At 36.1% G+C, this 144,179-nt stretch overlaps 10 protein-coding genes across 12 annotated transcripts; 9 read left to right on the forward strand and 1 right to left on the reverse strand.

Annotated features, from left to right (window-relative positions):
* The first annotated feature begins 2,751 nt into the window (after positions 1 to 2,751).
* On the forward strand, positions 2,752 to 9,744 carry LOC123547254 (uncharacterized). Of its 2 annotated transcripts, none has more exons than XM_053551540.1 (7): positions 2,752 to 3,573; positions 3,830 to 3,917; positions 6,691 to 7,270; positions 7,699 to 7,914; positions 8,086 to 8,180; positions 8,469 to 8,594; positions 9,165 to 9,744. In XM_053551540.1, the coding sequence occupies exons 2-7, from the start codon at positions 3,858 to 3,860 to the stop codon at positions 9,225 to 9,227; spliced, it is 1,140 nt and encodes a 379-aa protein (XP_053407515.1). In that variant the 5' UTR covers positions 2,752 to 3,573; positions 3,830 to 3,857; the 3' UTR covers positions 9,228 to 9,744. The 2 variants fall into 2 exon arrangements, with proteins under 2 accessions (XP_053407515.1, XP_053407514.1); XM_053551539.1 differs by having other exon boundaries at positions 2,753 to 3,573; positions 3,837 to 3,917.
* A 1,611-nt stretch (positions 9,745 to 11,355) lies between these two features.
* LOC128545928 (uncharacterized) lies at positions 11,356 to 17,726 on the forward strand. Its single transcript, XM_053551536.1, has 3 exons — positions 11,356 to 12,264; positions 15,984 to 16,062; positions 16,338 to 17,726. Exon 3 carries the CDS (start codon positions 16,354 to 16,356, stop codon positions 17,539 to 17,541), a length of 1,188 nt encoding a protein of 395 aa, XP_053407511.1. The 5' UTR covers positions 11,356 to 12,264; positions 15,984 to 16,062; positions 16,338 to 16,353; the 3' UTR covers positions 17,542 to 17,726.
* Positions 15,020 to 16,305, reverse strand: LOC128559300 (uncharacterized). Its single transcript, XM_053550590.1, has 2 exons — positions 15,369 to 16,305; positions 15,020 to 15,204 (listed from the first exon to the last, which is right to left on the reverse strand). The coding sequence occupies exons 1-2, from the start codon at positions 15,799 to 15,801 to the stop codon at positions 15,020 to 15,022; spliced, it is 618 nt and encodes a 205-aa protein (XP_053406565.1). The 5' UTR covers positions 15,802 to 16,305.
* Positions 17,727 to 18,287: 561 nt separating the features above from the next.
* On the forward strand, positions 18,288 to 24,023 carry LOC123556078 (uncharacterized). The gene is made up of 3 exons (XM_053550591.1): positions 18,288 to 19,943; positions 20,111 to 20,465; positions 23,953 to 24,023. Exons 1-3 carry the CDS (start codon positions 18,288 to 18,290, stop codon positions 24,021 to 24,023), a joined length of 2,082 nt encoding a protein of 693 aa, XP_053406566.1.
* A 572-nt stretch (positions 24,024 to 24,595) lies between these two features.
* Positions 24,596 to 30,891, forward strand: LOC128559544 (uncharacterized). Its single transcript, XM_053551538.1, has 6 exons — positions 24,596 to 25,087; positions 27,352 to 28,003; positions 28,789 to 28,962; positions 29,411 to 29,505; positions 30,019 to 30,144; positions 30,648 to 30,891. Exons 1-6 carry the CDS (start codon positions 25,028 to 25,030, stop codon positions 30,708 to 30,710), a joined length of 1,170 nt encoding a protein of 389 aa, XP_053407513.1. The 5' UTR covers positions 24,596 to 25,027; the 3' UTR covers positions 30,711 to 30,891.
* Positions 30,892 to 34,399: 3,508 nt separating this feature from the next.
* Positions 34,400 to 43,481, forward strand: LOC123547256 (uncharacterized). Its single transcript, XM_045334213.2, has 6 exons — positions 34,400 to 34,558; positions 35,401 to 35,965; positions 37,238 to 37,453; positions 37,663 to 37,757; positions 38,727 to 38,852; positions 42,634 to 43,481. Exons 1-6 carry the CDS (start codon positions 34,430 to 34,432, stop codon positions 42,697 to 42,699), a joined length of 1,197 nt encoding a protein of 398 aa, XP_045190148.2. The 5' UTR covers positions 34,400 to 34,429; the 3' UTR covers positions 42,700 to 43,481.
* An 819-nt stretch (positions 43,482 to 44,300) lies between these two features.
* On the forward strand, positions 44,301 to 58,389 carry LOC123547255 (uncharacterized). 2 transcript variants are annotated; one of them, XM_045334212.2, is made up of 6 exons: positions 44,301 to 45,095; positions 53,309 to 53,873; positions 54,970 to 55,185; positions 55,999 to 56,093; positions 57,410 to 57,535; positions 57,795 to 58,389. In XM_045334212.2, the coding sequence occupies exons 1-6, from the start codon at positions 45,087 to 45,089 to the stop codon at positions 57,849 to 57,851; spliced, it is 1,068 nt and encodes a 355-aa protein (XP_045190147.2). In that variant the 5' UTR covers positions 44,301 to 45,086; the 3' UTR covers positions 57,852 to 58,389. The 2 variants fall into 2 exon arrangements, with proteins under 2 accessions (XP_045190147.2, XP_045190146.2); XM_045334211.2 differs by lacking the exon at positions 44,301 to 45,095 and adding an exon at positions 49,473 to 50,364.
* A 21,665-nt stretch (positions 58,390 to 80,054) lies between these two features.
* On the forward strand, positions 80,055 to 81,429 carry LOC128559301 (putative deoxyribonuclease TATDN2). Its single transcript, XM_053550592.1, has 2 exons — positions 80,055 to 80,707; positions 80,781 to 81,429. The coding sequence occupies exons 1-2, from the start codon at positions 80,055 to 80,057 to the stop codon at positions 81,427 to 81,429; spliced, it is 1,302 nt and encodes a 433-aa protein (XP_053406567.1).
* Positions 81,430 to 94,615: 13,186 nt separating this feature from the next.
* On the forward strand, positions 94,616 to 99,520 carry LOC123548042 (fucolectin-7-like). Its single transcript, XM_045335274.2, has 2 exons — positions 94,616 to 95,221; positions 97,389 to 99,520. The coding sequence occupies exons 1-2, from the start codon at positions 94,948 to 94,950 to the stop codon at positions 97,586 to 97,588; spliced, it is 474 nt and encodes a 157-aa protein (XP_045191209.2). The 5' UTR covers positions 94,616 to 94,947; the 3' UTR covers positions 97,589 to 99,520.
* Positions 99,521 to 120,256: 20,736 nt separating this feature from the next.
* LOC123548043 (fucolectin-like) lies at positions 120,257 to 132,803 on the forward strand. The gene is made up of 3 exons (XM_053552062.1): positions 120,257 to 120,685; positions 125,909 to 126,163; positions 130,975 to 132,803. The coding sequence occupies exons 1-3, from the start codon at positions 120,379 to 120,381 to the stop codon at positions 131,172 to 131,174; spliced, it is 762 nt and encodes a 253-aa protein (XP_053408037.1). The 5' UTR covers positions 120,257 to 120,378; the 3' UTR covers positions 131,175 to 132,803.
* The last annotated feature ends 11,376 nt before the right edge of the window (positions 132,804 to 144,179 follow it).

The raw sequence follows: 144,179 nt of genomic DNA on the forward strand, positions 1-144,179 counted from the left end.
AATCCTTATTACATGATAGGCATCTGCTAAAATTGTCCTATAAAATCTTATGATCCTTTTGAAGAATTTGTTTGTTTTGGGTTTAACGCCATTTTTCAACAGTATTTCAGTTATGTAACGGCGGGAAGTTAACCTAACCAGTGTTCATGGATTCTGTACCAGTACAAACCTGTTCTGCACAAGTAACGGCCAACTTCCCCATATTAATGAGAGGCGGAGGACGAATGATTTCAGACACACTGTCTTTTATCAAATCGTCACGGAGAACACACGTCTCGCCCAGGGCTCGGACTCACGACTCCGAGATCCGTAGATCTGCGCTCTCCCTATTGAGCTAAGCGGGCGGGCTCCTTTTGAAGAATAGAACGCAAGCAAATGAAATAATAGCATACTTGGTTTGACTGAGTCTGTTCATGACAGTTGATAAGATTTCAAACATCTCTCATGCCTCTTATCGTCTTAATATGCGGAATTCTGTTATACTAGATTCGAATGGACTCCATGATCCAAAGTGATCAAAAAATATAACAACACTGATTCAAAGTACGGGGAGATTTTTTACAGCCATTACACGGCTCTTTAAGACTGCTTTATAATAGCTGATAACATCTGATCGCCACAGGAAAGTCTACAAGCTTTCTGTTGTTTTACAAGTACAGAATGATATCATGCTTAAAAGTTCATAGTACAGTAGGTTCATACTCTAATTTGATGTAAGAGAAAGTTGAGTAAACTTGGCTGTTGAAAAAAGAAGAAAAGAAGTAAAATGGACATAACATTTTGAAAATACAGAACAGAATTATTGAACCTATGTAAGCTGATCACAGTGGACATGTGTGTGAAGTTTCAATCCATTCCATTTAGTTGGTATACAAAGATACCCAGCTTACATAAAAAACTTAATAAGAAATGCTTAGTCGAAAAAGCGGCATTATTTTGTAACAAAGAAGCAAACCTATGTAGTGCAAGTCAGTTCATCGCAGTAAATAAGTGGGTAAAATTCAATCAATTTCCATTAGTGGGTACTGAGATACCAGCTTATGTACAAAACGCAAAGTCGAAAAATGGACATAATTTTGTAGAAATGCAGAGTAGAGCTATGGAACCTAAGCACTCATGCCAGATCATCACAGCGAACAAATGTGTGAAATTTCAATCATTCAAATCAGTTGGTACTGAAATATAACAATCTATTCCCACGAGTGGTACTGAGATACCAGCTTATATATCAAAACGTAACCAAATCGGTAAGCCGACGCTGACGAATGGGCGAGTCCAAGAGCTCAACTTACTTATCTAGTCTAGCTAAAATGAAAAAATACGTCTGCAAAAATACGTCTGCATATTTTGCAATAGAAACTGCATAATTTGCAGGCGTATTAAAATAGAGATTGTAGAGATTAATATCATAAACTAATTACTGTGATGAATCTGAATCTGATTAAGCTATTTGTGGGCTGATTAATCCACTGATTTTAGAAACATTGAAGTACATATGAGAGTAGCTTGATTGTGATAAAAGGGTCCTGCAAAAAGTTCTGTCACTGGGTTCGGATTTCTTATATCCCTATTCCTTATACCGAAACAAATTTTTGTAACCTTTTTACCCAATCGTGAAAAACAGATATAAATAGTCTTCTTTTTGGTATCTGTTTGAAACACTGAAAAATGGCGATGCCAAAAGAACTTCTGGACTTCTATTTCTTTCCAGAATATAAGATTCTTTCACCGGTTGTAGCTGCAGATGGGAATATCCGGCCTCGCGGGTAACTGTTTAAGACGGTAACGAGACAAGACCGAGTTACCGCGTAAACAGTTACCCGAGAACCGGGCATTCCTATCTGAACCTACAGCCAGTGATAGAATCTTTTTCTTGCATACCGTATTCAAGAAATAATTGTAAAAATAAAATCAAACGAATGATTTTCTTTTTAGAACTAGTTACTTACAACAGCGTATTTGAACAAAGCGCGGGAGATCAACGTCTGTAAACAGGAAAGACGTCATGGCGTTTCAAAGACAAATAACAATGTTTAGTTCCGGTTTTGTTTTACTACTTGCAGCGTAACGTTTTGTATTTTCAATAAACTTACCTTTTTGAATCGAGAAATATACTATAAGGAACAAAGAGGAACTATCAAGGTATTGGATTTTTATTCCGTTTTATGAAATAAACTTTAAATTACTACATAATTCTTCTACATATATGTAGATCGCAATACGTCATTTACAGCACGAGAGTCATCTTACACCCCGGGGTGTAAGATAGAGTTTTCCAGCACCGATGAAAATACCGGAAATCCCCGTCTGGTATGCAAGAAAGCATTTTCTTAAGCCTTGGAAATAAAAAAAAGTAACAGGGACTCAGGTCAGATGATTATGGCGGATGGTTTACAACTTCCACCTTTTCAGAAGCCAAAATAGACCGACCTCTTGTTATATTTTCTGGTCCTTTGGGATCAAGGTGTCTGTTCAACATATGTGTAATAGAGTTCCGCTTAAACCGGTGCTAGGGAGCGTGAGAGCTGTTGCACATATCATGACTTCTCATGAACAGACTCAATCAAACCGAGTCTGCTATATATTCTTCTTGCTTGCATTCTTTGCTCCCAAAGGATCTTTTTACAGATTTTATAAACAACCTCGCACTTGTGAGAGGAGGCGTTGTTGTGTATAAGATGAACTCCTGATCATCCTTTGCTTAGACGTTTCTTATTGTAAAACTTTTTCACTTTCTTCAGTACAGAGATCTTGTAGAATCGTCCAGTGACTTTATGACCAGATGGACAAGGCACTTGAACGACTGGCCCACTAGCATTGAAGAAAATTGCGTACAACATCGTTTTCGAACTAATGGTTCTCTTGGCAATAGAGGGGCATTTTTGATCTTTTCGCTTTCATTGCTTATTATCAGCCCTTCTCTGTTGCTCAAATATGTGCACACAGGTTTCGTCACCTGTTTGCAAGTTAGAAATAACCCGACTATCAAAGCCTTTGTATGTTTTCGAAAGTTCCCGCGCACATTTAAGGCGTTGTTTCTTTTGCTCCTCAGTGAGCAAATGAGGTACCCACCTAGCGCAAACCTTTCTCATGTCCAAACGCTTGTTCGGCATTGTTTGTACACTGCCTTCTGATATGCAAGTACAACTGGTTGTATTTTTCACCAACAAGCGCGCATCCTGTTCGCCCATAGCGTTTATTGCAGCGATGTTTGCCTTTGTAACAGAAGTCTAAGGCCTACCAGAATGGGCACCATCTTCGACAGATAATTTCCCTGCTTTTAAAGCTCTAACTCACCTAAAAACTGTGTGCATTGAAATGGCCTGAGGTCCATATATAAGGACCCTTCTATGAAAACATTGATCTTAAAGCAATTCCTAAAGCGTCATGCGTATGGTTTCTAGTTCAGTGATTTTTTTTTAAGATAAGATTTTAAAATGTCCTTGGAGTATTTCAATTTTACTGGCATCGGAAGTATTGTAACTGTCAGAAGTACACGTTGCAACATTTCATTTGTTTATTTCATTACTTTATTTTCGGGTTAGGCGTGAAAACTTTTAATTTTTTATTTACGTAAGTATTGCAACTGTAAAAACTCCTTGAGTTAAAATTATGTTATAAATTATCAAGTTTCAGTTTCAAGTTTATTAGCAATCGGCAAAACATTTGCCTTTGGCCATTTACAATAGTGATAAATTATCAAGTTAAGATCCGTAATTGGTTTCTTTCAACAATTATAATACGTTGTATAAATCAAATCGTTATTATTGTGTGAATTCTACTTTCGATTTCAAATCTACGTTTGCTGTTTAAATGTTTGTTTATTTAGTTTTCAGTGAAGGCAAACAACTTCGAAAATGAGAAATTACTTTTGTATTTTCATTGTTTCTATAGCGTTACAGCTAATTTATGCCCAGGTACGTATATTTGAATCTATCAAAGCAAAAGCATGTACACTGCCGCTTTATCTTTTTGTCTGTAATGTCAATGTAATCTGTGGTCTGTCTCATAAGAGTGAATGTTTAAATGCAACTGACTGTACTGAAATTATTTCACATAAAAGCGCTACTTTCGATCTGATATAAATAAGAACAGGCTACTTTCGATTTAAGTTCGATTTACATGATGGAAAATAATTATGGGGAATTTGCTAAGCTGAGAAGTGCTGTTATGGTTCTGTTTGATCCGTTCCCGTTTTCGCACCGCTTTTCGACTATTCCACTGGATATTGTGGCAGACGACGGCAGACACCGTAGAAAAGCCATTCGTTCTCAATTACATTCGTACATAACCATAAGTGTAAAGAACTATAAAGGGCCGCCAAACGATTAATTTGCAGCGGGGTACCTTATTCATAACTACTTTATTTACACGTTTTGATTTCATGAAACTGATTATTTTCATAGGATGTATAATTGTTTGTAACCTGCTTACACATATCGTATCAAATATACAACTTCCGTGTCTGTTTACACCTCGTTGGGTTTTGGAAAGGGGGGACTGCTGTACTTAGTAGACTTCAAATTATTATCAGTATTTGGCACAAACGTGAAATAAATCAGCCAGAAAATGTGTATAAATGACAGTTAAAAGCCGCACTGTCTAATGATAAAAAGTCGTACTGTTCAATGATAAACTTAAGACTGACACTTTTATAAAAAAGCCATCTATGCATAATTTTTAGAGTTACTGGATACTACTGATAAACAAGATTTGTGAAAGGTCGCACTGTTCGTAAAAGAAGCACTTATTGTAGGAAATTCTATTCAAAATGCATATAAATTCAAATGTTTGTTTTGTTCATCCTCAATGATGCATTCTTTTGACTATATTGTATGTTTTTGTCCATATTGAGTGACATTTCAGTAATATATAATCTTGACTGTGTCAAGGATGTTTATATTTTGTATGAAAATGACAACGTACTATGTACAAGTCGGAAATAAATATTTGTTCTGTTCTGCTCTGTTCTGTTCTAATGATAAAAAGTCGTACTGTCTCGTACCCGGAGTAAAAAAAAACACGTTTTTACCTGCAGCAGTGACGTCATACCATTTAGACGTCATATTAAGATAACGTCGTACCCAATGCAAGACCAAGAACACTAGAGAAATGACGAACCGTTGCAGATGCTTGTAGTTAGTCAGAGTACCATTTGAGTTAATGGATTTAATAATAAAACAAATGTTGCCTTTTGATCGAGAATTTATTGACCTGGAAACTTTGTCAGGTCGATAAATCCTCATGTCGACCTCTCTGAAAGGCAATAATTGTATAATATTTTTAAGAGACTGGAGAGATGTTGGGAATTGAGATTTTGACTGGTCGTTTTTGTGAATAAAACAATTTCTAAACATTCTATTGTTCAAGTAACGTCTCGTGAAAAAACTATATTTTAATACACGGCAACCTTGTCAAATATGGCCTTCCATGTTAGGTGTTCACACTGTACTGTTGATGATAAAATGACGTCATCTTTTACAGCTTATTTAAAATGGAATTACTATAATTTTGAAAACTTCTTTTACATCAGAAATGACATTTAAATACAGTTAACTTATTAACATATATCATAAATATGAAAAGTAATTGTTAAGATAAATTCGTTACAAAGCGTAAAGTTCACCTAATTGAAACTCGATATATCAAACTCGCTAATCTCGAAATTCCGGCAAGCTCGAATACATTTTCAAGTTCCGTCCCGACAACTTATGCACAAAATATCCTTTTAAATTGAATTTCATTTATTTCGAAGTAAAACGTTTGATGCCTTGGAATTTGAGATATCGAACACTGCCAATTGAGAGCTCTCGCCCCGGCAGTGTATATTCCATATTAGACAATCTAGATTTAATATTTAAGATCATTACTATGTGTAAGGATTTTAATGTGTAAGCAATTTATTGAATGCTTGTTATTGTATTCTTTGGTTTCACAGAGATCTCTAGAGCTGTAAATCTCGAAAATTAATACACCGTTGACTTAAAATTGTGTAGTCTGAAACCAGTATTAGTTTAAAACCTCTGAATGAATAAACTACGAACAATGTGATTTAGTGTTATACACTTGTGTCTATCGTTACAAAGCTGTCGTTCCCTGATGCCTGTTCCCAAAGGAAACTTTACAGAAGACCCAAATTGGCCGCTTTCTAGTCCAGCACACAATTATGTAGCTTTACTTTCAAATTGATAAAACGTATTTGAGCCGTGCCATGGGAAAACCAACATAGTGGGTTTGCGACCAGCATGGATCCAGACCAGCCTGCGCATCCGCGCAGTCTGGTCAGGCTCCATGCTGTTCGCTTTTAAAGCCTATTGGAATTGGAGAAACTGTTAGCGAACAGCATGGATCCTGACCAGACTGCGCGGATGCGCAGGCTGGTCTGGATCCATGCTGGTCGCACACCCACTATGTTGGTTTTTGGCACGGCTCATTTAATAAGTTTATAGACTAAGCTCCTCCAGGCTGGAGAAGCATCTATAACAAATAAGCATGCAGGTGCTGGAGCTATTGCGCGCATCACACATTATACTAAAAAAAGTATAATAAGAAAATATACATCTTACCGACTATATATACTTAACCGTCAATAAGATATCGTTTATAAATAAGTATGTGTTAGTGCTGAAAATCATCCGGATTGCATATATAAGCATGTCTGTATATTTTTGACGTGTTCTATCCTTGCAGCAGTTGCAGAAAGTTCCAAGTAAACTGTCAGCACTTGCTGCTTTACTACATCGTGACCAAGACATTCAGACCGAAATTAACAGACTTGCACGTGATGGCCAGCAGGTTGCGAATTCGTTCAAACGCATGCTAGAAGCTGATGGAAGTAAAATACTCACGGAGAAAAATCGACTTGTAAAGACGAGTAATCCAACAGAGGTGAAAGTAGACGCTTTAAGAAATACATTAAAAGCAGCGAGAGATTCTCTGAAATCGGAACATAGAGATATAATAACACTAGAAAATGACATTCACAAAAGCATAGAAACTTGCAATGGTAGAAAGAAACACCATGATACGGAAAGGTTGGCTACAAATCAAAAACTAGAAACAATCCCAAAGGAAATTGCGATCTTAAATGAACAGATAAAGGCACATGATGACAGCATAGGCGCGCTTGATAAAAGCGCACGGGATCTAGATAATCGAGCTGAAAATCTAAGATGGGCAGCAAGGCAGAAGACAGAGAATAGAATAATAGGTGGTGTATTTGGTGGTGTAATTGGAGGAATTGTAGGCTTTGCTCTGGCACCATTTACAGGTATTTTTGCCAGTTTTCTAAAACTCATTGCTATTCATGTATTTATTTCCATGTTCGATTTATGCTTACTTATTTATTTCTATCCAACGTTCGTTGATAAGGCATAAACCATATTTTTAATTTCTTTACTGGTGGTCATTAAAAGTATGAAACGTTCGGGCAATCAAATTAAGAAATGCTCTGTATTACTTTTTTAATTATTAAAAGGAAACCAGTATTCTGGTTTCAAAGTTAAAATCTTTAAGCAAATGATTATAGTGCCTTATTTAAGAAAATATGTACGTTATACGCCAACTAAATGATTTCGTAAGGGCAGAGCCCGAGCGAATTTCTGTACGCAGCGATAACCAATTTAGGTATATCAAAACATTTTTCTGGTATGTAATGCATAATAGGTAACGTTCACAAATATATTCTTGTTATTTTAGGTTGGACAAGTTTAGCAATCGCTACAGCTGCTGCTGGATTTGGTGTTGGAGTAAATCTAGATGACGCTGATGATTGTAATAGAAATGCCCGACGTCTCAGAGATGACGCGGCGTCTGAGCGGCGACAAGCACAAACCCTAAGATCAGAACGAGGCACACTGGAGGTAGAGAAACGGACCTTACAATCTGAGATTAGTGCACTTCATACAAGTTCAGGTATTTACATATTGGAGCAATTTACAAAGTATTGTGTTTGCTGTATTGCACAGGTTTTAAATTTGCAATAAGTGTATTACGAACTTTGACGGCTCCATTAGATATCTTACATCTCCATTAATTCTAATTGAGTAGTTTATAATTAGATTGCTTTCTTTTAAATGATTGAAGGTGAACTACAACAGGCAGCTGACGGTGTGCACGATGTAAGCAGAAGCCTTCGTTCATCCGTCGACGATATCGTTGATTTACTGCGAGCTATTGGGGTTTGTTGAACGCTGTATATTATGTTTTTGCTATTATATGTCATAAGTGCTTCAAAACAGTGTTGCAGTTTATTTAATAATAACATGTTCTCTGCAAGTAAATTATTTAGCCAGTATTCGGTGGACATTCTATCCTTCGCACAGAATACATATTATAAGAATATATTGTTTCAGCAATTAAATAGTCCTATATTTGCATGAACAGTATGCAATTTTGATTTTAATAGCTTGTCTCCGATAAACAGACTGCCAAGTTGTAGCGAAAACGTGTTGATATTCTCTTTCCAGGACATGGATACAGCGATGAAAGAGGCAGAACTACAAAGCGACTTCTTTGTCATAATACAGAACGCGTTTGCTCGTAATCCTGAAACTTTAGGAGCTACGTCACAGCCCTATCTTGATAAACTTAAGGTAAACTTTAGGAGTTAAGTAACAGCCCTATCTTGATAAACTTAAGGTGAACTTTAGGAGCTAAGTCACAGACCTATCTTGATAAACTTAAGGTAAACTTTAGGAGCTAAGTCACAGCCCTATCTTGATAAACTTAGGGTAATGTGAAGAACAGCTTCATTATTTAGACCATTTTTAAAGAGTTTTTTTCCCATAGATATCCTGGCATTTCGGATTGACTTTCAACAAAACGGTAACATATCAAAAGGTATATTTATTTAACATGTTTTGCTTGTTTCTCTCCAGATTACCACTATATTACTTGTCATTCTTCGTCCCCGATAAATTGAATATCTCACTGGATATTAACTCACTGATCTCGGACCAAAAATAAAAAGTTGGCTATGATAATTTGTTATATGTAATCCAAAATTTCAGTACCTAAGTCATTTAGCTTTAATATTATTCTAAAAAAATCAACTTAAATCATATAGATTACATGTATAATATGAGTTATTATCTGTTTTAAAGTTCTGAAAATTCTAAAATGGACGTTTATTAGCTGCCTATTTAGATGTATATGAATTGCAGGAGAAGTGGATACGACTGGAGAAAATACTTGTGCATCATGGGGCCAAAGCCAGTCTGACATAGATGAGTGGAATATGCATTTATGTTATTCAATGTAAAAACACGAACAGGTCTCAGTGTGTAAGGTGGAAAATATATCTTGTTTTTCGGTGTACTCTTTAATATGCTATCGTTTTGTAAGATGGATAAGTCGTCCGGGAATGCTCCCAGTGTAACGACGTTACTGTAAATATTACACTTTTGTTGTCTGTTGTAGGACATTAGTGTGTTAAGATGAGAAACAACTGATTTTATGAAGGCTACATTCATCGCATAAATGCCTTATTTTTTGTATTATTTGACTTATTTTCAAGTGTATAATTATTGTTCATTTAAATTGTATTATGGTTAAATTTTGTTTAATATATGGTTCATCTTATACATGTTACCAGGAATGTTACCAGTCATAATTTAATATGTATGGAATATAACTTACAAACTTCGTCAGATGAAATTGAAAAAAATATTTCAATTCATATGAGAGCCATATTCTTTGTTTCTGATGTTACATTATAGGGTTAGTATATATATCATAACATAACACTCTTTGTTTATCATTAAAGACACATCACAACCTAGTGACCTACTTTTTCCGCCAACACGAACTTCGTGAAAATCAGTCTCATAATACTGGTGTGGTACAACTGTACTACAAAAAATATTGCATTAATAACTTCGATGGTAGTGCTTTAAACTGTACTACTTAATTACAAGTATACAACGTATGATAATTAATGCCTTACCAATAATAATAATATGAGCCGTGCCATGGGAAAACCAACATAGTGGGTGTGCGACCAGCATGGATCCAGACCAGCCTGCGCATCCGCGCAGTCTGGTCAGGCTCCATGCTGTTCGCTTTTAAAGCCTATTGGAATTGGAGAAACTGTTAGCGAACAGCATGGATCCTGACCAGACTGCGCGGATGCGCAGGCTGGTCTGGATCCATGCTGGTCGCACACCCACTATGTTGGTTTTCCCATGACACGGCTCATATTATGAAAGGGCCTTAACTGTATCAAATTTAGTAAAATACGGGACACTAAAATAAGTAAATAGGGACTTTATACTTTATTCTCTGTACCTATGGATGCGTTTTAAATTGACCTCTATCTTCGCACCGATAATTGTTAACATAATCCACAAAAAGTAGCAATAAAAGCACTTTGTACACATGTCATATGATCAACCTTTCAGTTATTCCGCTAAAATGATCATATCCAACCAGCACCGCGTGGACAAAAGTACATGAATATTAAATAATTTAATACAAGTACTTTGGATGCTGGAGAAGCATACTAACTGTATGTAGCGTAGTCCACCATTTAATAGTACTTCACCCAGGTTCTTTTGATAAATAAACAGTCCGTTTTCTAAATGTATTGTTATTTATTTTCACTACAAATATTTTCCATTATGCTTTCGCTCTCATCCTAAATAAATGTTTAACAAAACTATTTTATTTCCAATGTTTCTAATTAGTTCCGAGTTTCCAGTAAGTTCTTGTACGCTTCGTACCACCAGGTACCTTACTTCCTACGACCCTACATTTCGTACGACTGTCACTTCTGTCGCTTTCTCTACCAGTTCTGCCTCTTCTGTCAGTTATGCCACTATCACATAGAGAGAAGGCTGTATTTGTGCTAAATGTACGTAGCGCTGTCTGCAGTCTGATTAAAATAATCTCCTCAATAACGCTACGCATGAGAATCTGACAGCGACCCGTCGGAGGTCACCTTCTCGTGACCTTTACACCAACCAATCAACAGCTTGCTTTCAACTTTTTGAAAGTGAAAGTAGAAGTAAAAACATTCTATTTTTAGCCTCATGAGCATGGGATCCGAATTTTTAGTGTGATGAACACGCGTTTATAATTCTTATGACGACCGCATTGAAAGTTAAGCGACACAATTTTTCCCGTTCATTACTTCATGAAAAACGTCAGTAGTTAACCTCATCTCTTCAGACGAACTTGATGACCTTTTTTCCTTCTATACTCTATGTAAATGATGCAATCGGGTTGGGAGGGAATTTTCAGAATCGTTCTTGCGGAACGTTATCGAGGTAGAGAGATATATTAGGTACACCGATTTAACATTTTTAACTGTTCATTATTTAAACCCAGCCAGGAACGTAGTCAACCGTTCCAAGTGTTACCGTGGATAGTTATACAACTCATGTACAAATGCCATCATTTTGTTCAATTTAACACTTACATGTAACTACAAACTAGTTTATTATTAAATTTATGTTATGTATTATTTAGTTCTATAGGGAACTGTAAGTATTGGTTTTAAGTATACCCTCCCTCCCTCCCAATGTTAATCAAATATCATTTTGTGAAATTCCATTTTAAACTATTTGAAATGCTCTTGGTATAAACAGGTTGCAACCCTGTAAATATCAAACAAGTTTAAACATGTTTAGGAAAGTATCCTTCATAATATATTACAGTGTTTTACTACTTACTTATTATTTGTTAACAGCTTATCAACGATGTAACATCATACTACATGTAGCAGTCTACACGCTTTTTTCCCCGGTCGAGTAACCATTAAGGTGAAGCTTCTATATATATATATAATGTACTTTCCGTAGTGCAAATATAGAAATTGTGTCAAGTTAATAATGATATCAAATATTGGACTTTCCTATTTAAATATACTAACAGTCCACGGTTCATAACTCCACATATCGGTAAACAAGCATACTAGAGGTACATTTTTACGCAAGTGCCAATTTGATTTATACATAATAAACTCTTAATAAATATGTAAATAAAGACATTTCACAAGTTAAACTTTCTTTAATATGACTATGAGATCCCATTTTAACAAAATATATATTGAATTTTGCATCTACATATTTTGAATTGGTGTATTTATCATTTATTTATATGACATAGTTACAAAATTAATTCAGTATTGCTGCAGCAAAAAGCAGTTTACGTAGATAACCAATCAAGAAATGTTTTGATTAAGACCTATCATAATATTGTTTTAATGTTTAAACGGTTTGTCATTAGTCAAACAGACGTCAAGGAGACAACAGCAAGATACAGGTAAGATTTAACAGACGATAATCTTTTTTTCACTTAAATATAGATTTAATGTTTTGCTACGGGAAATTGGCCTTATTCACTCGGCAATGCAATTATACTTAATAGGCGGGTAGTTTGTAGGATATTTTGTATACGGGGTAAAGAGGTTTCAAAGTGTTATTCTATCTTTCATATTTGACAGGTGGCACGCGCCAGTGTCCTTTTATGGTTTAAACATTCAAAATAACAAGACTGGATAAAGTTTATGTCAATTTATTTACAAGATATTTACAAGACAAACAATACAATACACAAGCTATACAAAAGACCTTCTGTTTAGAAATCAAAATCTGTATATACAATATGTATGTAAAAATCACTGCAGGTCATTAGCTTTCACCCAGCTGTTGAACTTTTTAGGATAATATCTCCATTTCACAAAGTATTGTTTATTCTGTCCTTTGCCTCTAGTTTTGAGAATTTGTTCTATTTTAAATGCCTGGTCTGGATCATAGTCCACTTTCTGTAATTCACTCTGATAAAATGTTCCTTTAATTTCTTCATCTTGCAAATCATCCAGCCTGTATACAGGCAAAGTTCCTCTGTGGTAACGTTTTGAAACTCGGAACACTTCTCCACTGTACGTTTGATCATACGCACGAGTAAACACATTTCTCAAATACGTAATCCTTACATAGTCACCAGTTTTAAACTTGAACCTTTTGAGTGTTTGTTTCTCCAGCTTTACGCGCGATTTATTCTGTGTAAAGTAAGTTGCAAGCCGAACCTCTTCTTCATTATCTGAGTTAACACTGATAGGTGTCCTTCCAATTGTTCTATGGTATGTGTTATTATATGACATTGCAAAGGCTGATAAAACTGGTAGAAATGTGTAATTGTCCTTGTAGGTTAAGTAGCGCATTATTCTCAATTTTAAACTTAAAACTGCACGTTCGCTCGTGCTCGCCTTTGTCTCATTCTGTGTTGGCGAGTATAAGATGTTGTATTTCTTCATTAGATCTTGTACCGACTTGGCTCTGAACTCCTGACCTGAAATTATACAACTGATTGTAGTTTATTCTTTTTTGAAAAATATAAAAAAAAAGAAACAAAACAAAAAAGAGTGATTTTACTTATGATTGTAAATAATGTATCAATGTAAAAATTTTTTTTTATAAGAACTTCAAGACATATACCTTTGTCAGTTATCAATCTCTTTGGCATACGGCCTGAATTTGTGAAGATGTCTTTAAATGCCTCTGTCACATCATTTCCAGTTTTCTGTTTGAGAGGTCTTAGCCAGACGTACTTGCTGAATGTATCGATAACTAACAGTATGTATTTGTATCCTTTGTTCCATTTCGCAAACTTGACCATATCGATTAAGTCTGCCATCCAAAAGTCGTCTTTTCCTGCACTGACTACATGGTTTCTTTGAAACCGTCTTCTCACTGGTTTATGTAAACTGTATGATTCTTGGTCATGAAGAAACTTTCTTATCCTGTGCATACCAATGTTAAATTTGCCTTCCTCTTTTACTGCTTTGTACAATTTTTGCGGTCCGCTGAAACTCGCAGGATGCGACGGATCAAAATAAATCCTTTTAAATAGTTTTCCCATTGAGCCATTTCTGCACTGTCCAAAATCCACAACGTAAATGAAATAATTGTTTATACATTAAGTATTTTATTCAGTATCAGACTCGTCCTCCTCGCTTTCTTCATCACTTTCCTCGTCAGACAATTCTGTCTCAAACAGCTCCTTAAAGTCAGGCTTGTACTTTCGCAGTACACGCTTAATTGCCGATTGAATGCTTACATTCTTCTGTGTCAATGAATGTATGTCTTGTAAAATCTTTTGATGCAGTGTACTGTTTTGAAATGGCAGAATATACGAATCCAACAAATACTCGTATTTTGTGAAGAATGTGCGTTCATTATACGGCTGGATACGATCTTCTGTCATTTCCTGTGCAGACTCCTTGTCTTCTCCGTCCTGTATAAACTGATTATACAATTTATCGTATTTATCGTCGTTACAGTCTATAGCTTTATTCCAGAGGGATAGATAAGCCTGATTGTCTTCAACGTTATCTCCCATTTCACCATCACTGCTGCTTTCTATTTTTCTTTTCTTTGGTTGCGTAGTATCGTTATTTTCTGCACACCACCCTCGTTTTACGTGTCTCTGTACATCATGCGAAGAGTCAAACAAAAGTCCACAATCGTCGCAAGCATTCGTATTTTCAGCCATAATTTCACTGTTATTTCCTGCGATGTCTACAGTTTGAATTCCGACTGACAAATGATTTAAATCTGATTGTTGCTCGCCTTTTATACAATTTTGGCCTGGTTCTGTCATCTGATTGGTCAGTTCTGTCAGGCTTTCGTTGTTCGTAGATCTTCTGTCTATCCACATTAAATCATATTTCAGTCTGACATGTTCCGGTGTAAATGGTTTTAAATCCACCAATAGAAAGCCATAGGGCTGTTTAGTTGCTTTCTCAAACTTCTTTAAAAAGTATTCAGTTTTACCAGGGTACATCTGTCTCGCTAATGTGATCATAGATTGTTTGTCGACTGGATTATTGAACATTACCAGATAATGACAGTTTCTCCTCTGTGTCGGATCCTTGCTGGCGTAGAGGTTTTGATTGATGGAAATCACCGACAAAAATCGGTGGTGCGATCCCTCCGTGAATAAATCTGTAATTCTTTTGTCCTTTCCAGCCTCTGCCATCATATCGTCCAGAATTAGCAAGTTATTTAACTTTGTGTCAAAATATTCGTCTTCGTTTATGTCGGATGGAATGCCTTGGTACCTCTGGGTAAACTGTGCTTTGTATTTCCCCATACATTGGTTGCCATCTCTTGTACAGCCACACTATTCTTTGTACACCAGGCTTAATTCTGTAGATATGATTTTGCAGCAATTCCTTTACAAATGTTGTCTTTCCACATGCTGAAAAGGAATAAGTTTCTGCAATACAAATGTTTGAGTAAATAGACTAGTATGTATTAGCAAAATTATAGGGCAAAAAAAAGGATATACATTAAGGTTATATTCTCACTGGTAAACTCTTTATGTTTATAAAATTTAGGAAACACTGAAAACAAAATATATACCTGTGGGACCAGAAATCATCATGGTAAAAGGATGCTGTAGAATAGTTGGTTTGATTTCCTGCGGTCCTCCCTGAAGCGCTCCTTGCGGAGCTCCTCTCGACGCTCCCTGTGACACGTCTTCTGGAGCTCCTTGCGGAGCTCCCTGTAAGGGAGCTCTCGGCGCTCCCAAATGCGCTCCCGGCGCTCCTTGCGGAGCTCCCTGTAAGGGAGCTCCCAAATGCGCTCCCAAAGGCGTTCCCAAATGCGCTCCCGGCGCTCCTTGCGGAGCTCCCTGTAAGGGAGCTCCCAAATGCGCTCCCGTTGCGAAATTAGGCATGTGAGTTGAAATTCTGAAGTGCTCATCTTCATTTAGATGTTTGTTTCTTTTATGCCGCATCATGTTGAATCTACTACAAAATGTTACACCACACTCCAGACAGTTAATTCTATCCATCTTTACACTGCGACGCGTCTGTGATGAAACTGATTCAAGTGTATAATAAATAGCGTATTTAAATATTTTTTCAATGTTAAAATGAAATCAGCCTGTACTACTAACCAATCAGAATGAACTAAATTTAAGTTTCTTGATTGGTTTAAATACTTAGGTACTCATACCAAACTTTTCATTTCCAGATTGAGAGCCAACACCATCAGATCTACAGTGAAATAACAGTGCTGCTACAATCTACAGTCAGCAAAACAACAAGATAAGGTATTTATAATTTACTTACAGCATTAACAGTTGTGCATAGAAAAAGGTAATGATTATATATTCGCATGTTAGTCTCGCCTGGATATTTGTAGTCTCGCCTGGTAGTTGTTTTTATCTTTAAAATGCATTTATGAAGTTAGCATACTTGTTTCTCAAATGAACACAAAATATCCGATTTCAGTATTTTGACCAATCAGATTCATTCTAAAACAACCTATGAGATTGTTTACTATAAAAAACGTGTTCACTTAGTACCTCTATCTTTCTGTTTCTAGAAATCAAACAGTCAACATGGCTTACACTTGTGAAGAATGTGGAGCTGAATTTAAAAAACTCAGTCAGCTACTTCAGCACAGACGGATTCAAAACCACTGGACTAAGTTTATATGTCCAAGTTGCAAGAAGAGTTTTACAAGAAGAGACAACCTGGACAGGCATATGAAAAAGCATAGTGATGAAAATGCTCATCACTGTCCAGAGTGTCTAAAAGTTTTTACACGTAGGGATGCTTTAGATGATCATTTCCAACGACACCACGACCAGACAGGAGGAGGACAGAAGCGAATATCGAACGCAAGTGAGAATGATGGACCTATCAAAAAGTTAAAAAAGGGTGCAGACCCACATCAGTTTTATACTCTGACGAAAATTAAAAGTCAACGGATCGAGAAATTCAAGACAACAGCTACATTCTACAAGATCTCGTTTCAAAACATTGAAGTAACTGAAAATATATCTTCAACTTTGCGAAGAATGTTTGCCTCTATATTTCAAGATGTAACGGATAGAGCAAAATCTGAAGATTTGTTGAGGGTGACAGTTCAAACTCCGACTTTGGATTACCCGATCGTCATTCCTTTCATAAAATTACCTGAATTAACTGCTGACAGGTTTATGTCAGACATTGAGCGGGTGCTTCGATCGAACGAAGATTTTGCCATTGATTCAGGCTTGATGTTAGAAATCACACATGTTGACATGCCCAAAGGAGGAACTAGAAAGAGATGTAAATTTGTTGACCTGGATAAATTTTTATCGGATAAAAAGTGCATACTTCGTGTTCAAAATCGGGACAATTTATGTTGCGCTAGAGCCATTATTACCGCAAAAGCAAGGAAAGATGGCCATGAAAAATGGAACAGTATACGTCAAGGTTGTGAGATACAAAGACGACTGGCTGAAAAATTACATAAGGAAGCGGGTGTTCCTCCTACACAATGTGGAATACAAGAGATAAAAATATTTCAATCGTTGATGACAGAGTACCAGATATATGTGGTATCCAAAGAACATTTCAATGCGATTATCTTCAAAGGTCCAGAGGCAGAAAAAAAGATATACTTGTATTATCATGATCATCATTATGATGTGATCACTAGTATGCCGGCGTTCGTATCCAGGAACTACTATTGTACCCAGTGTGACAAAGGTTATGATCACAAAGAAGATCATAAATGCAACTCTGTTTGCTATGCGTGACGCAAAGTACATAATCAAATGAAAGATAACTGGATAGAATGCGAAACATTTCGTCGATTCTTCCGTGGTCAGGAGTGCTATGATCTCCACAAACGACTTACAGCTAAAGGAAATTCAACGTGTTCTGCCATCTACCGATGTACCGAGTGTGGAAAGACTGTTAACAAGAAAATGAACAAGAAGCATATATGTGGACAAATCATTTGTAATATGTGCAAAGACTTCTTCCCGGAAACACATAAATGTTACATGATACCGGAATCCACAGGCTTTCAGGAAGAACCAATGTCCATTGAAGAAGAGTTAATCAGTGACAATGCAAAAACATATATTTTCTTTTTGACTTTGAATGTACACGAGACGACTTTGTAGAATGTGACATGAAGTATAGTCCTGATGTTTTTGGAAAATGTCAAAATTGTTTAAAGTCTGACTGTGGTGTATATGAACACAAACCAAATCTTTGTGTAGTTCAGAAAGTATGTACACTTTGTATGGACAAAGAATTTAATTGTGAGAATTGCGGTCAAAGGGAGTATATCTTTGCTGGTGACAACACTTTTAACGATTTCTGTCACTGGTTGTTTTTAGAAGAGAATTACAACTCTACTGTATAATGCCATAACTTCCAAGGGTACGATTCTTATCCCATACTTCAGTATTTGTATGCAAATGCAATAGTACCAAAAGTGATACCCAATGGGGCAAAATTCATGTGCCTTACGGTACCAAGTTGCAAAATCAAAATGATTGACTCTATAAACTTTCTCCCCATGGCACTTTCTAAATTGCCAGCAATGTTTGGCTTTGATGAACTGAAGAAGGGCTACTTTCCTCATTTATTCAACAAGAAAGAAAACCAGCGGGTTGTTCTCGACGGTCTACCAGACCTTTCATTCTATAATCCAGATGGAATGAAACCAGACGACAGACAAACGTTTTTGAAATGGTACTCAAGACATAAAAATGACACATCTGACTTCCAAGAACAGCTATTGGACTATTGTAAATCAGACACTGACATCTTGAGACGATGTTGCTTGAGATTCCGTGAAGATTTCATGGATACCACTGACATTGACCCCTTTGAACAGTGTATCACAATGGCATCCGCTTGTAACCTGGTGTTTAGAACCAAATTTTTAGAATCTGAAACTATTGGTCTTATCCCACGTCAAGGGTATAATCCTGAACAAAAACAGTCTATGAAAGCTTTACAGTGGGTGAAATATATATCTCACATTGAAGGGTATAAAATTCAACATGCTCGAAATGGCGGAGAAAAGGTCATAGGACCATACAGGGTAGATGGTTACTATGAATCCAAAAATGCGGGAAAAATTGTATTAGAATTTCATGGAGATTTTTGGCATGGAAACCCCACTAAATATTCTAGGTCAACTGTCAATCCAGTTAACCAGTTGACAATGGGAGAGTTGCATGATAAAACTATAGAAAAACAAAGATATCTTGAGAATGATGGCTATACCTATATTTGCATTTGGGAATCAGAATTTGATAAACAGGTTTCAAATGATAGCAACATGAGGTCATTTATTGAAAGTCTTGACATCATTTCTCCGTTGGAACCGCGTGATGCATTTTATATAGGTCGAACAGAAGCATATACATTGTACAAAGAAGCTTCCGCAGACGAAACAATAGATTACTACGACGTAACTTCTCTCTACCCATGGGTAAATAAGACCGGGAAAATCCCGTTAGGTCATCCAAAAATTATCACAGAAAACTTCAAAGAGTTGGATATATATGAGAGTCTAATTAAGTGTAAAGTTCTACCTCCAAAAGGACTTTTCCATCCGGTTTTACCATGTAAATGCAATGGGAAACTTTTGTTTCATCTTTGCAGGGCGTGTGCAGAGACAAAGGAACAAACCCCTTGTAGTCATAATGACACAGAACGTTCTTTCACTGGCACTTGGGTGACTGATGAGGTCCAAAAAGCTATACAAAAGGGGTATCAAATAGTAAAAGTCTATGAAGTGTGGCATTTTGACAAAGTATCCAAGCATGATCCAATCACAAAGACCGGTGGCATATTTACACAATACGTAAACACTTTCTTAAAAATAAAGCAGGAAGCTAGCGGATGGCCAAAGTGGTGTCAGACAGAACAACAGAAAACAAAATACATAAACATGTATTATCAGAAAGAGGGCATTCTTCTTGACTATGAAAATATAAAGAAAAATCCTGGTTTAAGAGCATTAGCCAAACTCATGTTGAATTCCTTTTGGGGGAAATTTGGTCAAAGGTCAAACATGCCTCAGGTTGACTTGATAGAAGACCCTTCAGTTTATTTCGACAAACTCACGTCTGACCGTGAAGAAGTGACGTGTGTTATTTATGTTTCTGACGAATTTGTTGAAATGCCGCATTGCGTTGGAAATACAAGGAGGATTTTGTGGATATTAATCCAAAAACAAATGTGGTTATTGCTGCATACACGACTGCACAGGCACGACTTAAACTATTTTCGTATCTGGAAACACTTGGACCAAGAGCGCTATACGCTGACACAGACTCAGTGATTTTCTCAACAAAACAGGGTGAAACAAAACCAGAACTAAACGATTATCTTGGAGACCTCACTGATGAGGTTCCAGGAAATTCAATACAGACGTTTATAACTGGTGGTCCGAAAAACTATGGGTATGAGTTACAAAAACCTGATGGGGATGGTAATTGTACCCATTGTAAAATACGAGGCATCACCCTGAGCTGTAAAAATATGTTAAATGTCAATTTTGATGTGTTGAGGACGATTGTTACTAAAAGGCAGGATGCTGTACTATCTGTTGTAAATGCTCACAAAATAGCTAGAGACAGAAACAGTTCAAAGCTCATCACAATAAGTGAACGAAAGGACTACCAAATGGTGTTTGACAAAAGGGTGATTGGGGGTAATTATGTTTCCTATCCCTACGGATATTAGTCCAGTTTGTATTATGAAGAAAACCTCGAGAAAACTCCAGTTTAGTTTAATACACTCAACATGTATATTCAATACAATTTGTTGTAATTTTGTATATTATTGAATGTTTAAACCGATGGCACTGTAAAAACATACTATAGAAAATAATGTAAAATAGAATTGTGTTATTCATGTATTTGAATTCAGCTCAGTCTGGGTAATACTGTATACACGATATTTATCAAATCCTATTTGATTGTAATAAAATTATGCAGCAAAATAGTACAATTAAACTAATGCAAAGATGTTCTGTCTTCATGGTTTTTTTTAAACCACCACTATCTATACTAATTCACATTCAGCCCTTTCAAAAGCAGGTATAAACATGCCGCCCTAAATAGTTGTACATGTAAACCTAACACAAGGTCATACCCTATTGGGAATGTGTCGTCTGCTTACATAAGTCCTGTTTAATGACTATGAGGCCTTAGTTATACTGTCTACTATATAACTTTAAACTGATAGGTATGTTTGATCCGCAAGAACGATTCTGAAAATTCCCTCCCAACCCGATTGCATCATTTACATAGAGTATAGAAGGAAAAAGGGTCATCAAGTTCGTCTGAAGAGATGAGGTTAACTACTAACGTCCGCTTGTTTAGGTTTTAGTTCTTTTATTTTTACTTTTTTTTCCAAACAGTTTTGACAGCACTCAAAGCACAATGCGAAGCGCCATTTTGACTGTCGGGCCTACGTAAATTCTGTAACAAGCGATTTCATTGGCTGAACTATAAATACCGTTTCGGTGCGAAAGCGGTGTAGAACCGGCCACCCTCAGATCTTCGTGTACGAGAAGATCGAGATTTCAATCAGATTGTTCTGTCTCATGAAACATTCATAAGATATTGTGGAAAACCGATGAGTAATATTGACGTTAGTTCGGTTATAATTACCACGATAACCACGTGATAGGCGTATTGTTCCACCTTAACTCCATACTTGCAGAAAGCTTTCGCAATCCGATTGGCTTCACCTTGACGCACATCTTACGTATTAATTAACTGCGTGGGAGAATGAATTAGATTAACCCATAATAAGCAAATACTGCTTCCCCAAAAGTAACTGCCAGCTTCCCCTTATGATTTAAAGGTCGAGGACGAAATTACTTCTGACACAATGTTTTTATCAATCAACTCGTCATGGAGAATATACGCCTCGCACAGGGATCGAACTAGCGTCCGCGATCCATAGATCTGCGATCTCCTTATTGAGCTAAGCGGCGGACTGAAAATACATGGTTGTAAACATAAAGGTAACGTGATTTTGAAAGTTAGTATGAGATATCATAATTATATATTTATGCATAATACATTTTCGATCAAAGTCTTCTTTCTCAAAACATGCAGTTTATTCCCTTTCGAAACACATTCCCCAAAAAGTATACAAAAAAAAAATCATCATTCTTTTTATAGTAACTGCATTTGCAGCGTCATTTTATAATCATAAAATAAATACACTCACCATTTTGCAATCATTTATACATATGAAGGACGTATTCTGAAATTCAGATTTTACCTTTGACCTGATCTTGACCTGACATTCAAATTACCTTTGCATACGACAGTACCAAAATATTTCTGCAGTTGACTAATTATATATATATAAAGATTAGCATAGATGTCAAGAACTAAAGAATTAACACACTTTGTCATCAGAGGTCACATATATAGGCAGACTATGATAAATATGTCAATAAGCATAGAAATTGTTTAAAATTTTCTTGATACTTTTATCAATACTTAAAAGCGTTTAGACACAATATCTAAGCCGATTTAGGGCATTAACTGAAAATAACACGAGTGCACAGCGGCAAAGTTTATTTGTGAATTTTACCTTTGACCTCAATAATCTGTAATGAGAAACTCTAAAAGGCGACAACCCCTTTTAAATTTCATTTTTGGTCCTAAAGACCACCTTTATACTAATATCCATGAACAAAGAATGTCATCAAAAGTCACATTTTCCTCGAAATATTGAGAGTGTTAGCTCATCACATATGGGCATGTGTTTCAATCCATTCCGTTTAATAGGTATAAAGGTTCCAGCTGAAAGTTACATAAAAACTTAACCAAAAATTACTAAGTCGAAAAAGGGGCATACTTCTGTAAAACAACAAAATAGAGTTATGCAACCTATGCAGCACAAGTCAGTTTATCGCAGTAAATAAATGTGTGAAGTTTCAATCCATATCCATTAGTGGGTACTGAGATATCATCTTATATACAAGAGCTGTCGAAGGACAGCAACGCTCGACTATCCAACAGCCTTGTCAATTGAATGAAAACAAAAGTCGAAAAAGGGGCATAATTTGTAAAACTGGGAAACAAGCTTATTGAACCTGCACATTGCTTGTCAGCTCATGACAATGGACAAGTGTGTGAAATTTCAATCCATTCACGTTAGTGGGTACTGAGATACCAGCTTACGTATAAGAATTTAACCAAAAACTGCTAAGATGTAAAAGGGGCATAATTTAAAAAAAAATGCAAAGTAGAGTTACTGAACCTTTGCACTGAAATACCAGCTTACATACAAAACTGCTACGTCGAAAAGGGGCATAATTTTGAAAAAATGCAAAGTAGAGTTATGGGACCTGCACAGTGCATGTCATTTCATGACAGTGAACAAGTGTGTGAAGTTTCAATCCCGTCCCGTTAGTGGATACTGAGATACCAGCTTACATACAAAAACTTAACCAAAAACTGCTAAGTCGAAAAAGGGGCATAATTTTGACAAAATGCAAAGTAGAGTTATGGGACCTGCACAGTGCATGTCAGATCATGACAGTGAACAAGTGTGTGAAGTTTCAATCCATTCCCATTAGTAGGTACTGAGATACCAGCTTACATACAAAACCTTAACCATAAATTTCTAAGTCGAAAAAGGGGCATAGTTTTATAAAAAAGCAAAACAGAGTTATGGAACCTATTTAATTTTAGTCAGAATATCACAGTGAACAAGTGTGTGAAGTTTCAATCTATTCCCATTAGTGGTTACTGAGATACCAGCTTACATACAAAAACTTAACCAAATCGGAACCCCGACGCCGACGCACGGGTGAGTCCAATAGCTCTACTATTCTTTGAATAGTCGAGCTAAAAACTTGATAAAAATGCTTAAGTTGAAAACAGAGAAAATGCAAAGCAGAGTTATGGAACCTGCGCACTGCATGTCAGATCATCACTGAGGACAAGTGTGTAAAGTTTCAATCCATACCAGTTAGTGGATACTGAAATACATGCATACATACAAGTGGTTACTGAGATACCAGCTTACATACAAAAACTTAACCAAATCGAAATGCCGGCGCCGACGAATGGGCGAGTCCATGGCCATAGCTCTACCTACTCTTCGAATAGTCGAACAAAAAAGTAAAAAAGATAAACACATGTTATAACTGTTGTTATTTTTTTCAGAGCATAGACCGACAAATAAACAGAAATTGCGTAATTTGCAGACGCATCAGAATAGAAATTCTAGAGATTAGTATTCTAAACTAATAACGTGATGAATCTGAAATTAAATAATCATCAAACTATTTCCACTGATTTCTATGGTGGAAAATTTCTGCCACGAGATAGCTAGGTAGCTATCGCAATACTTTAAAACATTATCTTAATAAATCGAAGTTTTCTGGAAGTATTATCTCAATAGTGGAAGGTTTCCTGGAAATATTTTTGCGATAATTTACATTATTTTTCAACATCTTTTGCTGCCATTTATTAGCTAGATTAGCTCTTTCAGAAATTATTTTGATATTTCGAACTTTTCTGAAAAGTTTATTGCAGCAGGCAAAAGTTTCCTGGAAATAAAAAGCATATCGAGAAAATTAATTTATTGCGATAAAGTTTTCAGAAAAATGCACAAATTTGCTGGAAAGTTTAAAATATTATCGTGATAGTTACCGTGGCAGTTCCAAGCATTAACACGAAATTTTGCGCTAAACATTTTCAGGAAATAAATAAAAAAAATACCTAGAAAATATTATTTATTGCTAAAATGTTTTCAGAAAAAATGCACACATTTCCTGGAAAGTTTACAAATTATCGCGATAGCTACAGAATATCGCTACCTAGCTATCTCGTGGCAGAAATATGCCACCATAGATTTCCAATACATTGATAGTACTTGATTGTGAAAAGGAAAATGAGAAAATTTATTCATATTAATAGCCTTAAACCAATTCTATTTTTAAAAATAATATTTTAAAAAAGCGTAGGAAAACCATGGCGTAATTGACAGAAACCCAAGCAAGAAGTACACGTTGCACAACTTCATTTGTTGATATTATTACTATTAAACATACTTTATATTGGCTGTTGACGTTTTTTATTTACGTAACACTAACTATAATACTTTATGTTTGAAAATTGGAAATTTATAATCATTATTGATAAAATTTGCTATGTGAATTCTACTTTCATTTCAAATTTACGTTTGTTTTTAAATGTATATTTATTTAGTTTTCAGTGAAAGCAAACGACTTCGAACATGAGAAATTACTTTTGTATTCTCCTTGTTACTGCTGGGATACAGCTAATTTATGCCCAGGTACGTACATTTGAAAATATAGAAGCACAAGCGCGTTAATGACACTTTATGTTTTTGACTGTTGTCTGTTTCCATTTATACATGCCAAATATATTTCTGTGGTCTGTTTCCCGAGAGTGAAATGTTAGAATGCTATTGACTAGACACTAAAATCATTTCAATAAATAATGGAAAAGCGTTATTACAAGGAATCGGTCACTTTCGATTCAAAATCTGGATATAATTTTCGATTTACACGGTGGGAGATATGGGGAATGTATACTAGGTCGGTTCCGTTTGACTCGTTTTGGTTTTCGGATCGCGTTTAAAGTATTCCACTAGATATTGCGACAGAAAAGAAAGAACTATTCACTCTCAATTGTACCACAAAAGGAGTTTATAAAACCGTGCAGGGCTCTAAGCAATTTATTTTCCGCGAGGTGCTTCAGGGGATGTATCGTATGTAACCTACTTACACATCTAATTCCAAAGCGGTTTCTAAAGTAGTCGAATCAAATACATGTCTGGGATTTTGAGGGAGTGACCTGCTTATACAATTTAGCTGCTTGTATATCTAGTTCAAAAGTCGCATACAACTCGCGTATTCCAAAGAACTCGAGCTGTATATGTCTTTAGGTTTTGGAGTGGTTGGGCTGCTATACGTGGCAGATTGCAAAACACAAGTTATCCGTTTTTAACAATTCAATCAGAAAATCGATCGTTCAAGCTGTTTAATGGTGATGACTGGGGTCAGATTGTGAATTTTTGCCTGATCGTGTTAATTAGATGTTTTTGATAGGATTCGTCTACCTCCTACTAATTTTTAACCATTCAGTTGGTCAAATGACGTGATGTGAAACCGTATTTTCCAACAATTTGGTCGAATATGGCCTTCCATATTTAATTTAGGTGTTCTCAAGAGTTACTTCTCTTGTTAATATTGATGACAAAAAAAAGGTAAAAAAAAGGGTAAAGTTTCTTGTTTAACGTGGGTAGTCGACGAAAGTCCCCACCTGGAATGGATGGAACATACGAGCCCACGGCAGGCGTCATATTTATTTCCGCAGCATTCAGTCTAGGGCGGTACTGCTGGAAACAGTACCAATTTAAATAAATCATCTAGCACTAAACACTAGTCGGGATATCAGCCGCGACCGGGAATCGAACCCGGACCGCTGACGTTGTAGTCCAACCTGCTAATCACTGCGCAAAATGGTGTCATTTAATTTTTTATGATATTGTTTGAAAAGATTTGCTACAGTAGAAATTACATTAAAATACAGAAAACGTACTATATTATTTATGAACATGAAAGGCAGCGTGTAAGATAAATTAATTATACAGTGTATTATTTACCTAATTTATCATATACATGTACATACACTGCTAATTAACCGCCCCACATGCAATTTACTCTCAGAGTGTATACTATTTCACGGACTCTACCTTGATATTTAAGAATATTGTATATGTTAGGATTTCCATGAGAAGTCAATTTAAGTGTAAAATCCTTGTGCTCAAGTACACGTAAGTCAATACTCGTTAAACCGTTAATATATTAAAATGGAGTAATCTGAAACCAGCGACTGAATGAATAAACTACGAATAATGTGAATGTATAATACTTCCCCTGGTAATTAATTCTGACTTTCCTTGCACTTTTGTCAGTGTGTCTTTAGTTTTATTTTATTGTACTGAGACATGAAAAGATACTTCTCCAACGGGAGACAGTTATTGCATAATGTTCACACATGAAGTCAGTATTAATTGCTTTTCCCCTTCGGTGATACGTTGCCAGTTTGAATGAACGATGATTTTCAGAAAGCTTTCATACATTAAAACAAATAAAACACAAATTGACCGAACAGATTTCACCGATTCTAATTACGTTGTAAAATGCTACTATCCCTTTCAACTAAGAAAACGGCATTCTAGCGACGGAAAATAATGTATTGAGCGAAACTGTTGTAACACGATGTCCTTTTTCACAAACCGGAGGAAATCTTTTATAAAAGACTCATATATTTCGCTTGACAGTCCGAAACACAATATGTTGCTTTTCTCAAATAGAACGTTTTTATCAGTATATAAACTAAACACCTGCCGAGATTGGTAAATAAATATACACTATACTCAAATAACTTTGATTACAATACATACATTTTACCGACTATGTATACTTTTCCTTCAATAAGATATCGTTTAAAAATATTTATGTATTTGTAACGATAATTTTCCTCATAATTTAGCACGGCTGTACTTTTACACATGTTCTAACCTTGCAGCAGTTGCAGAAAGTTCCAAGAAATCTCTCAGCACTAGCTGCCAAACTACATCATGATCCAGACATTCAGACTAAAATTTACAGACTTTCACGTGATGATCAGCAGGTTGCGAATTCGTTCAATCGCACGCTAGAAGCTGATGGTAGTAAGATACACACGGAAAAAAATCGACTTGTAAATACAAGTAATCCAACAGACGTGAAAGTAGACACATTGAGAAAAACACTAAAAGCAATGAGGGATTCAGTGACATCCTTACAAAGATATATAATAACACTAGAAAAAGACTATCACAGTAGCATAGAAGCTGTCAATGGTAGAAAGAAACAACATGACACAAACATACAGACAACAAAGCAAACACTAGAAACAATCCAAACGGAAATATCGAGCTTAGAACATTTAATAAAAGCACTTGATGAAAGCATAGGCACAATTGAACAAATTTCAAGAGATTGTGAAAGCAGAGGCACACTTGAACAAAGTTCAAGATATTTAGATATCCAAGCGAAGAATCTTAGAAGTGCAGCAAGGCAGAAGAGAGATAATGGGATATTTGGTGGTGTAACTAGTGGTGTAATTGGTGATGTAATTGATGAAATTGGCCGTGTAATTGGAGGAATTTTCGGCGTTGCTTTAGTCCCGTATACAGGTAATTTTCTAGTGTTCTAAAATCATTTCTATTCAATGACATTTATTTGTGTTCATGTACAATCCATGCTGACTTGTAGGAATTTATCTTTATCCAACGTGCGTTGATAAATTGTAAAACGTATTTTAATATATCCTTCTTTGTTTTAATTAAAGTTATGAAATATTCGGATAATCAAATTAAGAAATACTGTCTTATTACTTGTTCAGTGATTAAAAAGACAACAACAGTATACCGGTTTGCGTAAGTAAATGTGTTGCTTTATTTAAGAAATAATTATGTCATACGAAAGAAACTCATAGGGGTGTAGCCTGAGTGAATTACTCTACGCAATTTATCTATATGAAAACATATTAATCCGATTCTAGTATGTCTTTTATGTAAGAAATTGGGTGAAATAGCTAAGCACCATTTCTGGATGGTGCCAAATGTTACAAAAAAATGTAGATGGTAGTGACGTCTGTGTGATCGTGTTTTGATAATATTAAAAACGAAGAAGTGACCTGTTCCGCAGAATAATTTACAAGTATGACGTAAAATGGTCTGCTCACATAAAAATAGGTTCAGGTGTTTGTATGAAATTAATGTAGACAATCTAGATTCTAAAAATCATTCATATTGAATTGAAGATCAAATATGGTAGCACAATTTTTCGGCGCTACACAAAATATGTCGACGTGAAGTCAATATTGCTGTGTTGCAATGAAAATAAACATAATTTGTCTCCCTAGAATTCACAGTAATGTAGAGAAAGTAACGTGAACAATATTTTTTGTTATTTTGAGGTGGAGCAAGTTTAGAAATCGCTACAGCTGCTACTGGAAATCATGTTGGTGTCAATCTTATTGTCACTGATGATTGTAATATAAATGCGCGACGTATCAGAGAGAAGCGGCAGCAAGCACAAACTGTTAGGACAAAACAAGAATCTCAAATTAAAACACTTCAGACAAGTTCAGGTATTTACATTTAAGAGCAATTTACCAATTACAGTTTACATTATTCATGTTTTCTGTAGTGTACTGGACGTTCGTTGACTTATAATTGCTTGTAAAAAAACACTTCAGACGTTTGCATACTTAAAGTAAAATCAGCATATCTAAAATCAGAAATTTTATCCTTACGCGTTTTCTTTTAGTGTTTATTTTATTTTTTCCCCAGACATTAAATTTACTAAACGATGATGCTCAGTTAAGATCGAAGGTGTATCTAAAGTATTTTTTATGTTTGCGAATATTTGCGACTTCGAAATATCAATTTTGTTTTCTTCCGAAAATTATTTTTAAAGTTATATTATTAATTTGTAATGTTGACTATTTAGGAGAATCTTACATCGTTCTCCATTTTATCTCTCTATTAATTCTAATGGAGAAGAGTATAACTGAAGTGCTTATTTTAAAATTCAAGATAAACTACAACAGGCGGCTGACGGTCTTCAGGGTGCAAGCAGTTACCTTTGCTCATCACTTGACGTTTACAATGATTTACTGCGAGCTCTTAGGGTTTGTTGAACATCATTCTCAAATTTTGAATCATCGCTGCATATCGTGCTTTTTGCTAGTGCGTTAAGTCAATTTTCATACCGATTTGATCGGTTGTTTCTTTTCTCTTTAGAACAGTGTAACAAAACACTTTTCGGTCTTTATATCAATTTTACTAAAACTTCAATCTTAAATTCTAACTGAGATTGACCATCAGTATCTAACAGGCACTTGAAAATAGTATTTAACTTAAAATTTAGTTTTAAACATGCAATTTAGATATAAATGACAAAAAAGTTTCATTTTCAAACTCAGTTGAGACTGAAAATGTTTTGTGAACATGGGGTCTGTTCTCAGCAATTAAATTATTTTAACAGTACCCCCTTTGTACAAAATACATATTATAAGACCATATTGTTTCAGCAAATAAATAGTTATATACATGTATATTTGCATGAACAGTATGTAATGTTGATGTTAATAGCTAGACTGCCAAGTTGTAGCGAAAAAAATGTTGATACTCTCTTTTATCAGAACATGGATACAGCGTTGAAAGATACAGAACTGCAAAGCAACTCCTTTGTGATAATACAGAACGCGTTTGCTCGTTATCCGGAAGCTTTAGGAGCCAAGTCACAGCATTATCTTGATAAGCTTAAGGTAATATGAAGAACAGATTCCGTGTTTAGACAAAAGAATTTTTTTTAAAAGATAGCCCGGCATTTCATATTGACTTTCCACAAAAAGTTACAATCTGTCTTGTTTTTTTTGTTTTGTTTTTTTTTCGTTTCCGATAAATTGAACATCTTACAGGAAATTAACTCACTTATCCCGCACCAAATGTAAAACAACATGGCCGTGGTGCCATGAGGACACCAACATAGTGGCTTTGCGACCAGCATGGATCCAGACCAGCCTGCGCATCCGCGCAGTCTGGTCAGGATCCATGCTGTTCGCTAACAGTATCTCTAATTTCAATAGGCTTTGAAAGCGAACAGCATGGATCCTGACCAGACTGCGCGGATGCGCAGGCTGGTCTGGATCCATGCTGGTCGCAAAGCCACTATGTTGGTTTTCTCATGGCACGGCTCAATAATCTGTTTTAAAATTTTGGAAATTATCAAATGGACGTTTGTTATGATTTACATGTTTGTGAATTGCAGGAGAAGTGGGTAATGCTGGAGAAAATATTTGTGCAACACGGGGCAAAGGCCAGTCTGACATAGATGGATTATGCTTTATGTGACAGAAACGGATCTCCGTGTGTAAGGTGGAAAAGATATCTTGTATTTCGGTGCACTTTTTAATTACGCTATCATTCCGTACGATGTATAAGTCGTCTTCTGTTTTGATGTACAATACAGTCAACATACTCTCAGTGTAACGATGTTGCTTTAAATACTACACCATTGTAGGAATTAGTGTGTTAACATTTAGCCTGCTGGCGGCAAGTGATTCTGCCTTTGCGATCAGTGCAGACCAAGATCAGCCTGCACGTCCATACATGCTGATCATGGTCTGCACTGTTCGCTTTTAAGTCAGTAATTTTGCAGCGGATAATAAATTGTATTGCCCAAATTGAATGATGGACCTGTCCATTTTAGAACTAGAAACAACTGATTTTATGAATGCTACATTCATCGTTTAAATGTTTTATTTTTTATATTATTTAACTTACTTACAAGTATATAATTATTGTTCATTTTTTGGTTAAAATTTGCTTATATGGTTCATCTTATACATGTTACCAGGAATGTATGTGTCATAATTTCATATGTATGGAAAAAGCAACTTACAAACTTCGTCAGATGAAACTGGAAAAATATATATATTTCAGTTCATATGAGACCTATATACTTTCTTCGAATTAAATAGTTTATAGTTACATAAAGGGGTTCGTATATGTATCATATCGTAACACTCTTTGTTTATTATTAAGGCAAAACGCCTTTTTTTTAAGCTATGTTTAAAAACTCTACACAGTCACTACAGACGAAATGTGCAATACTGATTTCATCATAATGTCAACATCTGTATCGCAAAAATGCAATGACAGGATTTTAGGGATTGTTACTTTAACCGTCCAATCGCCTTTTATATTAGGACATATATAAATATTGAAATGCATGTTACCATGAAGAAAAATATGAATTCGTGTGAATGTAATGCAAAGCGTACTGAACACAGTAAAATATGATGCTAGAAAGAAGTGTTTGATAGCCGCCCGTTTTACACTAATTATTAAAATCTATGTTTTGTGTTAGTTTATAATACAATGTATTTTGAACACATGGTATAAATGACATGGGATTGTATTATTATTAATAGTTAGGGCTGTGCGGAAAAGCTTTAAAGTTGATGGGTCTCTAACACAGATTAGAATGTGTCATTGGTAAAACTCATACAGAGCGGCGGTTCGCATATCTCTGATGCTTAAATTACATACACCAACTCATGCTAATTTTATTTCGCATTTTTATATCATATTTATTTTATTTGTACAAACAAACAAATTACACGAAAATGCAGAAGCATTTACTCAAGAACATGCGTTTACGATTGAAATGTCTGTATTGTGTGTTAGTTATACGCGTGAATTAAAATCTCGTTTTTATATAGTTTTATTTCCTTATTGATTGTATCCCCATTTCAAATTTCTGTCTAGTCAATTGGTCGATAGTGAAGAAGACTATATATCAATGCAACAGTCAGTATTTCCTTGGGGATAAATCAACCAGGTAAATTTTAACCTAGTTGGTTCCACCTCTCCACGTACACAGAAAGGAGGAAACAACTAACAAGGTGATATTTTTCTAGCCGTGGTTAGTTTTGTCCCCTGGTAATTTTTGTCTTCCAAGTTTTTGTACGAAGCAATCTTTTTTATCATCAAATCCATCCAAGGTCTTATGAGAATTAAGTGTGTATATTTTGTAATCATATGTACCTAAAAGCCAATGTGAAATATTGCAATTTCGACTCGATATTGACCATAAGTTTTGAATGTTTTAGCAACAGTACCCTTTGAAAAATGGTGCCAGATTCTGTGCTCATGCAAATTCCGTGCAAGTTTCATTAAGTTTGCTCAATTTGCACTCTTACATTGTTGACAGACAACAGTCATTGGATGATGGACAAAGGGCAGTATGTTATCACTAACATTACTGACGAACAGACAGGACGATAGAGCATAAGAGAAATATCTTAGCACTAAACCTGCTGACAGAAAGACATTTTAGCCTAGCTCAGTAGGGAGAGTGCAGATGTTTGGATCGCGGGAGTCTGCTCGCGGGGTCATGAGTTTGATCCTAGGGCGAAGATACTGTGCCTGAAAGCATTTGTCCTCCATCTCTGATTCATGTGGGGCAGTTGGCAGCTACTTGCGGAGAAAAAGTTTGTACTGGAACAGAATCCGGGAACACCGCATAACTGAAATACTGTTGAAAAAAACGGCGTTAAACCCAAAACAAACAGACAAACAAAACATTTTAACACTAAAAAGTTGACATATTGACTGACAGACCGACATAGCATGACGAACTACTAGCAATAAGAAAAAGTGGACAGACAGACTAACCGACAGAGCATAATAGGACAGAGGGCAATATGTTGGCACTAAAACTGTTGACAAACTGACCGTAAAAGCATGATGAAGTAAAATACAACATGTTATTTTCCGTAAGTATTGACCTCATGAATATTCCGTATGTTTCCATAAATTAATTTTCGGCACCCGAACCTAAAATAGCGAAACCAATACAAGATCACCAAGTGGTATGTGCAGATATAGAAGTGTAGATGTATGCGAGGCTGCCTTCTCTATTATATTTTCAGTAGCAGACGCTTACTATCGGGTAAATGAATTCTCGAAGTTCGCGATAGAATACACAAGAAAATGCTATTATACAAGAAGTTATACATTTAAAACCTTATTGCTATCTATTATAAACATATTTGTACACTAAATGTCTTTCAATAAAATGGAATGCAGCCCTCTTTCAAATACAGATTAATTTGCGTTTCAGCGAGGATTTAATACATTTTATACACCTATGTTTACATTTTAAATTGTGTTTCCTTTGCGGAAATTAATAAAATCATGTCCTAGATAAATAAAACTTTTATACAAGAAAATGAAGACCCTTTGTAATACGACGACGCACCAAATATGAAATAATATACTGGAGTTCTTTGGTTCCGTGTCTGACACTGTGTATTCTATGTCTCCTACAAGGGTTATCGGCCCCCGTGACCGAGTGGTTCAGGTCACTTACTTCGAATCACTTGCCCCTGACCGTTGTGGATTCAGAACCTCGCCTGGTGTTTAGAATTCTTTCAGTAAACCACCCAGCTACCTGGCTTGACGAAGGTCGGTGATTCTACCAAGGTGCCGTCCACACCTGAAATAATGCTTGCTGGGGAACAAGAGTCCACCATGAAGCACTGGAAAGCCGTCATATGGCCTATACTTGTGTCGACGGTGTGACGTTAAATCCAACAAAACAGTCTACAATAATCGAGTATTTTATTAAAATTATATATATCACACTCAATCAGTCAATGTTGTACAAGTGGAGTATAACACTATTTATCTTTGTGTCTGATTGTACTTTTATATTCTGTTAATATTCAATATGTTGCTTGCGTGCAGATTTTATTGAGGCTTTAAATTAGTGCTACATTTAACACCTATCTGCATACAGTAAAATAACACTTCACTAACAAATAGATTTAGTTTCTTATAATACCGATAAATATATATAACATTCATTTGTATCACAATATCATGCATAATTTGTAAATACGGACATTTAATATTCAGTATCTCACGATTTTCATCTTGTCAATGAGCAGTTGAAGATTAATGAAACCTTATAAGGAAAACTTCCCTAAATTACATTTTGCACATACCATACTTGAAAGCAGCGAATATCAAATAAATATTTGTATGGACTTCTTGTTTTGTGGTCTTATGCAAAAATGTCCGGTGATAGACTTGTATCAGAAACCGGAAGTGTTTTTACGGGAAGAAAATAAGAATAATGAACAATTCAGATTCTGTACTCTGGATATGGCGGTAAGACAAAACTTTACCTTACTTTGTATCTTAAACAGTAATTTTTAATTTACCCGTTTGTTGCATATTCAGAAATATTTCGATGAGTGTGATTTTGTGGTATTTAGATACTGGAAACTAAATGATCAACTAGGATAGTCAGTATTGCGATGTAGTTAAAAATGATTATGAAACTATCGTATATATTCATGTCTTGCGTAGTAAATTATATAATGTAATTGAGGACAGTTTACAGCCGACATGCAAACGATTACACATGCGTAAACCAAACATATATTTTCTATTAAAAAAATATTCACTCACTGATGTATGTTTACTTACATACTACTTTTAGGCGCTACAACCGCCCTTGCCATTTAAAAATATTTGGGTTTGAATTAATTCATCATCGCCGTTAGATAACGACGGACCTTATTTGCAACAAAATATATGTGACCCGCATATTCGCATGAGTGTCGTTAAATAGGAAGGACTCGTTAGTTTTAATTGAAATGTTTATAAGCGTTTCAGTCGCCTGATCAACACATTGGACCGCTTGTCGGCACAGGGTTTTGGAAACGAATAACAGTCAAGGTGATGTTAAAATGCGTATTATTTTTCAGCCACTGGAAACGAATAACACCCGACTGGGTGACATTCAAAACAATTATCGTATATTGATAATGTTCGAATTGTGTTATTCAAAATTAATACCTGCTTGGTCAATAAAACTTTTACATTCAATGTTTACTGGAGGTATAATAAATGTAATTGTTCAATGTGCAACACGAACTTTAATAATTATCAATCTTCTAAAATAAAATCGTTGCAGTTGCCTTTCAGGATATACTGTATATTTTCAGCAACTTCTAGTAATTCCGCCACGCTTACACGTTCTGTCATCTAAACTTAAACGTGATCGAGATATACAGAAACAGATAAATGACATAGCAAGAAAAGCCAGAACGGCTGCGGAATCGTTCAAATCTGCGATTTCTAAAGAAGGAAGTGCAGTTTTACTTCAGAAAACATTGTTCATAACAAGCTCATCAAACGATATCAGTATTGCAGATATGCAACGCGCCTTAAATGCTGCAACACAAGCGTTGACTGCAACAAGCGACATTGTTGTCAGCCTGCAAAGAGACATTCATAGCAGCATTGAAATTTGTAGAGGTCGAAAAGGTCATTATGAATCAGAACTGGACACTATTCTGTCAAGAATATCTAACATGTGGACTGAAATAGAAAGTCTTGAGGTCATTATCACAATACATGAGGATGAAGCGACATCATTATCTGTAGAGGCAGTGGAACTTAACAAAAGGGTGTACGATATGAAGAAAGCTGCCAAAAAGAAGAGAAAACATGTTGAAACAACTGGTCTCATTGGCGGAATTGTTGGACTTGCACTGGCTCCTTTTACAGGTTCCGGTTAAATGTTTATTCTTTTCAAGTTTAATACGTATCTTAACACTATGTTTTCTTTTACCTTTAATCTGAATCAATATGATACGAAAAAGAATTGCATTTTACGGTATTTGATCCTTATTAGGATTGGATATTCATGTGATAAATCAATACAAACAAACCTGCACGTTGCCCCGTACTCGGACTCCAGTGTTATTTCTCTCCAAACATCAAAGGGTAGTTTTTATCATTCTTAGTCTGGTCGTCGGACTGTCTGTGCTTGCGTTCGTCATAACTTGTACCCGCTCTGTATCGTTTTACCCCAGCTAGCTTAATGATAACCATAATGCCGGTTTGTAGCGAGATTAGAGGTCAAATAGGGATTATTTCTAGTCGGCCCTGTATCTTTTTATCCCTTGGGATGATTGTCAAATTACTTACTTGAAATATTAACCATGATAAGACAATGTGCAGAAACAAAACGTCTGTAGTATATGTTCTAAGGTTAATGTCACACGGTGAGGTCAAAGGACAAGCAGGGTATATTTCGTGTCCGCTCTGAAGACTGTATCTTTTTTCCAAACAATATAACATCTTGCCATAAATGTTAACCTTAATGCGACAATGTACAGAATACAATTTTCTGTCAGGTTTATGTTCTTAATGGCATGGCTAGATCGATCAAATATTGTAAAATCGTTTAATTTCGTGGACACGAAATTTCGTGGTTTTGGCAAAAACGACTATTTTCTAAAGATATTAATTCGTAGATTTCATATTTTCAGCACACAGTGCTTGGGAAATTATTGTTTCGTCGGAATTTAATTTCATGTTGACACAACCACGAAATCAATGAAAATTAGTTCCTCTACGAATATTAATGATTTCAAAGTATTTCGTGTTCGCTCTGTATCTTAGTGTCTACTGAAAGGACTTTCACTGGTTGCCGTTACGGTAATGGAAGAATGCAGTATTTGCAGTGTTTGCCATGCCACTTGTATTTATGGAACTTCTTTTAAGGAAGTCCAGAGTAGTAGAAGGGGACCTGACAGGTGTTGCACATTTTGTTACCCTTAATTACGAACATAATCAAATTTTGGTATTGTTTTGTTTGGTACAGTTCTATGATTATATAGAATCTGTTGATACATTATAGTCTTTAAATGACAAGCTGTAGACAGATCAGACATTAAAGGAAAATAATGTATACTGTTCTTGAATTATAGTCACAAAAGCTGTATTTTATTAAGTGATACAAACAAGAACGTAAACATTTGTTTTCATTTTCAGGTGGAACAAGTTTAGCTCTGGCCACTGCAGCTACAGGTATTAGTGCTGCGGTTAATTTGCCCCGCGCTGATACGTATGAGAAAACTGCTTCTAGGCTACACAATGACGCCGAGAGGAAAACAGTAAAGGTTGAAGAACTCACGTCTCAGAAATCAGAGTTGATGAAACAAAAATCTTCTCTTGAATCTGAAATGGGACCAGTTCAGTCCAGAACAGGTTCGTTAAGTACAAAAAAATCTCTTCACAGTTAGAAAGTGTACAGGAAAATCTATCATACATGTATATTCGGTAAACGTTTATCATATTCATTTTTGTCTAAGATCTTTGTTGTCGGCAGTAAACAATATGTTTGGTTTTCATAACAATTTAAAAAAGCACTTGTAATTCATTGATATTAGTCTACTGGTATTTTGTCTGTTTTGTAGAAAGTTTGACAGAGGCATCTAATGTCCTTCAGCAAGTGACAAGCTTCCTGCTCCCAACAATCCATGCCATTGATGTTCTTCTGCATGCTTTCCAGGTAACCAAAATTGTATGGTAAATTGTTATAGTACATAAAACATATAAAATGTTAAGTTCCAAATGATTGAAATAAAATGTTTTCGGAGTAGAGCTGTACAAGAAAACAAAAAAACGAGAAATGGTTAAAAAAATCTGCGACCTTTTACACCGAGGACAAATTAAAGGTAATAGAGAATGATACAAAATGCAGCGTTGAGTTACTGTTCCTCACAATGCAATTCCTCTGCACTCAATGTCCGTTCCTATCATTGTGTGAACTATGAACCAAAGCATTTACACTATTCTTGAATTATCTTTATATAAAAAAATAACAAAAAGATGAACGGGGTGGTGGAGTAATGTAAACAACGAGCTAAGGTAGAGTTATGGTTCTTAGATACTGCACGTTTCATTAATGCTCTCTTTGTTTGCAGTTTGAATAAATGCACTTCTCAATCAGTATATTTAGAGGAAATACGTAGTACAGGAATTAAAATAGTAAGCAAGTTAGAGTTACGTTTTCTGTTACCTGCTTCTGATATCCTGTATAACTGTTTAAAGATTGTACACATTTCTTTGACAATATTAGTGTTATTCACCGAACAAAAGTGTATCGTATGGACAAACAGACGTACATGAAATGATGAGTATTTGCTACAGTTACTCTTTGTTACATTTTCATGAAATTTATATCGTCTTCTAATGCAATTTAATATTTTTTAATAGTTTGTGTGATTCAAGAAGTCTTAATAGCAGCATATGTTACCATTTCAGTAGATTTGCCATGCACACTTCGTCACATACAGTGATTGGTGCAAAACCATCATAAATTTGAATAAAAAATGTGCAAACCATCCCGGGTGTGGTTTGGGGTGCATGAGATCTTAATCGAGACATGATTTATCTACTCTTTTCTCGCACACAATGGGACAACCAATTAGAGAAAATTTATGACTAATACTTTACAGAACTGTTCTTTTGTGTACAGGACATGAGCACAGCAATTGAGGACGCATCACTACAAAACAATTCGTTTGAAATTATTCGACTTGCGTTTTCAAGCACACCCAAGCGCATTGAGGGTCGTTCATCGCCGTACCTCGATCGGCTTATGGTAAAATTTTATTTCATAATATTAAAAGATGATCATACAAATATAACGTAATGTAAATCAGCGAATCGACTCTCGCTGCTCCCGTTGACACTTTCTGTCAAACCGATTTTATTCACTGATATTGTGAAATAAATCTACTTTTATTGCGGTCACACATGTCTGAAATATAATACAAAACAATTAATAAGGCGAATATGAATGCCCTCTCGAAAATGTATTAGTCAACTGGTTGACGTCAGGCCTTATGGAAGATATATTGAATGAATAATTTCAAGTAACAAAGGTGCAGTAAATGTTGTGTGTTATCTAACAAGTGTGGGGTGGTTTAAAATCTATTGTCGTGTGTTATCTAACAAGTCTGGGCATATTTTATCTTTGTCCATGTTTCTTCTTTGTCAGAGTACTTGCAGACTTAAGACTTATTTAACATAAATAGCATTAGTTAATGTGTTTAATTTCGGATATCTAATTTGATATTAGTACCATATATCATGAATACATTTTTCTTTCACTTTCTCCTCTTATTAACTGAGTCAAATGCAAATAAATAATTGCTATTCGACTCCACAAAAATGGCTGATATATATTGAACCGCACTGTCGATCTCTACGTAACGGTTACAACCAGTTTTATAACCAGAGTTTACCGAATGCATTTAGCAGTAGCATAAACACTGTATTAAGTTTCTGCTTTTTTCAACGCACAAACTAACGTATTATGTGATGGCGCAGACCATCTGTAAGTAGGTCTGTTATGAATTTCGTTTCAGCTTAGAGCAATTTAAAACTGTTTTGTCCTGTGGGCAGAGGATAATCTATTGATTTTGAAGTACATCGCTCAAAGGTCAAGGTTGTAGTAACAGTTTCCGCTCCTAAACCCTTAACAAAAATCCGCCGCCTCATTATTCAAGGGCAGTGGAAGACCCTTGTTGATTTTGAGGTCGGTAGGCCAAATGTTAAGGTCATAGTGACTATTAATACAACAAGAGGACCATGATGGTCCTGAATCGCTCACCTCTTCCCACATGACCCAGTTTTGAGTATGACGTCGTTTTTTCTATTATTTGACATAGTGACCTAGTTTTTGAGCTAATGTGACCCAGTTTTGAACTTGACCTGGATATTATCAAGATAAAAATTCTGACCAATTTTCATGAAGATCCATTGAAAAATATGGTCTCTAGAGAGGTCACAAGGTTTTTCTATTTTTATACCTACTGGCCTAGTTTTTGACCGCACGTGACCCAGTTTCGAGTATGACGTCGTTTTTTCTATTATTTGACATAGTGACCTAGTTTTTGAGCTCATGTGACCCAGTTTTGAACTTGACCTGGATATTATCAAGATAAAAATTCTGACCAATTTTCATGAAGATCCCATGAAAAATATGGCCTCTAGAGAGGTCACAAGGTTTTTCTATTATTTGACCTACTGACATAGTTTTTTGTAGGCACGTGACCCACTTTCAAACTTGACCTAGATATCATCAAGATGAACATTCTGACCAATTTTCATGAAGATCTCATGAAAAATATGGCCTCTAGAGAGGTCACAAGGTTTTTCTATTTTTATACCTACTGGCCTAGTTTTTGACCGCACGTGACCCAGTTTTGAAACTGACCTAGATATCATCAAGGTGAACATTCAGATCAATTTTCATGAAGAGCCATTGAAAAATATGGCCTCTAGAGAGGTCAAAAGATTTTAATAATTTTAGACCTACTGACCTAGTTTTTGATCGCAGCTGACCCAGTTTCAAATTTGACCTAGATATCATCAAGATGAACATTCAGACCAACTTTCATACAGATCCCATGAAAAGTATGGCCTTTAGAGAGGTTACAAGGTTTTTTTATTATTTGACCTACTGACCTAGTTTTTGATGGCACATGACCCAGTTTCAAACTTGACCTAGATATCACCAAGCTGAACATTCTGACCAATTTTTATGGAGATCCATTCACAAGTATGGCCTCTAGAGAGGTCACAAGGTTTTTCTATTTTTAGACCTACTGACTAGTTTTTGACCGCACATGACCCTGTTTCGAACTTGACCTAGATATCATCAAGATGAACATTCAGACCAATTTTCATACAGATCCCATGAAAAATATGGTCTTTAGAGAGGTCACAAGGTTTTTCTATTATTTGACCTACTGACCTAGTTTTCGATGGCACGTGAACCACTTTTGAACTTGACCTAGATATCATCAAGATGAACATTCAGACCAACTTTCAATGAAAAATATGGCCTCTAGAGAGGTCACAAGGTTTATCTATTATTTGACCTACTGACGTAGTTTTTTGTAGGCATGTGACCCACTTTCAAACTTGACCTAGATATCATCAAGATGAACATTCTGACCAATTTTCATGAAGATCTCATGAAATATATGGCCTCTAGTGATGTCACAGGGTTTTTCTATTTTTAGACCTACTGACCTAGTTTTTGACCGCACGTGACCCAGTTTCGAACTTAACCTAGATATCATCAAGATGAACAATCAGACCAACTTTCATACAGATCCCATGAAAAATATGGCCTTTAGAGAGGTCACAAGGTTTTTCTATTATTTGACCTACTGACCTAGTTTTTGACAACACGTGACCCAGTTTCGAACTTGACCTAGATATCATCAAGGTGAGCGTTCTGACCAATTTTCATGAAGATCTTGTGAAATATATGGCCTCTAGAGAGGTCACAAGGTTTTTCTATTTTTAGACCTACTGACCTAGTTTTTGATGGCACATGACCCAGTTTCGAACTTGACCTAGATATCATCAAGGTGAACATTCTGACCAATTTTCATGAAGATCTTTTGAAATATATGGCCTCTAAAGAGGTCACAAGGTTTTTCTATTTTTAGACCTACTGACCTAGTTTTTGACGGCACGTGACCCAGTTTCGAACTTGACCTAGATATCATCAAGATGAACATTCTGACCAACTTTCATAAAGATCCCATAAAAAATGTGACCTCTAGAGTGGTCACAAGCAAAAGTTTACGGACGGATGCACGGACGGACGGACGACGGACACCGCGCGATCACAAAAGCTCACCTTGTCACTTTGTGACAGGTGAGCTAAAAACAGTTTTCGCGCAATATCGTGAAACTGCCTCGACCTATTAGTAAAAGGTCAAAGTTACTTTTATGCAAAGTGATTTGGTAGACGTATCATTGTGCTGGTATTATTGTGCTAGTCATGTAACCGCTTGTTAGATATAGTATTTCACTCTCATGTTTCATTGATAGGAAAGACAAATCGAAACTCACGTACTTGTGTTTAACATTTATATTTTGTTAAAATCTTTCACATAAAAAGGCAATGCATGCATTATATAGCTAATACGTACTAAGCAATCAAATAATGTCTTTTACAATGTTTGTTCCATGAAAAAAGTTATTCCAGATATTTTAATTACCCAAGAAACTGAGAAAGCGGTGTACTGTGTTATTAAGTTGTTTTTAAAATATGGATATTTTTATTGAATCACCTGGTTACATTGTCTAGGGCATCTATAGTGTATTTTTAAGGAGCTCAATCGTTTCGTAACATCTGTCTTTTCCCCTTCATTTTCCAGTCGCTAAAGGTCATGGCTTCCTGTTGACTCAGTGTGGTGAAAGATTAAATGTGTCACCTTTAAGTAATCGCGTGTACATAGATGCTTGTTTTCGAGTTATGAATAATAAATTTTCACGGAATTAAACAATTGACAGTATAACAATCCGTACCGCATATCACGATTTTCTGTATAGCTACATTTATTCATTTATTTCAGGAAAAATGGGAACAGTTGGAAGGAATATTGCTACAACATGGAGCTCAGAATTTTCAGTTGAAGTAATAAGTAATCTTTACGGTCATCAGATAGAAAACCCAGAGTAACAAAGTTAAAAAGAATTCTTGACCATTTCTCTAATTTTCTGTCCAAATCAGAGCATCATGACATTGTCACCATTTGATTCTATCTGATTCTTCGTTTTAAGAGTCGCAAAGAGAATATATTTGAAATTGATACAGTCTATTGAAGTGACTTCTGTTGTATGTAGAAAATTGCCCCTTTGACTATCTTTCAAATGAATATCGTTGGAAAACTCATGAATATTTTTGTGAAAGGGAAATAATCATATTATATACATGCAAACATTAGTGCCACTTTGTCTCGTCTGATAGATCTTGCTTTCAGCTACTTACACACAAAGGAGAAATAGTTCTGTCTATTAGAATTTTCTTTATTTTCACCAGTTTTGCAAGACCGGTGTCTTTATCTGTTATCAAAACATGATTCGTTTGTATGATGATGTTTAACTATGTCAGAAATTGTTGAAATATTCTGTTGCTACTTAACACAACAAAATCAACACAGAATCTTACTGTGTTTATTATATTATATATGCTTTGATGGAAAACTTTCAAATGAGTCGTCTCCCTTAAACATTGCTATCTCAAAACATTGCACGACAACCTATTATTTTAATTGCTGATATATGACACTTACATGTAATTTCAGTATACAGGAAAGCTACATGAAAATCTGTCTGTTAGAAAAATACTGCCATATGTGCTTTCTAATATTTCTTAATGAGTCAGAATACTTAAAGATAAATAAAAGAATGGGATAATCTTTGTCATATTTCTTCCCTGTTAGGTAAAATAATTCTTATTTCCGTGTTTTAATTTCCTGTGCGATTTGGCAATATTGTACAAACGAGATAATCGCTAAACAGGTAAATACGACGGAAACATTCACCGTAATTACCAAACAAAAGTCACCTTGTGAAGAAATTTTATAGCTATATAATAAATGAATACCATTTAATTTTTGTTTGCTAATAATCTAGAATTCATAAACATAATTCTGATTATTTCGTGCGAGTCTTCAAATACAAACTTCAAACATGCAGGACAACTGGTATACCTCGTTATTTATTATTTCTTACATGCACCCTTCAAGTATTTCTTTAAGCAAAACAAAAGTGCTTTTAGTAATTCAATATGTCATTCCATTTACGAAAAGTTTAATTAAGTCCTCTAACGAAACGTTATTGCAATCTCAGTAATTGTTAAATTAAATCTAAATTTTCGACTATGATTTCAAACTCTTAATATACACCTTCCTCTTACCTCAGGTCGATACAAAATATATAGTATACAATAATATATATATAGTAATAATTCAAACTAATTCTCATGGTTTTAAAACGATCAGGTGATGCTAATTTTAATTTTATATGTATTTTACCTTATTAACACGTGATTGTTAACAATGATAATATTCAATTAAAAACTAAAAGACTGAAGTGTTTGTGATTCTCAACATAAACCATTGCCGACAAACGGGTATACATGTATAAGTCGTGCAGACACATACCAGCCAGTCACGTATTGATCAAAGAATAAATACCCGCTTTTTGCTTCCGTTTGCGCGTCAGGTCAAAATTAATTCATTCACAGTCATTCCATAGTGAATGCTTTAGATACACATATTACAGCAGTCAATACTCAAAACGTTTCCGGAAGCTAAATTTCTAACCACAAATGAAACGTAAAAAGAAGAAACATAAAATGATGTTTAATGGTTACACAAATGAGTAAAATCGAGTATAAAAAGGAGGGGAGATAAATCGATAATTATCTAGGACTGAATTATACTTCAAAGCCTTCACGAATCCTATAATAAGTACTACTATAATTTAGGGACCACTAAGACTATATTCTGTAGCTGCATATGCATTTTGAAGAGTGCCCGATTTGAAAATAAAAGAACTTCAAAATGAAAAAAAGAACTTTCGGATAAACAGGCTTGCGCGCGTTTTTTACGGGAGTGGGATTATGTAAACACTTGCATATTAGATTTGATAATAAAACTTTTGGAAGGGATGCTATTTATAAACTAATGATGAAAAGATTATCAAACATCTATCACTACAGATAAATAGTACTTGTTCGGCAAATATCCAGGTTCTTTAATTACTTATGGTATCAATATGAAGAACGAGTGAAATCTTGGTATAAGTCGCTGCAAGAATTTGAAGGAATAAATATGATCGAACACTTTATTTTCCCGGTGTACATGTAGTACTTTCCAATCAATAGATGTAAACGTAAAGGAAAATAATACCTTTTGCGATGAGCGCACGCACGGGGAAATAACTATCCTGTACTGGAAACCGGAATTCAGACTTATATACGGAAATATTTGATTACTTACAAGATTCTATTGCTTGGATAATGGCTGTGGTAAGGTTTTGATAGCAATTATATTATAACATTGTTTTAACGTTAGTGTTAAGAATGATAGTGATCCATTTAAGGCTTGAGAGTATATCTGATATTTTTGCTTGACGTTCTATGCTTCCAGAGGATCTTTGTATACATGCTAGACATTAAATACTTCATTGTTTTAATGTGTTTGTTTCCTTCGTTGTGTGAATTCTGCTCTATTTTGCTCTTACAGTAACAGGAAACTAAGCAAACACTTCTAACTTGCTTTTATACTAATGTAAAACTTAAGAATGACTTCTTGATTTTTAATCGTCTCCAATGTGTTGTGGTCTAGCTTAAAAGCTGATTTAATATAAACGGATATATACCAATTCATTCAGCTAAAGAGTAATTTCACTCTTTCCCATTTTTTAGTTTTGCAAGAGCATGTAATGTTCACAGGTGGCAGTAACGTACCTAGGATACAGTATGGGTCCATGAGCCATATGCCCTTAAATTTACTACAATTATAATGTTTTCTTAGGAAAAAATGACAAAAAGCCATTTTGAAAAAAATTTTGCTCCTGTGACAATGAGCCATGAGAAAGGTGATAAAGAACAGTTTGACATGTGCATTGCTTCCAGGTCCGCATTTTTTTTTTCAAAACAATATTTCCTTATCAATGGTTGGCCGCCCTTTCGGCAAAAGATTAATCTTTCAGAAAAACCTTACTTCAAAACCCTGTTCCAAACCGTTAACGCATCACGAGCGAGCAACGGCATACGAAACGATAGTGATTTCTCCACCCGAATAAATCCCACACATTTTTCGCACCGAAGTCTCCCCCGTAAAACAAATCAAGTACACCATGTCAGTTAAAAATAGCACTGCAAGCAGTCAGAATAGGCTAAATGTAAACAAACAAGACTAAAAATAAGGTTCAATTCTACTTAATTACTTACCAGTTGTTATTTATTTGAATTTGGTAAATAATCCTCGTGAGCCATCGCTGCTTGTTTATATTCGGGTACTCTGGATTTTATCGCTACGTTTGAAATACGTAAACTGTCTCCGCCAATGAAAACGTTCTTTACAACCACCGTCTTGTCAACGGTAATCATGACATGCGAAGGTAATTTCCGAAAGCGTAAATGTTAAATAGCGAATTTGTAAGTAACAAAGTAGGATTGAACCTAGTTTTCGGTCTTGTTAGTTTGTGTTTAGTCTGTTATGAACGGTTATAACGTTATTTTAAACTCGCACTGTGAGCTTGATGTGTTTTAGAGGGGAGACTTCGATGCGAAAAATGTGTGGGATTTATTCGGGTGGAGAAATCACTATCGTTTCGTATGCCGTTGCTCGCTCGTGATGCGTAAACGGTTTGGGACTGGGTTTTGAAGTAAGGTTTTTCTGAAAGATTAATCTTTTCCCGAAAACGCGGCCAACCATTGATAAGGAAATATTGTTTTGAAAAAAAATACGGACCCGGAAGCAATGCACATGTCAAATTGTTCTTGATCACCTTTCTCATGGCTCATTGTCACAGGAGCAGATTTTTTTTCAAAATGGCTTTTTGTATTTTTTTCCCTAAGAAAACATTATAATTGTAGTAAATTTAAGTGCATATGACTCATGGATCCATACTGTATCCTAGGTACGTTACTGCCACCTGTGGTAATTTTGAGGATTTGAGGGAACGTAATAAAATGATGACAACAGTTCAAATATTTACCTCAGCAAGGTCGACTTAATTCAACGAAGGTTATAGCCTTAAAACACTATATCACTATCGTACGAGTACCGAATTTGATATTGTTATACCCAGGCAAACTTTGTTTGGGAGGACTATATAGAAACCACTTTGTCCCGTCCGTTCCTACTAGGGAACCAGTACAAATATCATGTAGCGGATCATAAGACAAGTTTATATACCTGGTCCCATAACTCTGAATTCTGTTTTGACAAACGTATCTGCCATTTTCACTTGGAAAATTTCCAAAAATTAACATTTTAGTCTTTCTGAAGCCTAATCATGCATTTTATTGAAGTTTTACACAACCATTTGTAATCATAATGCCAGTTTACAAACAAAGTTCTTTAAATCTGCCTAAAATTTTGACAAAATAATTCCCATTTTGACTTAGAAAATTTGAAAAAGAAGTTGTTTTCTCTGACACATTACGAACTTAAAAGGAAGTTGAAAGGATCCTAAGTAAAGTTCACATATCGGGTCTCATAGATCTGACTTGTTTTGACAGAATTATTTCCTTTCTTCAGTTTCAAAACGGCCAAAAATTATCCTTTAATATATTTAAAACCTAACCATGCATTTGGTGGAAACTTCGCACAAACCTTTACGAGCATATTGTTAGTTTACATGTCAACTTCAATAACTCTGTCTTTTATTTCGACAAAGTTATTTTCCCTTTTTACGAAATTGTTGATTTCTTTAAAAATCCCTGAAACCAATGAAGGTATTACAGTGAACTTCAAAACTGTGTGTAAGGATCAGAAGGCAAGTTATGTTCAAGGTCCTTTAATTCTGACACAATTACTTCCGATTTTGCACTTCAAAATGTCCCTAACGCGGCTCGCTTCTTCCCTCACGAATTACGGCACCATCTCCACGGGTATCGGCAAAGATAATGTTATCCTTAAATCGCGCAAAAATGTCCAAAAGTGTTATTCGCTTTTAGTTAAACTCATGCTTCTTCTTACAATGTTGGATCATTATGCAATAACACACATCTCCGGCCAAATTCTATATCAACTCTGAGCTTTATTTTGACAAAATTATCCCCCCTTTCAAACTTTCAAGGTGGTTACTTTATACAAACTTCTGTCTCTTTGTAGTTATATTTAATGTTATATTTGTTTGATATTTAAGAGAATGATATCAAATTTACTGAAGGCAATTTAAAGTAACATTGTAAAAGGCAAAATAACTATACCTCTACGCTGAGTAATGACAAGGTCATCTCCCTTTTTTTCATTTAAGAAGTAACTTTGTCTTTACTGACGGGAATTCAATTTGACTTAACACCATGAAAGATAATCGAACTTAACAAGTCTCATTCCTGATTTCTATATAAAATTGTCTCCCTTTTGCATTTTTGTATTTTATTTGTCACATTTTAAGTATTGAAGAGAATGACATTGATTCCACTGAATGGCTTTTGGTATAGCTTGGTACAGTGATACATGCCATTACGAGGAATTAAGACACATTAACCAAAAAAACTGTCATGGATTATAATAAAGTTATCTGCCTTTTTAGCTCATCTGTCATGTAGTGACAGGGTGAGCTTTTGTGATCGCCCTTCGTCCGTCCGACCGTTCACAATTTTCTTGTGAACATGATAGATACCGCATTTTGTATTTGATTGTAATCAAACTTGCATACAATTTATATGGGCATAATATCTCGGTTCCTTTCGAAAACTGGCCAGATCCCATCATTGGTTCCAGAGTTATGGCCCCTTAAAGGGCCAAAATTTGTCATTTTGGCTTGTGAACATGATAGAGACCACATTTTGCAGTCAACTTTAATAAAACTTGCAAACAACTTGTATTGGCATAATATCTCGGTTCCTTTCGAAACCTGGCCAAATCCCATCATGGATCGAACAGTTATGGCCCCTTAAAGGGCCAAAATGTGCTATTTTTGAATTGTGAACACAATTGAGACAACATTTCGCAATCAACTTTAATCAGACTTGCACACAACTTGTATTGTCATAATATCTCAGTTCCTTTCGATGACTGGCCAGATCCCGTTTCTATTTTGGCCTTTTCAGCCATATAGAGGTTTCATTATGCTTTGATTTGACACAGACTTGCACAAAATGATTATCTTGATGATCTCTAGGCATAGATCGAAATTAGCTCAAGTTAGGTAAAAAACTAGGTCATCAGGTCAAATCAAAGGAAAAGCTTGTGAACAACCTAGAGGCACCATTTATGACCCTATATTCATGAAATATGGTCAGAGTGTTTATCTTGATGGTTCCTAGGTCAAGTCTGAAACTAGGTCACCCAGTCAAATCAAAGGAAAAGCTTGTTAACACTGACTTGTTCATTTGATATGCATGAAACTTGGTCAGAATGTTTGTCTGCATGAAATATCCTATAAATATTTATCTGGGTTATGTGAGGTTAAAAGCTAGGCCACCAGGTCAAATCAAAGAATAAGCTTCTTTACACCCTAGGGGGCACATTTTTTTATTCTGTCTTCATAGATTTTGGTCAGAATGTTTGTTATCATGAAGTCTTGGACAATGTCATGTCTGGGTCATGTGGGGTAAAATAACTCGGACACTAGGTGAAATCAAAGAAAATGCTTCTTTACACTCAAGATGCCATGTTTTTTGGTCCACTCTTACTGAAAATATAGGATCAGAATATTTGTCTCCATGTAATCACTAAGTAAAACATGTTTACACTGTTATGGTGTGTTACACAGGTGAGCGACCTAGGGCCATTTTGGCCCGCTTGTTATACTTCTTATCAGTAATTTTAGGCAATGAACTGAAAAGCACGAGAATTGTTACTCATTCTTGAATATAGATAAAATTATCTCCCAGATGGAATATAAAAGTTGCAGTGAGTAGTAGTGAGTGTTATTACTACCAATATCACCTTTTCTAACAAGGCCTTTATAGTGCAAGAAATCCGTGCATAAAAAGGCCGAATTGTGCACCTGTGAAAAGCACGAAACTTGGCACAGTAGTAGATAAACATAAAACGCTCCATTTAAGCCTGGGAAGCGGTTGGTGGAAATCAAATATGGTCAGAGAAGTTTGTAGTTCAGCCAACTTGAAGTTAACTTTCTACAGGAAATTTGTGAGATTCAGCCAAGTTAATTAAAATATATCTCTACAGGGAAGTTTGTGATTCAGCCAAGTTAATTAAAAAATCAAAATTTATTTCCGGTGCCCTCCACGTTGGGTAATTTGTGTTCAGAAACAAAGTCGGATCTATCGTCAACACACGAGAATCCGTCTACAAGTGACATACCAACTGAAGCATAGCTAATGCAGAGTTATTAGATGGGGCTGCAGATTTGAACTCCTTCTGAAGCGTTCATGGAGTATTCAATATAGGAACTTCAACCATAATGTAAAGGTTCTTCCAAGAATTCTGAATAAGTGTGACAGCATTTGGTACATCTACTTGCAAGATATTCTTAAAGCTAGTTGTGTTCAGAGTCCATTCTTCTGCTGTGAAAAAGGGAAGTAACCTGCACTTCCCTTCAAAACAACATGGAGTTTAGTACATATGGCATCTGCGATTTCCCAGGATAAAGTTAGTACCATTCAATAAGTAGTTTAGAGATTTATTGTTTTTTTTTGTACCACAGAACAAGTGCGACAGAATCATTGTGTCATTACTGCCAGAATGGAGCTGTTAGCATAGAAAGGACATCAGACTGGTCAAATCTTTCCTACATTGTTAGCGTTACTGCAGCATTCCAAGAGGGCGATACTTAGCCATAGTAGTATGTCCATTTCAGCAATCATTACATCAATTGCTGACATAAAACATGTTTAAGGAAGTAGGTTACCTTGTTACCAGGGTAAATTCAAATTAGTTGAAACGCAGCAATTTTTTGTATTTCGTGTAATTTAATATTTTGACTGCTACAATCTCAATTTCGTTTATCTCTTGCTCTTCAATTACAATTTCTATCCATGCTTGACGTACACGACCCTCCAAAGGTATTTCATATTGAAAGAAGAAGGAAAATACGGATATTTGACACTTTTCAGTGTATTTTGGTTTTATTGTTATCCGTAGGAGTCTGCATAATTGACAACTTTACTAGTATGCGCGTAAGCTTTCTGATATAAGCTAAAAATGTATATGTCGCGGGGCTCGTTTTTCCATGGTAACGCATTTTCTCTCATTTTTAAAGAAATGTGTATGAAAACGGGTTTTTTCGACGGCTTCAGTGCCATTCTGTTATTGACCAACATGGATTATTTGGGTGATATTATTTAAGCAAAATACCAAGCACTTTACATGGTACCTTATTTTTCTTAACGTTTAAAGTAACAATGGAAACAGAGATGTTTGAAATAGCTTATATCTTGCTTTTTATCGTAATTTCTTATAAACAAATATTAAATAAAATTATCTTTCTTGTTAATGTGGCTTTAAAACATCTTATTTTAACGTATTATATAATAAGTAACATTTTTGTGTTATTTGCATTTATTTAAACAAATTTCACGCTTAAAAAAACTTACAGCAGAATCCCTCGTCTGACATTTTTTTATGGAAAAATCGTTCTGTATGCTGCTATTTTTCTCATGGATATTGTTGAAATGTAAATAAAACGCGGAAGCTGTGTACCTTAAATAGACAAGTGTCAACGCTTTTGAATTTTGCATTTAGATATATAGGTCCCGGGCTTCGTTTCCATGGTAACATCAATTTAATTCAAGAAACCACAATTTTCTGCTAAAATTTGAACAATATTAGAGCTTATTTTTAGTACATAAATATAAAATATCAACGGAAACTGAATAATAGGTATTACAAATCAAACTGCCCATTTTTTATTTGAAAATGGCCGTAATAAGTCACCTTTTACCGAGCTATATTCCCAATAACTGCAGTTACCATCATCCATTTTCTTACATTCCGCGTAACATTTCAATATAAACTACATAAAAGAAGCAAAACATTGATGATTCTTCAGAGCGAAAGACTCGTAAAAATATTTCAGCAAATAATGGCTGTTTAAAAATAGTTCAATTAAAGAAAATGCACATAATTACGTACTTTCAAAATAAAAGCTATTAATTTTGCGCGGTAACTGACACGTAACGCCATGACGTCATTTTAAGGCAACATTGTTTTGAAGCGTTTCTGCGGCAATTTATTCATTATTTCTGCATTATTAAACCATTAAGCATCAGATCGGAGGGAGGTTCATGATTTGACTTCGGAAGAATGGATATACAAACACATTTACTTTGTCGTAAACGTCGTCGTAATTCGTCACGTTAGCTTCCGGTTGGACATGCGCACATACAAATATAAAGGTAACCTACCTCAATGGAAGCAGAGCAAGTTATACCATCATAAGCAACTAGGGCTGTTCACGGGTAATTAATCAAATGGAATGTATTATGACCTGTTGTGTGTGTGTGTGTGTGTGTGTGTGTGTGTGTGTTCGGGTTTAACGTCTTATTCAACAATTTTTCAGTCATATAAACGACGGTATGACCTGTTGTAGAAATAGATCAGGTTTTCAGTAGCGTAGAAAGTCCACACCTTCAGATATTTTGGCGGCCATCTTAAATTTTATTGGTCATGTTGGATTTATGGATTTATTTACCTTATGTAAGAGTTAAAATTGTGTAAGGAGCATATTCTACAAATATTATACTACCAAGCAACGTTTCACAATTTTCATACAATATGTACGATTGCTGCACAATTATCATGGAAACATTATTTTTATGGTGGTCATCTTGTATTTTGTTGGTAATACTGACTTTGTTTACCCAACGCCAGTGTTACAATTGTTTGAGGAGCGTATTTTACAAATATATGCACCACCATGCAACGTTTCATAATTTTTACACACTATGCCCAATTGAAGTTTGTGTTCTTGAATATTTTTATCGCGACCATCTTGTATTCTGTTGGCCATATTGGCTTTTTTAAACAAATATAAGTATAAAGATTGTTTGGGGAGCGCACAAAAAAAATGTATGTTCTACCATGCAACATTTTGCAATATGCCTACTTGAAGAGCGATTTTCATGGAACAGTGATTCTATGGCGGCCATTTTGAAATAAGACCACCATATTAGACTTTTCCCTGTTTGCATATAGAGCTTATTTATAGCATAATATTACTTAATGATAATGTGATCTTTTAATATATATACAATGCTAGAGCATTTGCTCATAAAAAGTGTCAATAATGGCGGCCATCTTGAATTTTGGCCGCCGTTTTTAATATTCACAACCTGATTCCCAGGCTTAAATGAAGCATAATTATGATACATCCATCTACAATCATGCCAAGTTTCTTACTTTTTACAGGAAGTGCAAAATTGTTTCAGGAATTTCTTGAACTATTAGTTAGGGGTATGAATCACATTAAGTAATAGCTCTAGTTTATCTTTTCTGCGCTCTATGAATCTTGTGTCCAACCGACACATTTTAGAAACGTATAATTTACAATTTATTAAAATATATTATGAATTTTAAGTTAAAGATTCATTTTCAGCCATTACAAAGTATCTCGTCGCGACTCCAGACCCTGTCGTCAAAACTAAGGCGTGATCCCGATATCCAAATGCAAATAAAATGCATTTCAAAGAATGCTGCAACCACAGCTGAATCTTTTAAATCTGCTTTAAGCAAAGAGGGCGGTAACATTTTGCTACAGAAAACATTACTTTTGACTGGAAACTCAGGCGAAGCAAACATTACTGATTTGCAGAGTGCCTTAAAAGTTGGGAAGGAGGCGTTGTGTGTAACGAGGAAAAATATCACTTGTATCCAAACGAACATTCGTAATACCGGTGATATATGTAGTACACGTATAGCGGGTTACGAGTCCGACCTTTCGGCCGTGCTAACTAAAATTTCCAGCGCAAGTGCGGAAATTGATAATCTCTGGGCTAATATTTCAACATACGAGGACGAAGCAGCTGCAGCATCGTCAGAAGCATTCGACTTACAGGAAAGGGCTGCATTTAAGAAAAAAGCTGCGGAACAAGCCAGACACAATGCTAATTTAATAGGTATTGTTGGTGGACTAGTTGGAACTGCGCTAGCCCCTTTTACAGGCAAGTGTCCATTTAGATATTACTAATAAAGGCATATGAATCTGAAGATAAGTAGAAGAAATGAGAGAAAATGTAGTTAAAACAATCAAAGTAGAGCTATATATATCGTGTTATTAAAATAAGCAGGGTAGAGTTCCGTACTTCCTCGGTGTACTGTCATTTTGTCAAGTTTCTTGTCATTCTCTCTTATTGTTTTAAAGTTATCGTCCCTGAAAAAAATTATGTGACGGACTGACTGTATAACTTTAACCCACACCTCGCTATCTCGCTCGAAGATGAAGCATTAACACGCTTAGGGATGTAGGTCACACAAAGAATTGGTTTCTCACGAGCCTTTGTAATGAATTTGTGAGCAAAGTGTCGGGGGTTTAATGACGATTGCTGTGTTATTTGCCGTCATTAAAAACGAAACTGGGTTAGAACTGCACATATTTATATAGTGTTATTCGGACTTGAATAAGTGACTACCCTTGAACAGATTATATAAATTACACATACTGCCAGTTTTTTCTTAATTGTTACGGGTTTCATGACGACCCATTTTCCTATGCCACGGGTTTCTGTCTTTATGACTTAGAAATGATGATAATTTGGACATTTTCTTAATTGCAAACTGGTCTATGATGTACGCATGATTTTATTTTTCGTCCTGAAACCCGTGATCCTTTGCTCACAAATCCGTTACCAAGGTTTGTCCGAAACAAATCATCGCGTGACCTACATCCCTCAGCGTGATTAAGACAGCAAGGAAATTCTCCATGAAATATGAAACCAGAGCACATGGTCTGTACATAATTAAGTGGCCCTGGTTTTGTTTTCTATGGACCTTCTACTTGTACAGTGCATTTTGTTTTCATCTTGCATAAGCCTTATGTATTTAAATGGGATACTATTAATGGGCTGTTATGTTGATAATTAACCGGGGGTCTCGTTTAATTATTTTGACGTGTACAGAATATAGACAAGTGCTTTAAATACAGAAATCAGTACCTTTTGTGCCTGTTAGGTCTTAGTATCCATACCAACCCCATAAGAAATAAAGATATTTACAAACTTTTACCTAATTTTGGCATCGTTTTGAATATTATTCTGATAGGAGGACAGAGCTTGGCTATGGCATCAGCAGCCACAAATTTGAAAGAGTCAGATCTTGAAAAAGAAACAGATGAGATGGAGAAAAATGCAAGTCGTCTGTATAATGAAGCAGAAAAGTACTCAAGAGAGGCCAGGAAGCTGAAATTACAAAAATCAGAGTTAAAGAGAAAAAGAGCAATCCTGGATGCAGAAATGGGACACATTCAAATAGGCATAGGTATTTTGATTTCTTAAGCGTGTGCAATTTTCACTTTCAGTTGATCGGCACGACCATTTTATTGTATTTTCTGGTTCCTTTGGCCAATGGTTTTGGGAAAAAAGTACAATTCTACAGAAAGTAGGTTGTGAGGAATTGTATCTAGCCGATCTTTTTCAAATAAGTGAACTGTCTGATTAAATGAATTTCTTTCCTAACGCCCGTTCGCCAAAAGCTATAGCCTTAAAATAAGTATTGATTTGATAACTCTTGTTTTCAAATAACATTCGAGTAGTTGAAATTAATGATAAAGTAATTGTTGCCTTTTAGATTCAGGCGATGTGAGTTTTAACAGCTTGGGAAAAATGATATCAGCGAGGTCGTAGACTTTTTTTCCACATCGACAAATTCTCATATTGACCACTCTAAAAGGCATACTAGTATATAATATGATGTATTATATATAATAGGGTTATTATGCGCGCCTCGTGAGATCCGATCTGGCAAAAATCCACTCGAGCCGAATGCGAAATCCCAGATAATGACCCTTTTATTATATACCTCCACCTTTTTGTTTGGTGTTTTGTTATTGAACGAAACCTTCAATGTTTATCGATATTAAAATGGAACTTAGTGAAGTTTTTATATGCGCTATTTATAGAACTGTGTCAGGTCATGCATATTAATGAAAGTACTACGGTAACATATAATACGAAAGGTACAATACGGATTTTTTCTACCTGTTCATATTTACTTGTGAAATACAAGTCGTTTTTTACAGAATTTATATAGGTATATAATAAATATATATACATAGTCTGCTTATATTTTAAGACAGTGTGAAAGACGCTGCTAATGTCCTGCGGCAGGTTTCAAGTTTCCTACTTCCTACTTTTAATACCATGGATAGTCTTCTTCAGGCTTTTCAGGTAAGTTACTTGCAAACTAGTAAATTAATTAAGGATCTTTTTTTTCTTAGACACTTCAAGATATGTTCTTATATAAGTATTTAAAATTTTAATACAGATATAAAAATTAAAGGTAATAAATTTTGACCAAACATTTTTGACAAAAAACAAAAGAAGAAAATGATGCAGGCTCGGTTTAATTGAGCGTGTATGGACGGTAGTAAAAAATTTATGCTATCGCCAAGCTCTCTAGTCCCTAGCTGAGCAGAACTCGTCTGCACATATTACAAATTCACATCTAAATATAGTATCATCGGATATTAATAGCTTCCTCGCTTGGCGCTCAGCATTAAGATATGAACTAGGATTGGTCAGCCCGGTGTCAGTATAATGTAATGGGGGGGGGGGGGGGGGGGGGGGCGGGAAAGCAAAATGTCATACTGTGATTAGTTACTTAGTCTATTACAAAACGGTTTATACACACAAACATGTTTGTTTCATATTTACACAGTGTAAGAATTGTTCATTTTTCAAGTATAGTATTATGGTATAAACTAACTTGGAAGGTTGGTATCAGAGTTCAGGATTACCGACGGTATGTTTTGTCATACTGTGATTAGTTACTTATAACTTATAGATAGTAAGTTACTTATATTTTTTAGCCTATTACAAAACGGTTTATACACACAAACATGTTTGTTTCATATTTACACAGTGTAAGAATTGTTCATTTTTCAAGTATAGTATTATGGTATAAACTAACTTGGAAGGTTGGTATCAGAGTTCAGGATTACCGACGGTATGTTTTGTAGAACAGTATACTTTTTATTACATGATGAAAATACAACAGTGTCGTAGTATTCAGTCATGTAGTTTTGTTCATTTTACGACTGACGCCAGATGAAGACGTCAAACAAATTTGCATTTCAATCGAGAAAACTTACTTTTAAATGTCCCGAAGGTTTATGAAATGTGATTTTCAGTACAATTTGCGATATTTATTTCTTTGAGAATTCTTTTGTCATTCGTTAAATGTATGTACATTTCGTGACTGTTTGAAAATAATTTAAAGCTGTATCATTTTGTTGAATTTTCAAAATTTCTTAAATAATTTGTGTATCAAAGATCGGGTTCATTTCAACAACATACAATCAGTAAATTGAAATAATTGTAAAATACAAAATAGTGTTCCTTTATTTTTGCACTTGGTCTCTCTCTCTACGTGATATGTTTAGGAGGCAGCGTTTCCGGAACTTGACTTTATATAAATGTACATTTACACAAAACACTATTGTTGCTGTAATAAAAGCCAGTAACATCATTTTTGTTTTATTTAGGACATGGATACAGCTTTAGATGACGTCTGTCAACAGAGTAATCCCTACGACATAATTAAAAATGCATTTGCCATACACCCTAAAACGAAAGACGGATGTTCGCAGTTGTATTTAAAGAAAGTTGGGGTAATAGATGCACTATTTTGTATTTATTTGTAATTGATGTTAAGTTTAATGAATACATTATCACAGGTGATACCGATCTTTAATGCGAGTTGGATTTTCGACATTTGCTAAATTGCTAAATATTCAGTCTATAAATCAGCATTTTGCAATTTTGCTACATGTAATCCAAGTACTTTAACTTGTAAAAAATGACAAGGACGTTATAAAACACAGTTAAATTATTCAGACATATGGTTGTATTGTTTTTTTTTCTTTTCAGGACAAGTGGAAGCAACTTGAAGCACTGCTGTTACAGCATGGTGTGCAGAGCTTGTAGACCGACACTGTCGTAATGTCAATTACACGACCGAATAAGTTCAGCAAAGTTTCATTAAATTTTCTGAAAAAAATCCTTTAAGGAAAAAAGCCTTCCTTCTCGGGCGACATCATTGTGACATGAAACCTGCTGCGGACTTCCATATATGGCTAATCAAACGAAATAATACCGAAGCAGACTCCTTACAGCACGGAAGTTTTTTTTAAATGAATATCACATCCAAAATAACATTCCACTTTCTTCTGATTCAGTCTTAATTTTTCCAAATATCTGTTCAAAACACATTTGTTTGCTATCAAATTTGAAGTAAAGTCTATATTAAAACTTGTCAGTAACATGTTTACAAATAGATAAGACTCCTAAAAAGCTAACTGAACGTTTTAAAATATTAATGCTAAGACAGATAAACAGCAAAAGACTGATTCTCACAACTTTGTCCAACTTATGTCTTTCCTGTGGCATCAGTATAATATATCTTCCTGACAAAAAGTAACTTTTTATTTGTTTTACTTGGATAATAAAAATATTAAACAAACTATTATTATTTTTTTGTTTCAGTATAAATGTATTTTTGTATTCTGTTATGATCAGTCTTGGCGGGTATATTAGAATGTTATATTTATCTAGAAAAATACATTAAGTTTCTTCGTTTCTCAGCAAATAAATTTATTTTGGTCAATTACCGTCTTCAAAAAATATTTTACAAAACTGTACATTTATCAAGATGTATGGTATCTTTAGATTTTTGAATCTTTAATTTGGTCAGTTTTTCCATTTAGTTTAGTACGTTAAATATTTCAAGATTTTAATCTGTTTACGTACATGAATATATGATATTCGCCCAATTTTTTCAGACGCTTATATTATGATTTTCACTTTCATGAAAGTTTGTCATTCCTTGTCTTTAGATAACATTTTATTTACATTATTTAACGTACATGTATCACTGGAACGTTAAAAGTGACTTTTAACGGTGTCAGACAAGGATAACTAACGTAATTCCGTTATCACTCCTCGCAACGGCCGTCACACATGCAAAGAGAAGTGCTCAAAAATTTAATTTTATTAACTTCCATCTTTCCAGTTGTAGTATAGAAACGCCTGATAAGTTTCAGATGCATATGTGAGAGTTTTATACAGAATGCCAGATCCTTTTGTCCAATACAAATTGTTTGGCACAGGTATTTCAGGAGACAAAAGAGTAGGTGCAAGTGTCCCCAGCAGTACCCGCATCTTGTATTATCTTGAATGAGAATTTCAATTGTCTCCGTTGCTGCTTCAAATGTTTTCCTTGATACATGTATATACTTTAGCCGAAAACCAATGGAGTCTGAACACATCTGGTTAATCATGGAATTCAAGCGTAATAGTCCCTTTTTCTTACATAGTTTCTTTCCCTTTAGGAAAATAAACAACAGTTTCTTTTTTTCATAGAGAAGGAAGCAACACACGTACTTTAACCTGGAAAAAATTAACTGATCAGTGTTTACTCTTTGGGTCAAGTGTTTCCCCTATATAATTCACAATTTAAAGAATTAAGAATTCAGGAAACTTGCAAATTTATCACAGCATTAGATTAACCCTTAACATGCTGGACACGATTGGTTTTGCCTTTGCGACCAGTGAAGATCGTGACCAGCTTGCACATCTGGTGCACGGAATTACCGGGAAGCTGATTTAAATGTTAAATAAAACAAAATGTGTGCAATGTATGATATAATCTTGTTTACAATGGAAAGGAAATATAATGTAAATAGAAGAAATGAATTAATTTTTTTTCTGAGTTCATGCGAAATGAACGCCAGAATAGGATCGGCAAATTAAACATGATTCATGGATTTGCCGATCCAATTCTGTCGTTCATTTCGCATTAACACCGAAAAAAAATATCATTTCTTAAATATCAGTTTTTAACTCGAAATCAGTACAATGACTATCATAGTTTTCATTTCAAAATCGGTACATTAACCAGTATCAGTTTTCTGTTCAACATCAAGATAAATTTTCAATACAAAGTAGGTACATCAACGCATATAAAGTTTCAATTGAAAATCGGTACATCAACCAAAATCAATGTTTAGTTCAACATAGGTACTAAATTACCAATATCAGTTTGAGATTCAAAATCGTTACATCAACCAATATCATTTCAATTCAGCATCAGTACATCACCAAGTATCAATTTTAAATTCAAAATCGGTATATTAACCAACATCAGTATTCAATTTAACATCTGTACATTAACCAATATCAATCAGGAGGACTTGTTGCCAAGTCAGTTACCTCTCACTGCTGTGTGTTCAAAACCTCGCTTTTGGCGTAGGATCTATTATATGAGGAAGCTGGTTTACTTAAGATCAATGAATCTACCTGCCTGTCTACACATTTTAGCATTAAAAATTAAAATCAATAATATTGTGAGATGTTTGCCACCAGGAACAGATTGTTCATTATATGTCGATGATTCTTTTGATATGTTATCGTTTGAAAAATATACGTACAATTGAACGCCAATTACAGCCGTGTTTAAATAAAGTTCAAATTTGGGCCACGGAAAATTGTTTTAAATTTTCCAAATAAAAAAATCAGTGTGTCATTTTTGTCAACTACGGAAACAACACTGTGACCCTGAGCTTTTTCCTGATGGTACAAAAATACCCGTTGTTTACGAAGCAAAATTTCTTGATATTATTTTTTTAATCTTTTCTTTTATGCCACATATAAAATATCTGAACGTCAAATGTTTGAATCTTTAAAGGTAATTTCAGATACTAATGGGGAAGCCGATCGTAAGGTTTTATTACGACGTTATAGAGCTTTGATTAGATCCAAGCTAGATTACCGTTACGTTGTTTATAATTCAGCAAGAAAATCTTATTTATAAATGTTAGATACCATCCATAATCAAGGTCTTCGTATTTAGAGCATCCATTGTTGAAAACGTGTCTTGTTTTAAAGTTGGTTTTATATAAAATCCATTTTCCCAATGTGGATATTTTCATCCATTTGAAACAAACACAAGAGTTTCTGTAAAAACAACAACAGATATACGGTAAATAACATTACTCAAGGAATCTTAATGGACTAAAGGAATCTTTATGGCAGGTTTTTTCAGTGCAAGACCAGCTGATTCGTGCAGACACTTGGCAGGTCAAACATATATGTAGAAGTTTCCCGGCCCTCTTCTTCCTTAGAAAATACTGCTTTTTAAATTGTGTTGCATGAATACACTATTTATGTCCCAAACAATGTGTACACCACCGCAGTTTCTGCTATGAATTTAAACTCACACACCGATGTAATATTTTCATATTACACTGATCCAGTGATACACGCATATGACCTCTACCTAGGAAAATTGCATTTAATTGTCTTTTAAGCAGACAATTGGTTTCAAAAGAATCTATTTTAGTACCTTGTTTCATACTCACATTCTACATAGAATACAGCTCTGCGTTGTGACAAAACTGATTCGCTGAATTTCTTTCTAACTACATCAATGTAGCCGCCTGTCAAATATGTTAACACATGCGAGACCTTTTGACAGCATATTCATGTAATCATTGGCGTGTATCATGTGAAATTGTACTTCAATTATGTCTTAATCTCTTTAAAACTTGCATAATATTGGTGATAATATCAACAACTAGTTGAAGTCATAATTCCTTCTGCATCGTTTTATTAAGTATAAAATCCAAAGGGATTGATGATATCAATTAATAATAAGCAACAGTAGTCTATACAACGTTTCGGCTTTATTCGCCTTGATCAAGTATAATTAAATATTCTGAGATGCGTCGTAAATTATCACATTTCTACCATGTTCATTGCTTTATCAATAATAATAATAACACGGATACGACGTTACGTTACCACAGCGTAAAACAACATAATAACGCGCCAAATAGACGTTGACGAACAAGAACACAAATAATTAATAAAACATAAGACCCAATCTACAGGGGTCGTTTTAATTATTTTTTGTAAAGCATCAGTTTTTCACTATATATTCAGACAATACAAAATAAGTTCAGAGCAACATTTACATACAAGTGTGTTTGATATCAAGACAAGTCTGCTCAAATTTGTCACAAAAGGGCATACTAAATGTACAATTATCGCTGTCAGTCATTACCTGTTATAGAATAGCACTCATTTTACTCACAAAACACTCCATGCACTTATCTGTGTTTATTTTTCACTACATTCCGCGCACTTCGCCTCATTCATTTGCTTACACTTGATGCACACGAGTGCTCGAGTAATTTTGTTTAACGGACCTGTACATATATGCGCAGACAGGTAGATGCAATGGGCTGATCTGATTTTATTAAATGACCACAGTTTGACGTTTTATCTTTACTACTCATTTTGCGAATCATATCCCATTTTTTAACTGAAGTTCTGGAATTTAGTCGATAGAGGGTTACATAAGGACCATTTGTATGAAATTATTTCTAAATCAACCAAGCCTTTTAGACGGATATACCGTTTAAAGCTGTTTTCTATTTTTAGCCCTGGCGGCCCCTGTGTGCAACCAAGCGGGACCATTTTAACAGATTTGGAAGAAGACCACCCAAGGAACATTCAGGCCAAGTTTCATCAACTTCCATCAAATGGTTTCAGAGAAGATGTTTAAAGGAAAGTGGACGGACTCCATGCCAGCCATGTTTGTCATATAAATATGTGACAAATAGACCACTGACCAACATATATCATGGGATGAGGCAGTGTCACATAGACCTGCAATCATTCCTTACCAAACAAGTGAATGAAGTATTGCCATGCAATACAAAGTCCCCTACTGGAAGGCACCTTTTTTTCTCTACTGCAGTATAACATAATGAACTGATATCTGTCAATGATGTATAAACAATATTGTACTATATATACAATATAATATAACAAAGCAATTGGATTAAAATTTGCTTATATAAAAACGTACAGTTGTTTTCATTTGGATTTTTTGGCCAATTATACAAAAAGTTATCATAAAAGTTATTTATAGTAACAACAAAGTGAAATTAACACACACACACACACACACACACACACACACAAACCCTATAAAATATAAGTCCAAAAGAAACTCTTCACCAGGTAGAGATAGATCAAAATACACCTAAAATTTGGATGTACCGTGCATGTTGTACCACAGAAAAGTGGTCTCAATGTTTCCCTACGGCCAGTAATAAAGAAGTTATAATATAATCTATTTATAGTAACAACAAAGGGACATAATTCTAAAAAAGTGTGCCTCAGTGTGGTGAACATTTCTGCCAAGTTACATCAAAATCCCTCAATGCATGAAGAAGAAAAGCTCCGAACAAAGTCATTGCTGAATTTGAACTTTAACCTCTAAGTATGACCTTGATCTTAGACCTAGGGACCTGATTCTGGCACGCGACAATTCGTCTCATGGTGGTGAACATTTGTGCCAAGTTACATTAAAATCCCTCCATGCATAAAGAAGAAATGCTCCCGACAAAGTCATTCTTGAATTTGAACTTTGACCTCTAAGTATGTCCTTGACCTTAGACCTAGAGCCGGGGCTTTGCGCACAACATGTTGTCTCATCCAGGGAAATGTTTGTGCCAACTGATATTTAAATCCTGTTTTGCATGACAAAGTTATAGACTGGACAGGAAAAATATCCTATTGACCTTTGATCTCAAAGTGTGACCTTGACCTTTAAGCTAGGGTTCTGAGTGTTGCGCATGACACGTCGTCTCATCATGGGGAACATTTATGCCAAGTAATATTGTAATCCCTTCATGGATGACAAAGTTCTGGACCGGACAGGAAAAAAAACCTATTGACCTTTGACCTCCACTTGTGACCTTGGCCTTTGAGCTAGGGTCCAGGTTTTGCGCATGACAGGTTGCCTCGTCATGGGGAACATTTGTGCCAAGTAATATCAAAATCCCTTCATGGATGGCAGAGTTATGGACTGGACAGGAAAAAAGCCCTATTGACATTTGACCCCCAATGGTGACCTTGACCTTTGCGCATGACATGTTGTCTAATCATGGGGAACATCTATGCTAAGTAATATTGAAATCCCTTGATGAATGACAGAGTTGTGGACCGGACAGGAAACAGATCCTGTTCATGCCATGTTAACATTTGACTGCTAAGTGTGACCTTGACCTTTGAGCTAGGGGTCTGAAAGTTGTGCACGACACATCGTCTTATTATGAGGTACAATTGTGCCAAATTGATATTAAAATCCCTTCATAGATGGGAGAGTTATGGACCGGTCAGGAAAAAAGCCCTGTTGACCTTTGACCTCAAATTGTGACCTTGACCTTTGAGCAAGGGGTGCGGGTTTTGCGCACGACACGTCGTCCCGTCATGGGGAACATTTGTGCCAAGTAATATTAAAATCCCTTCATGGATGAAAGAGTTATGGACCGGACACGAAACAGGCGCTGTTCATGCCATGTTAACATTTGACTGCTAAGTGTGACCTTGATCTTTGAGCTAGGGGTCTAAAAGTTGTGCACGACACATCATCTTATTATGAGGTACAATTGTGCCAAGTGATATTAAAATCCCTTCATGGATGGGAGAGTTATGGACCGGACAGGAAAAAAGCCCTGTTGACCTTTGACCTCAAATTGTGACCTTGACCTTTAAGCTAGGGGTCTGTGTTTTGCGCATGACACGTCGTCTCATCATGGGGAACAATTATGCCAAGTAATATTAAAATCCCTTCATGGATGAAAGAGTTATGGACCGGACACGAAATTGCGGACGGACGGAATGACGGAATGACAGAATAACGGAAAAGCGCATTCCTATAGTCCCCGAAACTAGTTTTCAACCAGTAGGGGACTAATAGCAGAGCTACCGCGTCGCATTACGGTTAGACGTGTGAAAAAGAAAATGAATAAAACTGTGTATAGAATTACTATCGAGTTGAAAATTCGTGGTAAGTTTTTGGATTCGGTGTTGTTCGGGTTTCTTCCAGTACACAATGCTCATAGGCTGATCACTACCAAATGGAAAGTAAGCCTCCGCAGGTCTAGTCACAAGTAGTCCGAATATAAATAGTACTAATCTTTTTTCCTTTCCTAGTGCATTTTCTCGACAGCAACGTGCTTACTTTTACCCTACCGTGTTTCAGTATGTATCACTTTGCATTCTATTGAAATCGGCATGTTCCTATCGCATGCTGGGTAAAAATGGCGGCGTAAGAATTTAATGTCTCGAAAAGAGAAACTGAAAGAAGCGAAAAGGAGTAAATTCAGCGGGTTGTATACACCGAACTGTAGTTTTCTTATATAAAAGTTAACACCCCCTTTTCTTTTTGTTTTTGTAAAGCAGAGATCTAGTTCTTTATAGGAATACAAGTCTCTGAAAATCTGATATGCTAGAAAATGTCGAAAAACCGTTATGAAGTAAGTGGATTTTATATGAAATAAAGAAGAGCTGGATTTAGTGGTGTTCAGCCTATAAGGGGCAATACATGGTATTTTGTCAAACTCCTCTGAAAACAATAAAAATGTCATTAATCTATTCTTTATGATGTAAAACGGTGACAAATGGCTGAACACTTAAATTTCTTGTGATTTTGGATTTTAGATCGAATTTTCGAAGAGGGGGCTCTATTTTGGTCCGTTTTAGGACCTAGTAAATGTCTTTTCTCGCATTTTAGCACAAAAATTGTCTAAATATTATTGAAATTAGCATGTTTCTGAATGAAAAGGACAAACATCGTAATGATTAAATGGATTTTGAATGAGAATTTGACGAATAAGGTAAAATAAATCGAAATATTGCTTGCACAGGGCTAAATTTCGCGTATTTTGGGGGATGGGGGTGACCTGTAATGAATTGTCATTTCTCTATATTTTCTCAATATTTTGCAACAAAACTAAGCAGAATCATTGTAAAATAGGTGTACCTTGAGAATGAATGCAAATTCATGGAGAAATCAAACAAAAACATTTTCTTATAGGCTGATCACTACCAAATGGAAAGTAAGCCTCCGCAGGTCTAGTCACAAGTAGTCCAAATATAAATAGTACTAATCTTTTTTCCTTTCCTAGTGCATTTTCTCGACAGCAACGTGCTTACTACCGTGTTTCAGTATGTATCACTTTGCATTCTATTGAAATCGGCATGTTCCTATCGCATGCTGGGTAAAAATGGCGGAGTAAGAATTTAATGTCTCGAAAAGAGAAATTGAAAGAAGCGAAAAGGAGTAAATTCAGCGGGTTGTATTTACCGAACTGTAGTTTTCTTATATAAAAGTTAACACCCCCTTTTCTTTTTGTTTTTGTAAAGTAGAGATCTAGTTCTTTATAGGAATATAAGTCTCTGAAAATCTGATATGCTAGAAAATGTCGAAAAACCGTTACGAAGTAAGTGGATTTTATATTAAATAAAGAAGAGCTGGATTTAGTGGTGTTCAGCCTTCATAGTAATTAATCAGTAAGACGTCAGTAGACGCTTGCTGTTTACGGTTGACAAAAGCGTTTCGCTTACTGCTTTGAACGTGGAATTAATATGTAAATGAGCGTCTGATAATAAGAATTTAGTGCTAAATACATTTTCTACGAAGACAAAATAGATAAAATACAATATTTTCAATGCAAAACGATTTTCATCACCTGTCACAACCGAAATTCATTAAATATATTTATATTTGTGTTTATGACGTCATACTTCCACATTGGTGCAGTGGTTAGCGAGTTCGCATTGAAAACCAAAGGTCGGAAGTTCGATCCTCACAAGAAGCATTTTTTTTTAATGTTTTTTTTTTTTTCATTTTTTTTCTTTTTAGTTTTGGAAGTATTGTAAAAACTAAAGGCATTCATGTGAAATTTAACAAGTGTTTTGTTAGTGATGTCTGGTTCCAATATACTGTCTATACAGTAGTCAGTAGAAAAACCTTTTTTTTTTCAAAAAAAAACCAAAAAAAAACCAAAAAAGGTTTTTGGATCAAAATATACAGGCACTGAACTGTGAAAAGCACATAATGCTCTTCTTCCCGTTCACATATATATCATCCACAAGCTTAAAAATCGCTGACCAGAGTTTATCACTAGGAAAAAAAACTACTGATTATGAATTATCAGTAAACATAAAAAAAGGTTCCTACTATACCGTCCCTATTCTTTAGTGCTAAAAGATTAACAAAAAAAATGTCATAGACTGCTTACTTAGCAGCTCAGTAAATAAAACAGGGGTTTTCGAGAATTTCGGCACACAAGAGTTTTTCTCTGGGTAAAATTTTCATCATTAACTTTTAGATGACTAGTCTTTTGGGTTTAAAACTTTCTTAAATTCGTAGATCTATATAGCATATTTGTAGAGTTTTCGCTTGTCAAGATTTAATCTTAATGCATTCTAAGACATTCAGTCAAAAATCATGAATTATCATTAATTCTTAAAATTAAAATGGATCTAAAAGAACATAAACTTTCTAAAACAGATCCATAATTCCAGATAATTCCAGCAGCACTCCTTTAATTTTCAAGGGGCACTGGTGATTTTTCAAGGGAGCTCTGCCTTCTAGGTAGCACCTAAGTTCATATTAAATTTGAATTAAATGAATCCAAATGGGTAAACTCTACATGAAACTCATGTTGGTTTTAAAAAATAGTGAAACAAGATCGCTTAGAGCCCCAAGCCATTTTTTGCAACGACACTGTTGTACATTTGCATGTCTGTGTTTATCAAAGCAGAAAAACGTACTAAAATTAAAAAAAAATCAAACTATAGTTTAAATACCCACAGGAAATATCTACCTTTGTAACAGAATAGTATACGTAGATACCTGAAGATGTAAGCGGCCAGTGCATAACACAGTATTCGGAAGGCCTCCGTTTCCTCTTTCTTCAGACGGCTGAGAAATGGCAGATGACGCGTTGTATTTTTGGTGGCTGCTGCCACCAGTGTCAAAAAGAATACTCCGTTTGAAAAATCTTGTCAGTTCTTAAGACCATCCTAACAACACAACCAAAAATAGTTCAAAGCTTTCCAGGTAAACAATTATCTATACAACGTGCAGAATATGCAAAGCTACAATATATGTCTTAATACCATTTTTAATGTAAATTCGGCGACTAAAATCAATACAAACTGAAGTCAACGTTTCAATTAAAACAACCACGTGTATGAATACAAATATGCAAATTTATGGTCACGTGAATAAACGATGACCTCATGTCACCTGAACTGGAGCGGTGATATTGATTAGCTATTGCGTACTGCCCCAGAGGTCACGTAGCTTATAACGTAGAAAAGGTAGCTTATATATATAGAAACTTAGCCTGGGAATCCAGACTGACAATTCAAAAATGTTTCCTAACCGCAGTGTCACATGTATAACTCCCGAAATTTAAGGCTTTATTTGATAAAGAACAATGACTTCTGCTAGCAATAATCCGCGGCTAAAAATAGAAACGGAATTTCAACGGAAAAGGTTCCAAACATTTCCGGTCCATAGACAATACCAGTTTGTACCTCTGATAGTTTTCCAGCAAGTTGTAACACTTTTCAAATATGTCAGAACAAACTTAAATGTTCGTCATAGTTATCAAATTGTAAGATATTATATTAATGCAACCCTAGTGATCTAAGAATGTTACTGAATTTTCGACTGCATTGTCTCGTTTTCGTTTCAAGCACGCCAAAAAAAATGACCACATGTTAATTAGGCTATTTATAGAAAATCGATAATCAGCAGTGATATGGATTTCCTCAGGCGTTGATACTGCCAATTAACACTCTAATTAGCGCAAATTTAGTGAGTTGATTTATGAACAGGACAGTACTTTATTGATATAACTTGAACACGTACAGTTCATCGTTATATCAAGAACAAAATATACTAAAACATGCTTAGCAATACGAGAGTGAACAAAAATAAAAGAACATTCAGTTAAGGATAACATGGTGTAAAAGGCTTCAATTTCACCTAAAGCTTACATACAACTTGATAATTTTAGCTTTAAAAATGTCAAACGATAGAAATAAGGTGCATACTGACAAGTTATATAGTGACAGAAGTTTTCAAAAAATTTCCCTTAGATTACCTCCCCTGATAATTTTGGTTTTTCATGAGTTATCTCCCCTGAAAACTAGAAAAAAGTGATTTTCTCCTTTTCCCTACGGGGAATTTTAGATTTCTTTTTGATATTTGTACCAGAATCATATAATGCAGCTTTCTACCGCAAAATTTTCTCAAAACTCAAGTTCAGATTCTCATAATCAAAGAAATTTTTTATATTTCCCATAGGCATCAATGTTAACTTCAATACCGATTATCTCCCCCCAAAAAGATAAAATTTGAAAAATCTCTCGGTGAAAAGTTTTTGATGTTTAATTTCTTTACAGTGACTAAATTTCATTTAAATATTACCATCCAGTTACAAGATATGAAATATAGCTATTACACCATGTTATCCTTATTGTTTGCAATGTGACCTGCCGTGAGAATCAAAGACATGTATGTTTTCTAAATAATATTCCCTCACGGATAATCTTCCTTCAGCAAATGTACAATATAAGATACTATATGTATGCATAGATACACATGTATTCGGTATAATTTCGTTTGACAAAACACGAGTTATCAAAGTAGAAACCCACAGGTCGCCCAAGCTCAGAAGTGTTGCAAGCTCGCTTTGACTAAGTGGTGCTACTGTATCACGATTTCATCAACTTGTAAGCCCGTGAAAATGGGCGCAGCGATAATACTAATACTCGCCTTTTTGAAACGGCAATCTGTCAGACTGTAGCAAGTCGTCGGACAACAGATTTAACCAACTTAAAAAATTGAATTGTTTCAAGACAGATTCTGCTCACTTCAGCTAAATTCATTCGAGTCGCACCATGAGAAAAACAACAGAGTGCATTTGTGACCAGCATGGACCTAGATCAAACTGCGGATCCGCACACCACTCTGGTCAGGATCCTTGCTGTTCGCTAACAGTTTCTCTAGTTGCAATAGGCGTTGAAAGTTAACAGCATGGATTCTGACCAGAATGCGCGGATGCACAGGCTGGTCTGGATCCATGCTGGTCGCAAATGCACTATGCTGGTTTTCTCATGGTGCGTCTCAGTATATCTGGATACAAATATATGTATAAACATTAAAACGGTTTCGTTTCGCCAGTTACATATTTTCGACTTTTTCTCGGTCTGACTAAAGTTGTAAGTTTGTCTGACTTAATGTCCAGCATTTTTGCGAAGCCTGCTGTTATGTCTAGCGAACATTTGAGTATAACAGATGGAGTGATAATTATTGCACCTCTAAAATATTCTGGCTGCAGAACTGACATTCTGAGGTGCATTTGTGGTGCATGTTTGTGTTGTTTTCTTTCACAAAAGTCTCATGAAAACCACAGCTATCTGATACGGACTAAATCAGTGTGTATAATAATTCATGACAGACACTGCCCAAAAGCTTTAAAAAGAAATCTTAAAAGTTGAATGATTTGGAGAAAAAGCTTATATTATTTATTCATAGTAAAACATCTTCGATGTAATTTATGTTGTAGTTTTCGTCACAAATAATCAAAAAGGATCAAAACTATTCGTTAAAGACTGAATCAGTGTGTATGTAAACAATGGCTGGCAATGAAAAAGTATTAATTTTGAAACCAAAGCCGAATATTAAAAAAAAAAGTGCAAAAAAAAGTTCTTATCGTTTATATTAACAATTCCTCAGTTGTCGCTTTCTTTGTAATATTTTAAACATTGATTAGCAGCCACCATCAGCGCTTTGAGCGCTTTGATTTAATCCAGTTGGAGGACAGATTTATGTCTGTCATCCAGTCAACAGAGATCGTAAATCCGAGAAAAGAAATGTCAAATTATCAGGAGGGTGAACTAATTAAAGCAAAATTTGGAAAGAAATTTTATGAATTTATGAAGCAGAAGCAGTACATCTGTATCAAAGGATTCGATAAGTCCACATAAAATTTCGGGCCAGAGTACCTTCTATGAGAAGGAATCATACTCATAATGGACCCTCTCCGTGGTTCAAGTCGAATTACTGAGATCTCCCACGGAATGAGAGTCATGGGTTCGAGCATTGCCACCGGCTACAGTTCTCCATTAAATGACAGGGCATTTTTTAATTTTATGATTTACATTTACAGGAAAATATAAATATTTTCCAGTTTTCTTCAAAGCACGAAGCAGAAAAACACGTAGCATAGTTCGGACACGATACCAAAGTCTGCAAGTTGAAGTTTGCGACCAAAATTCCAGTCGGAATGTGCAACACAGAAATTGTTATTTTTATCTAGTACGGGGATGTGAAATATTGACTTGTTCAAAAATAACACAGTATCTCTATACATATACAACTAGTTGGACTGCATGTCAAATTGTATAGTGATTTAGCACCATATATCTCTACCCAGCTATAGAGTGCTTGTACCTGTGCTTGGCGTAAATCATTTTATGCAACGAAAACAAGATATCCCGATTTTTGTAATTTAGCGGGTTATTTCTACGGGTGGGATATTTCTGTGTTTCTGTGGTCTCTCGGTAAAATCGCAAACATATTTCCAGCAGAATATTTACCTAGCAAAAATTTAAACCGTAAACAAGAAATATCTTTAAAAAAGATGGTCGGCGTGATGTAACTGAAGCACAAGTTATATATGGGCAGAAACCTGTATTCTAAATCTTTTGGCAATGTTGAAAGGGGCCTCTGTGAAGTTTTGTATAAAGGAGGACAGTAGTTTTGAAGAAGACTGTGTTTAGAAATTGTGGTGGGACACACGACGGACACCAAACAAAGCTCACTTTGAGCCTTTGGTTTTAAAAGATGGTAACAGTAAGCAAACAATATTGAAATACGTGCTATACTTTATTTCTGGAATTGTTGGAAGCAACATGAACCCTTACCCTACTTCAGCTTATTATCAAATTTATCTATCATTCAGAATATGTACAGTAATGTTTTCGCCGGAAAGATTAATTTAAAATTTAGAGTCTAAAATTTAACAGTATCGGACATGTTGTTGCAGGTTAGTAATGATTTGCACTGGTTAGAAATTGTTGCTGTAATGCAGGGTAAGAGTTAATGACTGTATAAAACAAAACTTAAGGACAGGAATCTTAACAAAACAGAAATAACAAGAAAACTTAACAAAACAGAAATATGTACGGATGAGCAGATGAATATTTGGTTACGCACACCTGTTCAAGTGGTACGCATACAACCCGATGGTGCTGTACTTATAGAGGTTATAGATGACGAACGCGTTGTCATTTCACTCAGTGTCACACATGATTCAGAGTGAAGCATTTTCAGGCTTTCCTCCAATCAGCACCACTCTTACAAAATCTCTCATTATGGCTGAAAATACCGAGAATACCTTACCAAGCAATCCGATTGGTACATTATTCGGGCGGCATAAGGTCATACGAGGTCATAATATCGTGCTTAATACGGCACGCCGAAAAATCTGCAAATATCCGAAGTTCACAATGGGATGGTTTAATTATTGGAAATTACCGCCGTCATCTATCAGTTATCGAAAATGGTATAATTGAGTGTGATGGTCAATCAAAGTTCGAACTGTTAATTCCACAGAATTTTTTGTGAATGAAATAAACTGAGTGAATTTCACGTGACTTGTTAATCCCTTGTAAAGATCTCCCTACCTATACTTTAGTAACCGTCATACAACATTTATACCGGTATACCGTAGTTTGCTGACGTAGTTTGTACAATTGTTGTTGGACTTAAAAACGGTCGAATGGATATCTTACTACACTTAAATAGAAAATATACTTCTGTTGTTCCTGAAATGATAGTGGACAAAAGGATTTAATTGGCCACAGAGTGCTTCAGGATGTAAACTAATTTAGTTTATCTTTTTTCACGCGCTAGTCATTCTCACGATGACGCATCATGCGGGGAATGGCCTCCTTGGCATCGACAACGCAGAAATTTCTCTTCCTTTAAAAACGCAGAAATTTCCGGTCCTTTTATGTGAAAACGGAGAAATAAACACGCAGAAGTTATTCCAAAATTTTAGGGACCAAAACGCAGATTTTTTTTTTGACCGCAGAAATAACCCGCTATACGGTAATCATTTGGAAGTCCGGGAATTTGTCAGTTTTTACAGATTTTGAGATCCTAGGACAGATTAAAAAAAGAAAAAGATAAATAGTTGGACTAAAAGAATGGAAAAACTGTGTACAAGTACATAATTTGAAATTGAACAAGTGGCATAACAATTTCCGGTCATTTAAGTGTCAGATATTTTCCCTTTATTTCACATTTATCAGTACCAGGAATAATGTACGGCATATAAAAAAACGCCGAGGGTTGTGTCCCTTTGAGTGAATTGGGTTTTACGGCGAACCGACACAAAACGGTCATATATCGCCGAGAAGAAGTTATATTGAAAACGCCAACTGTAAAGCGTGTGTGTGTATGTGTGTGTGTTCGGGTTTAACGTCTTTTTCAACAATTATTCAATCATATAAACGACGGTGTCTACTTGTAGCAGTGAGCACAATGCCCAACTTTATAGTGCTGCCTCACTGGAATAGACACGTAGACACGTGGCATGATACCCCACTCAGTCACATTATACCGACACCGGGCTGACCAGTCCAAGCACTATCCTCTTAATGCTGAGCGCCAAACGAGGAAGCTACTAATACCATTTTTTACGTCTTTGGTATGACGCGGCCGGGGATTGAACCCACGACCTCCTGCACTCGAAGCGGACGCTCTACCACAAGGCTACCGAGGCGTACCTAATACCCTAGTCACACATACGGCGCGGATATCTACTTTAGGGTACGGCTCAGGAACGGATCGATACGGATTACTATGTTTCTATCCGTTGCCCACTGCTGTTGAATTTGTTCTGGGCACAGACGCTTCTAATGTGGCGGTAGCAGGGGAGCTTATCCAGATACAGGGAGGACGAGAGCGTGTTATAGCGTATGGGAGTTATGTCCTCACCCCCGAGCAGAGGAACTACTGTGTGACCAGGCGCGAGCAGTTGGCTGTTGTACGTTTTACCAGACAGTACAGACATTATTTATTGCGGAGGCCGTTCGTACTTCGGACGGACCATTCCAGCTTGACCTGGCTCATGAATTTTAAAGAACCGCAAGGCCAATTGGCACGCTGGATGGAAGAACTCTCCCAGTATAACATCAAATTAAGACATAGAGCAGGTCGGAAACATACAAATGCTGATGCACTGTCACGCCCACCAATGCCTGATAATACGTGTAACCAATACGTGATGGGGGCGAAAATGGAGGATTTGCCATGCTTTGCAAATGGGTGCCACTACTGTAAAAAAAGCCCATGACCATTGGGAAAGATTTATTGAGGATGTGGATGAAGCGGTACACTTTGTGGGGGGAGAGGGTACGAAGCCACGTTTACGAATCGCGGGAGGTAGCGCCAATAATTTGGATAAGGAGGGTGTCACAACTGGGGAGGATAATCGACGTTGTGCATCTGAGGACGTATCCGGGGTGGTTATTAATGATGTTTTTGAAACATCCGGTGTTAATCGGAGGAATGAAAATGAGCAAGAAGGGCCCAGAAACTTGGTCAGTCACTCCGAGGCGCAGAATACTGATGGTGAGGTTTTAGCAGGTAATAAGTCTGTTAATCACAGATGGAGTGGCCAGTCCTGCGACACAGGTGATAGATTCACTGAGGGTGAATCGGAGTGGACAAAATCCTGTAGTATTTAAAATCCATCAGGCGATTCAAACGTGCAAGCTGTGGTGATGAGTATATTGGATGCAGATTGTGGTGATGGAGCTCACATTGAAGTTGTATTGGTTGGAGAGGAGTATGAGATACATGAGGTACTAGGTGTGGATGTGGAAGCGGATGAATAGTGTCAGCCCAGCAGTTGGGGTTTTACACTACAAAAGTTGGTAGCGGAACAAGCAAAAGATCCCGACTTGGAGATATTGTTGACGTGGCTGAAAACAGGAGAGGAGCCAGCTCAGAAAATTCTGTACTTGGGAAGCAATGCATCAAAAGCGTACTGGTTAAATAGAGAATCATTTGAACTAATTGATGGTGTGTTATACGTGCTAGGGGAGGATGAAGATAAGACATTAGTCATACCAGTGGGTCTGAAAGAGGAGGCTTTGGGAATGACTCATGACATTCCGTCAGCAGCCCGCCAAGGCATAAACAGGACCAAGGCACGGGCCAAAGAAAAGTTCTACTGACATACTTTAAGAACTTTGTGCGATCATGTGAATCATGCAACCGGAACAAAAAGGCAGACCAATATGGAAAATGTCCTCTCACAGAATTCCAAGCAGGTGCTCCAATGGAGAGAATTCACATTGATTTTATGGGACCACTGCCTAAGACGTCTAGAGGGAACGAACATATATTGATGATGGTCGATCAATTCACAAAGTGGGTCGAGTGTGTACCTTTGCCATCCCAGCCTGCTGAGGTCACAGCTCGAGCGGCGGTCAACACATTCTTTTCAAGGTTCGGTTGCCAACTTCAAATACATTCCGATCAAGGACAGAACTTCGAAGGGAAGCTCTTCAGTGCATTGTGTCACACCCTGGAGATTCATAAAACCCGAACTACACCGTATCGCCCGTCATCAAATGGTCAAGCTGAGCGATATAATCGCACGTTAATGGATGCCGTCAAATGTTACATTGATGGAAAACAGGCAAACTGGGATCTTCATCTAACCCAAATAGCAGGTGCACTCAGAGCATCGGTGAACCGGAGTACTGGGTTCACATCGAATAAGTTAATGCTGGGACGAGAGGTTAATACACCAGCAACACGTATGTTCCCAGTTAAGAGGGAAAAAGAGTAAATCTACAGAGGACTATGTCGAGAAGCTTCAAATGGAAATTGAGGAAGCTCATGAGGTTGCGAGAACTCGACTTGAGGTTGGGTGCGCACCAAAAACCGGTTTAAGCTCCCCGGTGGTGTTTTTGCCACTGACCGTTCCAAGGCGGTGCCCCACTGTGTTCCTTTGTTTGTTCGTTTTGTCCTCTTGCGTTTTAATTTTAGTATTGTAAATTTTCCCCATTTGGATGGGGATGTACCTCTGGCTACATCTTATGGGGTATATATTTCTCAATTAATTCGGTTTGCCAGAGCGTGTAGTCATGTCAAGCATTTCAATGAACGTAATCAATATATTACAGGTAAACTTCTTCAGCAAGGCTACCGTTATTACAAATTGCGTAAATATTTTGCTAAATTTTATTATCGTAATTCTGATTTAGTTTTAAAATTCAATAGTAATTTAAAGACACTTCTGCGAGAAGGTATTTCTAAACCCGTTTTTTATGGGGATGTGGTTTACAAACTTCGTAAGATCTTGGGTCACGGTAATTTTCCAAATGTATTTGGAAAGATTATCAAACGTTTTATTAAAAGAGGTTACGACCCAACTGTTTTGAGACATACCGCATGTTTAGTGTTCAACCCGTTTACAGTTGGACACTACGCTTCCCTCTTTGATTGCGTCTGACGGAAGAGGGGGAGGACTCTATGATAAGCAGTTTTCAAATCCTACCAGGACTGAACTGTTTTGATATTTGTCTTCTGGCCTGTTCCGTCGGACCCTTAAGGGTGTTTCTCTTGTTGCTCTGTCTTCTGAAAAGGCATTGAGTACATACGTTTTTGGTTCTTAAGGTTTGTTTTTTATATATTTATACACGAGCATTTTTGTGTTTTACATGTCATGCCTTTTTGTTTCCATTACGTGTGTAAGAGATTCACCTGGAGGGGATTACTTTTATTTACACTGTCCCATGTCTTTGGAACATGGTGGGGGTAAGAGTGAGGTTAGGTGCACCATAAAACGGTTTAAGCTCCCCAGTGGTGTTTTTGCCACTGACCGTTCCAAGGCGTTGCCCCACTGTGTTCCTTTGTTTGTTCGTTTCGTCTTATGTGTTGGCTATGTGTGCGTGTGTGTTGTTCGTTTTGTCCTTATGTGTTGGCTTTGGGAGTGTGTGTGTGTGTGTGTGTGTGGTGTACGCGTTTGCGTGCTGGGGGTTTCGTTTTGAGGAAGCTACGTTTTTGGTGCGTGGCATTCCGTTTGATATTTTTCTTTGTTTTTTTTGTGTGTGTGCGTGTGTGTGTGTTCCATTGTTTGTTCGTTTTGTCCTCGTGTGTTGGCTTTGTGTGTGTGCGCGTGTATGTGTATGTGTGTGTGTTTGTGGTGTGCACGTCTGCGTGCTGTAGGTTTCGTTTTGGGGAGGCTGCGATTTTGGTACGTGGCATTCCCTGTTTGATATTTGTCTTTGTTTTTTAAAACTTCACTTAAACGAATGAAGAGAACTTATGACTAGCGTGTTTCTCTTGTTGCTCTGTCTTCTGAAAAGGCATTGAGTAGATACGTTTTTGGTTCTTAAGGTTTGTTTTTTTATATATTTATACACGAGCATTTTTGTGTTTTACATGCCATGCCTTTTTGTTTCCATTACGTGTGTAAGAGATTCACCTGAAGGGGATTACTTTTATTTACACTGTCCCATGTCTTTGGAACATGGTGGGGGTAAGAGTGAGGTTAGGTGCACCATAAACCGGTTTAAGCTCCCCAGTGGTGTTTTTGCCACTGACCGTTCCAAGGCGTTGCCCCACTGTGTTCCTTTGTTTGTTCGTTTCGTCTTATGTGTTGGCTATGTGTGCGTGTGTGTTGTTCGTTTTGTCCTTATGTGTTGGCTTTGGGAGTGTGTGTGTGTGTGTGTGTGTGTGTGTGTGTGTGTGTGTGTGTGGTGTACGCGTCTGCGTGCTGGGGGTTTCGTTTTGAGGAAGCTACGTTTTTGGTGCGTGGCATTCCCTGTTTGATATTTTTCTTTGTTTTTTTTGTGTGTGTGCGTGTGTGTGTGTTCCATTGTTTGTTCGTTTTGTCCTCGTGTGTTGGCTTTGTGTGTGTGCGCGTGTATGTGTATGTGTGTGTGTTTGTGGTGTGCACGTCTGCGTGCTGTAGGTTTCGTTTTGGGGAGGCTGCGATTTTGGTACGTGGCATTCCCTGTTTGATATTTGTCTTTGTTTTTTAAAACTTCACTTAAACGAATGAAGAGAACTTATGACTAGCGTGTTTCTCTTGTTGCTCTGTCTTCTGAAAAGGCATTGAGTACATACGTTTTTGGTTCTTAAGGTTTGTTTTTTATATATTTATACACGAGCATTTTTGTGTTTTACATGCCATGCCTTTTTGTTTCCATTACGTGTGTAAGAGATTCACCTGAAGGGGATTACTTTTATTTACACTGTCCCATGTCTTTGGAACATGGTGGGGGTAAGAGTGAGGTTAGGTGCACCATAAACCGGTTTAAGCTCCCCAGTGGTGTTTTTGCCACTGACCGTTCCAAGGCGGTGCCCCACTGTGTTCCTTTGTTTGTTCGTTTCGTCTTATGTGTTGGCTTTGTGTGCGTGTGTGTTCGTTTTGTCCTTATGTGTTGGCTTTGGGTGTGTGTGTGTGTATGTGTGTGTGGTGCACGCGTCTGCGTGCTTGGGGTTTCGTTTTGAGGAGGCTACGTTTTTGGTGCGTGGCATTCCCTGTTTGATATTTTTCTTTGTTTTTTTTACGGATTTTGACTAGAACTTATAAAGAAGGAGATGCAGTATATGTACTGGATACAGCAACACTAAAAGGCAAGTGTAAGAAGCTGTCGTCGCCTTGGAAAGGGCCAGGTGTAATTGAGAAGAAGGAATCTGCTTACATCTACCGGGTAAAGATGAGAAACACAGTCTTTGTTACTAATCACGACAGGCTTAAGCCCTGTAGAGATCGGTAACTTCCAAAGTGGATCCTTGAATGGAAAATCAACCCACAGGGGACGGGGTCCGCAGATCCAGGAGAACTGTACTGTTCATGCCGTCAACCCTGGAACGGGCGTTTTATGATCGCGTGCGATTATTGCGATGAATGGTATCATGGTGCGTGCGTGAACATCTCCCAACTGAAGCCCTGGAAATTGCCAAGTATAAATGCACACGATGCAAGTGGGGTGGGGTGGGGGGGGGGGGGGGCGGCCCGGTCGGATGTCAAATCGTAACACTATGTTGGGATGGAGACATCACGTTACTTACGTGGTAAGACCTCGTGGCGGTGTCGCTCTAGTAGGAGTGGCCAGACAGAAAAGCAACGTCGACGGAGTAGCACTGCGTGGGAGCCTGGAATGTCCATCCGGACTGGTGTCACATTACTTAATTTGGCTGACCATGTTCTTTTATCTTTTTCAGAGTTCAGAGTGTTGGAGGAACAGCTAAACATTCTAGTCAAAAATCAATAAGTCATGCCTAGAGAGGTTTTGAAAGATATCGAGAGAGCGACGAAGGAGGGGGTGGGGGCTATGGGAGCCGGAAAAGCTGATAGAGGACCTGATGCTCAGTCAGCAGAGTATCGTCAGCGACAGGTCTTGTTAGCACAAGTGACCCTGGCAGTGGAGAAAGTAGACGGTCAGTGGTTGTCTGACGTTTCTGGATTCTGCTACCAGGGAGGATTTGGATGGGCGTCAGAAGGCTGTATTGAACGCCACATTGGAGTGATCCCCAGATGGGCACGCACTCATTCTGGACGGCCAAGACCTCGAGGCGGTGCCCCACTGTGTTCCTGTTTGTTCGTTTTGTCCTCTTGTGTAGGCTTTGTGTGTGTGCGCTGTATGTGTGTGTGTTCCTTTGTTTGTTCGTTTTGTCCTCGTGTGTTGGCTTTGTGTGTGTGCGCGCGTGTGTGTGTGTGTGTGTTTGTGGTGTGCGCGTCTGCGTGCTGTAGGTTTCGTTTTGGGGAGGCTGCGATTTTGGTGCGTGGCGTTCCCTGTTTGATATTTGTCTTTGTTTTTTTTTGTAGTAAGGGTGCGGTGGCTGAACAGAAACAAAAGCAAGTGCTAAGAGAGGCTACAAGTACTTCTTGTAGTCAGGGTAAGCCAACACCAACAAAGGCTCCTAAATTCAAGAAGTGTCCTGTGCCCTGGTATAAGTCTAATTTTTTCACACCTTTGGATATCACTACCCCACAGGGTTAGCTATGAAGGAAGGTCAGGACACCAGGACAGGAACGCGTGTAGAAGCGTTACATGGCTAGAGAATTAGTTGGACCAACGGCAGATGTGGATGATCTAGTCAGGTATTTGAACAACTCTGGTCATCAGAGGGGGCGGGAGAACAACTAGTTCGACCGTTAGACCAGCAGTGTGGTGGCGGGCGTTGCGGGTGCTCTGGGACTGCCTATTCCAGGAACCATGACATGCTCCCCATTCAATTCTCCCGGTTGTGTATTTCACTACCAGGTGATGTTGCAAGTGGTTATCTTGTTGGGCGAGAGGGGAAACTATGAATTCATGCGTCGCTTTAGTTTACCAGAGAGGCGTGAAGAGCTGGAAGCCAGGTGCCCAAGACCCGAGGGGAGTAAGGAGCTAGAACTTCTAGAGTGCCCAAAACCATCTTCTACAGGGGCTAGTCCTGTGAGGAATCTTCGAGTGGAGAGATATGTTGAGGGTGGAAGAGAGGTGTTTCTAGTACATCAGCTGGAGGGGGAGTCCTGCAGTACTTCTGCAGTGGCGGGAAGCAGTACTTCTGTTGTTGCTCTTCCGGAGGGTGTGATCGACGCGGCAGAGGTGACCTCATCACTAGACCAGGAGGTACACAGCCTAAGTGATTCGTCAGTATCAATATCTCCAAGAAGATCCTGGCGACCTGCACCTAGTCCTGAGCCCCAGTTAAGTGACATGGAGGTAGTAGATGAGGTGGCTGGAGGTGAGGATGATGGCAATAGGGTGCGATCACAGAAGGAAGCACTGAGCTTAGAGTGTGTGGACTCTCACTTCCATCTCGATACGCTCTGCCAGAATTACACCGTGGAATTACCAGAAGGCCTTGCAGACGGTGAAACCTTGTAGGTCAAGCCAACAGGTCGAGGTCGATGGAGCGGTTGCTGTCTGGTGTGATCCAGAAACCTATCCTACCAGGCAGCAAGTTGCGAAATTGAGGAAGGAAAGGGTTGTGTCAGTGATTGGCATACACCCATCGAAGGTGCACGAAGACGGTGTGGTGAGGCGGCTTAAGGAAAAGTTGGACGAGTGTGATGTGATGGGTTTGGGAGAGATAGGAATAGATGGCACAAAGAAGGACCTACCTCTCCAGCGCACTGTGTTTGACGAAGTTTTAGGACTTCTGGAAAGCCGTTCTCATCTGGTGCTTGTGCTCCATTGCCGGCCAGGACGGGGGCAGGTCAGTAGCAGCTCGTACTTCGAGTTGTGCTACCGTTGTAAGGCAGCTCTTCGACCAGAACAGAAAATTCACCTGCATTGTTTAAATGGCACCATGGAGGATGTTGATCTGTGTGTGGGGTACTTCCCTAACACACATTTTGGATATAGCCTGATGGTGCAGAGGGCTGATTTCAAGGCGGATAGCCGCTCAACTTTACGGAGGACAGATTCCTCCCGTCTCCTGGAAAGTGATGCGCCATATTTTAAGTACGACAATGAGCAGGAATGGTCTTCACCATCATTCATTGGTTTAACGGCACAGGAGGTGGCTCGGGTGAGGGGACGTACAAGAGACGAGCTGCTAAAGATTACAGCACAGAATGCCCAGCGACTTTATTGGTGGTAGTGGCCATACTCGGAGTGTAATCTTGAGGCAGAGAGGGCGGCGTTACATATATTGCACGTACTTCGTGTAATACATGAAATAAAATATGTTGGAAATACACATATTTCGTGTAGTGTGGAAATGTAACTTTGATAATAAGAGTAATGTAAAAATCCAAGGAGAAAATAAAATGTGGTGGAAATACACGTATTCCGTGTAAATCCAGTGTGGACATACAGCAATAAAAAGGAAATAAAAACGTGAAGTGAGAGAACAGCACGTACTTCGTGTGTCAAGGACATTACTGACTCTATAATTTGTACACACCAGTTTAGTCAGAGAATTCAGCGAAATGAGGCAGTGAGAAACTCTGACAGAGTCAAAATGTCAAAAGGTTGTTAGGTGTGTATTTTATGTACATAGTTTTAGTTGATACTTGTATATTGGTGGGTGGGATGAAAATCACACCATTCTTTTTTAATGTCCATGGGGTCCCGATTCTAAAATTTGAGTGGGAGGTCACAAATTCAAAATTTGGGGTGGTCACCCGCCTAACAATATAAGGTTGGGGGAGTGTTGATTTCGCAATTTAATTGACCTTTCCGGTATTTTCCGCTTTGATTTTTTCGTGACCTGTTTCTTCCGGCGCGCATGCGTATTGTAGTTAGTTGAGGTAAGGATTGGTGGTTGATTCTTTTATCGAGCCTTAGACCCTTTTTCCTTTATTATCCACTGCTCAAGGCCCTTTAGAGTGGTAAGATTGTGACCACTGTATAAAACATAAATATACACAAACACAACAAAACAAACGGACGTCAGACAGACAAAAGCTGTCATTTTTTGCCATCATTTATATACAAATTATCTCAAAAATCATTCGTCCTCCACCTCTTGATTCATGAGGGGATGTTGGCAGTTACTTGCGGAGAACAGGTTTGGTGTGCAGAATCCAGGAGATCGGTGATACTGTTGAAAACAGCGTTAAACACAGAAACAAGGATGAACATCCAACAGGGAAAGCACGTCCTAAAAACACAGTATCCCCAAACGTATACCCAGCACGTGCACACGACCAATACACACAACGCAAACACAAGGTCAAAACAAAGTGCACCGCCGTATGAACACCTTTGCGGATGTCTAAAATGTTTTTGTACTCTTAGCATGTGTAAATGTTGAGTTCTGCTCAACCCGGGGCAAAACCACCACTGGGGAGCTTAAAATAGAACAAGAAACGCGGCAATGCCACGAAACCAGGTTTTCAACACTTTTCATAAGAATAAACAAGAGTGCCAGAATGCCACAATATACGCCCGTCACAGCAAATTTCTTTACTCTAGCACCTGTATTTGCAGATGTAATTTTAATTTTGTGGTTGTTTAGTAATCATTGTAATTCTTTTGTTTTTCTAAGTCCACAAAAAAACTCCTTACCAGGTAGAGATACCTTAAAATACACCTAAAATTAGAAAGTAACAACTATGTTGTACCACAGAAAAGTGGTCTTGGTTTTTCCCTACGGTCAATTATAAAAAAGTTACAATATAAGTTATTTATAGTAACAACTAAGGGAAGTTAATCTTAAAAAAAAAAAAAAAAAAAAAAAAAAAAAAAAAAAAAAAAAAAAAAAATACAAAAAAAAAAAAAAAAAAAAAATGTAAGTCCACACAGAAATCCTTACCAGGTAGAGATTGGTCAAAATACACCTCAAAATTGGATGTAACATGCATGTTGTACTACAAAAAAGTGGTCTCGATTTTTCCCTACGTCTAGTAATGAAAAAGTTACAATATAAGCTATTTATAGTAACAACAAAGGGAAGTAATTCTAAAGAAGGGAACTGCGCAAGACACTTCGTCTCATGATGATGTATAATTGTGCCAAGTTACATCAAAATCCCTCTATGCATGAAGAAGATATGCTACGGACAAAGTTTTCATTCTTGTAACCTTTGACCTCTAAGTGTGACCTTGACCTTAGACCTAGGGACCTGGTTCTTGTGCATGACACTCCGTCTCATGATGGTGAACAATTGTGCCAACTTTCATCAAAATCCCTCCATGCATGTAGAAGATATGCTAACCCTAACCCTAACCTAACCCTATTTTTAGTAACAATGACCTTGACCTTGATCCCAGAAACCCCAAAATCAATCCCAAGCTACAACTTTATATAAGTTTTCTATACACCAAGTTTCATCGTGATAGCTCATTCCTAAGTTAAGTTATTGACCGGAAACCCTTTTTCTATTTTAAGTAACAGTGACCTTGACCCCAGAAACCCCAAAATCAATCCCAGCCTTTGTCTTGATATAAGCTACATACATAACAAGTTTTATTTAAATATCTTCACCGAAACAAAAGTTATTGACCGGAAACCCTTTTCTATTTTAAGTAACAGTGACCTTGACCTTGACCCCAGAAACCCCAAAATCAATCCCAGCCTTTATTTTGATATAAGCTACATACATACCAAGTTTTATTCAAATATCTTTACCGGAACAAAAGTTATTGACCGGAAACACCAGTTTGACGCCGCCGCCCGCCCGCCCGACCGACATCTACCCCAATCTAATAACTCAGGTTTTTGTTGAAAACCTGGTTAAAAAGTGGAAACTCCCCAGGTCGCTCAACACGACAAAAACGAAAATGTTGCAGGCTCGGTTTGGTTGGGTGCGCACCATAAACCGGTTTAAGCTCCCTAGTGGTGTTTTTGTCATTGACCGTTCCAAGGCGGTGCCCCACTGGTTCCTTTGTTCGTTTTGTCCTCGTGTGTTGGCTTTGTGTGTGTGTATGTGTGTGCGTGCGTGTGCGTGTGTTTGCATGCTGTGGGTTTCGTTTTGGGGAGGCTGCGTTTTTAGTGCGTGGCATTCTCTGTTTGATATTTGTCTTTTATTTTTGATTGAGCCTGTTCATGGACGGTAGTAGAAGTGCATGCTACCGTCCACGCCCTCTAGCCCCGGGTTGAGCAGAACTCAACATTTACACATGCTAAAAGTACAAAAAACATTTCAGACATTCGCAAATGTGTTCATACGGCGGTGCACATGGAACCTTCAATGATAAAATAACGGGTTTGCCCTAAGCGAGTGAGTGAGTGAGTTGGGTTTTACGGTGAATCGACACAAAATGGTCATATATCGCCGATTGCCCTAAACGAGAAAACAAGCCTGCATATCACAGGAACTGCCAAAAGACAAAAAAAAAAAACAAAAAAAAAAAACAGGCACCATATCAAAGGGGTAATTATACAATACCCAAAGCTATGAAAGCGGGAGTATTGGAACCACCCAGGCCGAAATGGTCATGTTGAGAAACTAAACAGTACCAATATCACGACATAAAAGTCGCGATGAACCATCTGAGAAGATCGCAATATAACAGCCCTGTTAAACCGGTTTATGGGGAGGCTGCGTTTTTGGTACGTTGCATTCCCTGTTTGGTATTTGTCTGTTTTTTTTTATGGTGCACCTAACTTCAGTCTTATCCCCACCATGTTCAAAACAAAAACGAGGAAAAATATCCAACAGGGAAAGCCACGTTCTAAAAACGCAGCCTCCCCAAACGCAAACCCAGCACGCGGACGCACACCACACACAAGGTCAAAACAAACAAATAAAGGAACACAGTGGGGTACCGCTTTTGAACGGCCACAAAGTCACAGGAAAGTGTAAATAAAAGTTATCCCTGCCAGGTGAAACCCTAACAAGCAAACAAAAACTTTCATTGATTTACATAGTAGTTATTACACTATACGCTAGCAGTCTCATCAGTAATTCCAATTTCCAATTAATATATGGACCTGTTGCTTTTATGTCTAAAACTCCTAGCAGTTGTTGATAAATCCAACGGTATATTGAGACCAAATTGCAGTTTTAAATACTGAAAATTTTCTGTCATAGCATATTGTAAAACAAAAAACAGAAAAAAGACACAGACACATGAAGTATGTTGCTTTCATTATCATAGGGCACTTAACGTCATTACCTACTAAAACATGCATAGCCCATTAGTCTGAAATGTGTGCAGTCATCTCCGACAAGGTAATTAGTCTACTTGATTAGGTACTGACTTGGTAATCCCTATTGGATTTCTTCCTTGTTTTTTTTGGCAATATGTAATTCATTGGTTTTGTTAATTATTGAATAACAACGGTGTTTAAGCTGGAAAGTTACTCCATGTCGTTACATTTTCTGGTGTATGTGTGTGTGTGTGTGTGTGTTTCAGGTTTAACGTCTTTTCAACAAAAACGTATATGAACTAGTTAAAACATCACCTTACTTTGTCCTTTGCATCCTTGTAAGGTGTTCTCCTAATTTGTTTAAATTGTTTCACATTGACTGATTTTAGAGGCCGCCATGAGAACGTTTGATGGACAATCCCCAAACTTGGTCTTTAGGATTCTTATATGTACATTTGTTGAAATTGTTTCGCTTAACTTATTTACTAAAAATAGCAATACTTTAAATGACTTTTTGTCTAAAACCGTTCGATGGATCATCATCAAATTTGGCCTATAGCATCCATGTAAAGTCCTCTTTCAAAGTTCCAATGGTTTCTCTTAACTGATTTTAGGAGCTGCGAGAGCTTAAAATAGACAAAAAATTTAAACCACTTCGCATGAACAGCCAGATGGATGTGTACCAAATTTGGTTTGAAATGTTCTATGTTTCAAGGAAATTCATATTGTGTGATTGACTGACTTTAGGGGCTGCAAAAGCTAAAACAGAAAACTTTTAAAAAGTTGAACAGCGTGATTGATAATCATCAAACTTGCCCTGTAGCATCCTTATCATCTCTATCGTACTTTGTTTTCAAATTGTGCCGTTTGACTTATTTAAAGGGCAGCCAAAGCTATTGATAGAAAACCTTTAAACGACTTCTCTTGCAGCTAAATATAGTAAAACGTTAAACGTCTTTTCATAAATCACCAAATGGAAATCAAGTGCCATAACTCCGCTGAGAATTGCTGAACATGCCGATGAATTATATAATTAGGCTTGGCACTGATAACTCCTGTAAGGTTTGGTTGAAATCCACCCAATAATAGAATAGAACTAGCCAAAATATTCATGAAATTTGATTAATCAAGGGCCATAACTCCACTGAAAATCATCAAATCAAAAATGACATTCACAACTAGGCTTGGCAATGATTATTCTTCTGAAATTTGGTGTAAATCCATCCAGTGGTGTCGGAAGAGTTACGTGGACAAACTTTGTGAAATACAGACATAATGACAAAATTTATAGCACTTAATCAATACACGTGGGAGACATAATGACTCGAGCAGGACTTCCAGTTATGAAAACTTTATTCGATATCTATTTAAAGATATCTCACGACGTAAACCTTCGGTGCTCCCCCCGTACCGAAATATCAGAATGGTGATTACATTTGTGGCGTAATAATTTTTCAACAAAATACATTTAACAAACGATTACGTTTGACGTGGATAAAAATTGATATATACCTTTGAGAAAAGCCGGACAATTTTGAGAAATTTACAAAAATGAAATATTCTCCATAAAAGATGATGCGTTTTAAGTTTTGTTGAGTACATAAATATGTGATGTCGTACCATACTAGTTTCTATTCCCCGTTAAGTTACAATGGAATCGGTAACGCCAACATTTTTCCATACACTGACGCCTGAATTTCATATCGGATGCGTGACGTACTTTAATGTGAGTCATTGCATTAATTATTTTATCTAGTTCTTTAATGTCAATGCTATTTAACAAAGCTATGATATTTACGTTACATTTATACGTGTAGGTACGTTATTATGTAATAAACAGGTTATAATCTTTGAATCGGGAAATATGCACTCATTCTTTAGCGTCTAAAGTCGCGCAATATGTCCGCTGCAGAACTCCCGATACAAAGCTAATAACCTATAATTATTAATAAGATACAGCGATACGGGCTGTTAATTATACTAATTGTTTGATTAATTATTCATAAATATGCAATGAACTATTATGGAGTCGTCCCTATAGTTAATTGTTTTTTTAAGAAATATACAAAACAACAAGTCTAGTTCTCATAATTACGGAATAGGCGGGTTTAATAAAGTAATGTTTAAATAAAAATATACGTTTAACATTTGTGTAAAGACTGGAAAAGGATTGTTACTTTACTGTGTGTAATGAACATCTTTCTCTCATATTCAAGTTGCTCTCTTCAAAATGGTTGATATTAAACTTCTATTTGCGTTAATACTGTCCTATTTATGCGCTTGTAATGGTAACATTTGGATTCAACAGGACAATGAAACGAATGTCCGTTTTAATCATGACTTAGATTCTGGGACATGTTTTAAAACTGTACATTCTGTCAGTTACTCGGATTGTTTTAAACGTTTTAAGAGTAGTAATTTTAGCTTCAACGTGATGGTCTACAGAAGGCAGTTCTTGCTGTGTAAATTATGCTTTGTCTCCAAGACGTTAATACACCATAAGAAGCCTGGATTTATACTGATCCATAAGCACATAACAGGTAAAACTTTTAGATGAATTTATTATTTGCAATATCAGTAAATCATGGCTGAAGTTGCAAACCGTTCATGTGTCTGCCTGTCAGTCCGTTGGTAACTTTGGATTATATAATCGCACATAATACAAATTGTAACTTCATCTTATATTTAAATCTCGTACAAGTTATACAAATTATGGCTGCTGTTGTAGTAAACAAAAGTACTAAAACTAGACACATGCGAACGGAAATTTGAAACATTTAGAAAATGCATGATGGAAAAATACTTCTAGTTCTTTCCACTATATACGTATTATACGTATAGGGCAGAGTAATCACACCCTCTTGCGGCAACGTTTTTGACGAATAAGAAGAATTTGTAAAATAGAACATGAGGGCTAAGATGGCCCTAGGTCGCTCACCTGAGAAACACACCATAACAGTGTAAACATGTTTGACCTAGTGATTTCATGGAAGCAAATATTCTGGCCAATTTTCATTAGGATTGGACCAAAATGTGGTCTCTTGAGTTTAAACAAGTATTTTCTTTGATATGACCTAGTGACCTAGTTTTTGACCCCAGATGACCCATATTCAAACTTAACCTAGATTTCATCAAGGCAATCATTCTGACCAAATTTCACGAAGATCAATTGAAAAATACAGCCTCTATCGCATATTGATTTGATCTAGTAACCTATCTTTTAACCCCAGATGACCCACTTGACCTAGATTTCATCAAGGCAATCATTCTGACCAAATTTCATGAAGATCAATTGAAAAATACAGCCTCTATCGCATACACAAGGTTTTTCTTTGATTATCCCCGCCGATGAAATCGGGAGTGGGTATTGAAATGGCGTTATCCGTCGTCCGTCCGCAGCCATTTCTCAGTTACTAGCAGGTAGAATGTCATAAAACTTGAAATAAACATGAGCCAACATACTGCGATGATGCACGTCAAGCATTTTTTTTTTTGGATTGGGCAATTTCCCTTAGAGATATTGCCCTTGATTGAATGAAAAATCCACGTCTGCAGCCATTTCTCTGTAACAAGCTGGTAGAATTTCATGAAACTTTGAATAAATATGAACCAACATACTTCGATGATGCCCGTCATTTTTTTTAATTGGTCAATTTTCCTTAGAGTTATTGCCCTATAATTGTTTAAAAATCCACAGATTTGTACATTACAAACCAACCAATCGGTAGAATTTAATTAAACTTCTTTCATTCTTTTCCATGAACATTTATTATAAACATGTGAAGTTGTGTACCCACACCTGGTCACCACCTTGCCTTGGTCACCCCCCCCCCCCCAAAAAAAAAAAAAAAAATTTTTTTTCATTTTTTTTTTTTTATTTTTTAAATTATTTTTTTTCAAATCTTCCATGAATATTTATCAACATGCAAAGTTGTACCGTTCCCCCACCCCACTCCTCCACCAAGTCATGTCTACCACCCCGATCATGCATCTACCCCCACCCCATGTTTTTTTTTCTTTTTAGCTCACCGGAGCAATGCTCAGGTGAGTTTTTCTGATCGCTCGATGTCCGGCGTCCGTCGTCTGTCGTCTGGCGTCTGTCGTCATTCTGTCAACATTTAGCTTGTGTATGCGATAAAGGCTGTATTTGCAATTAATCTTCATGAATATTGGTCAGAATGATAACCTTGATGAAATCTAGGCCGAGTTCGAAAATTGGTCATCTCGGGTCAAAAACTAGGTCACTAGGTCAAATCAAAGAAAAACCTTGTGTATGCGATAGAGGCTGTATTTTTCAATTAATCTTCATGAATATTGGTCAGAATGATAACCTTGATGAAATCTAGGCCGAGTTCGAAAATGGGTCATCTCGGGTCAAAAATTAGGTCACTAGGTCAAATCAAAGAAAAACCTTGTGTACATGTATGCGATAGAGGCTGTATTTTTCAGTTAATCTTCATGAATATTGGTCAGAATGATAACCTTGATGAAATCTAGGCCGAGTTCGAAAATGGGTCATCTCTGGTCAAAAACTATGTCACTAGGTCAAATCAAAGAAAAACCTTGTGTATGCGATAGAGGCTGTATTTTTCAATTAATCTTCATGAATATTGGTCAGAATGATTACCTTGATGAAATCTAGGCCGAGTTCGAAAATGGGTCATCTCGGGTCAAAAACTAGGTCACTAGGTCAAATCAAAGAAAAACCTTGTGTATGCTATAGAGGCTGTATTTTTCAATTGATCTTCATGAATACTGGTCAGAATGATTGCCTTGATAAAATCTAGGCCGAGTTTGAAATTGGGTCATCTCGGGTTAAAAACTAGGTCACTAGGTCAAATCAAAGAAAAACCTTGTGTATGCGACAGAGGCTGTATTTTTCAATTGATCTTCATGATTATTGGCCAGAATGGTTGCCTTGATGAAATCTAAGCCGAGTTCGAAAATGGGTCATCTCGGATCAAAAACTAGGTCACTAGGTCAAATCAAAGAAAAACCTTGTGTATGCAATAGAGGCGGTATTTTTCAATTGATCTTCATGAATTTTGGTCAGAATGATTACCTTGATGAAATCTAGGCCGAGTTCGGAAATGGGTCATCTGGGGTCAAAAACTAGGTCACTAGGTCAAATCGAAGAAAAACATTGTGTATGCAATAGAGGATGTAGTTTTCAATTGATCTTCATGAAATTTGGTCAGAGGGATTGCCTTGATGAAATCTAGGTCGAGTTTGAATATGGGTTATCTGAGGTCAAAAACTAGGTCACTAGGTCAAATTAAAGAAAAATCTTGTGTATGCGATAGAGATAGCTTTTTTCAATTGATTTTTATGAAATTTGGTCAGGATGATTGCCTTAATGAAATCTAGGTCGAATTTGAATAGGAGTCATCTGAGGTCAAAAACTAGGTCACTTGATCAAATCAAAGAAAAAAGTTGTGTATGTGATAGAGGCTGTATTTTTCAATTGATCTTCATGAATTTTGGTCAGAATGATTGCCTTGATAAAATCTAGGTCGAGTTTGAACATGGGTCATCTAGGGTCAAAAACTCGGTCATATCTAAGAAAATGCTTGTTTTATCGCAAGAGACCAATTTTATGGTCCAATCTTAATGAAAATTGGTCAGAATATTTGTTTCCATGAAATCACTAGGTCAAACATGTTTTACACTGTTATGGTGTGTTTCTTAGGTGAGCGACCTAGGGCCATCTTGGCCCTCTTGTTTAATTTTCCATCAATAGTTATAATCAACATGTGATGTTTTGTACCCTCACCCGGCCAACCCCGCTGCACCCCCACCCCAAAAAAAGCATTCATCTTCAATCTGTTAAATTGATTTTGACTAATGAAATTATTTGCTTCTTAGTAACATCCTTAACTTTTTTCCGGATATATTTTTTTGCCATTCCTCACCACAGGCCCTTTCGGCGGGGGATACCATTTCATCGAATTTGCTTGACCCGAGATGACCCATATTCAAACTTGACCTAGATTTTATCAAGGCAATCATTCTGACCAAATTTCATGAAGATCAATTGAAAAATACAGCCTCTATCACATATACATTTGTACACAAGTATTTTCTTTGATTTGACCTAGTGGCCTTCTTTTTGATCCCAGATGACCCATATTCGAACCAGAACTACATTATATCAAGGCAGTCATTCTGCCCAAATTTCATGAAGATCAGTTGAAAAATACAGCCTCGATTGCATACACAAGCTAAATGTTGGCAGACAGACAGACGGACGCCGGACATCGAGCGATCACAATAACTCACCTGAGCTCAGGTGAGCTAAAAATGGAAAACCGCAGGTCGCACAACACGACGTAAACGAAAATGTTGCAGGCTTGGTTTGATTGAGCCTGTTCATGGACGGTAGTGGAAATGCAAGCTACCGTCCACGCCCTCTAGCCCCGGGTTGAGCAAAACTCAATATTTACACATATTATAAGTACTGGAATATAATTTAGAGACACCCGCAGATGTTTTCATACGGCGGTGCACATGGAACCACCCGATGACTTATTGTATTATCTGGCAACTTGAAAAAAACTTTTTTTTTAAGTTTCCATTACAGTTTTTATAGAGAAAGTGACTAGCCCCTAGGGGCCAAGTTTTGACAAACAGAATGATTTGAACAGTAAAGGTTTACCGAAAAAAATCTATGAAACTATTGTACATCAATTAAGGAGGAAATTTGGAAAGGTATCTGATTTTAGCTCTAACTACGGACCAATAGTGTTGCGGGAAATGAGGTATTTTCTGTCAAAATAGTGCAAACAATGATACAAGCATTAAAACTTTAGGAAAAGTTCACAAGACAATGTTAGCTTTAAACGTGAAGTGGACCAAAACATATCTCCCTCTGTTAAAGTTGGCCTGCACACCATTTTTTGAAAAGGCTTCTTGAATAGATATTGAACGTTACATGTATAACGTGATTTTATTTATTCTTGCTGAATTTTCCTGTAGTTAACACTACCAAGAACTGTTTCACTTTCAGAATTATAAAAGCTTCGAAAATTTGTTTTCACAATTGTAACATTTCTAAAGCACAATATTAATTTTAATGGATTATTAATCGGGATGGCAACGAATATTCGTTCATTACATGAATATTCGAATACTGTTTCACTATTCGAATATTCGGAAAAAAATATAAGATCATGAAAAATAAATAAAAGCCAAATGAAGGAACAAAAATATTCATTTATCTAATTTGCAAAAACCCGCTTTCATGATAAATTTGAGCGGAAATGGCTTCTGTCTTTGCCAGACGTGCCATTTTTGTATATTAGCGTACCAAGATTGTACATCGCTATGGTGATGACAGTGTACCCTGTTGTTAATACCGCTAATTGCTTACCTTTAGAAAATTGATTTAAATCCGTTACAACTCGCCTTGTTTTCGGTAGGTGTGAACCACACGTAATTAAAAATGATCAGACATCTTTTGAACTAATTACTCGGATTTCAATCAAAGTCGATAAAGTCGATAAAATGATGTATTTCACGAAAAATGCCGAAAAGAGTAGAAAACAAGTGAAATGGGATGCATATCATCTTTTGACGTAAATCGAATTATCTGATTGAAATGACGAATAAATGCATTTCGTATGGTTAACTTTTATTTTTTTAAATCAATATTCAATTTTCAGACAAATATTTCTTTTTCTTTATATAACCCTTATTGGACTCCCCACCCCGCAGTGTATCTACCCTCAAAATGCAAGCAATGCCTCCTGGCCTTTTCAAGTATTTCACGCGATCATCCGATAAGAAGTCGGTTACGTGTAATATGTGTGGAGAGACCTCACTTACGCGAGGGCTACATCCCTGTAAATAATTAATCATACATAAATTATATGTAAAATTCGTTCGGAAGGTTGACCGAATATTCGAATACCAAAAATGCTATTCGTTGCAATCCCTAAAATATATTAATCATATTTTAGTCAATTAACGGACTTGACAAAAACTTTAACATCAGATCATTTACACTTAAGTTAGTCTAAGTATTTGTTTACTTCGCGGTTACCCAAACAAGATGGAATTATTTTACGTTTTGTTAGCATAAGTCTGATAAACATACATTGCCTGAAGAATAATATGAAAATAAGACATATTGCATTATATTAATTTTGTTAACGATTTACATTAAAATATCTTGCTGAAACTCAGAAATGCAAGTTTGAAAAATTATTGTTACCTCCTTTTACCTATCTTGGCTGCGCAACCCAAATGTATTGGAAACAAATGAATTCAAAAGCTCGAGAAAGCTATACCGATGTCTATCAAATGCAAATGTTATAGAAGAAATTATAATTTATTGAAATAAAATAAATACTTTGCTTCTGAATAATTGCATATTAAGGGTGGGGATTGTTTACAAAGTTCTATACATGCAAATGTTATAGTAGAAATTGTAGTTTATTGAAATAAAATAAATACTTTGCTTATGAATAATTGCATATTAAGGGTGGGGATTGTTTACAAAGTTTTATACAAATAGATAAAACATATTTGTAATATATAGATCTAACTATGTAATGGGTCTTTTTGTTCCTTTAATGAATTTCTAACAGCATGTACAAAATGTGTTAAATGTCAAAAATATTGCTTAACAAGAAGTATCTATAGAAAAGATACACGACCGCATTAGCCAGTGCACAGTTTAAGCTAAGAAACGTACATGCACTCTGCACTTTTTACATAAGATAAGCAATCAAAATGTAGTTTTTAAAGTAAAATTTTCATGTTTTTTATGTAGAACACATTTTACTGACACAAATTTTTACATCATAATTATAGTAATTATCTAGGAAACTTTGACCAAAAAAAAAAAAAAAGACTAAAAGGAGGGGCCCAAAAGTGGGGGACTGAATGACCAGTTTGAAATCGTCAAGGGATATGAAATGACCAAAATAGGGACGAGGTAACTGGGTGACTAGGGTACGAGTTGACTGTTAATCGTTTACGGGAGATCAGAGTTGGCAGGTTTGAAGGTCGAACTCTGCCGCAGTTTCACTACCAAGGGGATTCAGGTTTATGACGTAAGCTATTTCCACTGTGACAGGAGTCTTGCAACGGATGGTACTGTCTAACAATACATCTCAGAGCACCTGCACACCTCTTAAGGAACTATTATCTATTCCATTCAAACACCTGTGGAAGTTTTCATCCACAAGTCAAAACGTACAGTTTTAGTCAGCTGTGTCCTTCACCCCAGATATTTACAGGCAGTAAAGGTGAATTCAATATCGGCCTACATCCGGAAAAATGATTACCGCCTTTAAGGTAAATGGAAAGCCAGTGCCTTAATGTTACAGTTCTATTTGTGTACGTTTTTATTTTATTTTTTGTTTCTGTTTTCTTAATCTGTAACAAACATTGTTAATTCGAGATAACCAAAATTTGACTTAAAATGTTAATTTGTGTTCATGTTTTCGGGTAGGAACTTGAAAATGTCTTCGAGATAACCGAAATTCTGAGCTAAGCGAGTTCGAAATGTCGCGTTTCAACTGCATTAAACAAACTTTTACAAGTATGCATAGTATTACACATGCCGTACGATTGAATGCTACCTCCTATCTTTACAGACATATCACATGAAAATTTAGCGCTTGGAAAACCAACAAAGTTGAGCTCCACCTATTTTAAGGCTGGTTATGGCAGTGCCTCTTCAAATCTTGCCGTTGATGGCAACAAGCAATCTTACATGGTACAACCAGGTCGGTTTGTTTGCGCACATACAGGTTATCAAGCGTCTGGGGATTTTTGGTGGATGGTGGATTTGGAAGAGATTTACCCAGTTTCTAAGATCACCATTTTGAACAGAAAGGACTGCTGCTGTAAGCGCCTTAAAATTATCAAAACTTTATCATAAATCTCATATCCTAAACGTTTTTCACATACGTTTGTTAAAAGAAAATAAGACTTTGATTGTAAGACGGTTTAATATACTAGGCTTGAATCTTGCCTACTGCCTTAGATTTTTAGCTCACCTGAGCACAAAGTGCTCAGGGTGAGTTATTGTGATCGCTCACCGTACGGCGTCCGTTCGTGCGGCGTCCGTCCACACTTTCCTTTAAACAACATCTCCTAAACCACCAGGCCAATTTTAATGAAACTTCACAGGCATGTTCCTTGGATGTTTTTCTTTAAAAATTGTTCAAAGAATTGATTTCCATACAGAACTCTGGTTGCAATGGCAATCGAAAGGAAAAACTTTAAAAATTTCTTGTCCGAAACCACAGGCCCTAGGGCTTTGATATTTGATATGTAGCATCATCTAGTGGTTCTCTACCAAGATTGTTCAAATTATCCCACGAGGTTCAAATATGGCCACGCCCCGGGGGTCACATGGTTTATAAAGACTTATATAGGGAAAAAAACATTTGAAAATCTTCTTGTCCAAACCCACAGGGCCTAAGGCTTTGATATTTGGTATGTAGCATTATTTGGTGGTCCTCTACGAAGTTTGTCAAATTATTCCCCCTGGAGTCAAATATGGCCCTGCCCCGTGGGTCACATGGTTTATATAGACTTGCATAGTGAAAAACTTTGAAAATCTTCTTGTCCAAAACCACAGGATCTAGGGCGTTGATATTTGGTTTGTAGGCTCATGTAATAGTTGTCTACCAAATTTGTTCAAATTATCCCCCCTAGGGTTAAATATGGCCCCGCACTGGGGGTCACATGGTTTATATAGATATGTGTAGGAAAAAAACTCTAAAAGTCTTCTTGTCCAAAACCACAAGGCCTAGGGCTTTGATATTTTGTATATACCATCATCTAGTGGTCCCCTACCAAGATTGTTCAAATTATCCCCCTGTTGTCAAATACGGCCCTGCCCTGGAGGGCACATGGTTTAAATAGACTTGTACAGGGAAAGACCTTTAAAAAATTCTTGTCTTAAACAATAAGACCCAGAGCTTAGATATTTTGTATGTGTTATGCTCTAGTGGTTCTCTACCAAGATTGTTCAAATCATGACCCGTGGGGTCAGAATAGGCCACGCCCGGGTGGTCCCTTGTTTTGCATAGACTTTTTGTTTTTGAAGCAGTGGCAAAGAAATTTGGACCACAAGCATAATGTTTAATACAGATTTCAAAATTCATCTTGAATTGTCCTAGTCATGACCTACTGACCTACTTTCTTATTTCTGAAGGTACAGCATAGAAATTTGGACCACGTTTATAACTTTTGATACTGATTTCAATACTCATCTTCAATATTTTTAGTCCTGATCTACTGACCTACTTTCTTGTTTTTGAAGCTACAGCAAAGAAATTTGGACCACCAGTTTAAATTGTTAAACGGATTTCAGTAGTTATCTTGAATAATCTTTACCATGACCTACTCACCTAGTTTTTGTTAGTGAAGCTTAAGCAAAGAAGTTTGTTTAAGCAAGCAACTAAACTCAGGTGAGCGATATAGGGCCATCATGGCCCTCTTGTTTATAGCACATATAGTAGGATAGGATAGAACAAGTAGGATTCCTCATATTACTTTACCTTTGTTGACATATTTTAAATATCACTCTTGTTTTAAATTGGGCACAGATGTTCGAACAAATCATTCAAAAAAACTTTAACTTATGATCATGGAAGCGATTCAATACCTGTTTAACAGAGTTCCGTTTAACCCGGTGGCATCGTGAGGGATGTTGCCGTTCCATTACCTCGTATGAACACATTCAAACTAAGTCTACTACATTTTTTGTATGGTTGAATTCTGTGCCTCCAAAGAATCTACTTCAGTTGATTGTAAACACTGAAAAAATAGGCGATTACTTAGCTTGTCTATTTAAGAAACGCCCGAGTGTTGCTTCACTTGATTCGATACATACGCCCTTCACTAATACATAAAAAAGATTGCTAAGATATGACTTGAAAGTCTTCATACATAAACTGAACAAAGCAGCTAACTCACAATTTGCTTTAAGACCTTATTCGCGATATCAATTTTGATAAATTTGTGAAAAAGATGCTTGATATATTTATGTTTTTATTTTAGCGCAATTACTACGCAAACTCATCATCACAGTTGGAGAAACCGAAAATGACTCGCAGATATGTTCTGAATATGAGGGTCCTGGAGGTCCGGGAGAAACTGTGGTCATAAAATGTGAGACACCACTGTTAGGGCGGTTTGTACGGATCAGTAAATCTGTTAGAGAGCTTATAGCAATGTGCGAAGTTGAAATTTATCGCTAATTTATTCTACAAATGTTATCACCAGACTTACTCTTTATATGCCATACACATGCAAACTTACAGTAAATACAAATACGCATACTCGCAGCTTAATGCTAACCGATTTAAAACTTATTATCTGAGTCTAAATGCGCCGATACAATGAATTTGTAATGAAACAAGAATTTTGTGTTGTGTTTGTGTTGGGTGTGCCTTTTGTATTAACTGATAGCCAAGTTTAACAGGATCAAACATATTCTTACTGTAATATCAGTAAATTATTAAATAACCTTCCCTTTTGGTAACTGTAAAGATGACGTAATGTTGATGATGATGAAAACCTACAGGCACATATTTTGTAGTGAATAATTATATATGCATAATTATGAATATTTATACAATAAAATTGTTGCTTGAAGGTGATGATAATGATGATGATACGGTAGTGTTTGATGATGATGATGATGATAATGATGATTTATTTATTATTTATATATATTCATTTGTTCTTATCTCGATCATCACGATCATCATGTAATGAAAATTGTAGTGGTTGAAGATGATGATGATGATGATATGGTAGTGCTTGATGATGATGATGATGGTATTTACACAAAAATAAAGGCTTTAGTTGAATAAGTGTACATTATTTGCACAAGAATGAGTTTTTGAAAACAGTTGTTTGTAAAGATGATGATGATTATGATGATAATGATGATGATAAAAACCTACATACAAAAAGAAATGTTTCTTGATGATAATGATGATGAAAATAATATGATTGATAGAATAAATGTATATGCATAAACATTCATAATTATATATAATAGAAAATTGTTGTTTGTATTGATAATGATGATGATGATGATGACGATAATAGTAAAAACGTACAGAAATATAGTGTGTAGTGAATAAGCATAAAAGACTACATGTAAATAAATTACAAAATTATGACTGATAATGATAATGATAATTATGACGACATTAATAATGATGTGTAATATCATAAATCTAAAACATACTCTCCATTTGTGTAAATACTTTTGAATTACAGTTTGATAATAAAAGTGAATTGTCATATTTAGAAGAAACTCATTGTTACATATTTTCAATGTACCTTAAGCTACTGTATTTAGACTAAATGAAAATTATATAATTATGTAAATTACTCTCGTTTATGCTGCATATCATCTGTAAATACTTAAGTAAGAGTAGTTAGGTGCTTCATTATTTGTATTTGATTTTCTATATTGACATGAACTTAAAAAAAGATATTCACTGTCATCTATGGGTATATCACCTGCAGAAATTTAATGTTGTTGTTGTTGTAGTGTACTTTAAATTACATCATGACAAAAAGAAATTTATATATACTTAAATTTTATCCATGGTAAATTTTATCCATACATAGAAATATTTTAAGATAATCATATCATTGTAGGAAATTATTTTGAAATTAATAAACACAAATTATGAGACCAGAATAATGATAATTAAGTTCTTTTCAAGTGTTATTTTTGACAGTATGAAACTTATATATATGAACTAGGCTATCATCTATAAATCATCTATAAATACCTTTTAGCCCCATGTGATTCTATGAAAAGAATTGGAACCACTCTTACCCTTGCATGATCGTAAGAGGCGACTAATAGGGTCTAAAACTTGGTTTTGCAGTAACTCTGTGATTCTAGCAGGTATGCAAATTTGATTCCATACCTCATGTTTTTATTTCGATGTAAGTGAGATGTGGAACCAAAATTTGTAGTCCTGTTTGGCGCCATATAACCTATACTGTGTTGGTGCGCCCTAAAACCCAAATAAATTAATAAATAAATACTTTTTAAGAATAACTATGTCCATCTGGACATGTGTTTGAATAACAATACTAACTTGAAATTTAAAAACAAAATAATTATTTTATTGTTATCTATTATACTATTTACTGAAACGTTTATGTTTTTGAGGATGTTGTTCACTTCTAGCTACATAATGACAACATGAAATTTACATATTATACTTAAATTTTATCTGTGGGGAATAACACCTATGTATATAGTCCTATAAATAAGACCTGACATGACATATTTTTACATTTTGACGTCTATCGGTTATGTCAGGTCTTATCGGATCGTCATGCATAAGATGTAGTGAGAACTATCATGTGTCGGTGCGACGTTAATTCCAAAAAAAAAAAAAAAAAAAGTTGTAGTGAGCGCACGACCAACCCCCTTGTCGCCTTAAATCTTACAATTTTGAACAATATGACACAATCCGAAGTGAAAGAACACTACTTACACCGAAAATAATCCGTTTTTTTCAACTGTCTAGGTAAAAAGTGACAAAACAACTTTATTTTTTTTTATGTATAAATATAGACTGGTTTCTTTCCAATGTATGTATCGCCGTGTATCTGTGTTCGGTTGTCTGTGCAACATTGCCGGTCTACTCCAAATGTTGTGTAAACACAATTTATACATAGAATCAATTTTAGACGAACTATCTTCCCTCTAGATCGCCTCGCAAATAGTTCACGTGGAAAACTGTTTTCGTCTAAGTCGATTCTAAGTATTTTATAACCTGCTGAATGTACATATAAAATGGCGGAATATGTATTGAAGTGTACACGATTGACATATGATTGAGTATTAGGTTTAACACGATATCACTGGAATATGATAAATGACGTAGGTTTAACCTGCGTACATTGTATATTTTACGTGTAAGAAAATGCTACATTGTACTGATTAGGGCCCTTTTAGATGTTACAATGCAAATTGAAAATAAAATGTAAAATAATAAAATAATGAATGTTGAAGTTAAAATGAGCATGTACACGTCTTATGTTTTGGACTACTATGTATTGATCTAAACAAATCACACCAGGATTTTACTTCTAATTATATAAAAATATATTATATCACTTTTAAACTTACAGACATAAATAAAGATCACCTCTGAACAAAATAAATAGAAACTGATATTTGTTTTGTGACAGAAACATGCCACTTTTGTATCATACTGCAGCATGCTCACTACTATTTTTGTGTTTAATCATGTGGATAGTTGATACACATGAAAATATGTTAATTTGTATACTAACTTTATATTCTAAATGTTGTTGCAGTGTTCTTTTAGTTACATCATGTATGGAATTTACATATAGACTTTATCTATGGGAGATATCATCCATGTACTAGATCTATAGATCAAACAAAATCACATCATGATTTTACTTCTACTACCATGCTACAGAATGTACACTATTATTTCTATTATTCTAATCATGTAGATACTTAATACACATGAAATTATGTTAATTTGTATACTTGCTTTATATTCTTAAATAGTAGTCTCAGATTATATACTGAGAGAGCAGAAATATAATTCAAGTTCACTACAAGTGTTTTGAAGAACATATATATTATATTATATTTTTACTTAACTTTAAAGCTGTCAATATATGGATCACAAACAATGCTTGTAATGGTTGTAAGATTTAAAAGTAATTTGAAAAAATGTGTTATACATGCTGTCTCAATAACTGCATTTATATTTTAGAACTTGCAATTAATTAAATGTTTGGACGATGACAGGAATGACAATGTTCTAACAAATTTTACTTACTGAACAATATATACTGTAGCTTATCCTTGATCTGGGAACATCCTTGACAAACAATTCCTCCACAATATATATCTCTTCTAGTCTATTATCCAGTTCCTAACAATACATCATTCCTATATATCCTCACATCCTTTAATGAAATTAGAGAGGCTATCCAACATCCAAGTGAAAAAAAAAACCCTGTATTTTTCATTTTTCAGCACTTTTCAGGGAATGCACAAATCATATCCCGAATATTTATTTAACAGTAGGGCTAGTTAAACTTTAAACACTTTATGATAAGACTGACTTTGAATTCGAAATATTAAAGAAAGTTCAATTCCAGATACACCACCATGGACCCTTAATGCCCCTACAGTTCTTTTCGATTTGAAAACTGCCTTTAGAAAGTCTGAAACAAAGCCTGAAATATTCAAGTCCAAATATCATGAAATCAAATCAACTTACAAGGACTATTTTGCAATTTACACAGACGGTTCAAAAGATGAATCAAAGGTTGGCTGCGCTGCTGTCAGCCACCTTCATCAATCAAAATTACGTTTGCCAAATAATGCAACAATATTTTCAGCCGAGGCAAAAGCTATTGATTTAGCCCTAAATTTTATATCAAAATATAGTGAAAAAAAAGTATTATCTTTTCCGACTCGCTTTCTGTTTTAATTATTTTTATTGTTGTTGTTATTATTATTATTAATACTTGATGCCACAGTATATTTTGCAATAGTGTAATAGATACATGTGTAAATATATTTTATACCCCCACCAAACATGTTTGAGGGTTGGTGGTGGGGGGGGGGGGGGCTATATAGGAGTCAGTTTTGTCGCGTCCCGTCCCGTCGCGAAATCTATTATCTCAGTTATTACTAAATGGATTTGATTCAAACTTAAAATAGATGTATCACCTTATCACCCACATCATGTGACACAAGGTGCATAACTCTGACACCAACTTTTCATGAATTATGCCCCCTTTTACTAAGAATTTAAGGTTAATTTTGATGCATTTTCACTATATCTCAGTTATTACTAAATGGATTTGATTCAGACTTAAAATAGATAACCCACCTTATCACCCACATCATGTGACACAAGGTGCATAACTCTGACACCAACTTTTCATGAATTATGCCCTCTTTTACTTAAAATTTAAGGTAAAGGGGTAAGTTCACTAATGGTCAAAATTTGCCCAATCTCAGAAATAGATAAATTACGCACATGTGATAGAGCAATATATATTCTGTTCAAATACCTGACTCATTTCCAGCTGAAGGACATAATAATGGTTGCTATGGCAACAATGCTAACTACCTTAAAATCCGTTTTTACTGCAAAATTGGCATTTAAAAATGTGTTTCTAAACAACAAACAATGCTGTTATAAACATTAACAACACAACAATGATGAATTGCAAGTTGCTTCGATTTACATCCTATCTTAGGCTATGTTGCTATGGTAACCATGCATATTTGAGACAAAACATTGTTTTAGTTCTCAATATGACAACAGTAGATGCTCTATATAAAATTAAGCAGACTATAACTTGTCATGAAATAATTATCAGAATAATTTGTAAAATTGCAGACTGTCAAATAATTTGATGTTGTCATGGTAACAACAATGTCAATATCATTGAATATTTCACTTAGAGCTAAATTACCCGTTTTTCTTGTTTTTTTCTTTTGTCTTATCAGGAAGTAAAAATATATATTTGGAAGAAAGTTAATATATTCAAAGCAAATTTCATGTTTCTGTAGCAACAGTAGAATTATGTTGCCATGTCAGCAATGCAACATACATTTTACCAAAAATACACTTTTAAGCTTCATTCAATGATAGATATAAAGCAGTGATATACTAAAACATCTAACTTATCATAAGAAATACTAAACAATGCCTAGGCATCTACAGATGCTGTTTCTTGTTGCAATGGCAGACAAATACCATTAATTCTTTTAATCAATATAAAATAAATGTTTCACTTATAGCAAAGTGGCAAAATGTGCTCTACACTTCCAATCAATAGCTGTCACTTTCCAAACTACAGCTGGAAGAGTCCTCTTCAATCTCAAAGTTTGCTGCATCGGAGAGGTGCTTGCCCCAGTCACGTACACCATATGAATCTCTGTTCTGGAACCTAGCATATGACAAATACCATGCCCACGACCCGAGCTCCCGCTTTGCATTGACAAAACCATTCAGTTATATCCTTGTCACTGAATCTGATCCAGAGTATGTACATTCTGCTGTTAGTATGCCTACTTTGCATTTTTACAGCAAGGAGGTTGGGCTCATCGATGTGAAGTTTGATATCACAGCTGCCGTCCTGATGTTCTTGTATGTAGCTAGAGCTCAAGCGTAGCTGATACACACCCAAAGTTAATTTGCTCATTTCCTTATCATTCAGACGCGGGAACATATCAAGGTCACACTTGCCCACAATTTTCCAAACTTTAGTCTTCCTATTGAGACTTTTTCCTCAACTATATCTTTCAAAAAATTGGACTTTGCTCTCTGTCCAAGCATCTGCATGGCCATAATTAAAGACATGTAACATTATATTCTAGTATTCAATGTACTGTTAAATTATTTGTAAAATGTGAACAATGTGAATGAGTGAGTGAGTTGGGTTTTACGGCGAATCGACACAAAATGGTCATATATCGCCGAGAAGAAGCCATATTGCGAACGCCAACTGTAAAGCATAAACATTTATGTAAGAATGTAAAACGTACCTAAAACATCCATGTAAAAATGTAAAGCACACTGCATAATGTAAAGCATATCTGAAATCATCCACGTAAAAATGTAAAGCATATCTAAAAGCAGTTATGTAAAATGTATATACGTATGTGTTAAAATATCAGCTGCAAACATAATGATACCGCAAAAGATGTAAATAAAAATATGAAATGTAAGATTGTTTGATAAATTCCTATTTGCTTTAAAAACGATAAAATATTTCCGACTGAAACGTTTTCAAGTAACACTTTCAAAGATTGAACGTCATAACAAGTACTGCGTTGTGTAGCAAAGTCCACACAGTCGATTAAAATATGTTTAATAGTTAGCGGTGTTTGACATGGTACACATTCGGTTTGATCTTCTTTATTCAAAATATAAGAATTAGTCAAACAGGTATGACCTATTCGACAGCGAGAAAGAACAACTTCCTCCCTGCGAACAGATCTGTTCCCTTGGTGCCATTCCCCTAGAGTAGGTTTGATATCATGAAGTTTATTGAATGAAGCATTGTTCCATGACGATTGCCATTTAGATAAAATGTATTCGTTTATATTAGTCCTAAAATCGGTATGTGGTAATTTCAAATTGACAGCAGCACAGCCAACCTTTGATTCATCTTTTGAACCTTCTGTGTAAATTTCAAAATAGTCCTTGTAAGTTGACATGATTTCATGATATTTGGACTTGAATATGCACATTGGCCGACTATTACATTATGATTGCAAATACATTGGCATAATATTTAGACATAAAATAAGACTATATATGAATGACGACGAAACGGTAGCGCAAAGCTATACATGCAGTTGCAAGTTGTATTATTTGTTTGTTTCTTTTACGACGCATCAGGACAGTACAGTTGTACATATGCTGTACGATTTTTTATACTGGAGCAGGATAGCGAAACTCAGTCATGCTAAAAACCCTTTTCTAAAGACTGTTACTTTTAAACTCAAAACTATGCAACTTGTTCGACAGTGCACAGACGATTCGCAGTCTCCAATGTACGGGATCTGGCTATTCTGCATTGTATGCTCAAGATACTTGTATCTCTTTATCCTGGCATTTGCCGACTCAACCACCCATCATATCTTACAATACAGAAACATAGTTATATGATGTACATACATGTAAGTAGATTAAAATCAAACATGAGACAAACAAATATAGGCACTGTTAATAAATGTCAAACATGTAAGTGACAAAAGATAAAAACGAGATATAGATTCCCTCTGTACCGTTATGAAGGTAGTTTGCAGAGTACGAGTACTTTCGTAGTGTAAATACTTACTAGGTAATATTATTGATGTTAATCATGTTGTTCACATGCTGTATAATTGATCACCCGTTGTGCATATTTATTTTCATGAAACGTATTTGTATTGATCATGCTACTAGGTTATAAATAAAATGATATTTGGTTGCTTTTGATATAATGATGACAGATAAAGTGTTTTATAACTGACCTTTGTTACAAGGCGAGTTTGCATCTTCAGTTGTCACTTGTTTCTGACCCTTGTTGAGAAACGCCGGCATTTCTGCTTGGATGCCGAGATCTTCCAATAGAGTCAAGGAGTCCCTAAATCCTCTATCGACAACTAGTATATCCCCTTCTTGTAGAAATGTCCGTATATCGTCAATGTTCTGTCGTAGCATGTGATTAAGTATGGCTGCGTCATTGTTTTTTTCCATCCGCAAGGTAGGGTCCAACAATCGTCACGAATTGACCAGTCAATGTGACCACTACCATGGGCTTGACAAGAGGACTACCTTGAAGTATAAGTATGTTAATTGTTAATTAGATATACAAACATGTTTTAAATCATCACATAGTTTTACAATTACAATTGTTATTAAGTACCTGACCTACCAGACGATCGGTTCATAGCATATCATGTCCTATATTTGTCAATTATATACGTCTCGAGTCATATATAACATAAGATACAAGTTATATAAAATTGTATGACAGTTAAACATTCATAGTAATGTTTCTGAAATTATAAGAATTGCAGCTGCTGGAAACACTTGAAAAATATTCTCAGTGTTTTGATTATAATATATTGATGGTTTTGACTAATATTCAAACGATGGTAATATCTTGCATATGAAGTGCTCTCACTATTCAATGTACGAGTAAAGTCTAGCTCTAGAACTAATATGCATGTAAATATATATTGGTCAAAAACAATGACAGTTTGACCATAATACCATCCCGTTAAAACTCTATTACAACAGCGTCTCGACGACAGCTCTATGGGATGTTACAACAAAGTTGCGTCTTGATGACTGCGCTATGGCTGTCGTCGAGACGCAGCACCTGTTGTAACATCCTATAGAGCTGTCGTAGAGACGCATATCTCGTTGTAACGGAGTTTTAATGGGGGTGAATACATTATATACAACAGTTTGTTCATGAATACATTCTTTTACCTTTATGCATGCTATAGCTTCTCCGTTGAAACTGAAAGTTGTTTGATTTGTCAATGTATATGAAGGTCCCATCAAGAACTAATATCAGCTGATTCTCATTCGTGGCAAACAACTGTTTTGCGAGTGGTTGTGTATGTTCGTTGATGATCGATTCTCTTGTAATGCATTCTAAACCTAGGTACAATAGGACAAAACCACACATAAATGCCTGTCGTACTGTATGAATTGCCCGCCTGGCACTTGACTTATTAAGTCCAAAACTAACTGACATGACATCAGTGCTCAATCCCGTAAAGAGCTTAACCAGGAACAAACCAACACTGGTTGTTGAGGATCTGTTCGGCGTATTTTTCACTTTATGTACTAGGTGTCCACATACATCGTCGAATTGTGCACGTGTCAGCCCAGTTATTGATTGGTAGGTACTATCACACATGGTATCGAAGTTAAAAGAATTTCTCTGGTTCAGAAGAGCTATACGTAACCTTTGCAGTAAGTCATTAATGGTAGACCGATTCAGAAAAGATGTTTGCTAAGGCATGCACATGGCCATTACATTCTGGGCGTAAACACCCATCAATCAGGTGTCAAGGGCAACATCTAGCGTCTGTTATCATGATGTGTCGCAAGAGTGCATTAAAACGGCAATCTTTAGAGAGTGTTACCAACTTCGGCCCCGGTCGTTTACACACGAAACATCTTGAATGAGACCTGCCAGTAGATAAAATCTGCAGTAGTACCTGAAAATAAGTAAGCAATTGTATGCAGACGTTTTTTCACAGACATTCTATGATATTACATGTAATGTAAATTGAGTGAAGACAATATTTATGACTCCCACCACACAGTGGTGTGGGAGACATATTGATTAACTCCAGTTTTTGTGATAACAGGCAGTTGTGGGAGACATTCGCTTTTCTCAAGAGCAGCTCTAGTTTCAATTTCATTTTACAGGAACATCAAAAATACAAAAAAATGTCATACATTTTGACAATTATAAACAAGCATGTATTTGATTAACTATTGAATTTGTTACGCACCGAGGGTGGACTAAAGAGTTTTTCTAGAGATGTAGACTGTTGTGGGACATACTCTTCATGTGAATCATTGTTACACGTTCTTGCTGATGCAGATGGCGGGATGTTGCCTTTCTGTACATTTCTACGGAACTTCATCCTACATGCACCACATACTATATCACTTTCTGATGGGTAGATGCCAAACTGTTTCTGGAGATATTTCGTGATAGGAATGCTCACAGGGCGTCTGTCTCTTGCCTTTTTGCGCCTTTTACATACCAAACACTGATACTGTTTTGCCATGGCCAATAACCGCGTTAAATGCCTTCTGGAAGGAATAAAATCTGAAATTATACAAGAAAGTTATAAAAATAGGGGGAAAAAAATGGCGGATCGAAGTTTCGATCCTGGGACCTTCAGTACGTGAAGCGAGCGCTCTACCACAGAGCCACATGGACTGCAAACAGTTACGCGTGTAAAACTAATATATATTTCTAATTGGCTTTACCTATAGCAGTCGTCTGTCATTTCCGACAGAAAAACAATTGTGTGCGTTTTTATATGGTGTTCGTTATTGGTGTATACATTTTATTACATATTGTAAGATATTTTTATACTTATTTACATTTTAAATGAAATTAGTAAATTCTGGAAGTCCGTGTTGTTTTTAGTCTAAAACAATAAATACCAATACTATATACTCTATATACTCTAGATACACGTAATATACAATCTTACAAATGTATAAAATTACCTGCTACGCTCTGCCTTTTGAAAGGAATGTGAAATCACATTATTTTTCAAAAATACCACGGTGCGCTTATGTATGAATATATCGAAGGACGCGACGCGATATTTGTTTTGACATCAAAGTAACCCAAAGATGCTAAATATAACGAGTGAATCTGCACCTAACATACACTTTCTCCGTAGTTCGATATGATACGTTTCAAATATGTTTTAGTTAAAAATAGATCACGGAGAAATCCACAATATGTCTATAATCACCTAAAAATATGGAGACCGTCACCAAAATCTTCGTATTCTGTGGAGGGGTAGTTCGCAGTAGTCAAACATCTTTGAATTCATATTTTGGACACAATATGCACTGTTCTTTGATATATATGAGACATAGTCCCTTTTGTATTGAATAAACTTGCGTTTATTTGAAGACATATTCCTTTTGTATTGAATAAACTTGGGAATGCGTTTATTTGAAAACTAGAACTGTTTTCAGCTAAACGTAAAGGAGTCCAATCCTTCCACCTTGAAACGTATTTTATCAATTGTCAGCATCAGCGCATTTGTGTACCAAACTTATATATACACCATCTTGTTGATATTTAACTAACCTTTCACTGATACAAATATTTTTTTGGAACACGCGCTGATACTGAATTATTCACCTGAACAGTGAAAAATAGTGAAAATTCAGGTTTTTTGGCGAAACTAGGGTTGGATTGAAGCGATGAAAATATTCACATACTGTGGATAGAACTGATCTATTGATGTTTTTGAGAAGCTCTAAGGTTAGTCTATTTGAAAGAAGACGTAAATGATATTTTTAAGTATTTAATGTATTTGAAATTACAGGGCAAAATAGTAGGGTTAGTGAACTTACCCCTTTTGATGCATTTTCACTATATCTCAGTTATTACTAAATGGATTTGATTCAAACTTAAAATAGATGTTCCACCTTATCACCCGCATCATATGACACAAGATACGTAACTGACACCAATTTGTCATGAATTATGCCCCCTTTTACTTTGAATATAAGGTTATTTTGTTGCATTTTCACTATATCTCAGTTATTACTAAATGAAATTGATTCAAACTTAAAATAGATGTTCCACCTCATCACCTACATCATGTGACACAAGGTGCATAACTCTGACACCAATTTTTCCTGGATTATGCCCCCTTTTACTTAGAATTTAAGGTTAATTTTGATGCATATTCACTATATATCATTCTGATTGGGTTAAAGCCAAAGGGAAGTAACCTTTTTTGAAACTTTTGTACTGAGTTACTTCCCCTTAAATTCCAATAATTAGTCTATTTTTAGATTTCAAGATTTTAGGTATTTTTCTAACTTTTTTATCATTAGTCCTATGTAAAAAGTAAAGACATTTTTCTGTGGCAACATGTGTCGGTAAGACATTTTTAGTATTCATTTTTAGTGTATCTCTTATATTTAACATTTTATTTTACCTCATCCCTCACCCTGGGCACATAAACTAGTATTACTTATATGTGCCCAGGATGAAGTACTCCAAAGACGAGTAAAATTTATTTTTAAGTATTAAGGTTTTTTTCTACGTTTTATATTATTCTATGTATTTTTAAAATTTCTTATGGTTGATGGTTGCCATTCTTCTGTGACTAGACCGTATGGTGGGGGTATAAGTCACTCCTGTGACTGTTCTAGTTAAGCCTAAGGCGAGGTTTATGTATGCTATGTGTACTTCTCCTTGCTCAGTCTGATTCCGAGTACTGAGCCGTGAATGTACCTCAAGCTTATTCTAGATGAAAACATGATGATCGTAACTCAAAGGTCAAAATATCCAATTTATAAAAAAGTATTTAAGTATACATTTGTAAATGCTCCTTGACACAGATATTGTCTAACATAGCATTGTATAAACATTACAGTTTGAACTCATCTAATATATTCACGTGCTCAGGTATGGTATGATAACTGTGCACATGCGCAGGTATGGTTTGTACATATTCATTTTGGCTACTAACCCGCGAAGAACAAAAGTTGTGTAAAATTTAGTACACAGAGTAACGTGTGTGTTATAATTTTTCACTATTTAAATGGGGATGTTTCCAATGCAATCTAATGAAATATATGAACAGGACTACCGTCATAAAAAGCTGAAAATATTCCACTGAATGTTACTATAGTTGTTGATACTCCGTTTGTAAGTTTTAATAGCAATTTCATGCCACATCTGTGACAAGGTTTATCAAAACATGGCCATTATGAGTAGTTACGTATCAGCTGTTGTAATTTGGTTAAATAATAAAGCATTTTATTACAAAAGGTGATGACTCAGCTATTTGGAGATACTGTGCATGTTTAGTGTTCAGTCCATTTACAGCTTGACACTACAATTTACTCTTTGATCGGGTCGAACGAAAGAGGTAGTAGATGCCATAATAGTTCTTTCAAGCCATCTGGAACTAAACTGCTCTAATATTTGTCTGCTGTTTCACGATTCGTCGGATCCTTAATCATGTTCTGCCGTTGCTCTGCCTTCGACAGCGGCATGCAGTAGATGTGTGTGGTCCGTAGTTAACAGATTTAAGAAGATCTTTTGGAAGCATAGAACGCAACTAAGCAAAATAATAAGACTTGGTTTGACCGAGTTTGTTCATGAGAGGCAATAGAAATATATAACACCCCTCAAGCCCTCGGAATGCAGTTATGATATTATAGACTGTACTCCATAATCCAAAGGACCATAGTTTTGCATATAAATTTTTACACAAGCACATATCGTGCCTTTATTTACCATTGTGTGTAAGGCATTCGGCTGTCGGTGGTTACATTCATGTTTACTATTCTTTAACCTTTGGACGTCGAAGGGATACAGAGTTTTAGAATTTTTGCCGAATTTGCTGGTGAAAACACACCAACGATGTTTTGCAGGCGTTGCCAAACTATCACACCCGTTAACCGGTTGCGAGCAAAACAGTTCGTGGCCGACAAAACAGTTCTCCGATATTTTTGCCGGCATCTATTTTGAGGGTAAGTATTTTTGATCCAAGAATCGGTTGGTGCAAAATGTGTTTAAGATCTTTATTTCTATAAAAAGGTAGCATGAACAAAGAACATGCCATGTAATTCCCGTTTAAAAGTAATATATATTGAGTAAGTTATGGCGAGTTGAAAGTGTGATTTTGTTGAAACAAGAGGGCTATAATGGCCCTAGGTCGCTCACCAGAGTAACACACCATAACAAACATGTTTGACCTAGTGACCCAGTTTTTGACACCACATGACCCAGTTTCAAACTCCTCTGAGTTTTCAAGGAGATAAATATTCTGACCAAGTTTCATGATGAGTGGAGCAAAGATGTGGCCTCTAGTGTTTTTTTCTTCGATTTGGCCTTGTAACCTAGTTTTTTACCCACCAAAAGTGTGGTCTGTGTGTAAACAAGCATTTTCTTTCATTTGACCTAGTGACCTAGTTTTTTATACCGAATGCCTCAGATTGATATTAATCCATGATTTCATGAAAACAAACATTCTGACAAAGTTTCGTGAAGATTAGAGCAAAAACGTGGCCTCTAGAGTATAAACAAGCTTTTTCTTTGATTTTACCAAGTGACCTAGATTTTGACCCTACATGACCCAGAGTCGAAATCATACAAGACTTCATGATACCAAACATTCTGACCAAGTTTTATGAACATTGAATCAAACATGTTGCCCCTAGAGTGTTAACAAGATTTTCCTTTGATCTGACCTAGTGCCCTAGTTTTTGACCCACATGACCCAGATTCGAACTTGGCCTAGAGGTCATCAAGATAAACATTCTGACGAAATTTCATGAAGATAGGATCATAAATGTGGCCTCTTGAGTGTTAACAAGCTTTTCCTTTAATTTAACTGGGTGACCTAGTTTTTGACACCATATGACCCAGATTCGATCTTGACATAGAAATCATCAAAATAAACATTCTGACTAATTCTCATGAGTTTCAAACTTAAAATGTGGTCTCTAGACTGTTAACGAGGTTTTCCTTTGATTTGGCCTAGTGACCCTAGTTTTTGGTCCGACATGACCCAGATTCTAACTTGGCCTAAAGATCATCAAGATAAACATTCTGACCAAGTTTCATGACGATTGGGTAAAGTGTAGCCTCTAGAGTGTTAACAAGCTTTTCCTTTAATTTGACTGGGTGACCTAGTTTTTGACCCCACATGACGCAGATTCGAACTTGGTCTAGAGTGAGTGAGTGAGTTGGGTTTTACGGCGAATCGACACAAAATGGTCATATATCGCCGAGAAGAAGTCATATTGCAAACACCAACTGTAAATTATAAACATTGATGTAAAAATGTAAAGCATTCCTAAAAACATCCATGTAAAAATGTAAAGAACACTATGAATAATGTAAAACATATCTAGAAGCATCCATGTAAAAATGTAAAGCATATCTAAAATCAGTTATGTTACTTGGTCTAGAGGTCATCAAGACAAACATTCTGACTAATTCTCATGAGTTTCAAACTTAAAATGTGGTATCTAGAGTGTTAACAAGATTTTCCTTTGATCCAGCCTAATGACCTAGTTTTTGACCCGACATGACCCAGATTCACATTTGATGGTATCCAGATAAACATTCTGACCAAGTTTCATGAAGATAGGATCATAAATATGGCCTCTAGAATGTTAACCAGCTTTTCCTTTGATTTGACCGGGTGACCTACTTTTTGACCAAAGATGACCCAGATTCGAACTTGCCCTAGAGGTCATCAAGATAAACATTCTGACCGCCTCGGTAGCCTAGTGGTAGAGTGTCCGCTTAGAGTGCGGGAGGTCGTGGGTTCAATCCCCGGCCGCGTCATACCAAAGACGTAAAAATGGTACTAGTAGCTTCCTCGCTTAGCGCTCAGCATTTGGAGGCTAGTGCTAGGACTGGTCAGTCCGGTGTCAGTATAATGTGACTGGGTGGGGTATCATGCCATGTGTCTACGGCGTGATATTTCAGTTAGGCAGCACTATAAAGTTGGGCATTGTGCTCACTGCTACAAGTAGACACCGTCGGTTATATGACTGAAAAATTGTTGAAAAAGACGTTAAACCCGAACACAGATACACACACTCTGACCAAGTTTCACGAAGATAGGGTCATAAATGTGGCCTCTAGAGTGTTAACAAGCTTTTCCTTTGATTTGAACTGGTGACCTAGTTTTTGACCCCAGATGACCAATATCGAACTCGTCAAAGATGTTATTGAGGGTAAAATTCTGACCAAGGTTCATTAAGTTTGGGTCAAAATTGTGACCTCTAGAGTGTTAACAGTCGAATTGTTGACGACGGACGACGACGGACACAGGGCGATCACAAAAGCTCACCCTGAGCACTTCATGCTCTGGTGAGCTAAAAAATACGATAACGAAAGTTTATTGGGATATTTTTAATTCACTTTTCAACTTACGGCTATACTATTAACGTCAACCTTTAAAATAATATTTGCACTGAATATCGTCCAGCTTTTAACCGACAAAACGCAGTATTCAGCGAGTTATGGACATTCAAACTTGACATGGTCGGAAAAATATGTGGCAGCATTGCACAGTTCAAAATCATTTTGTTGTGGCGGGACAGCGCAGTTCTGTGTCTTTTGTAATTGTAGTTTAATAAATGGTGTAAATAGTGATATCAAGCTCGTTACTCATTGTAAACTGACAAAAGCAGTCGGTACTAGCTCAGCAATGTCTCAGTGAGTGAAAATTTAGACAGACGTAAGTCTTAGATTTAGTATTTTTATCTATAGACATTTTCGTAGTTTTAAAAGCCACGGTACCGGTAAAGCAACGTGCATTGTGTCTTTATTGTGTGCATTAAGGATTTATTATTTATAATGTTTAAACAGTACAGCGGAGATGAATGCATTTCGCATGCATACACTGATGTAAAATACGCGTATATTCATTATATACATCGCCAGTGCATAGTTGGTACTTTTTTAAAAGTAAATTTTAAAATAAAATCTTGAAAAAAAAAAAGAATATATATTTGGATTTTCATGTAATGTCATGTCGATCAGTAACATATCTTTACTAAATAACTTGGGCTTGTTAGTTAATAAATTAAAGTTAATAATCATTATTATTTGCCCGAGGTCTGAATGCAACCAATCTATAAATAGTTTATTACATGAGATTTGAAATAGATTTTCTAGTTTTGTTAAATACCGACCACTGTTTTTTTGTTGGTTCAGGGTTTAGCGTCGGCTCTTGATAGTATTTCAGTAATATAACAGCGAGCCTCACTTGTGGTACTACCCTGTTCTCCGCCAAAAAACCTGCTGATTTGTCCCAATGAATCAGAGACGATAATTTTAGAAACATTGTCTTCTTTCAAATAGTCACAGAGGACGTAAGTTTTGTCCGGGGAATTTAACTCGAGCTTACAACCTCATTATATATAATTCTCCCTAATGATCTAAGTGAGTGACCTTTGTTCGAACTATGGACTGGCTATTTATATAAGGATTCTTATAGTTTAATTTGTCCGCTAAATGTCGACGTAGCCCAGTCGGCATACATTATTTTGTAGACTTGGTTCTATGTCAATGCGAGATAGACAACTGAAAACAAGTACAAATATCCTAAATATTTATTGTACAAAATATGTATTGTTACCTCAGTAAAATGTAATTAAAACACTACAGTGACCAGGTATCATGTGTAATGAAGCGTTACACATAGTATCCGAACATTGGAGATTTAGTTACTGGTGACAGGTTAGTAATTGTTAACGATGAATAGAAGGCAAGAGGGGAAGGTTTTGAGAAAATACTGTCAAGTATAGGATTAAAACGGTTATATGATTTTAGACTATTGGTTTATCATTGATGGCTACACGTCGATATAGAACGCTGAAAATAACAAAATATCAGTTAAGTGGGTGTACTGTTAAAGTAGCGTCTTTTGACAAAAACATCCAATCAACTGCCAAATATTTCCATTTTTATTCACTTATTGGATTACTCTGCCGGGTTACAGAGTTCCTACCAGTGAGTCAGCAAAGACACTTCGATGGGTCAGTGCAACATGGTCGTAACTCAGTTTTTTTAAAACTTTACAGGGGAAGCAAAAAACATATTTGTATTCAAATGATGTAATGAAAAAAAAAATACCATCTATATCATTTTTATCAAATAATAGTAATAACTGCAATACTGTGAAAGAAAATGTCAAAAACATATTCTCTGATGACTTATTTGAAAGTTTTCCAGTTACGACCATGTTGCGCTGAAACATGTGGAAATTTGGTAAAAAAACAACTTAGTCCAACAAGGTCGTAGCTAAAACTTAAGGTTTAGCAGTATACCACAAAACAACAGATTTTTTTAGTAAATGAACAGCATCTTGACAAACAACTTATCTGTCCAATACATGTTTTACTGTTCTGTCCCACAGAGTTGGATACTTAAATTATTCTTAATGAGTTGTCCCCCTTTAAATAAGAATGCCATTTGTAAAGAAATAAATGTAAACAATTGTCAAAAACGACTTTTTACCTAGTTATGTAAAGTTTAAACACTCGCACGATGTTGCAAATGCATCAAAACGAAGACATGTAACAGCTTTAAAAAATGGTGAGTTTTTAAAGCCGCTGAACTGTCCAGAAGTGTGGCCCCTTCATGCAGTCCCTTTCCGGAATTCAATATATATATCAGTAAATTGACAATGGTTTTGTAGAATAATATAAATGTTTTATACGCTGTTAAATTTTCATGTAAAACAGTGCTTTCTTTCTATGATTTGATGACGTTCGAACTTTTTTCTCCGAAACATGGACCTATACCTTAACAAATAATTTATTGGAGATAATTCATAACAGAGATGTTTATTCAAAAGACTATTAATTCAATATTTTAAGCATATCCATTTATCTTTTTCTGTACTTTCATTGACTTGTTTTACTAGCAAAAATGTCAAAAAATCATATATTACATGTATGTAGAAATTTTCACTACTACAAAAACACATTTTTAATTATTAAAAAGTATTTTACAGTAAATAGACAATAGGAGCTTGACTGGTCCGAGGTATTTGCATATTTTACTGAATATAAGCACTGAGAGCCTTTATTATCCCCCCACGCCAAAGGCGAAGGGGGGTATTAGAAATGCTCTCCGTTCGTCCGTGCGTGCGTGTGTCCGCAACGATCTTTGTCCAGAGCATAACTCAACAACGTACTGGAGGGATTTTCTTCAAACTTCATACACTGAAAGAACACATTGGGAGGAAGTGCGGTGTGCAAGAACAATAACTCTACCTTGCCTATTTTTTTTTATTTCCCTTTATCATATTTTCTTAAACAATTTTGTCCGGAGCATAACTCCAAAAGTACTGGAGGGATTTTCTTCAAACTTCATACACTGATAGAACACATTGGAAGGTAGTGCAGTGTGCAAAAAAAAAAAACAATAACTCTACCCCGCCTATTTTTTGAGTTATTCCCCTTTTTCATATTTTCTTTTAAAAATATTATATCACAGTTTTTTTTTTCAAGAATTTCTACAGCAACGGATTTTCCAATGAGCATTCTTCTTTTCAGTATAAGTATTCCAGGTTGCACTTCCTTATGTGTGTAGTGCTTGCATTAGTTTGTTTTCATTTTTGGTATACCTAGGCTTTCTTTGCATGTTTGATTTCACTGTTTGTATTTTACTGTCTTCTAACAGATGGTGCCAATTACACAAGCAACAACTCCTAAACAAACTTTGTATTTCTTATTCATTTTACCATGTGAAAATATTTATTTGAATTATTGTTCACATGGGGACATTCTGTTTTTCCAAATGTTTTTTTTTTTATTCCAAATTTTGTTTAGTTCTTGCTTGTGTAATGCCTGTGACTGCCTTCCCGAGGCGGCACCGTCAACAGAAGATTTGGGTGCAGGGTTCTAGTGTTAATAATTTAGATACACACCAAGCTTCTTGATAGTTTCCTTGCATTCTCTTTCACCACAAGTTTGCCTCTTCCCAAAATTAATACTTTCAGACACTAACTTGCCAGGAACTTTAGCCTTCAATTATAATATGCCCGGCGAGGGGATTAGCCATGTCTAACATGGCTCTTGTGGTCATTGTTATCAGTATTTTACAGTAAATAGACAATAAGAGCTTGACAGGTTCAAGGTCCTTGAATATTTAACTGAATATAGGCACTGAGAGCCTTTATGGTCAAAGTTATTTCAGTATTTTACAGTAAATAGACAATAAGAGCTTGACAGGTTCAATGTACTTGAAAATTTAACTGAAAATAGGCACTGAGAGCCTTTATGGTCAAAGTTATTGTATTCTGCAGTAAATTGACAATATGAGCTTGACAGGTCAAGGTACTTGAATATTCTACTGAATATAGGCACTGGTCAAAGTTATTTCAGTAGCTTACAGAACATTGACAATAAGAGCTTGAGTGGTCCAAGGTTCTTGAATAGTTTACAGTATACAGACACTGCGTGCCTTTAAAGTATAAGATATTTGCATATTTTATAGAATATAGGCATCATTAGCTTTTAAGGTCTAAGGTATTCATCAAGAAATATGCACCGGTTCTGTCGCATAAATAGTGCACGCCCCAGGAGCACAATATTATTCTGCAAAAAAACATGGGCATACTTCTCAATATAAACTAGAAGTCTTTTTATTACATAAAAATCTAAACATAAAAAATTATCAATGGTATAAATTTATTCTTTAGCTAGAGTAAAACTGAAACTGTCATAACCTTAGCCTGCTAAATTTATAAAATGGACTGATCCATCATTCAATTTGGGCAGTACCATTTATCATCTGAAGGGAGTTCACTGAAAATTTACTGACTGAATAGGTGCAGGCTGATCTTAGTCCGCACTGGTCGCAAAGGCAGAATCACTTGCCGGCAGCAGGCTAAAGGTTAAAGAACATGATAAACACAACAACACTCATGAAATTAACATCAAAATGATACCACACACCTAATGTGAAATTTGAATATCAGTATGGTATGTTCCTGGAAAAGTTTGAAAGATATGTATAAAATTGCAGCCTCTGATGCATTTTTGGTCTAATTTTCAGGTATAGAGAGGGTACCCACCTCCTGTCAGGGGAGTCTTCCTCCAGACATTTTTGAAATATATAAATTATATAAAATGGAAACCTCTGGTGCATTTTTGGGTCATAACTTTGAGGTATATGATGGGATACCTCCCTTCTGTTAAGAGGGTCAGGGGATCTCCCCCGGATTTTTTTTAAAATATAGGCAAGAAATGGTGGCCTCTGGTGCATTTAGGTTTTAATGTAAAGGTAGAGAAGGGGATACTTCTCTCCTGTTACAGAGTTCAGAGGGTCTCCCCCTAGACATTTTTTAAATATAGATATGAAATGATGGTATTACATTGTTATCTTTTCACTTTTACATGAAACTTGCATAAAGTAGGTTTATTAATAATTCCAAGTATAAAAAGGTGCATTTTTTTCTTAAAATTAAGTCAAGACATTATGAATAGGGCTTTATGCGGCTTCTTGTCCTAAAAAGTATTGACCTTGGAAGAAATATTGCTGAGAAATAGTTAACAGTGTAATTTTCTAACAGAAATAAGCCTAAACACAGGTCAATAAATTGTTAATACCACTTTGCATTGAAAACATATGGTAATAATATTAATTTTATAGTATTATACCATTTTATTAGCTGTTTAAAAACAAAAATCATCCTCATTTATCATTTAACTATTGTAATGTGGTACACTTTAAGGTGAGTTACAACCATGTTGCACAGAAATTTCAAAGTGAAATAACATACTAACTCTGTGCAACATAGACGTATGTTGAGTTGCGACCATGTTGCACTGACTGAAAGTGTCTTCCTGAGATACAACCTTTTTACAATTTTGCTTTTCTTTCACTTCAATTTTAAGAATGTGATTAAGATATTTTAACAAATGATGTATATATGTTAAATAAGGCAAATTATGTAAAATATAAGTGGATTTGGTAAAAAAAATCAAGTTACGACCATGTTGCACTGACCCATCGACTTACTGATTAAGCTGTTGCTTTCATTTCGGTGCGTTCATTACTGCAAAATGTAAACTTGTTAGATGTTCAATAAATGATCTGCTGTTGTCAGAATATAAACATTACTTTTTAAGAGTTACGAACTTGATATCACTACTAAGACACTATTTATTAAACTAAATCACAAAAGACACGGAACTGCTCTGTCTCGCCGCACAAAATTTTGAACTGTGCAATGCCGCCAAACTTTTTCAGACCATGTCATATATTGATGTCTATAACTCATTGAATATTGCGCTTTGGTGGTTAAAAGTTGCACAATATTCAGAGCAAACATTATTTTAAAGGTTAAATTTTATAGCCGTAAGTTGAAAAATGAATTAAACATATCCCGATAAACTTTCGTTTTCGCATTTTATCAACAAAATCACACTTTTAACTCGCCATAACTTACTCAATAAACGTTACTTTTAAACGGGAGTCACATGGCATGTTATTTGTTCATGCTACTTTTCATAGAAATAAATTGAAATGAAAAGATTATAAATGTTCGTTAACATTAGTTACATTGTATAACGCAGTGCATATACAATGTTCGGGTTTAACGTTTTTCTCAACAATTTTTCAGTCATATAAACGTCGTTGTCTACTTGTAGCAGTGAGCACAATGCCCAGCTTTATAGAGCTGCCTCACTGGAATATCACGCCGTAGACACGTGGCATGATACCCCACCCAGTCACATCATACTGACACCGGGATGACCAGTCCTAGCACTATCCTCTTAATGCTAAGCGCCAAGCGAGGAAGCTACTATTACCATTTTTTACGTGTTTGGTATGATGCGGCCGGGGATTGAACCCACGACCTCCCGCACTCGGAGCGGACGCTCTACCACTAGGCTACCGAGGCGGTTAACCTATTGTTTTGAATGTTTCGTATGTTAGCTAATATTGATTAACCAGTCAATCTATTTGTGCAGCACATTAATAATTTAAGGTTATAACAGGAAATCAGGATGCATCGCAGAATTGAAATGCGTTTTTGAATATAACTTCATCAAAGCAATCAATATTGAGTTTTAAGCAATATGATTAAATATACGCTTGAATGTAACAAGCAAACGAAACTCAAGATAATTTGATTTGGATAGATACGGGAATAGTTTAAAAAATAAATTTAGAAATTTAATTTATCTTATTTCTTTGAAAAAAATATTCTAAATTTGTAAATATGTTTCCTTCTAAACAGAGGTATGCATTGATATTCATGCATTTATGCATGTGTAACCACGTTTGGGAAAAACAAGGTATGGAAACGACTGTCCGGTTAAATCGTGACCTGGATTCTGGAGTATGTTTTAAATCCGTACTTCAGACAAGTTACTCGGACTGTTTCAGACGTTTTGAAAGTGGTAAAATTAGCTTCAACGTGATGGTCTACAGAAGGCACTACCTGCTTTGCAAATTGTGTTTTGTCTCCAAGACGCTTACGATAAAAAAGGAGCCTGGGTTTATACTTGTCCATTACCCAATCACAGGTAAGTCATTCGATTACAACTAAACAGCTCCCTTCCAGTTAATCGTCATTGGAAGTTACTTTCCAATAGTCATCTGTCCGTTTGCCCACACCCGTCCAGTAGAAAGGTTAGTGCTAACCTTGCGACTGATATAGTGTTCAAGTACCCAAATGTAATAATGCGTACCATTTGTCATTTGTTACGAAAGAGTTCAATACGGAGATATATGCAGTAATTTCCGTTGGAAATATTAAGTTTTGTTTGCAACGGTATGAGTATCTTTCAATACGATTACCTATTTACACCCTATAAACGACTGTACTCCCCCTCTTCCTCTTGCGAGAGATTAAAACAATAAACAGACATGCGGAAGGTAAGAAATCGTCTTGAAATTAATTATTTTCAAAATTGCTTTACATTGTATGTGTATTAAGTTTAACGATAGGTCTAACATAAATATGTGTATAAGGTGATATAATAGATGAAACTGACAGGTAATGTTGACAAAATGCTGCCAAAATGTTGACTGATCACACTCATTGCTTGAAAATTCACTCGAACAAGTCACGAAACTGATGAATAACACGTCAAAATGATTTGTAATCCAATAATCCATGAAGTTTTCTGAAATAAGTATGCATACTCAATAAATTTATGTAAATAAGATGTTTCATATCTGTTGCGTTTTTGAATGAAAATAATTTTTATCTAGTCGGTGAAAAAACATTCACTGTATGCTGACTTGTCATTTTTGATATTTGATCTGAACGCGTATTTGCGAGTGATATTGTATTCCATTTTGCTACTACAGTAAGCGGTTTATGTCCTTTAAAGGCGTAAATGAAATAAAAATGCATAAAAACATTGTCTATTGATCAATCGTCATGTGTATATTGTCATTTAATGTCGACTCCCTCGTGCTATGCTTGTACTAATCCATTTGGGGTATGGGTGGAGGGTCTGTGACTCGCTATCCTACTTAATTATATAATGAATTGAATGCTTCAGCATCGTTTACATGCAAGTATTCCGTGTTGGTTTTACACACATATACCATCATAAAATACAGAATTAGAAACTGTAAGTATACGCAGGGCCCCTACTATGTCATGCAAGAAATTAACCGTCGATTCCCTATGGAAATCACGCAAAGAAATGTTACCTGACGATTTCAAAATATCGATGAGATGAGACAGGAGGGGACTAAAGGTGGACCCCCGTCTGTCTGTCCGTCTGCCAACAAAAGGATCCTCTGATTTTTTAAAAACCATTGCACCCGCAAGTATCCTGCGAATGGACGTATAGATAGAAAACGATAACGAAAACATTATCGGAAAAGTCGATTACATGTAAGTCTTTATTAGTAATTCAGGGATTACCTCATGGTAAATCAGTCAACAAGATTTAAAGGTAGTACAACTATTTTGTCACGGATAACGGTTTCACTACCCGATTCCCCTTTTCTCAATAATAACATAAACATCTTATCGTTACAAATACCGTGCGCGAGTACAGTTCGATTACTAGGTCATACGTGTTTTCAAACCAAAATTTCTCTACTTACAAAATGGCCTTTCTACTTTTTGATTATGTTTTGTTTTAGCTTGAGCTCACGTTTTTCTTATACAAGACACACTAAAATATGGAATCCTGAGTTTAGGTTACAAAACGCAATCTTTAAAGTTTACAAACATGATGTTTACGAAAACGAATTGTAGTACAGCCGTCGTGTTTACTACCTGTCAAGATTTAACCGTTATTTCTCATGTTTGAAATAATTTACATTTGATAGTGATAACGCTTGCACACGCCGGGAATCTGTCATTGCGGATTTAGTCGTTTTCATTGCTAAGCCTGGCTCAATCCACTTCCGTTGTTTTAAACATGGCCTGAGTTCTACCTGGTCTTTGTTTGAATATCATCGGCAAATTCCGACATTTAAATCGAATGCTGTGTGTTATTTGGTAAGTATAAATGTATGAGAAATGATAATCAAATGACCCAAAATCGAACTCGTCCAAGATTTTATTTAGGGTAATATTCTGACCAAGTGTCATTAAGATTGGGCCAAATTGTAATCCCTAGACAGTTAACAACCTTTTCCTTTGATTTGACCTGGTGACCTAGTTTTTAAGCTCATATGACCCGATATCGAACTCGTTCAAGATTCTATTGAGGGTAACATTCTGACAAAGTTTCATTAAGATTGGACCAAAAGTATGACCTCTACGGTTAACAGTCAAATTGTTGACGACGAAGACGGACGACGAACAGGGTGATCACAAAAGTTCAACTTTAGCACTTCGTGCTCAGGTGACCTAATAAACCCTCATTTTTCCTCTAATGACACTTCTTCTTGTAAAATGGGGACTTATTTCATTCGCAGATTTTTTTTTCAGTAAAAGAAGAAAAGTTTCATGTTAAATTTCGTGTGTTTATGGCAAATACAAAGACAAAACTGAAATAGAGTTGTTTACTGTGCGACGCTGTCAAGAAAGCGATCCGCAAAAGGTTAGTGAATTAAATCTGGCGCCGTTTCACTACAAATCACCCAATTTACTGTTCATATTTTCAAAGCTTATTAATTTTAATTCAATGTGTTGAAATTCTAGAAAATATAGTCTTGTATGCGACACATCGTCTCATGGTGGTCTCATGATGGTGAACATTTGGTCCAAGTTATTTCAGAATCCCTTAATGCATAAAAAAGTTTTGGCACGGACACGAAAAACACACGCTGTTTCACCTTTAAGTGTCACTTTAAGAAGACAAGGGAATTAAAAAGACGGACATTAACTACATATTGCCGATATTTGTGTGTTAACTTTGAGAGAGGTAGGTGTAATAGTATCGAAGTAATTGCACGACCAAATTTATGAGGACACATATACAAACAGACCGAACAGACAGACCGCATGGTGACTCCTATATACCACCCTCCTTCAAACTTTGCGGGTTATAATTATGAAGAAATACTACAGGAACTTAGGAAACGCCGATATTCTATACATAGGTCAGTCGCAAACAGGCATACAGTCTTTTTCCGAAAGTCGCAAGCACTTGTACAGTACTAAAGCAAGCATGCATACAGTCAGGTAATCACACCGAATTTTCTTTCATTGACGGTTATAAACAAATTGGAGATTTTAGCAATGATTTTATTTTATTTTACCAAACTAGTATTGTTTCTTTATCCATGAAACAGTGGAATTGACATGTAGGTCATTCTTCAAGCAAGAAAATATCTACTTTTGACGCCGACAATGTACAATTTATGGACAAAATCAGTGATCAATGGCGTGTTTTGCTATAATTCTACCTGTAATCAGACTAACACATTTTTAACATCAAATAAAATATAAATATACATACCTTCAAAGCAAATCAGTCACTTTAAAATGGTGTTTTTCAACTTTTAGCTGTCAGTTTATTCACTGGCAAGAGGAAGAGGTGGAGTACAGTCGTTTATAGGGTGTGCTATTGCTAACTAAAATTTACGGGAGGCTCCATTGGCGGTTGCATCCGTCGCCATTTCACTTGATCATCTGCATGTTCTATCCCAAACACAATGGCTCTTTTTATTTTTGTATTGTGATAGAGAACAATAAAGAAAAGAAAAATGCGCATTGTTTGAAGAGCAGATCTTATAACTGCTATATAATAAAATTTATTTATTTTATTATGTTTGCTTTAACGTCGCACCGAAGGTCTTATGGCGACTTTCCAGCTTTGATGGTGGGGGAAGACCCCAGGTGCCCCTCTGTGCATTATTTCATCACGAGCGGGCACCTGGGTAGAACCACCGACCTTCCAAGCCAGCTGGATGGCTTCCTCACATAAAGAATTCAAAGCCCCGAGTTAGGCTTGAGCCCACATCGATGAGGGGCAAGTGATTTGAAGTCAGCGACTTTAACCACCCGGCCAAGGAGGCCCCATAACAAAAAGTGATATTCATAATTCGAAAAGTACCGAAGATATATTGATGTACTTGATACGGTGTAAGGCCTCTCATTACACTTTCCATCTCTTCGTTTTTCGGCTTGCGTTTGCGTCTTTATAAAATCACACTCGTGAACCGGTTTGCGAAATCAGTTCGTGGCGGAGAAACAGTTCTCCGATATTTATGCAGGTATGAAGAATATGTCACTTGATTTCCATTTATAACCAACGAATATCAATAGTTATTGCTTCTGCCCACTCAGCTCAATAGGAAGAACTCAGATTTACGGACCTTGGAGCCGTGAGTTCGATCCTCGGGCGAGGCCTTTTTCTTCGTGATGATTGATACTGTGCCTGAATCAGTCGTCCTCCACATCTGATTCATATGGGAAAGTTAGCAGTTACTTGCGGGGAACAGGTTAGTACTTGGACATAACCTAGGAACACTGATTAAGCAAACTGCCCACAGTTACGTAACTGAAATACTGTTGAGAAACGACGCTTTACGCAAACAAATAAAGTTATAGCAGGTTTAAAATGTCAATTCTTTGACAGAAAAGGAAGCTAAATTAACTGTTTCCCCGGCACTATTCAATTCCCTCGCAACCATTTAATGGGTGTGCAGATGTAAAGAACCTATCCTGTAATTGTTGGAATGGTTGAATTGTACGACAAAAAGGTTATTTTTTTTTGTATTGGCGTGCTAGTTAGTCGTTTTCGAGCTCTTTAAACGCATCAACAGTCTAGAATGAAAGACAGATACCAGCCACAATACATATTAAATCATATGAATATATAAATTTTATTGAAAAACAAATACGAATTTTGAGCCTTTGAGCACATCTTAAAAATGTCACAGGTCCTTTTTACAGAAAAGGGGAATTGTAGGTGTTGAAATACATGCTTCTTGTTACGTAATAATCAAGCATAGTTACTATTAATTAATAATATTATGAATAATAGTCGCATAAATCGACAAATTCTAGTACACTGCAGAGGATTTTATATTGAATCAGCAATAATAACTGCCCTCTTCAACTTAATGAGCAACGAATGTGATATTTTCAATGATCAACGGCGTTTGATAGTTTCATGTCACCAGCGTGTGCGCATACCATTTTCTTTTATAAAATTCCAAAACTTAATTTTAATCATGTTTCTATCAATCGAGGTTAACATACTGTTTTAACTGATGTATCATAACCTGTAAATACTAAACAAATCTGTTTTATGGATGTTAGTTTTACAATTAATGCATTCTTATGCTGAACTATTGAATGTTAGTTTTCATCAATCATCTTACAGACACATCACAAGAAAATTTGGCATTTAAAAAACCAACACAACAAAGTTCTATTTATTTTGAGTCTAATGTTGGCAACGCTCCCTCCAGTCTTGCCGTTGATGGCATCCGAGCATCCGACATGATAATAGATGATCACTTTGCCTGCGCACATACAGCTGATCAGTCAGCTGAGGAGTATTGGTGGAGAGTAGATTTGGAACACGTTTACCCAGTTTCAAAGGTTGCCATCTTGAACAGGAAAGAAGAATGCTGTTGTAAGAACCATTCATATTATAGAAAATCTATCCTTTTTGTATTTTTTAATTAATAGGCAGTTTTATTTTTCTTATTTAAGACCAATTCGACTGCTAATTTGACAAACGATTCCTTATAAAGTATTATTTTTCTTTCTATTCCTTAGATTTGTTTTTAGCTCAACTGATTTTTTTCAATATGTATAGCTATTTTTCTCATCCTCTTTCGTCCACGTCAGTAATGAAGTCCACGTCTCAAAAGTTCCGCATTGAAACATTTTTCTCAGACACGACCGAGTCAGATACTTCTAAACTCCAAGTAAGTCTTTAGCAGCAGTACATGATAGATACATGTACCAGTCAGCAGGTAATGTTTTAACTGTAGACTTAGATTTTATCAGAACCTTGCCCGTTTATGACGTAGAAGTTCTGTGACCAAAAGCAAACTAATTTATTGGCTACTCCATACAAACATGATCCATTGGAAAGCACAAAGCGAAACTAAGCAAAATGTTTACAGATCAAGTTTGCACAAGGCAATGAAATATGCAGCATGCCTCACACACCCTAGCTCTGGCTGTAGCCGAATTCTACCTTTAGAAACATTATATGGACTTTATGGTCACAAATAGTTAGTAGGGGAAGATGACTGTCGTGCTTTTGTTTTGGGTTTAAAGCCATTTTTCAACTGTATTTCAGTCATGTAATGGCGGGGACTGTCGTACTATTGTAATAGTAAAGTTAATATAAGGTCCTTTTAAAGCAAAGGACGAAAGAAAGCAAAATAAGCTAGACTCGCTTTGATTAAATCCGTTCAAGAGAGGTAATGAAGTTCACAACATTCCACGTGCCCATTTACTTTGTTCAGAAACACTGAAGGGATTCCATGAAACATTTGCATGTAAGCGGCTTTTTCAAGAACTATAACACATGCTACTTTCATATCTTCACATCTTTTGGCATCATACGATGACGTCAGACAAGTTTACCTCTCATTGATAGACTCATTCAAACAGTAGCTACAGTTATTTTGCTTGGTTGTGTAATGTGCTTCCAAAAGACCTTCTCATATATTTTATTCATATATTCACTCTTGCTGACATTTTTTCAAACTTTTTAATAAAAGATTTTGTACCACCACATATATTTCAAAGTTATCAGCATCATGCCTTACAGCTGTAAAAGCCCAGGTGAAAAGATATTGTGACAAATTATACGAAAACTCTGGTAAAAACATATTTTGGTCGGTAAAAAAATCTGGCGAAATTTCGATTAACAATTACAAGGTGTCTTCAGTCAGTACATACGATTTTCCTACTTTGTATACGACTTTACCACATAACTTAATAAATGAAAAACTAACAGCCCTAATTCAAAAGTCTTTTGCCAGGGAAAATGCTACTTTTCTCGCTTGCAATTTCGATAAAGCATTTTTACTAGTTGCATTGTAATAAATTATACTATGTGGACCTGTGACGAACTTCGGAAAGCCCTTTCCTTTTTATTGAACAATATTTACGTCAGGTTTGGGAATGCAGTTTTTAGACAAGTAATTGGTATTCCCATGGGAACAAATTGTGCACCCCTTGTCGCAGATTTGTTTTTATATTTTTATGAAAGAGATTTTATGTTGGACCTTTCTCCAGGTACACAGGTAGACATTATTACTACATTTAATAGTACATCACGCTATCTACATGATACATTTAATACGGATACTCCGTTTTTTGTCCAGTTGGTGGATACTATTTATCCCCGGCAGCTGCAGTTAAATAAAACCAACAACTCGGATACTACAGTCGGACTAAAAGTACATCTCCAATTAACGCTACGCACATTGGATCTGAAGACGTGCTATTGATAGCCTCGTTCTGACGACCCTTCCGCTAGCCAATCAGAGCCTTACTTACAACATTCTGTATGTGAAAGTAGAAGTTTTAAAAATCTATATTTAGCCTGGGTTTTTCATGTTTATTATGACGGCCACATCATGACTGCGACGTCGTGTTTTGGGAGGTATCATATGTCATGGTACGGACTTAGTCACGTAAGGGGAGAATATTACGTGTCATGCAGCCAGTTAGCTCAGTCGGTAGAGCACTCGCCCTATAAGCGAGGGGTCTCGCGTTTGAGCCCCGGACTAAATGCCCGTTTTTCTCACCCTGTGACATTCTACGCTATTTTGCCCCATGTGGTTCTGGGACGATCTGTGTATGAAAAGAATAGGAACCACTGCCTTACCCTTGCATGATCGTAAGAGGCGACTTATAGGGGCTCCACACTTGGTTTTGCAGTAACTCTGTGATTCCAGCAAGTATGCAAATTTTGATTCCATACCTCATGTTTTTATTTCGATGTAAATGAGATGTGGAACCAAACTTTGTAGTCCTGTTTGGCGCCATATAACCTATACTACGTTGGTGCGCCGTAAAACCCAAATAAATAAATAAATAAATCTACGCTATTTTGATGGTTCAGCCAAATGCTTGTTGAAACGAGTCGTCTGATTGGTTCAAATAAAAATAGATTTGCGAAAATAAAAAGAGCAATATCGGAAATCCAAAATATACAGAAGATTTTACCACGTTTTATACAAAATGTATGACAAGAGGGATGATTTTGATTTTAGTTTTGTAAACTTTCCCCCACCAAACATGCGGTGTGTCTCAGAACAGTGGTCAGAACCTCTTTTCATAAAACGTTTAATGACTTTACTAAATACAATTGGAAAATTGCCATTACCCAAAATCTTACGAAGTTTGTAAACCACATCCCCATAAAAAGAGGGTTTTGATATACCTTCTCGCAGAAGTGTCTTAAAATTGCTATTGTGTTTCAAAAACAAATCTGAATTACGATAGTAAAATTTGGAAACGTATTTACGTAATTTATAATAACGGTAGCCTTGTTGAAGAAGCTTATTTGTAATATATAAGTTACGTTCATTGAAATCCTCAACATGACTACACGCTCTTGCAAACCGGATTAACTGAGAAATATATACCCCATACGATGTAGCCTGGGGTATATCCCCATCCAAATGGGGGAAATTTACAATACTGAAATTAAAATCATCCCTGTTTTGGTATGTAAAAAACTGTCGTAAATAGAGAGATGTAAATCTAGAAATAAAGCAGTATTATTCGAGTTGTTGGTTTTATTTAACTGCAGCTCCCTGGGATAAATATTTTCCACTAACTGATCAAAAAACGGATTATCCATATTAAGTATATCATCCAGATAGCGTGATGTATTATTAAATGCAGTAATATCTGCCTGTGTATCCTGAGAAAGGCTCAACATAAAATCTCTTTCATAACAATATAAAAACAAATCTGCGACAAGAGGTGCACAATTTGTTCCCATGGGACTAGTATAGAATTTTGACAGAAAAATTAAGACTGTAGAACATAATTTTGTTAAGCAAGCTTATATCCCTTCTGTTTGCTTCGAACAGTGTCATGTTCTACAGAATGATACTGTTCTACAAATTCTATGAAATGTGTAAACCCCTATAGTTGAAAAGTTATTTTATCGTAAAATGTACTGACATTATGCTTGCATGGAAATATTACTGAGGAATGCTCATTACACATTATTCTTTAATACTTATTTATCATTTTCTTCTACTGCTTATAAATCAGACTATGGTCAAAATTAATACTTCGTAGGACTGAAGAGTATGACTGATCATCAATGAGCTTGATTTGTATTTTATTTCCTAGTCAGCCCAATGTATTAATTCTGATTAAATTTTTGGATTTCAGAGACACTAATCTAGTATATTATCTGTTTTGCTCAACTCCTTTTTGTATTTCCAGTGCAGAAGGTGAACAATGTTTATGAAAGTTCAGTGTTGAATAAATTTGAATAGCTCTGAAAATAATTAGTGGTGGGTTTTGTTAAAAGTAAAAGGCCTTTTTAATAAAACAAAACAATATTGCTGCATATATGACTGTGCTATTAAGGCTGCAAGGGGCTTACCACAGTAACATTTGATTTTAGTGAAAAATGTTATTTTCTATAAAAATCATGTATGAATATGGGCACATTTTCACAGAATGCCATACATTCGTCTGAACTTATCCAGTAGTAAAACCCAAAACATGATCATAGGTAGTCTTTCAATGAATAGTTTGGACCTTTCTTATTGTCTGTTACATCTCACTAAAATAATACAGCAATTTGTTTAACTAGAACAAACTTTCGTTACACCCTTGTTATCGTTATAACAAGAAAGGTGGTAAAATTTAGCTGATATGGAGGATTGCGGCCAACATCTATGATCAGCTAAGCTTCTGTGAATGCGGAACGTTTTGGTCAGGGAAAATTAGGATTTAGTCAGGGAAAAGTCGGGGAATTTTATTTTCTCTGCTTTATGGGAACCCTGGTTGGGCGACCTGTGGTTTTCCACTTTTTATTTTATAAATCTGACAAAAAATTTACCAAACTGCCAAGTTTCGATGTTTGCTGGTTTCTCTGCAACAAATGCCCAGCAATAGATCTATACGTTTCTTTCAATAACGTCTATAAAAAGAATGCAACCAAGCAAAATAATAGCAGACTCGGTTTGATTGAGTCTGTTCATGAGAGGTAATGGAAAGTGCAACACCCCTCACCCCCCTAGCACCGGCTTAAGCGGAAATCTATTATAAAGATATTGAATGGACTCCATGATCCCAAAGGACCAGAAAATATAACAACACTGAATCCAAGTAAGAATTATGTCAAACATAATTATACATGCGCACTTCTTTTTTGCTATTTTAATTTCGATTCTATTCAGAGTATTTCTGCATTATTGTTATGTTGATCTATTTATTCCATTTTAGCACACTGTCTCCACAAGCTCATCATCACAGTTGGTGAAACCGAAAATAGTATGCATCTGTGTGCTGAATATGAGGGCCCTGTAGGGCCAGGAAAGTCTCAGGATATCTTTTGTCAGAAACCAATGTTGGGACGATTTGTGCGGATTAGTAAAGCAATTCAAGAAACTGTAGTACTGTGTGAAGTTGAAGTTTATCACTAACATATTCTAGACTTGTTAACATGGGGCTTGTGAAGTTGGAAGTTTACCGCTCACATTTGCAAGACCTGTTAACATGGGGCTTCTGAAGTGGAGTTTGTTGCTAACATATGCTTTATCTGTTTAAACCGTCATAAACATTCATAAAAACAAAAGCCTAATTACATCAAGAGGCCGAGTTGTTAAGGCCACTGAATATGAAACGATGTGGGTTCGAGCCTCGTTAAGGTCGTTTAATTGATTAAAGTCGTCCAGATGACTTACAAAAGATCGTTGGTTCTATACAGGTGCCCGCCCTTAATGAAATAATATATGGAGTGACACCTGGTGTCTTCCTCCACTATCAAAAGTTTAAACAACGAGAAAAAATATTAAACAGGGCATGCCACGTTCCACAAACGCAGCCTCCCCAAAACGAAACACAGCACACTGCCAACACCACTCACATACAAAGCAAACACTAGAGAATAAAACGCACAAATAAAGGAAAACAGTGGGGCACCGCCTTGGAACGGTCAGCGGCAAGATCACCACTGGGGAGCTTAAACTGGTATATGGTGCACACCCCCATCATGTTCCAAAGTCACAGGACAGTGTAAATAAAAGTAATCCTCGCCAGGTGAATCTCTAACACAAAATCTTTCTGTTTTTTTTATGGGCACAGTATTACCCCCGGTGTCCGTCCGTTAGCAATTTCGTGTCCGCTGTGTAACTCTTGAACCCCTTGAAGGATTTCAAAGAAACTTAACACAAATGTTCACCACACCGAGACAACGTAAAGAGCGTATGTTTTGGATGTCTCGCTTCAAAGTCAAGGTCACACTTAGGGGTCTTGTTTTTATTTGGCAGATTCCTTTTTTGTTCACTTACAATAAATTGTTTTGAATAACTTCACTTTTATGTTACTATATATAGCTTATTTTAAAACTTTTTTTAATATTGGCCGTAGGGAAAAACCGAGACCACTTTCTGTGGTACAATATGGATGGTACCTCCAATTTTTAGGTGTATTTTGACATACCTTTACCTGGTAAGGATTTTTTTGTGGACTTAGAATTGTTTTTGGAATTTCTTCCCTTTGTTGTTCCTATCCTTTTGGCTTCAACACAATTCTTGCAATTTCTTCCCTTTGTAGTTCATGTCCTTTGGGCTACAACAGTTAAGTTTTTTTTTAAATTTTGCTCCCATCCTCTGATGTAACCCGTCGTGCGTATATTGCCCCGCTTCGCGGAGCTATTGTTTTTGTCTTTTTTAACAGTAGCTTTCCAATCTGCAGAGTTCTTTTTTCTTGAAGCTTTAAGTTTTCTCGTTACTAGAATTATTCACATCTTTTCTCAGATTGTTAATTTCTTCCCGGCTGGAAATTTTGTTTTCATCTTACAGTTTTACTGTTACTCTGTCCAGTCATTTCAGATATTATATGGTTATCTTTCTGTATACAAGGTTCCTTACAATTTTCTTGGTTCTCCTTATCATGATCTTTATTCTTATTATCATTATAGTCACTTTCTTTGTCTGAATCTCATCGATATTGGTTCGAGTTCTACTCGGGGCGTTGAATTCTTCATGTGAGGAAGCTATCCAGCTGGAAAGTCGCCATATGACATATAATTGTGTCGATGCGACATTAAACCCAACAAAAATATAAAAAAAAAATGTCTGAATCTAACAGGTGCTCAATAATTATTACCACAATAAATTCGTCCTTGTTTTTTGTTTTGTTTTGTTTTGTAATGTGCACTTTTGACACTGTCCCAACTTTCATGACAGATATCCAAAATGGTAAAAGTCAAAATAAATTAATAAACCAAGAAATCATGACTAGCCTGCGGGAATATAATCAGGATAAAGAAGACTGTCATATTCACTAAGTACTACTATCATCCTTTAGCAAGTGCTTTTGCACGGATTCCCGCTTGTTTTATGCAGTTGTTGCTGGTGCGTTTTCTTTGCCTCTGCCATCTTGTTGGTTAGTTCATTGTGGCATACCAACAATGATGGAAAACCTGGAAAAACAAAAAGTTAGTATTGCTAGCATATAGTATTGAAACGGCGAGTGCTTAAAGAAAAGTAGTTCTCATACCATGAATGATTTGTTTTGTATTTTCTTATTCCATCTCCTTAGTTTTGTATTCAAAATAATTGCAAGCGAGACCAAGGCAGTTTCTTACCATGAAGAACGACTGAGGAAACCTTTGAGAAGCAATACAATATATAGCAGTAACGATGACATTGCTATTGCTATATAAGGTGGGCCGGTGGTCTAGTGGTAACACGCTTGACTGTCAATCCAGAGGTCCAGGGTTCGAATCCCGGTCCAGGCACTGGAAATTTCTGAGATGCTCTCGAGTGTCTCCCACCTAACTAGAGGCCTGTACTGGTTTTTTCCAGGAAAAAACAGCTTCGCATGTATCGGTGCTATACACCGGACACGTTAAAGAACCAGACTGTCTATTCGCAAAGAGTTAGGCTAAGTCAGCCGGACAGACCTGTATCTAAAAAGGATTTCTCTCTATCTGTTCTGGGGGCTTTATCTCACTCTGTCCCTCTGGTCAGAGGATGAATTTCGCGCCCTGTGTGGCTGCGTTTGCTGTATGTAAAGCGTCTTTGAACGTGCTTATCATAAAAGGGACGCTATATAAATCTAGTATAATAATAATCAGTCAGAACTACGTATATATACTAATTTTTAGTTCACCTGAGCCTTTTTTGACCGCCCGATGTGCGTCGTGTGTCAACAAATTTGTAAAAATATCTTCTTCTAAACCACTGGGCAGATTTACACCAAACTTCAAAGGAATGATCCTTTGGTGGCCCCCTTTCAAAATTGCCCAAAGAATTGAAATCCATGCAGAACTTTGGTTGCCATGACAATTGAAATTAAAACCTTGTCAGAAACTAATTGCCGGATTTCAAAAATACTTTGTAGAAATGATCTCTAGGTGACCCTCTACCAAAATTGCCTAAGCCATTCTGTTTCGGTAAAAAAACATGGCCGCCAAGGGGCGTGGCTTATTTTCCCTATATGGCTTTATTGTAAATTTCAAAAATCTTCTTCAAAACTACTGGGCAGATTTACACTAAACTTCACAGAAATGATCCTTGGGTGGCCCCTATCAAAATTGCCCAAAGAATTGAAATCCATGCAGAACTCTGGTTGCCATGGCAACCGAAAGGAAAAACTTTGAAAATCTTCTTGTCCAAACCCATAATAGCTAGGACTCTATGATAAGCAAGTTTTAAATCCTACCAGGACTGAACTGTTTTGACATCTGTCTTCTGGCCTGTTTCGTCGGGCCCTTAAGGGTGTTTCTCTTGTTGCTGTGTCTTCAGAAAAGGCATTGAGTACATACGTTTTTGGTTCTAAAGGTTTGCTTTTTATATATTTATACACGAGCATTTTTGTGTTTTACATGACATGCCTTTTTGTTTCCATTACGTGTGTTAGAGATTCACCTGAAGGGGATTACTTTTATTTACACTGTCCTGTGTCTTTGAAATATGGTGGGGGTAAGTGTGAGGTTGGGTGCGCACCTTAAACCGGTTTAAGCTCCCCAGTGGTGTTTTTGCCACTGACCGTTCCAAGGCGGTGCCCCACTGTGTTCCTTTGTTTGTTCGTTTTGTCCTAATGTGTTGGCTTTGTGTGTGTGTGTATGTGTGTGTGTGTTTGTGGTGTGCGCGTCTGCGTGCTGTGAGTTTCGTTTTGGTGTGCGTGTGTGTTTGTGGTGTGCGCGTCTGCGTGCTGTGGGTTTCGTTTTGGGGCGGCTGCGTTTTTGGTACGTGGCATTCCCTGTTTGATATTTGTCTTTATTTTTTTTGGTATTTGGTATGTAGCATCATCTAATGGTCCTCTACCAAGTAAGTTCAAATTATCCCCCTTGGGTCAAATATGGCCCTGCCCTTGGGGTCATATGATTTACATAGGCTTATATAGGAAAAACTGAAAATATTCTTGCCAAAAACCACAGGGCTTAGGGCTTTGATATTTTGTATGTAACATCATCTAGTGGTCCTCTACATAGATTGTTCAAATTATCCCCTTAGGAATAGATATGGCCACGCCCCGGGGGTCACATGATTTATATAGGGAAAATCTTCTTGTCCAAAACCACAGGGCCTAGGGCTTTGATATTTGGCATGTAGTATTATCAAATAGTCCTCTACTAAGTTTATTCAAATTACCCACCTAGGGTCAAATATGGCCCCGCCCCAGGGGTCACATGGTTAATATAGACTTATACAAGGAAAGACTTGAAAAGTCTTCTTGTCCTAACCCGCAGGGCCTAGAGGGCTTTGATATAGCAGAAGTTCATCTCTGCAATTTGAAAAAAACTATTTCTTTTTACAGTTTTATTTATTGATGATATTCCACACTTCCTTTTTGATAGTTTCCTGCTGTCTTTTATGTATGCTTCCGCCATTCCTTTTACCTTGCTCTATCGCACTTTCACACTCCCGTCGTCCTGGAGTTTGCCCGGCGTTGATGTTTTATTCAAAGTATCAATAAACATAAATTGTATAGCAGAAGTTCACATAACTCGTGGACATCTATTTGCAGTTTGAACAAAAAGTTTCTTTTCAAAGTTTTATTTATTTATTATGTTTCTTTTGATAGTTTCCTGTCTTTTATGGATATTTCCGCCATTCCGTTTGCCTTGCTCTGTCGCTCTTTCACACTTTGCCCTGCGTTGATGTTTATTTCAAAGTATTTGTTGATCTCCGAAACTTCATTTTACCCATTTTACATACAAAGCACACACAAGAATGGACATTGTAACCATCAATAATATTGACATTTTAAAATGTTACCAACAATAACCTGGACAAAAGGTGTCCATCTTATAATTGGTTACAGTTTTGTTCAAATTATTACTGGCTACAAGCCAAAAACATCTTTTCTTTTGACAGTCAAATTTCAGAGGAAACACGACCGACGACGGATAAAGTCACAATATTACCCTGTGCAATTTGCAAGAACAGCAGGTGTTGAAAAATAATTCATATGTAATTACTTGTGATATTTCTGGATTAAGGTCAGGCAATCATGCAGTTACTTCTGTGCCAGTTGATCCCTCAGCTGCCGCAGGCATAGAGCTCGACATAACGTCTTCTGTCGCAAGCAGTCAATCAATCTCTGTTTCCTCTGAAGTGTTTAAAGAAATTTGTTGGAAATAATTACAAAACGTTTAGTATTGTCCTATTCATCTTCATTCAGTTGTAACCGCCTCGGTAGTCTAGTGGTAGAGCGTCCGCTTCGAGTGCGGGAGTTCTTGGGTTCGATCCCCGGCCGTGTCATATTAAAGACGTAAAAAAATGGTACTAGTAGCTTCCTGGTTTGGCGCTCAGCATTAGGATAGTGCTAGGACTGGTCAGCCCGGTTTTAGTATAATGTGACTGGATGGGGTATCATGCCACGTGTCTACGGCGTGATATTCCAGTTGAGCATTGTGCTCACTGCTACAAGTAGACACCGTCGTTTTCATGACTGAAAACTTGTTGAAAAAGACGTTAAACCCGAACACACACACTAATTCAGTTGTTGGCAATAAAGACAGCGCTCCAGGTTTAATGTTTTTTAATGGAAGCGCTAGCATAATGCAGTCAAATGTTATATAATTACGGAGATAAGTCCTGTTATCAGTGTTCTTATTTTGTAATCGGCAACGGATTATTTACATATTCATCATTAAGAAGTTAAGATATATAACTACAGTTATTGTAATGAATTTGGACAATGACGCCCGACAATGACGATGACACTAGCAGACGGTGGAGGAAGACCCCATTTGCCCCTGCGTGTATTATTTCATCACAGGCTGGCACGTGGGTTGAACCACCGACCTTCCGTAAGTCAGCTGGATTGCTTCTTAACATGAGGATTTCAATGTCCTGGGTGGTGATTGAACCCACATCGGTGAGGTGCTAATGATTTGAAGTCAGCAACCTTAATCACTTGGCCAAGGAGGCCCCCGGCTATGTTTACAGATAGGATATAAAGTAATATTTAACAAACCATTTTCATTACAGTTCTTCTATGTAGGTGTCCCACCACTTCCTTAGTTGATCCTCCTTGTAGAAGCTGGGGAAATATTCTTTTAATTATAGCCATGTTGTGAACCTACTCGTTTGATTTCTGTTCATATTTAAAGGTTGCTTATGAGTGTTCTACCAGATACGTATTTTTGATGCACATCCATGTATGATATGCAACCCCATCACTTATACCACAGCCCAATACCCTTTGAGAAAGAAGTTGCTATGTAAGTCGTACAAATTATAGTCAAAGCTGAGTATGATTTCACAATGTCTAAATTAGAGTAATTTTTCTCACAGTACTATCCAATTTTTGTTGTTTTTAAAATGAACATAGAGAGCGCCGATCTACGGATCGCGGGGTCGTGAGTTCGATCCCCGGGCGGGCCATATGTTCCCCGTGTCGAGTTGATAAAAGACTGTCTGAAATTATTCGTCCTCTACCTCTGATTTATGTGGGGAATTTGGAAGTTACTTGCGGAGGATGATGCGATGATGCCAGTCAAGTTTTCTACATTTTTTGGGATTGGTCAATTTCCCTTAGAGTTATTGCCCTTGATTTAATGCAAAATCTACGTCTGCAGCCATTCCCAATAACAAGCTGGTAGAATTTCGTGAAACTTGAAATAAATATGAACCAACATACTTCGATTATGCCTGTCATTTTTTTCAATTGGTCAATTTTCCTTAGAGTTATTGCCCTTTAATTGTTTAAAAATCTACAGATTTGTACATAAACCAACCCAGAGTACTAGTAAATAGGCAATAAATCTCTTAAGTCATAAACTAACCACTTACTTATTTTTACTTCTTTGTCGAGTTATTTCCCTTAACCTTAGAGGCAAATAAATATAAACAAATTTGCATTGAAGTTTGGAAATTCTGTACACCTTCGTATAAAAACATGTACATGGATCAGCAATTGCCCTGTAAGCTCAACGAACAGTACATCAGACAGTAGTATCTATGGTAGCTGAGTATGCAGTATCATGTAAAGAAAGTTCATCTGATTTCATTTACAAATCCTAACAGAAGGTAACAGTTAAATGACATTAAATAATTTGACGGCTGTTACACATCTCATATTGACAGTTACGCAAAATATCATCAAAGGTCGAGAGCATTCACAATAGAAATGTATGAGAAATTATGTAATTTGGTAGATCATTCTCTTGTACTTTTAATATTCAAAACGGTTACTAGTTCCGACAGGGTTCAAATGACTATGTCTTATGCCAGCAAAGTATTTCAGCCATAAAGGTGAAATTTCGATAAAGGCTTGTAAGTCTGTTGCTGAAGTTTAAAAACTGTAAACAACAAATTCAGCATTTTCACTGGTACCTTATGTGGAATTGCAGTGTAATCATTTTTCAAGCTTGACTTTGTTTTATTCATGGAGATCATGTTGTTGTTTTTTTCAACATAGCTATAGTTAAACACTAAGCCCAGGTCAGTTAGTATGTTTTGCCCATGTTGCTCCGATTTATGGACAGGCTGTGATCTGCAAGTCCCTGAACTGCACCGGTGTTTCAGTTTCAACTTTCAGCTCTCATATAGATCTATTTGATTTAACTAATATACCTGTAAACAAGTTTCAGCCTTTCCAAGTCTGTGTTGTCAGTAGTTGGTGGGATTGTGTATAAACATCCTTTGCTCTCCATCCATCTCTGTCTCTGTCCTTATCCATTCCTAATTAAAAAAAAACAACAATTTTTGTTGTTGTTGTTTTGTTTAGTCAATAACTCTGCTTTGCGTGGACGGATTTTGAAGAAAATTGACACAAGTCACCATAAAAAATTGCTTTGCTTCATTAAGAATCAGGTAAAGATCACCTATGGAGAAAGAACTTTTTTTGTCTAGTCTGTAACTATAAATGCATTAAAATAACTTGACACAAATATAAACCATTGTAAGACATTGTCTCACGTGCAAAGCTCAAGGTCACAGGCACCGAAGTAAGATTTCTTTATTTTAGTTGTACATGAAATTGCTTCCGTTGTATATGATAAAGTACAATACAAGTGTTTTAATTTCAGTTAACCCACTAATTTAAACATGAAATTATGTTAAAAGTAAGCTAATTGGTAATAGTAGATATGAAAAGCTGTTAAAAACTACACTTCAAGAATGCAAACCAAGGCACATGTTATAACTTTACGGTATATAAAGGTAAAAAAAGGCATTGTTACGGTTACTGTACATTAGGTTGGTATGTAGTGCAGCTCTGCATTGACCAACACAAGAATTAACATGTTCTTGTAATTTAGAAACAAGTTTCATTAGAACCATATGTCAATGCATTTCATTTGTTTATTAATTACTTTTCCTTTAAAATAATAAAATATTTCATAATATTTTTATATATTTCTACTTTACTATTTAAAAATAAAATCACAATAAATCTTTACAATACAGATATTAGCATTTGAAAGCATCACCACTTATAGATTTCACATCTTTACACAAAGTCTTCATGAATAATATATAGTTATAATTTATAAACATTGTTAGTATGTTGCCTTACTACAAGGATGTTATAAAAAAATATGAAAAATTTCACTAGGCGGAGGATATTGATAACTCCATACATCGCACTAGGGATTCATTTTGCATGAACTTCGAAAAAAATATTTTTAAATCTGTTTATTATATTAATTTGCATTGCATTCTACCACGGATCGATTTGAATACAAGTTGAACAAAGAAGCAGGTCAAGCTCTGTATATTCTGTGAAAAAGAATGGTTGGCTAGAGGACACGGTAAGAGAGCATTATCGTCAATTTTTGACATAAGTAACGACGTCAGATTGCCACATGATGTCCCATTCATTACCCCTTGGGGGAAATGAAACCCAGCATGATAATTATCAAAACAATTTCATGAGCTTGTTAGAATGAAAACAATCAAGGCCTTTTTTATTGATTGACTATGTCTAATTTATGTCTAATTTACCTGGAGCCTCTGTGACCGAGTGCACGTGGTTAAGGTCGCTGACTTCAAATCACTTGCCCCTCATCGATGTGGGTTCGAGCCTCACTCGGGGCGTTGAATTCTTTATGTGAGGAAGCCATCCGGCTGGCTTACGGAAGGTCGGTGGTTCTACCCAGGTGCCCGCTCGTGATGAAATAATGCACGGAGGGGCACATGGGGTCTTCCTCCACCATCAAAGCTGGAAAGTTGCCATATGACCTATAATTGTGTCGGTGCAACGTTAAATCCAAAAAAAAAAAAAAGAGTCTAATTTACCACGTTCATCTTTCAGTATTTAAAGAATTCTTACGCATTTAAACTCTGAACAATGTTAAATTAGAAAAACACACTAGACGGGCCTTAATTATTTGATAATTAAAGCGATTTTCGTTGGCAGAGCGACCTTTAACACGTTTGACAGGATACTGATTGTTTCCTATCCAGTGTTATTTAAAAAACTGGGACCGTATTTCAGTAGCATCTAAGATTTTTTGAAAAATCTAAAGTTTGTATTTTTTCCCTTAATTGTTGCATTTTTTTTATGCTTTTAAGTGTTATTTCAGATTTTTTTTTATCTTAAGTAAAATCTTAAGATTCATATTTTCTGTCCTTAAAGCAGCATGCCTCCAGATTTGGCTAAAAAAATCTTTCTTTCAGATTGAAGTTTGATCATATTATGAACATTAGAATATAAATTGTTGTTTCTAACATATTTTAAAAGTTCCAAATCAAGAAATGCGTCGAGAATCGAATCCCGGACCGCCGCGGCAATAAAGACATTTTCCCGTCGTCGTAACTAATAGCGCTATAGCTGAAGTAGTGAATAATGACTTCAAAATATAGATATTTATAATCGAGACAGTTTACCTGAAGTAAAAGCGTGACAAACGCTTTTCAGTTTTCATCGTAAAAAGTAGTAAAAACAGCAAATTCTCATGTGTTTCTGTAACAGAAACTTTTTCAGTAATTAAAGCCTTCTTAAGAAATATAGCATTTATTTCAAGATATCTAAAAAAAAAAATTGTTTTTGTCGAACGATCTGGAGGCATGCTGCTTTAAATCTAAGGAAGAACATCACCTTCCTTAACTTTCTAAAAAAAATCTGAAATCACAAATATCAGTAAAAAGATTTGCTCTAATTTCTGTATTTTAATATCTTATATTGGATTTTCAGGAAGACAGGTGAGCCCATTTTATTGTTAGTAACCCGGTATTATTAGATGATATTCAATAGAAGAAAGACAGCTCGGTTTGGATTTTACGAACGCTCATGGAAGTAATGAACAACAAGTATAATTATACTTCTAAAGAATTTTCTTCCAACTTGAAAAGTACTGTGTTTAGATGACAAAGTTAAAATGTTCTTTCTATGTTAAATAGTCAGAATCAGTGTAAGTCAAGGATATGCCTCTATTTATGACAAGAGATGCCGGGAACTTTTAGAACATCTTTACACCAATGTGTATAGCACTTTAACTTAACACCCTGAATAACAGAAAATCCTGCATGATTAAGAATTGCAATAACAGAAATATACCAATTAAAAGAAATATTCTATTTCAAATAAATAGCCAATTAAATTTATGCTTGAAAGGGCCTGAATGACTCTCTTACATCTAAAGTCATCAACTGATACCATTATTCAATATTCAAATTATATATGTGGCTTACATTTTACTGCTGTTACAAATACCTGAATGTTTGCTGTGAACAGAAACATGTATACAGTTGTTAATTCAGTAATTCACATTACTTTCTATTACCTGTTAACTGCTGACTGTGGATAAAGTCAGCATATTGGGAACGATGAGTTTGTACCAGGTTATCCCACTTCTTTTCAATTGAGGGACTCGGCGATATATGATCATTTTGTGTCGATTCGCCGTAAAACCCAACTCACTCACTCACTTTAATTGAGGGAATGTCCTTCGGTTCATCTGCTCTGGTGTTAAATGCCCGAACAATCCTCTTCCACGAATCAGACGCGGGACAACGGGCTAAGATTTTACTTATTAATAAGTCATTTTGTAACATTTAATATTTTCTTAGCTAAGAAATTCTTAAGTTCATTTTAAAATATGACTTAAGTCTAAAACTATGTTTTTTCTTACCTAAGGAAAAAATAAGATTTTCCTTATCTTAATAATCATAGATGCTACTGAAATAGGGCACCAGAGTGGTGCTGGTGAGAATAATGAAGGAGACTGGAAATGAGGACTGGAAGTCTTGACGAAAGCAACAGAGGTGTTGAGATGTTTTGGAAACAAGGTACATGTACAATGTCATTTTTGAATAAGTAATAAATACGATAAAATAAATTATCTGAATAGGAAGATTTCATAGATGAAACGTACTTATATTTGAACTAACAATGAGAGAGCTGAAGCTGTAGGTTCATTATTTCCGAATGAGCATTGATTCAATAAGTCTAATTAAAAAGTACCTTAGTCATCTTAATGTTAACCCTTGATTTGGTATGATACACGGTAACATTTATCTTTAGAAATGACATACTAGTACTTGAGAGAAATCCAACTGAAAGCAATGAACCTATACACTGCTCAGTGTTTCCTTTCCTGCAGTCGTGAAAATACCAAATACGTCTATACTAGAAGAACTTTTAAGGCTAATGCTACAAATGTATCTGGACATATTACAGAGGCTTTGCCAAATTTCTTACAACAGTATCATCTGTAACTTGTAAAATAAAGTGTAGTAAAATCATTTGCAAATACGTATAAACTATTTTCATCAGTCTAATATCAAAACATATTAGCAAAAAGGGACATATATCTGATACAGATAATATCAGGTCAGTATCAGTACTGAGATTCCCATCTAAAATATTTGAAGGACATGTATCTGAGCAATTGTAAATATATCCAAAAAATACTGGGGGGGGGGGGGGGGGGGGGGGGGGGGGGGGGGGGGGGATAAAATTACACAGTTGGTAAGTGGAAAATAAATCAGTGTACAATGTACTTCGTTTCACTGACATATAATATTATATGGTGAAGAATGTTACTTCAGTGGATATTGTGCTACAAAAAAGCAGATAAAGAAAACTTGTGCTTTAGGGCATCAGGATTGAAAACAAAATAGAAAATTATGTTTAGATCTGATAAAAAATTCAATTCTTCCTTTTAACATTTCACCAACCATCTACTTACAAATGTGTACAAAGGAATCACTGGGCTGTATCATGTTGGTGGCGGGATACAGCCAAGAGGAGTTTGACACTACATTGGAGCTATTTAATGCATACACAAAATGTACGGACATAAAATTGTACATTTACCAGAAACAATGGTTTCTATGGCGATTACTGCAACATACACGTGTATATTAGATTAAAAGTAATAGGCTTTCATTAAATTTTCTGCTAAAAAGACCTTCGTGCTGGTTGATTTTTAATCTGTGTATATAAAGTATAACATGAAATTTTACTGATTTTATTATAAAATTAAGTAACAGTGTTTCTTTATAATAGGACTAATATATATATATATATATATATATATATATATATATATATATATAATCAAAGAATGTGTAAAAACGTGTCCATATATTTTTTTTCAAAAACTAACATTTGATTATAAATTTATTTTGAATTAAAATTAGCTGAAAATAATGTGGGGGTTTATTGAATAAAAAATACATCTTTCCAGTAGATCAACACATCCATACTCGGAAGAAATAATAATAGTAATAACTTTATTTATATTTAAAGAGGATAACATATTTAACATATTTGGCTATAGCCAGTCTAACATGGTCTTGTAACATAATACTTGTAATGTTTAAATTCATCCTAAGTGCGTAAAACATGAATCAAAATAAGGTATTATGAACAAATTAATTCTTAGTGGCATAAACAGTATGTAGTACAATGAAGATAGATTAAGATAAAATAGAATTATTTATTTCACACCTGTATATTTTCAACCAATTGGAAACTTTTCTTTCTATCATGTGACAATATAATATAAACCAGTATTGCAC

Source organism: Mercenaria mercenaria, chromosome 9 (assembly GCF_021730395.1).
Source record: "Mercenaria mercenaria strain notata chromosome 9, MADL_Memer_1, whole genome shotgun sequence".
NCBI classification, from domain to species: domain Eukaryota; kingdom Metazoa; phylum Mollusca; class Bivalvia; order Venerida; family Veneridae; genus Mercenaria; species Mercenaria mercenaria.

Bases quoted from the DNA above. Each gene is read 5' to 3' on its own strand.
- LOC123548042 (XM_045335274.2), top strand. From the start codon at position 94,948: ATGCTACCTCCTATCTTTACAGACATATCACATGAAAATTTAGCGCTT. The intron at 95,222-97,388 runs GTAAGCGCCTTA...TTTTTATTTTAG, and splicing joins GAACAGAAAGGACTGCTGCT to CGCAATTACTACGCAAACTC.
- LOC123547255 (XM_045334211.2), top strand. From the start codon at position 50,338: ATGGCATCTGCGATTTCCCAGGATAAA. The intron at 55,186-55,998 runs GTATTTTGATTT...TTATATTTTAAG, and splicing joins ACACATTCAAATAGGCATAG to ACAGTGTGAAAGACGCTGCT. The intron at 56,094-57,409 runs GTAAGTTACTTG...TGTTTTATTTAG, and splicing joins GTCTTCTTCAGGCTTTTCAG to GACATGGATACAGCTTTAGA.
- LOC123547256 (XM_045334213.2), top strand. From the start codon at position 34,430: ATGGACTTCTTGTTTTGTGGTCTTATGCAAAAATGTCCGGTGATAGAC. The intron at 35,966-37,237 runs GTTCCGGTTAAA...TTTCATTTTCAG, and splicing joins TGCACTGGCTCCTTTTACAG to GTGGAACAAGTTTAGCTCTG. The intron at 37,758-38,726 runs GTAACCAAAATT...TTTTGTGTACAG, and splicing joins TTCTTCTGCATGCTTTCCAG to GACATGAGCACAGCAATTGA.
- LOC128545928 (XM_053551536.1), top strand. From the start codon at position 16,354: ATGGCTTACACTTGTGAAGAATGTGGAGCTGAATTTAAAAAACTCAGT.
- LOC128559300 (XM_053550590.1), bottom strand. From the start codon at position 15,801: ATGGATAGAATTAACTGTCTGGAGTGTGGTGTAACATTTTGTAGTAGA. The intron at 15,205-15,368 runs GTATATATTTTG...ATTCCTTTTCAG, and splicing joins GATGATTTCTGGTCCCACAG to CATGTGGAAAGACAACATTT.
- LOC128559301 (XM_053550592.1), top strand. From the start codon at position 80,055: ATGACATGCTCCCCATTCAATTCTCCCGGTTGTGTATTTCACTACCAG. The intron at 80,708-80,780 runs GTAGGTCAAGCC...CTATCCTACCAG, and splicing joins CTTGCAGACGGTGAAACCTT to GCAGCAAGTTGCGAAATTGA.
- LOC123556078 (XM_053550591.1), top strand. From the start codon at position 18,288: ATGATTGACTCTATAAACTTTCTCCCCATGGCACTTTCTAAATTGCCA. The intron at 19,944-20,110 runs GTTGGAAATACA...TCAACAAAACAG, and splicing joins TTGTTGAAATGCCGCATTGC to GGTGAAACAAAACCAGAACT. The intron at 20,466-23,952 runs GTAATTATGTTT...TATTTTTTTCAG, and splicing joins TGACAAAAGGGTGATTGGGG to AGCATAGACCGACAAATAAA.
- LOC123547254 (XM_053551540.1), top strand. From the start codon at position 3,858: ATGAGAAATTACTTTTGTATTTTCATTGTTTCTATAGCGTTACAGCTA. The intron at 7,271-7,698 runs GTATTTTTGCCA...TTGTTATTTTAG, and splicing joins TGCTCTGGCACCATTTACAG to GTTGGACAAGTTTAGCAATC. The intron at 8,181-8,468 runs GTTTGTTGAACG...TTCTCTTTCCAG, and splicing joins ATTTACTGCGAGCTATTGGG to GACATGGATACAGCGATGAA.
- LOC123548043 (XM_053552062.1), top strand. From the start codon at position 120,379: ATGTTTCCTTCTAAACAGAGGTATGCATTGATATTCATGCATTTATGC. The intron at 120,686-125,908 runs GTAAGTCATTCG...ATCATCTTACAG, and splicing joins TGTCCATTACCCAATCACAG to ACACATCACAAGAAAATTTG. The intron at 126,164-130,974 runs GTAAGAACCATT...ATTCCATTTTAG, and splicing joins CAGGAAAGAAGAATGCTGTT to CACACTGTCTCCACAAGCTC.
- LOC128559544 (XM_053551538.1), top strand. From the start codon at position 25,028: ATGAGAAATTACTTTTGTATTCTCCTTGTTACTGCTGGGATACAGCTA. The intron at 28,004-28,788 runs GTAATTTTCTAG...TGTTATTTTGAG, and splicing joins TGCTTTAGTCCCGTATACAG to GTGGAGCAAGTTTAGAAATC. The intron at 30,145-30,647 runs GTAATATGAAGA...TGTGAATTGCAG, and splicing joins ATTATCTTGATAAGCTTAAG to GAGAAGTGGGTAATGCTGGA.